This window comes from Pseudophryne corroboree, chromosome 8, assembly GCF_028390025.1.
Source record: "Pseudophryne corroboree isolate aPseCor3 chromosome 8, aPseCor3.hap2, whole genome shotgun sequence".
NCBI classification, from domain to species: domain Eukaryota; kingdom Metazoa; phylum Chordata; class Amphibia; order Anura; family Myobatrachidae; genus Pseudophryne; species Pseudophryne corroboree.
This window is the reverse complement of record NC_086451.1, coordinates 398,912,740-399,046,238: the sequence shown is the minus strand read 5'-3', so window position 1 is coordinate 399,046,238 and position 133,499 is coordinate 398,912,740. Positions and strand designations below refer to the sequence as shown.

The window sequence follows — 133,499 nt, the reverse complement described above, 5'->3', positions numbered from 1 at the left end:
TCTATATATGTGAGGAGCAATATAATATATATTGGGAGCATCCAATAAATCAAATGCAAAAAACGTATACATTGCAGTAGCGGTAAAGTACATTTCATACCAGAATGGGCATAATTAAAAACGGTATTTTTCAAATTGCATGTTATATCAAGGTATATTCTATATGGAAAATGTAATTTGTAAAGCTGTTGGCAAAATGTGCCATTATGTAATTTACAGTACTCCAGGTAATGGACTGAGGGGGTTATTCAGGTCGCATAGCTAAGCGATGAGCCCGCATTTTCCCCATCTGCGGTGCCGTGCTGCGCATTTGCAGCCCTGCCAATGCGATCTAGAAATTAAAACTTAATTCCTTGTTCTGATCTCTATGTTCTTATGCTTACACCTTGCGAGGCCCACGCCACTGATTTTCAAAGTGTAATCTTAGAAAGCGGAACCGAAGAACCACAGGTGGGGGGGGGGTCATTTACAATGTAAGATTTATCATATCTGCCACTTGGCACATTTCCAGGGAAGAATAATACTTTTGTTTGTTACTAACTGATTTTTCAACCAGAAAACTTTGACAGTAAAAAATAATGGTGCATGTATTTTATATAGAGATGTGCAGTTTGGTTCTCCAGAAATTTGAATCCACCCAAATTTTGTGGATCAGATCCGAAACAAAACCCAGTCCGTATCCACTTAGGAGATCCAATCTGTACCAAGGCCCTCATTCCGAGTTGTTCGCTCGGTAAAAATCTTCGCATCGCAGCGATTTTCCGCTTAATGCGCATGCGCAATGTCCGCACTGCGACTGCGCCAAGTAAATTTGCTATGTAGTTAGGATTTTTACTCACGGCTTTTTCATCGTTCTGGCGATCGTCATGTGATTGACAGGAAATGGGTGTTACTGGGCGGAAACAGGCCGTTTTATGGGCGTGTGGGAAAAAACGCTACCGTTTGCGGAAAAAACGCAGGAGTGGCCGGAGAAACGGAGGAGTGTCTGGGCGAACGCTGGGTGTGTTTGTGACGTCAAACCAGGAACGACAAGCACTGAACTGATCGAAGATGCCGAGTAAGTCTGGAGCTACTCAGAAACTGCTACGAGGTGTGTAATCGCAATATTGCGAATACATCGTTCGCAATTTTAAGATGCTAAGATTCACTCCCAGTAGGCGGCGGCTTAGCATGAGCAAATCTGCTAAAATCCGCTTGCGAGCGAACAACTCGGAATGAGGGCCCAAGTTCGGTTCAAGTATTTTCGCGATATGGAATGCAAATTTAAAATCTGACTTTCCGGTGCTAAAATCACAATATTTTATCTGTTTTTATTACTTTTTGTCAATGATTATCATTTTTTTTTAGCATTTAAAACCGAAACTCGAATCTGGACCAGAACACTTGAGGAAGGTTTTACCAAAACCAAGACACGATGATGAATTAGAACAAAACATGGGGGTCAGCGCACATCTCTAAATTAATATTTGGGACTGAATATGCGCTAAGTGGTCAGTTCTTTCTAGGATTGCGATGTCATAATTACAGATATACAGTGCATCCGGAAGTTATTCACAGCGCTTCACTTTTTCCACATTTTGTTATGTTACAGCCTGATTTTCCTTGAGATGTTACTACAGCTTAATTGGAGTCCACCTTTGGTAAATTCAGTTGATTGGACATGATTTGGAAAGGCACACACCTGTCTATATAAGGTCCCACACTTGACAGTGCATTTCTGAACACTAACCAAGTATGAAGTCAAAGGAATTGTCTGTAGACCTCCGAAACAGGATTGCCTAGAGGCACAAATCTGGGGAAGGGTACAGAAAAATATCTGCTGCTTTGAAGGTCCCAATGAGCACAGTGGCCTCCATCATCCGTAAATGGAAGAAGTTCGGAACCACCAGGACTCTTCCTAGAGCTGGCTGGCCGTCTAAACTGAGCGATCCTAGTGTGACCCTAATAACCCTAGTGTGAACGTGTGTGCGTGTACATGTGATCGGGAATATAGATTGTAAGCTCCACTGCAGCAGGGACTGATGTGAATGGGCAAATATTCTCTGTACAGCGCTGTGGAATATGTGTGCACTATATAAATAACGGGTAATAAATAATATTAATAAAACAAAAAATATGGATAAAACAAAATAGTCAAAGGTACATGTGGTACTGGTTGCTAAATTAATAGGGACTGTTGCAGGTCCCAAGGTGAAGAATGTTCTTTGGTTGCATAAAAAGTTTGTGGGTATTCTTACCCGGTAAACAGGAATAGAGCTGCTGGGGGCATTTTGCTGAGTGCTTTTCCGGATAAGCACTCCAGCTAGGCTTCAACACTTTGTTGATGGAAAAGGTCCCCCTTTTGGTCCTGGGTCACTGCTGCCAAAGCATTTCGAGCCTATGCTAGCTGTTCCTCAAGGCAAGTGTCCTGTACTGTGTAAGTCCCTGATATAAAAGGCCCTCCTGTGTGACTACCGGAAGTTCGTGTCACCCTCACTTCCATTTCTGATTCTTCAAAACAAACTTTCTAAAATTGAACTAAGCCCTGCCAAACTTCCTCACTCAATGTGTACCCAGAAACGATCATTTTCAAACCTTTAAGAATGATTATGAACAAAGTTTGCATACCGGAAGTGCGGGAGTTTAGTCACTTCCGGTTGGCGAAGTCCACTAATGGATGGCGGCGTTCTCCGTATCACTGCCATAATAATGCCATTCTATTATTATATAGAGACTCCATCTCTGCATCTCCATGCCACAACGAGCATCTTCAAATCATACAAATGGCTGTAAATAAAGTCTGCATACCGGAAGAGTGAGTGTCACTTCCGGTTCCGGTTGGCGAGGTTTACTGATGGTTGGCGGCGTCCCCCACATCACTGCTAGTGGTGTTAAAACCGGATGTTACTTCCAGTATTGGTTGGCATTTGTATTGAATAGTTGGCATTCATGCTTGTCCTCATATGTATGATTATATCGCCATGGCCATTTTCAATGGACAAGTACAAATTCACCGACGTATGTAAAATTGATTTTGTATCCCTATAAAAAAGAGAGAGAGAAATGAAAATGAAATCAAAGATAATAAAAACAGGAAAAACAAAATGCATAAAACGGTCATTACTTTCATTTGTTCCAATGCTTTGAAATAATTTTTTTAATTTTTTTTAAATTTGATGTCAAAACCTACATTCTGTAGATATACTAAGAAGAGGAACAGCTGTTTCAGTAGGGGGTCAGCTATTTCAACAAAGGGGATAATTTGCAGCCAATGAGCATTACAAAAACCACTTGAGTTCCAAGTCTTTATTTAAACCTCCCGGGATTAGAGATTTTAATTTAAATATCCACTACATTTCCCTTCTTAACAATTTTAAATCACTGTTCCTGATCCTCCAAGGGTTTTTAATACATTCTATGCCCATTATTTTTTTAACAATTATGCCCATTAATTGTTCTATGCCCATTAATTGTTTAACAAAACATAAATGTGGTTTTTGTAAATGTTCCGATAAGGAATGGGTCTCGACTCTTATTTTTTATATTCCTCTTGTGTTCGTCAGTTCTAGTTTTTAAGGATCTGGTGGTTCGACCCACATATATAAGGCCGCATGAGCACTCAATCAGATACATGACATTTGATGTATGATATGTAATAAAATCCATGATTTTGTATTCTTTGCCATGCGCTGTGAAGTTGGTATACTTTGTTTCACTCTGCACAGTCCTACAAATTTGGCAAACTCCACACTGATGAAAACCTTTTGTTCTTATTCGTTCAATATTTTGTGTATCTAGAGCATTTTTAACTAATTCCTTTTGGAGGTTATCAGCCCTTTTATAGATGAACTTTGGTTTAGACTGTAGTAATTTTGTGAGAAAATCATCCTTATGTAACCGATGCCAGTGTCTCTGGAATTTTTTTTCCATCTGTTTGTGATGTGAACCATATTTTGTTATGATGGACAGTTCCTGATGGTTGGATTTCTTGGGGATCTGATTAGGTTTGAGTAATGTTTTCCTATTCATTTCCATTACTTCTTGTTTTATTTGGTGTATGGTTTGAGTCTCATACCCACGGGCTATAAAGTTGTTCCCCATATTGTTCATCTGCTCCATGCATACTGTTTCTTCTGTACAGTTTCTTCTGACTCTCATCAGTTGGCTTTTAGGTACACCTTCTAGCCATTTGTTTAGATGTTTGCTATTTCTATTGATGTAACTGTTCATGTCCGTAGGTTTTTGATATGTCCTTGTGTGTGTACTGACCCATCTTTAATATAGAGTGAAAGATCTAGAAAATGTATCTCAGTTTTACTGATTTGAAGGGTATATTTAATGTTGAGGTTATTCTCATTAAGCAGTAAACAAATATTTTGTAATTCTGTCTCCAAACCTCTCCAGAAAAAAAGGACGTCATCAATGTATCTATGCCACGTCACCAGGTTCGTCCCCCAGTTATGTCCCTGCCAGATGGCAACCTCCTCCCACTTGTCCAGTAACAGGTTTGCATAGCTGGGGCCAAAACTGATGCCCATGGCCGTGCCCACTTCTTGTGAATAATAATCTCCTTTGAAATAAAAATAATTATTTTTAAGAATGAACTGAACGCTGTCCAGAATGAAAGAAATCCTTTCTTTGGGTAGATTTGATTGATCCAAAAACCATTTTGTTGCTTCCAGATCATCCTTGTGATTTATTATGGTATACAGTGATGTGATGTCTGCTGATACCATGTACATATCATCTTTTCATTGTATTTGTTTTAATTTATTCAAAGTGTCCATGGTGTCTTTAAAATAAGAAGGCATACTGGATATAATTGGTTGTAGATGGTGATCGATGAAACATGATAGATTACTGTTCATACTGTTTGTGCCCAAAATTATTGGTCTCCTGGGTGGGTTGGATGGATCTTTGTGTATTTTCTGAAGAATATATATAGTGGATACTGTGGGATCCTTGATTTCACTATATTGTTTTTCTTCCTTGGTGATGCTTGCTTGTAAAAGATGTTGATTCAACAGGTTAGTTAATTTATTGGCAATTTTGGCTGTTGGATCAGCTCAAAGTTTACGGTAGGTGTCACTCTGTAATTGCGGAAAAATCTCCTTCTCGTATCATGATTTGTCCATAATAACAACCCCACCCCCTTATCAGAGGGTTTGATGATTATTTCTTTGTCTTCTTGAAGTTTCTTGATCGCCAACCTTTCTTTACTTGTAAGATTCCATTTTTTTAATGTACCTTTTCTTCTTTAGTTTCTCCAAGTCATCTAAGACTAATTTAGCAAAACTTTTTACATAAGGTCCTTTCGTATGGGTTGGATTGAAAGTTGATTTTTTTCTTAAAACTCTGTTCATTAGTTACATTATTTGAAAGCTCCTGGTTGTAGAAAAACTTCTTAAGAGAAAGTTTTCTGATATATTTCTGAACATCTATGAATGCATCAAAATGGTTAATCTTACATGTTGGAGCAAATTTGAGTCCTTTTTGTAATACTCTTTCCTCCTCCACTGTGAGTTCTCTACTGCTCAAGTTGAAAATTTGGCATGGTTGTTCTTACAGGTTATTTATGTTTTTTCCTGAGACATTTTTCTTCTTTTTCATTTTCTTTTTAGTTTACTTTTTCCTTCTTTTGTTTATCCCCCCTCCCCTTGTTCCTCTTTTAGTTTTTTTTTTGTTTTTCGGCTTGGATTCTTTATCTTCTCCAATGCCGTACCCCTCTCTCTAAAAAAGGGCTCCATAACACGACACTTTCTTCATTGATGGGATCGAATCTATTCCTTAGGGGTATTCTTTGAGTAGCTGCGTTTCTAAAGGTACCCCTATATGAATGTCTCAGTGTTCTCCATTCATAATTTAAAGGATGTCTGGAATTGTGATTATTATTAATTCAGTAAGTTTCAGTGTTGAGTATCTTGGAACCTCATTGTCTCTGTGTAATCCATCTCTATAGCTGAATTCTTTGTTTCTAAAATGGCTTGATCGTATGGGTGTCGGACTTCTCCATTGTCTGTCTGTTTTCTTCTTTTTTGTTTCCCTTTTTAATTCCTTTTTTCCATTGGATCGTTTTGATTTATTTTGTGTTGTTGCTCCTTTTCCTAGCTTAGAGAAATTGAAGTCCCTTTGGAACTTTCTCCATTTCTTATTTACAAGTTTCCTAGTCTTCTTCTCTATCTTAATTTCAATTTCCTTTTGTAGCTCCATGCATTCATCGAGTTCTTCAAAGGGATGAATCAATGTTTGTAAAATCTTTATCCTTTCATTTAGGAGTTTAAGTTCTCTACTTCGTTCTTTGATGATTAATTCTGTTAATGAAGAGGAACATCTTTGTAAAATGATGTTCCATTCCTTGGTAAATTCATCTGACGTTTCAGCAAAAGAGCCCTTTTTTAGAGAGAGGGGTACAGCATTGGAGAATATAAAGAACCCAAGCTGAAAAACTAAAAAAAACTAAAAGAGGAACAAGGATAGGTGGGATAAACAAAAGAAGGAAAAAAATGAAAAAGAAAAAGAAGAAAAACTACTCAGGAAAAGACATAAATGACCTGGAAGTACAACCATGCCGAATTGCAACTTGAGCAGTAGAGAACTAACAGAGAAGGAGGAAAGAGTATTACAAATATGACTAAAATTTGCTCCAACATGTAAGATGAACCATTTTGATGCATTCATGGATGTCAAGAAATATATCAGAAAATGTTCTCTTAAGAAGAGTGCACACCATTCTGTGTACACCATTCTAAAACTGAGCTTTGGTTTGGAGCCATGGTTTAGGCTATGCACTTAGCCTTTTTATTTTTGTTCCTTTAAAAGCACTTCCAGGACTTCTCACTTGGATGCTGGATTCACAAAAGAAAGAACAAGAAAAATGCAAAAATGATGGCTCTTTAATAAGTCTATTCCTACTACCTGGTTGAAACAATTCTGATAGACATATCCGAATCTGTGTCAAAACAGAATAAAATGATTGTTGCATGGTGATTATATCTCCAAAGATCTATCCAAAAGGGGAGGTTTACTACTATATTACCTGGAACTTATGTTATATTATGTTATGCTAACAGGTGTATGCGCAAATTACTAATTTTGCTTTCTTGTCTATGTATTGTGTGGAAAATATTAGTGAACTTTACCTTTAATGTGTATGCTGCTACATTTACTGTTTATCCAGGGCAGAAAACATAAATAAAAACATTTTTCATATAAAAAACAAAAGAAATATAATCACCAGTTTATTCAGAGTGTTGTACCCTTTTTTGCATCAAAATACAATCCATCTATATAACTACAAATGGAAACCTTTCAGTATTCCACAAAGTTATCCATGTTTAGAGGATTTAAATCTCACCTACCTATACCCACTGCTAACACTGTTTTATTTCCTAATGTATTTCATTTTTTTGGAAAATGATTTTATTGGGTTTTTCATAACAAAGAATAAAGTGACATAAAAAATTAACAATTGTATGCTATGTTGGTCAAGGACATACATTAGACATAAATAAAATTGAGAAAGAAGCCCAATGGGCACAAATCACAATATAATTGCGATCACATATAGTCTTTAAAGAAAAGTCTTTGGAGGAACGTTTCAAAGTTCAAAAAACTCGATCAACCATAAACTTTTGACCTATAGCAGGTAAAGTCGTTGTTAAAGAGTATGAAGGTCTCAATATCAGGTCAAGGTATACAAGTCTGTAGGAGACCATTAAGCTGAACAGATAACAACTGGCAAATGTACAGTAGAATTCATCAATCTAACATAATGCATATACAACTGTAATACTAAGACAGGGAGGGGAGAAGGAATGGGGGTAGGGGAGCATGCACTAGATATATTGAGGTAGACAGATCACCAGCTCAACAATATGTAATAATAACCTTAGACTTGAAAAAATCAGAATTATAAAGTAGTGTTGCATTATGGGGAGGATCACGTAATCACTGTAAATTTCGGAGAAGTTGCCTATCTGTATTCTCAAACACTTTCATAACTTTTGTTTGTATGTTAGAATCAAGAGATGAAAGGAATGCATTCCATTTTGTATGATAACTTTCAACATGTTTTCTGATGTCAGGAAAGGTATCACGTCTATCAAAATACATTAGTTGAAGGAGTTTATGTTTTACTTCTTGTACAGAAGGGAAAGATTTCGATGTCCAGTGCATAAGGATCCTTTTTTTCGCTATTGTAACAATTATTATTAATAATGGTATAATCTCTTGATTATGTTCACCTAACAACCAATTTTTTAAATTTACACATAAACATGCCAGAGGGTCAGGATTTAAGGTAAGGTTAAACAAGGAGTTAATGTAATTAGCAGCTTCTGTCTAAAATTGTTGATTTTCCCGCAATTCCACATGCAATGGAAATCATTTGCTTTTGACATAGAACACATTAAGCAAGTGTCAGTGGAATCTGGGACCATGAAATACCTTTGAGATGGGGATATATAAGCTTTATGTAAAGTTTTTATATGGACTTCCTGTAGGTAAGAGGACTTCAGATGCTTCAAGGTTTTATCAAAGTGAGTAGTAAGTTCTGATAAGGAATTGATACTAGGTATGTCAAATTGCCTTGAGAGCCGCAAGGATTTCCATTGTTTTGTAGTTGAATCTGGTGTCAATAAGCAATACAATAATTTTAGTCTACAGGGTGAGGATTTTTGAGAACAGAGTAATAAAGAAAGTGTATCAGTGGAAATTGTTGTTCTTGTACAAGGGTCTAGGGATAAAACATAGTGTCTGGTTTGTAAGTACATTAAGAAATTCTGATTACACAATTTTGAAAAGTTTTAGGGCTGAAAATGGAAGAATCTGCCCACCGGGATCAAAAACTTGATAGGCTAAAGCAAGGCCTTTGTTTTTCCAAAGGTAGTAGGTTGAGTTAGTCAAAGAAGGAGGAAAGAAGGGGTATATAAGGTGAAGAAAAATGGGACCTATTGAGTTTTTGTTTATCATTACCCAGGTCAAGAATAAATCAGTGAAGAGGAAGTTTTTAAGAATGTGTTGAGGTATATATTTTTTCTTTGAATGCAGGAGAGCGCTAGGTGCATATGGAAATAGTATGGTACAATCTAAAAGGAAATCTGTATATGTAGAGGTGTTTAAAAGCCAGTCTGTTATATATCGGAATTGGATACATAGGGAATATCTCTTTAAACTAGGAGCGTTCATCCCACCTTTTGTTCGAGGAGATTGAAGTTTGTTTAGGGCTATTTTAGGGCTCTTTTGTTGCCATAAAAATGGGGATGTGAGGCGATCAAAACGGGTAAAATCAGATTTTGAAAAGCTAATAGGTAGCATTTGCAGGAAATAAAATATTTTAGGGAATATAATACTCTTGAGAATTGCCAGGCGACCAAAAAGAGATAAAGGTAAGTTCGTCCAGGTATCATATAATGTCAAAATTTTAGAGAGGGTTGGGGAATAGTTTAGATTATATAAGGAAGAGGGGTCAGTAGGAATTTGAATTCCTAGATATTTGATTTTATCTTTAGCTTTAAAAAAGGAGGAGAATGTATGATGCGTTGGAGGGGTATCGTAAGGTTGAGTTATAGTTAGTATTTCAGATTTGGTGGTGTTGATTTTGAAGCCTGCGGCTCTCCCAAATGACTGTATTAAAGATATTGTATTTGGAACACATATATAAGGATTCGAAATAAACAGCAACATATCATCCGCGAAGAGAGCAGTCTTCAGAACCATATCACCAATCTTTATCCCCTCTATAGAGGTAGAGTTTCGGATAGTTACAGCAAGAGGCTCAATGGCTAGGGCGAACAGAAGAGGGGAGAGTGGGCACCCTTGTTGGGTACCTTTGTAAATGGTAAAGGGAGCAGATAAATGGCCGTTGCAAAGTAATCGAGATGTGGGAGAGGTATATAAGGTGTTCAGCAGAGAAATGAAGTCCGTCGGGAAACCAAATTTTTCCATAGTTAAAAAAAGATGGGGCCAGGTGATAAGATCAAAAGCCTTCTCGGCATCTAAGGCTAAAATTATATTATGGGATTGGGGATGGATAGTTGAGGAGGTGAGATAGTGGATAACCGAGAGAACTCTACAAATGTTAATAACTGAATAGGGTCCGTATATGAAAACTGTCTGGTCGGTAAGGATAATGTGTGGGAGGGAATGTTTTAATCGGTCAGCCATGATTTTAGGAAAAATGTTGTAGTCTAAGTCGAGTAATGAGATGGGTCGGTAGGAAGTAGGTAAGGAGAGGTCACGGTTTGGTTTAGGGAGAACCTTTATGATGGCTGAGTTAAAATGAGGAGAGATAAAATGAGAAGACAAGATATGGTTGTAGAAATCCACTAGATGATTTTCTATTTTAGGGAGCAGAAGTTTAAATAATTCACCGGAGAGGCCATCTGGGCCTGGAGCTTTAGCAGGTTTTAGGTTAGTTATAGTCCTTCTAACTTCTTCTACAGTAATTGGAGCTGTAAGAGCAGAACTCTAATCTGAAGGGAGTTGAGGTAAGTGGGGAAATTCCCAGTCAGAATTAGTAGTTAAGTGGGGGTCAGGGTGAGTAGGAGAATATAATTCATCATAGAAAGATTTCATAGTATTAGAGATGTGCTGAGGGTCAGTGACAAGAGAACCATCTGGGTTTTTTAATGGTTGTACAGACATGGGGAGAGAAATGCCTTTTAGAAGATTTGTCAACAGTTTGCCTGTTTGATTTCCAAATTTATGGAAACGATAATTCACCCTAAATTTATATTTGTCACCCATGGTTTGAAGAAATTCATCAAAGTGTAGTTTATGAGTAAGATACGCTTGTTTGTGAGTAGGAGAAGGATCAGATTTATAAGACTGGAATGCGTCTGTTAAGGGTTGTTGCATAGAGAGACATGATCGTGTATAGGATTTCCTTAGTGCAGAAGTATAAGAGAGAATTTCTCCACAAATTACTGGTTTGGCGGCCAGCCAGAATAAAGTGGGATTTTCCTCAGCATGAATCTGGTAAAAAAAAAAACATATTTGTCCCAGGCTGCTCCTAACATATTGCAAAATTTAGATGAAGAGGTCAAGTGTGAGGGAAACCTCCATTGAGGTGGAGGTTTACAATCCGAATGGACTATTAGGGAGAACCAAGTGAGAGCATGGTCAGAAACTGAGATTGATTCAATTGAAGAGTCAGTTACATTAGGGAGAGTTTGGTGGGAAATAAAAGTGTAGTCAATTCGATTTAGAGTGTTATGTGCACCGGAAAGGCATGTAAATTCTTTGTCTGTAGGATGTAATGCTCTCCATATACCAACCATCTGTAAAGATTGAGCAAAGTGTGAAAATAGGATTTTGGTACTTACCAGATAAATCAATTACTTTGAATCCACAGGGGGCACTGGAGTACTCTTGGGATATGGACGGGGCGTTAGCAGGGATAGGCACATTTAAATATTTAAATTAGTAACTCTCCACCCCCTCCATACTCCCAAAGGTATCTCAGTGTTTTTTGCTGAGCCGAACAGGAGCAATAGGGAGGATGAACAATAGAGAATTACATATAATATTATAACTTAATGGACAACAATAAAGTTCACACATAACGTAACGGACAACTAAACAATTGACACGACAAATAGATAACAATCACCTTAACATTTGAGAATGTGTTACCATAAGATCCACTGAACTTACCACAAGACAGGTGAAACTGCTCTGGGCGGGCATCCAGTGCCCCCTGTGGATTCAAAGAAATGGATTTATCTGGTAAGTCCCAAAATCCTATTTTCTTTTTCATCCACTACTGGTCACTGGAGTACTCTTGGGACATACCAAAGTTTTCCACTTGGGCGGAAGAGCTGTTTGGCACCTGTAACACTAGACGGCAAAAGCTAGATGCTGATGCCGCAAACATATCAAACTTGTAAAAGCGCACAAACGTGTGCACTGATGACCATGTAGCTGCATGGCAAAGTTGTGTCACAGAAGCTCCACGACCTGCTGCCCATGAAGTTCCTGCAGAACATGTGGAATGAGCTGAAACTGATGTAGGCGGTTGTAGCCCAGCATGAAGGTAAGCCTGATGTATGGTCAGCTTAATCCATCTGGATAAGGTCTTTTTGGAAGCTGGCCAACCCATCTTGACTGCATCATAGAGAACAAACAATGTATCTGTTTTACGTACTGTTGATGTTCAGGCTACATAAATGCGGAGTGCGCGTACCACATCCAAAGTAGCTGGAGTTCCTGCACCTTTTGATAATACCGGAACTACGATTGGTTGATTGATGTGAAAAGAAGATACCAACTTTGGTAGGAAAGCGGGATATGTCCGAAGTTCCGCTCTATCATCATGAAACACCAGATACGGTGGCTTGCATGACAAGGCACCCAATTCTGAAACACGCCTTGCTGAAGCTAAGGCTAGAATAAAACTGTATTCCAAGTTGGAAACTTAACATCCACTTGTTGTAAGGGTTCAAAAATTGAAGACTGTAAAAAATCTAAAACCAGATTCAAGTCCCATGGCGCTGTAGGTGGTATAAATGGAGGTTGTACTCAGAGGACACCTTGCAGGAAAGTGTGAACTGTTGGTAAAAGGGCCAAATGCCTTTGAAAGTAAATTGACAAGGCAGAAACCAGCACCTTTAGTGTAGATAAACGTAGTCCTACATCTAACCCAATCTGTAAAAATAACAAAAGACGGGATAACTTGAAAGATGATGTTGGAAAATTCTGAGCTTCACACCACCCTATATAGGCACGCCAAATCCTGTGATAATGAGCTGACGTAACTGGCTTTATAGCACGTAACATGGTTGGTATAACCGATTCTGGAATGCCCTCTCATCTCAAAAGAGCGGTTTCAATAGACACCCATCAAACTAAGCTGCGCTAAATCGGGGTACAGGAACGGACCCTGTTGTAGCAGGTCTGGACGTAGCAGGCGCGTCCATGGATCATCTGCGAGTAGACCTCATAGATCCGAGAACCAGGCTCTCCGAGGCCAATGAGGCGCCACTAGTATGACTGTCGTGGACTCTCGGTTTAGCAACTGAGGAAGCAGCGGAAAAGGTGGAAACAGATACACAAGGCTGTACGGCCACGCGATTGTGAGAGCATCCACTGCCACTGCCTTTGGATCTCTTGTTCTGGGCACATCCTGGGGTGTTTGATGATTTTGGCGAGATGCCATTAGATCCACCTGTGGGTAACCCCACCGCTGTACCAACATCTGGAACACTTCTGGATTTAACACACATTCTCCTGGATGAAAATCCTGACGGCTGAGATAATCCGCCTCCCAGTTGTCCACTCCTAGAATAAACACTGCCGACAATATCACTTGGTGATGCTCGGCCCAATTCAGGATTCGAGCAACTTCTCGCATGGCCATGCGACTTCGAGTTCCTCCTTGTTTGTTGATGTATGCGACTGCCGTCGCATTGTCTGACTGAACCTGGACAGTCTGAGACTGGAGCATGTGCACTGCCTGCCGCAGCGCGTTGTAAAATGCCCTGAGTTCCAGGACATTTATTGACAGTAATTTTTCTCGGTCTGACCAGAGACCCTGAAGCTGACAATTTTGGACCACTGCTCCCCAACCTCGTCAGAATTATCCAATTCCAGACTCTGAATCTTTTTTTCCTGTGGTGAGATTGTGTACTCTGAGCCACCAGAGTAGTGATACTCTGGCTCTTGGAGACAACCGCACCATCTGATGAATTTGTAGATGCAAGCCTGACCACTAAGCGAGAACATCCAGTTGAAAAGTATGTGAGTGAAATCTTCCGAACTGGAGTGCTTCGAAAGACGCCACCATCTTTCCTAACAGTCGAATGCACAAATGCACCGAAACTGTCCGTGGTTTGAGCACTAACTGTACCAGATGACGAATACTTTGTGCTTTCTGTTGTGGCAGGTACATTTGTCGATCCACCGGATCGAGAATCATTCCTAGGAATTGAAGTCTTTGAGATGGAATCAGGCTTGATTTCTTGAAGTTGACAATCCAACCGTGCTGAACTAGTGCATTGTACATTAGTAAGGCATGTTGAAGGAGTATCTGTTGAGACGAAGCTTTGATGAGCAGATCGTCTAAGTACGGAACTATTATCACTCCCAGGGATCTGAGATGAGCTATCATCACAGACATCACTTTTGTGAATACCCGAGGTGCTGACGAGAGGCCAAACGGTAGTGCCTAAAATTGATAATGGTTTTGTTTTACTGAAAACCTTAAGTACACATGATGCGATGGCCAAATTGAAATGCGTAAGTACGCATCCTTGAGATCCAGCGAAATCATGAATTCCTGTGGCTCAAAACCTGCAATCACTGACCGCAGGGATTCCATCTTGAATCTGTAGTAAGTGATGTACTGATTGAGCCCCTGTATCGGTCTGACAGAGCCATCTGGCGTTGGTACTACAAAAAGACTGGAATAATAACCTTGACCCTGTTAATGAACTGGTACTGGAACCAAAACTGCTGAATCTACGAGAGACTGAATCACGGTCTGCAGAACCGCCTTTTTGTCTTCTGACACAGGCAGACCTGTCTTGAAAAATTGCATTGGTGGAAGACAATCAAACTCTATTTTGTAACCTTTGAACACTAAATTGCGGATCCACCCATCTGTGGATGTCTGAAACCACGCCAAGTGAAACGTCTGAAGGCGTGCTCCCACAACTGAAGATCCGAGATGGGCTGGAAGCCCGTCATGCCAATGGCTTGTCATTGGTCTTAGCGTCCTGACAACGGTTAGTGGTTTGTTGAAAACCCCGTCCTCTACCACATCTACTGTGTATGGTTGTTCCTCTAGCACAGCCTCGAAAGGACTGACGTCTAAAAGATTTGAACGCTGGTCCAGAGTATTTACATTTAGGAACCTGGGTAGGCAATGGTAGGAAAACAGACTTTCCCCCCGTGGCCTGAGAAATCCATTTGTCCAATTCAGGACTCTGTCTCCGCCTGCCAAGAACGCAGCCAAAGTGCACGTTGTGCCGCAACTAGTGAAGCTGAAAGGTGAGAACTAACCTGGCCGACATCCATAGAAGCCGTACCTAGATACTCAGCAGATTCACAGATGTGATCAGCCAGAAGTATAAGGTGGTCTTCTTGTAGGCCCAACTTGAGCTGTGTTGCCCATGCAACTACAGCCTTGTTAACCCAAACGCCAACCAAAGCAGGTCTAAGCAACACCCCTACTGCTGTATACATTGACTTTAGCATAGCTTCTAGCTTACACTCTGACGGGTCTTTAAGAGTCGTAGAAGCTGGTACTGGAATAGTTAACTTTTTAGAAAGTTTTGACACCATGGAATCCACAGCCGGTGGATTTTCCCATTTAGACGTCATAGACTCTGGGAACAGGTAGCTAGAGAGAAACCGCCGAGGTATAGAAAACTGTTTATTCGGAGTCTCTGAATAAGGAAAACACACCGGTGTTCTCTGTCTTTCAGCAAATAACACTTCATCATTTGAAAGAGGTTCTTCAGTCTCCGTAAAATTTTGAATTTGACGTACTGCCCTGATGAGATTAGCAATGGCTGGGCTATCAGTAACCTCACTATCTGACTCCTGGCCCAATTCACCCTCCTCATGTCCTTCTTGCGATATCAGGTCTGGCATTGAATCGTCAGAATGCAACATAGCTAAAACTGGTAAGTTATAAGACAAATTATAACTATTTTTCGGAATTGAGCTAGATTTGGACTTTTGTAACCCTTGCAAAGTCCTGGACATCTCCTGAGCCCCTTCTGGTATCTCAGGAGGTATTACCCTAGCCTCAGATCTAGCCGCCTCACACGCCTTTCATGCAGCGGCCAATTCTGATTGTAAACCAGTCATCACATCCACCAGCATCGCCCAAGGAGGATCAGGGCAAGGGTTAGTATTTGTAGCCGTATTTGCAAGACATACTGTGCATGTGGTAGTTCCATCAGGTAACACACTCTCACAGACCTTGCAGTTAAGCTGCTTTTTTGATTTTGCATTAGCTTTACTCATTATGTACACAGACAAACAAGTGGAGAAAGTCAGACAAGTCCCACGAGTCACTAAAAATGTATATAAAGTGTGTATAAGCCCGAAGTGCAGTGCAAGTGGGACACACTACAATCAGTGAAACCTGTGCTGTCCAGAATTCCTACTAACACCCCTGCTCCTCCAGTGGCCGAGTGTTGTAGGACAGCAGTAAACTTCCTGCAAGAAGCAGGAAGTTGAGTTAAAATGGCGTCCAGCCATGTGCTTGCACCTGTGCAATATATATATACATGCATGAAATAGCTATGTAAAATAAAAAACATCTATATCAGGTATTGAATATACATAAGCACCTCACATATAAATACAATAGATTCCCTGTGTATTTATAAACAATTATGCACTTCCCCAGCTCCCTTATAACATGCCTGGGTTATTCTTCTGCTAGCTGCAGTGCCGCTGCGGGAGTAAACCCCCCGCGATCCCCCCCCCCCAGTGTGTAGAGAGCGTTGCTGGCAGACCGCGGCAGCAGCAAGCACTGTCCATGGTCCGAAAGTGAGAGGCGAGCCACGGCAGCATGTAAGCTGTCCGCGTCCATGCAGGACCTGGCTAGTGGTTAGCAGAAGCTAACCGAGGGAGCATCAGTGGAGCAGTGGAGGGTGCCCAGCGGCAGCTGCTAGGCAGTCAGCGGCTGGGAAGTGGGCGACTGGAAGTGGTGGCGGCTGGCGCCCAGCGGTAGCTACTGGGCAGGCTGCTGCTAGGGAGACAGCAGGGGGACATGACATGTACAATAAAACTTTACAGTCCCCACATGGCAGGTGGCAGCTTGAGCTGACCACCCTCACTGCCAGCAATATATAACAAGTGAGCGGCGGCAGTGTGAGCTGCCTAACTGCTCATTACTTGAGATTAGTGGAGGCAATGATGGGGCTTCTCTTCACAAGCTCTGTCCAGCTCCTTCTGCAGCCCCAGGCTGCAATCAGCTCAGCTGAATTTGGTCTATGGCGGTGCTTTTCTCCTGAGCGCCGACAAGCCAATAGCTGCAGTCAGCAGCACCAACAATCCCAGACCCAAGCTTCTTAATAAGCTGGGATGGGATTAAGTGTAAAAAAAAAAATAGAAATAAAGTGGGGAATCCTCCACGTGTGTCTATCCCGACTGAGCACAGAAAAAAGACTGAGGTACCTTTGGGAGTAAAGAGGGGGTGGAGAGTTACTAATTTAAATATTTAAATGTACCTATCCCTGCTAATGCCCTGTCCATATCCCAAGAGTACTCCAGTGACCCCTAGTGGATGAAAAAGAAATACCTAGCTTAGGAACGTGTAAGGGCCTGTTAGTAGGGTTGGAACGATCTAGGGAAGGGGATGAAATCAAATTAAAATCTCCACAAATTATGAGGTTTTTATGTCTATTGGGAATCAATTTCGATAAAAGAGAATGAAAAAAATTGTTTGTTATAAATATTCGGGGCATATACTGTACATTACAAAGGACATAAGATGTGTCATATATGGATATATCCATGATGACAAGTCTGCCATTGGGGTCTACATCAATATCAGTTACGGTAAGGGGTATATTACGCTTAGCAAGAAGAACTACTTCTCTAGATTTAGAATTATAGGGTGCTGCGGCAATCAATGACCATTGAAGCATCTTAAGTTTTAGGGTTTCAGATTGGGTCAAGTGAGATTCCTGCAGACAGGCTATATCAATATTTTGTTTTGATAGATATTATAAGATCTTCCGTCTTTAGGCGGGGGAATTGAACCCACCCACGTTTAGTGACCCTATGGCTTTTTCAATCATTTATATATAGAAGTGGCGGGAGGTTAAGTAATAGAGATCTGTAACCAATGGAGAGGTTAAATACCTGGTGTACGGCAAGGAAGGGGGGATAGGAGGGGGAGGAACAAAGGATAATCCAAACAAAGTAAATACAAATACTTAACATGTTTGAATAACCAAACAGAAATACAGTGAGAAAATTGAAACAAACAGCAATGAAATCTGTTAATACAAGGAAAGCACAGCATCCCTGAGGCATCACCGGTCATATCTTTTAACATATCCTAAAAGTAGATTACCGGTATATGGGTAGAAAACTCAAAGGTACAATCTTAATAGGACTATATATATTCAAGTATATATAAACCTGAAACAGGGAAATTGGAAATGAATAAAATTAAATTTAAGATCTCTGGAAAAGTGTAGTCTGAAAACATGTTCAACTATGGGTAATTTCAAGTCTGTTAAGACCATTAAGACATAAAATTTTGATAAATATATCTGCATATCGTGTTAATATAAGAGAAGCCAATGCCTTGGTATAATATGGTATGAGAAAGGGCGTAACCACGTGTGGATAATGGACCAAAAAAGACATTATATAAAGCTCAATATCGAGAGTTTTCAAAACCTTTAATTATTATGAATAGACACCCTGGAATTATAAAATAAGGCATTTATGAAAAACAATAACATGATAATGTTGAAAGCAATAAAAGTCAGTTTAGATTTATAAACTAGAGACTAAACTATTATGTCACCCAATTTAAATAAATATATTAGTATTAGTACATCACTTCCGCATAAGAGAGAATATTTGCTAATATAAGTCGTGATATGAGGAAAGGCTTAATAACATATTAAATACAGATAGAAAAGACAATGGGGTCAATTCTATTCAGCGACAGTTGAAAAGCGCCGGGAGTTTGCTCCCGACGCTATTCAATTCAGCTCCAGTTAAGTCGGCGATGGCCCGTTCTCGCATTCTCCGACTTAACTACCCGTGGCGATGCTGATTCCCGACAGAACACTTTTGTTGGGTTTCTTCTCTCATCCCCCGGGGATGAGAGAAGAATTCCCGACAATTGCGGGTAACTAGTCGCTGATTTGAATAGCATCGGGAGCTAATTCCCGGCGCTATTCATCTGTTGCCGAATTGAATTGACCCCAATATATATAACAAATTAGTAAGAATTATGCATAGCTAGCAGTATGACGAGCCAGCAGCCTGGAGTTGTAAAACAAAGCTTCAATGAAAAAACAATAATATAGTAAAGCTGTAAGTAGATAAATATCACCATCAGGCGGGGGTATCGGCAATGTCTGTATGATCATTGGGAAATTCCTCATACAGATAGACCTCAGCGTCTTTCGGAGATGTGAAATCTATAGGAGAGTCACCTTCAAAGATTCAGAGGTTTGCAGGATATAGGAGTGCGAACTTGCACTTTTCAGAGACCAGCTTTGAGCAGATAGGGTAAAAGGCTTAACAGGCACGGGTAAGCTCCGCTGAAAAATCTTGGAAGATGTAGAGGCGTTTGTTTTCCCACATCAGAGACCTGGTCTTGCGGGAGGCAGTCCAGATAGCCAGTTTGTGCAGGTAGTTTAAGCAGCGGAATAGTGTTACATGTGGGCGAGCATCGGCAGAGCGCGGCGGATGACCCACACGGTGCACTCTTTCAATAACTAAGTCTTTACAGGGATCAGCTATTGCCAAGAGTGAAGGAAGGGTAGTCTGCACAAATATAGTCAGGTCTGCGCCTTTTACCAATTCCGGTAAACCTACCAGGCGAATGTTATTTCTGCGCAATTAGTTTTCGGCGTCCTCCAGCCTATTCCTAAGTTGGAATTTTTCTTTCTCAAGACGAGTTATAGCTATCTGTACTGCAGCCATATCATGGCACAAACTGCCAATTCTGTTTTCATTCACACTGACTCTATGAGTAAGATGATGTAATTGCTGGATGATGTCGGCCACAGCTTTGGAGAGAAGAGAAGTCATAGGCCCTCATTCCGAGTTGTTCGCTCGTTAGATTTTTTTGCAACGGAGCGATTAGTCACAAACTGCGCATGCGCAATGTTCGCAGCGCGCCTGCACCAAGTAAATTAGCACAAAAATTTGGTATTTTACTCACGGCCTAACAAAGTTTTTTCATCGTTCTGCTGATCGTAGTGTGATTGACAGGAAGTGGGTGTTTCTGGGCGGAGACTGGCCGTTTTATGGGAGTGTGCGGAAAAACGCAGGCATTGCATGGAAAAATGCGGGAGTGGCTGGAGAAACGGTGGAGTGTCTGGACGAATGCTGGGTGTGTTTGTGACGTCAAACCAGGAACGAAAAGGACTGAACTGCTCGCAGTGGCAGAGTAAGTCTCGAGCTACTCAGAAACTGCAAAGAAATTTCTATTCGCAATTCTGCTAATCTTTCGTTCGCAATTCTGCAAAGCTAAGATTCACTCCCAGTAGGCGGCGGCTTAGCGTGTGCATTTCTGCAAAAAGTAGCTAGCGAGCAAACAACTCGGAATGAGGGCCATAGTACTGGTAATTGCATTTACCAGGTCAGCATAAGTAATAGGGGAGTCTGGTGAGTGTTGAACATGTGAAGCCTAATGCACTGGGAGAGGTTTTTTAGCTGCTGGGGAAGCAGGCGGCGTTATTATGCCGGGTGCCATATTAGAGTTAGCACTGTGCTTCACCTGGTGCGGTGTCTACGAGGCTATTAGCGGCTTTGCGGATGCACCCGTGGCCAGGAATTTATCCATGTAATGCCGGGAGAGCCACGCAGAGTGGTCCCGTCCCGGTGGAAGCTGACAGGCAGCCTTGACAAGTGGAAATGACCGGGTGAGCTCCGGAGCTGTGCGTGCTGCTACCTTACAGCATGGAGCCGGAACTGGAAGTCATATATCATTTTACTAACATATTTGGCACACAAATTCAACACTATTTGAATCCCTATAATGGAAAGTTTTCTGAGTCAGTGCTGTTAAATTCCTAAATTTGGGTGATTTCTCTTAATAAAGACAGTCTCAAACAACAGACTATTAGGGAAGATGACGGTATTAAGAGATAGGTAAATTAGTATTGGACCGAAACTCCTTTCAAAATCTGCAGTTATTAGCGAATCCTAAACTTCTCTTCTGTGATTGTAGTGTTTGGGGTCACATCAGTGTAAACTGAGTTGAACTGTATTTCCTGAGTTTAGTATTAACAGAAACAGAGATAACGTTGCTGACCTATTTGCTGAGTTACTCTTTGCACTAATAATAACAGGTAACACTGCTGTTTTATATTCTGAGGTAAATTGCCAGTGCTGGGTACTGCTATGTACTAAAATAAAATGGGAAGGGGTAGGGGGGCAGTTTGGGTTGGTTGCCATTATGCTGGGGTACCAGTGTTTTTCCCTGCTATAACATCAGCCCCCCAATCTGTGCAGTACTACACCCAAACACACCTACCGCAGGTCTATTGTTTGTGCAGGTTTCCCGTCATTTTATGGTTGGTTTTAAAACTGATCATTAGTAAATCTGTGTATCCTTTTCTTGTCTCTTGAAAAACATTATTGTTGTTCCGATATTCTAAACAGTTCTAAAGTCTGCATTTTTGGTCAATGATAGATGAGAAGAAGGAAGGAAAAGTTAGATGGGAAGGAGAGGAGGGAGAGGAGAGGAAGATGGAGGGAGAGATGTTAGGTGGAGAAAGATGTGAGGAAGAGGGGGAGAGAAGGAGATGGGTGAGTGAAAACAGGGGCAAGAAATAAGAATGTGGGATAAGAGAGAGGTAAACAACCCTACAACAAGAAATGACAAAACCAAAAAATTATTATATTTAACCAAAGGTAAAGTTGTAAATCAAATAATTCAGCGACTGGAAACGCCAAGCTTAATAGTCTGTACTTACCGTATTATGTTTTCCAAATAAACAGGTGCAGTTATAAATAATACAACTTAGATATTTTAGGTTTATGATCTAGGAATAGGCCTGGAAAGCATAGTGTCAATCTTTGCAGATGATACTAAACTGTGTAGGGTAATTAATTCAGAAATAGATGTGGAGTCTCTGCAGAATGACTTATCTAAACTTGAAATCTGGACGTCTAAATGGAGAATGAGGTTCAATATAGAAAAATGCAAGTTTTTATGGATTTTGGGACTAAAAACAAACTTGCATCTTACATATTAAACGGGGAAAGTCTAGGGGTAACAGTTTTGGAAAAGGATTTGGGGGTACTCATTGATAATAAACTTAATAACCGTATACAATGTCAAGGCACAGTAAAGAAGGCAAGTAAGGTGTTAGCGTGCATAAAACGGGGAATTGAGACAAGGGACGAGGATGTAATTCTGCCGCTGTACAAATCATTGGTACGTCCGCACCTGGAATAATGTGTTCAGTTTTGGGCACCAATGTATAAAAAAGATATCAGTGAACTCGAAAGGGTTCAAAGGCGAGCTACTAAATTGATTAAAGGGCTAGAGGGACTGGATTACTAGGTTGAACATGTACACACTGGAAAAGAGGAGACTAAGAGGAGACATTATTAATGTGTTCAAATATGTGAAGGGACACTACAAAGAGTTATCAGAGGAATTATTTATTAAAAGAACTCTGTTTAGGACACGTGGGCACTCGCTGACGCTGGAGGAGAGAAAATTCTGCATGCAACGGAGGAAAGTGTTCTTCACTGTTAGTTCAATAAGGATTTGGAATTACTTGCCAGGGAAGGTGGTAATGGTGGACTCTGTAAATGCATTTAAAAGGGGATTGGATGAATTTCTGATGGAAGAGGATATCCAAGGTTACAACATTTAAAATATTGACGTTGTTAATCCAGGTGTAACATGATTTGTAGTTGTTAACTAGTCATAAAAGATTCTTCAGCAGGTACAGTAAAATCAACTCAACTTAATACAAAATACAGGTTGAACGCGATGGGCATTTTGCCTCTTTTCAACCTCAATTACTATGTTACTATGTTACTAGATTTAGGGGTGGCCAATCAAACCTCCTTATATGCACCATAGATCTCACCACATTTTCCCAAATGCAAAAAACCTACTCATATGGCCCAAGACTTCTCAATTTTCCACTTACATGTTACCAGATGTGCCCATATAACTCTTACATGCACAATAGACCACCCAACATGCCCCTTACGTGGCATCAGACATCCCCACAAGCACTTTACTTGACATAAGACCTTTCCATGTGACGATTGGATGCCATCAGACCTTCCACAATGTCATGTATATGTCCATCATATCAACCCACATTCCATCACACCTCTTCACATGCTCTTATATTCTAACAGACTCCCTCCACATTTATTCCACATTGGCCAAAAAGTATACCAAGAACCTCAAATTTGCTCAATATTATATTGCAGAGTTTATTATAATTATATTGACTAGCAGTTCTTGGTATTGTGGAATGTGCTCCAGAACTATATTTTTTCCCTCCACATTCAAACGGATCCCTGAACATGCCATAACATGTCATCAGACTCTCTCCACATGCCATCAGACCACTTCAATTGCCACTTCCATTGACATTACATGCCATCAGACTTCTTCCACATGCAATTAGGCCCCTTCCACATGACAGCAAGCCCACTCCACATATAATAATACCCACCCTAACATACAATCAGTCTCTCCCCACATGCCATCAGACTTCCCCACATGCCATTAGTCTCCACCACACATACCATTAGACCTCTCCCCATGCCCATTAAAATTTAATCAGGTGTCTTCTTGTGCCCTTTATATGCAACAAAATGTATACCCACATACCCTAAAACATATTTCATGTTCCCTCCTCCACTTATTATTACTGTTTCTGCTTAAGACTAAACTGGAGTCCATACAAAGAGCAGAAAGGTGCAACAGCAACACACTCTCCACTCATTGCCTCTAGTGGATGATTTGTTTGAGCACTGTGGCCTGACTTGCTGGCACCTACTTTTGACTTGGAAGTGTGCCTGTGTCAGCCGTATTAGGACATCCCCTTCTGCTCAGACTTTGTACTATTACAAATGCAGCCATACCTGCATTAGCTTTTAAGCACTGCAATGCTGCACAGTGTCAGTGCAAGATCTCAATAACACTTCTCTACCATTGTGCCACATTGCCAAAGTAAGTATTAGTTTTTACATTAAAAATGAGTTACAATTCCATTGCAAATGTAATGTATACTTTCTAATTATTAATTATCAATAGTGAGGGGACTCTGATATTTCCAGGGCAGGTGACTCTTGTCATGTAGAGGGGTTTGAGTGACAGTGGGGAAGTTGGAGTTTTGCAGTACATGTGTGATCTGCATTTTGGGGTTATTGGAAGCAGTTTGTGGTAAATCAGAGTTGCGCGTGGAAGTGTGAGTAGTATGTGGAGATATGAGGCATGTGGGGCATTGTGTTCTATGTGAAAAGTCTGAGGGTCATTTTTGTAAGCACTCAGGGTTCTATTCATGACATAGCAAAAATAGTGAAGTGAGCCTGTGGAGAATTTGCCATTGGCAACCAATCAGCTGCTCCGTAGAATTAAGATGGGTCCACATTTATCTTGACCTTTAATAGGATTAACTGAGACTTGCCAGTCAGAATTAATCCTCTGCTGTAATGACTTAATCCTCTGCTATATTGTTCTCTGTATTGTATTGCAGCTGAGAACAATAGATAAAGGGTGTATGCTAATAAGTCATGTTGTGCCTAGGCACAGAAAACTAGTCAAGATAACCGTGGACCCATCTGTAAATAGTATGTAAATTATAAATGTTACTTCAATGCTTGTTAGTTGTAGAGATGAACGGGTTCGGATCCCAGCGAACTGAACCTCCCCCCGAACATCCCATTCCGAACATGGATCCGAGTCCGTCTTGGGACTTCCCGCAAAACTCGGAAACCAGAACGAGACAAAATGTCATCATCCTGCTGTTAGATTCTAACGGGTTTTTGATTCCATATATACAGCCACGTCACCGCCATTTTCACTCCGGACTTGGAGAGTGAGGGAGACAGACCTCTCTCTCTCTGTGGGTGGTGGTGTCAGGTGGTGTTAGTGTGTGCTCTGTCTGGGTGCTGCTGCAGTCACTGTGGTGTACCTGTGCTGTGTTAGGGGTGCAGTCCTGGCTGTCCTGGATGTCCTGTCTGTCACTGGTGTTTCATGTGCTGTTACGGCCGGGTTCTGAAGCTGTACATGTGTGTTACTGTCGTGGCTGTCACTGTCGTGGCTGTTGTACAGGGTGCAGGGGCACTGTCCTCCTCCTGTATGCTGTAAAATATAGGGGTGCTGCTGGACCTGTATGTTGTAAAAATTCAGGGGTGCAGTTGTTAAAAATTAAAAGCACACTGCTCCTGTATGTTGTAACATATAGGGGTGCTTCTGTTCTAATAACATTACACTGGCCCTGTATGCTATAAAAATTCAGGGGTGCAGTTGTTAAAAATTACAAGCACACTGCTCCTGTATGCTGTAAAATATAAGGGTGCTGCTGTTCAAATAACATTACACTGGCCCTGTATGTTGTAAAAATTCAAGGGTGCAGTTGTTAAAAACTTAAAAGCACACTGCTCTTGTATGCTGTAAAATATAGGGGTGCTGCTGTTCAAATAACATTACACGGGCCCTGTATGTTGTAAAAATTCAGGAGTGCAGTTGTTAAAAATGACAAGCACACTGCTCCTGTATGCTGTAAAATATAGGGGCGCTGCTGTTCAAATAACATTACACTGGTCCTGTATACTGTAAGAATACAGGGGTGCTGTGAAAATAAAGGGGCACTGTTCCGTGTGCTGTAATAATAAAGGGGTGCTGTCCTCTGAAATGGACAACAACATTTTGGAGGAAAAAGTTCTTAGTACTAGTGCTGAAGCTGCTGCTGCCACCAGTCATGACATTGATGATGCAATTCCATCAACGTCGTCTACTAAGGTTGATGCCCAATGTCATAGAGGACATGTAAAATCCAAGAAGCAAAAATTAATAATCAGAAAAAAAAGATATTTTCTGATGAGAAATGTAAAATTGACAATACTGTATGCCATTCACGACACAAAGTGGCAAGGAAAGGCTAAGGCCTTGGTCCATGACTGGTGGCTCAGCTTCTCATGAGGATGGAAGACCTCCTCCCTCTCGAAAAAAAAAATTTAAGCTTGTTAAAGCACAGGAAAAAACAACTGCGCGTTCAGAGATATCACAAATCCCCAAGGAGTGTCCAAGTGTGTCCGCGGTTGTGATGTCTAGGCCTGACCTTCCAAAGACTGTATGGAAAGAGGAGCTCCTACCACCATTTGTATGCCCCCTGCAAGTGCTGGGAAGAGCACCACCAGTCCAGTTGCTGATATTGAGGACATAGGTGTAGCTGGCACTGAGGTGGAAGTTGACGGTGAGGATTCTGATGGTGATGTGGTTTGTTTGAAAAAGGCACCAGTGGAGACAGTTGTTGTCCATGGGATGAGAAAGCCCATTGTCATGACTGGGCAAAATACCAAAAAAGCCACCTCTTTGATGTGGAATTATTTCTCCACAAATCCGGACAACAGGTGTCAAGCCGTGTGTTGCTTTTGTCTATCCATAATAAGCAGGGGTAAGGATGTATACCACCTAGGAACATCCTCCCTTATACGTCACCTGCAGCACATTCATCAGAAGTCATTGTCAAGTTCAAAAACTTTGGGTAAGAGCATAAGCAGTCCACTGACACCTAAATCCATTCTTTCTCTTGTACCCAAGCTCCTGCAAGCCACACCACCAACTCCCTCAACGTCAATTCCTCTTCAGTCAGGAACGTAAGTAGTCCTGCAGGCCATGTCACTGGCATGACTGACGAGTCTTCTCCTAACCGGGATTCCTCCGGAGGATCCTTGAATGGTACGCCTACTGCTGCTGCTGCCGCTGCTGGGAGTCGATCGTCATTCCAGAGGGGAAGTCGGAAGACCACTTGTACTACTTCAATTAAGCAATTGACTGTCCAACAGTCCTTTGCGAGGAAGATGAAATATGACAGCAGTCACCCTGTTGCAAAGTTTATTACTGAGGCCATAACAACCAAGCTGGTGTTAGATGTGCATCTGGTATCCGCCATTAGTGCAGTGGGATTTAGCCAGTTGATGGATGTACTGTGTCCCCAGTACCAAATCCCATCTAGATTCCACTTCAATAGGAAAGCGATTCCCGGACTGTACAGGGACATTAAGAAACGTATCCTCAGTGTACTGAAAAATGCGGTTGTACCTACTGTCCACTTAACCACGGACATGTGGACAAGTGGAGCAGGGCAAACTAAGGACTACATGACTGTGACAGCCCATTGGGTAGATGTATTGCCTCCCGCAGCAACAACAGCAGCGGCAGCAGTAGCAGCATCTCACAAACGCCAACTCATTCCTAGGCAGGCTACTCTGTGTATCACTGATTTCCGTAAGAGGCACAATGCTGACAACCTCTTATGGAAACTGACTGACATCATCACACAATGGCTTACCCCACTTAGACTCTCCTGGGAATTTTTGATATCGGACAACGCCAGCAATATTGTGCGTGCATTACATCTGGGCAAATTCCAGCACGTCCCATGATTTGCACATACAATTAATTTGGTGGTGCAGAATTTTTTGAAAAATGACAGGGGCGTGCAGGAGATGCTGTCGGTGGCCCGAAAAATTGCGGGCCACTTTCGACATTCAGCCACTGTGTGCCGAAGACTGGAGCACCATCAAACACTCCTGAACCTGCCCTGCCATCACTTGAAGCAAGAGGTGGTAACAAGGTGGAATTCAACACTCTATATGCTTCAGAGGATGGAGGAACAGCAAAAGGCCATTCAAGCCTATACATCCACCTACGATTTAGGCAAAGGAGGGGGAATGCACCTGACTCAAGTGCAGTGGAGAATGATTTCCGTGTTGTGCAAGGTTCTCCAACCCTTCAAACTTGCCACACGTGAAGTCAGTTCAGACACAGCCAGGTCATTCCCCTCATCAGGCTTATGCAGAAGCAGTTGGAGAAATTGAAGGAGGAGCTAAGACGGAGCTATTCCCCTAAGTATGTGGGACTTGTGGATGGAGCCCTTCATTCACTTTGCCAGGATTCAAGGGTGGTCAATCTGTTGAAATCAGAGCACTACAATTTGGCCACCATGCTCGATCCTATGTTTAAAGCCTACGTTGTATCTCTCTTTTCGGCGGAAACAAGTTTGCAGAGGTTCAAAGACCTGCTGGTGAGAAAATTGTCAACTCAAGCGGAACGTGACCCATCTACAGCTTCTCCTTCATTTTCTCCCACAACTGGGGCTGCAAGGAAAAGGATAACATTTCCGAGCCTACCCGCTGGCGGTGATGCAGGGCAGTCAGAGTCAAGTGTTGACATCTGGTCTGGACTGAAGGAGCTGCCAACAATTACTGACATGTCTACTGTCACAGCATATGATGCTGTCACCATTGAAAAAATGGTGGAGGATTATATGGGTGACAGCATCCAAGTAGGCATGTCAGGCAGTCTATATGTATACTGGCAGGATAAAGAGGCAATTTGGATACCCTTGCACAAACTTGCTTTATTTTACCTTAATTGCCCCCCCTCCAGTGTGTACTCCAAAAGAGTATTTAGTGCAGCCAGTAACCTTGTCAGCGATCGGCGTAGGAGGTTACTTCCACAAAATGTGGTGAAGATGATGTTCATCAAAAGGAATTATAAATTCATCCAGGAAGTCCTTTACCAGAAATTGCCTACAGAAAGTACACATGGACCTGTGATGGTGGATTCAAGTGAGGACAAATTAATACTCTTTGAGGAGGAGGAGGATGTACACACTGAAAGGGGTGAGGAATCAGAGGATGACATCTTGCCTCTGTAGAGTCAGTTTGTGCAAGGAGAGATTAATTGCTTCTTTTTTGGTGGGGGGATTAATTGCTTCTTCTTTTTGTGGGGTCCCAAACAAACCAATCATTTCAGCCACAGTCGTGTGGCAGACCCTGTCGCTGAAATGATTGGTTTGTTAAAGTGTGCATGTCCTGTTTATACAACATAAGGGTGGGTGGGAGGGCCCAAGACAATTCCATCTTGCGCCTCTTTTTTTCTCTTTGCATTATGTGCTCTTTGGGGCCTAGTTTTTAAAAGTGCCATCCTGTCTGCCACTGCAGTGCCACTCCTAGATGGGCCAGGTGTTAGTGCTGCCCACTTGTGTCGCTTGGCTTAGTCATCCAGCGACCTCGGTGCACCTCTTTTCTTTCTTTGCATTATGTGCTCTTTGGGGCCTAGTTTTTAAAACTGCCATCCTGTCTGCCACTGCAGTGCCACTCCTAGATGGGCCAGGTGTTTGTGCTGCCCACTTGTGTCGCTTAGCTTAGTCATCCAGTGACCTTGATGCAACCTTTTGGCCTAAAACCAATATTGTGAGGAATAGACTGTTAATAAGTGGAAATGAATTTTATTGAGGTTGATAATACTGTAGGATCAAAATGCAGTGATTTTAGCTGTTTTTATGTTTTTTTTTTAAATCATCCAGATCCAAGACCAAAACTAAAACCCGAAAGGGTGGTTTTGGCAAAACCAATCCAGATTCAAAACACGAGCGGGAATCCAGATCCAAAACCAAAACACGAAAAGCGTCCGCCGCACAACTCTAAATTTAGTTGCCATGTTCAACTTCTCCAGTGGCTCACTTCTCCACACTTTTCACTGCTTTATGAATATACCCCTCAATTACCAGTATGTTTTTGAAGTGTGGGAGTAAACCTACGCAAACACAGGAAAACAAACAAACTCCACACAGATCAACCATGAACGGGTATTGAATAGCTGATCTCAGTACTCAATAAATTGTCAGATATGAGGTTGCAGAGATCCTTGTGGGGCTATTTTTTATTGCTGAGACTAAAGTGAACGTGTGACCCTTGAAGTGTTTCAGTTGTCCAATCAGTGGTCTACAGTGAATAACCCTTCTTGTTCTGTGTCTACATTGTAGTTTTATTCACAACCACCCATCTGCGACAATGGACTTAATTGGAACTGGAACTCTTTTTCTGGTTCTCTGCATCACCTGCCTCGTATTCCTCTTCATGTATATTGAGAACAATAAGTGGAAGGACATGCCGCCTGGACCTACTCCGCTTCCTCTCCTGGGAAACATCCTACAGGTGAACATGAAAGAGTTGCCTAAGTCATTAGTAAAGGTGAGAATTTAAATATTCTATAAAATAAAACTGTTAATCTAAGAAAATGTAGTATGAACCTAAGGATGTAAGGGCATGTATGGTGGCAGAAACATTTAAGTCGTGAACCCTTCAATCTAAAATTCAGTTTGAAACATATTTATATAACATTATTACATTGAGATATTTGGCGAAACCTACATGCTGTTTATTTAATAGACACATACTTTATTCTGCATTTTCTATCTGCATTGTTTCTGTGTGGTAGCAACAGTGTATGAGATAATGCTAAAAGAATGTTTATGAGCTATTAGTATTGTCAATCTTTCTCAGCGTTAAACAGGTCTAGACCTAAGGCAACTACATTTTATTATGATTAAATATTAATATATCACGCAGCTGTATACAGATAATGCAGGTTCCATGGTTATTTATGATCTTGATATATTAACTTTCACAAAATTAGTAATATAGGGTATTTGGACTACATGTTAGGCAAAGCTCTATGACTGTACAGTTTAAACAAAGAGCAACAATATATACAGAAGTCAAAATAAATTATCATATGACTACAGTAGTTACATTGTTTATGCATAATATCTTAATGCCTAGAATACTCAACCTATTTTTCTTTTATTTAAAAAAAAAAAACAGTAGTGCACGCAGGGGGCAGGGTTCTGAATACCCAGAAACCTACCCATGACAGAGGATAGAGAGTGGGCACAATATTACTAAGGGGGTAATTCCAAGTTGATCGCAGCAGGATTTTTGTTAGCAAATGGGCAAAACCATGGCCCTCATTCCGAGTTGATCGGTCGGTATTTTTCATCGCATCGCAATGAAAATCCGCTTAGTACGCATGCGCAATATTCGCACTGCGACTGCGCCAAGTAATTTAACAATGAAGATAGTATTTTTACTCACGGCTTTTTCATCGCTCCGGCGATCGTAATGTGATTGACAGGAAATGGGTGTTACTGGGCGGAAACACGGCGTTTTATGGGCGTGTGGATGAAAACGCTACCGTTTCCGGAAAAAACGCAGGAGTGGCTGGAGAAACGGGGGAGTGTCTGAGCGAACGCTGGGTGTGTTTGTGACGTCAAACCAGGAACGACAAGCACTGAACTGATCGCACAGGCAGAGTAAGGTTGAAGTTACTCAGAAACTGCAAAGTAGTTTGTAATCGCAATATTGCGAATACATCGGTCGCAATTTTAAGAAGCTAAAATACACTCCCAGTAGGCGTAGGCTTAGCGTGTGTAACTCTGCTAAATTCGCCTTGCGACCGATCAACTCGGAATGAGGGCCCATGTGCACTGCAGGGGAGGCAGATATAACATGTGCAGAAAGAGTTAGATTTGGGAGGGTTATTTGTTTCTGTGCAGAATAAATACTGGCTGCTTTATTTTTACACTGCAAATTAGATTGCAGATTGAACACACCCCACCCAAATCTAACTCTCTCTGCACATGTTAAATCTGCCTCCCCTGCAGTGCACATGGGGGTAATTCCAAGTTGATCGCAGCAGGAAATTTTTTAGCAGTTGGGCAAAACCATGTGCACTGCAGGGGAGGCAGATATAACATTTGCAGAGAGAGTTAGATTTGGGTGGGTTATTTTGTTTCTGTGCAGGGTAAATACTGGCTGCTTTATTTTTACACTGCAATTTAGATTGCAGATTTAACTCACCACACCCAAATCTATCTCTCTCTGCACATGTTATATCTGCCTCCCCTGCAGTGCACATGGTTTTGCCCAACTGCTAAAAAATTTCCTGCTGCGATCAACTTTGAATTACCCCCATGGTTTTGCCCATTTGCTAACAAAAATCCTGCTGCGATCAACTTGGAATTACCCCCTAAATCCTGCCAATATGATGCAATTCCATTACAATTGTTTCATTTTGCCCACGCTCCCTCCCAAAAGTCCTGCAAATCGCAGAATTGTGTTGATGGGGACAAGGGTTAGTAATATTGCACCTGTTCTCTTTCGTGTGTGTGTGTGTGTAATGTATGTATGACATGACATACTGTACATGTGTGCGTGTGTATATGTTTGTATGTGTGAGTGTGTGTATACAGTGTACAGTATAAGTATATATGTGTGTGTACAGTCAGGGCCGGTTCTAGACCTTGTGGTGCCCAGGTACAAGTTTCCTTTGGCACCACGCGCCACCCCCCCAGTGCAAAACAGGGGTAGTGCGCATAAGTGGGTTATTACACCACAGAGTAGTGTCTGTCAGTCACATTACACCACACAGTAGTACCCCTTATACACATTACGCCAGGTAGAGCCTCTTATACAATGCAAGAAAAACAAAAACACAGGAAAAACAAAAACCTGATTCATGCCCTTAACATTATTTGTCACTTTTCCTCCTTATCGTAATGCCCATTCCACATTGTGCCATACACCGTAATGCCCATTCCACATTATTCCACATACCATAATGCCCATTACACATTATGCCACACACCATAATGCCCATTACACATTATGAAATACATCGTAATGCCCATTATGCCATACACCGTAACACACATTCCACGTTATGCCACACACCGTGACGCCCATTACACATTATGCCACACACTGTAATACCCATTACATATTATGTCACACACCGTAATGCCTATTACATGTTATGACACACACCGTAATGCCTATTAACACTTATGCCACACACTGTAATGCCCATTACATGTTATGCCACTCACCGTAATGCCTACTACAACTTATGCCACTCACCATAATGCCCATTACAAGTTATGCCACACCATAATGCCCATTTCATATTATGCCACACATCGTAATGCCCATTCCATATTATGCCACACATCGTAATGCCCATTCCATATTATGCCACACACCATAATGCCCATTCCACTTTATACCACACACCATAATGTCCATTACATGTTATGCCACACATCATACTGCCCATTCCACATTATGCCACACACCGTAATGCCCATTCCACATTATTCGACATACCATAATGCCCATTACACATTATGCCACACACCATAATGCCCATTACACATTATGAAATACATCGTAATGCCCATTATGCCATACACTGTAACACGCATTCCACGTTATGCCACACACCGTGACGCCCATTACACATTATGCCACACACTGTAATACCCATTACATATTATGTCACGCACCGTAATGCCTATTACATGTTATGACACACACCGTTATGCCTATTAACACTTATGCCACACACTGTAATGCCCATTACATGTTATGCCACTCACCGTAATGCCTACTACAACTTATGCCACTCACCATAATGCCCATTACAAGTTATGCCACACCATCATGCCCATTTCATATTATGCCACACATCATAATGCCCATTCCATATTATGCCACACACCATAATGCCAATTCCACTTTATACCACACACCATAATGTCCATTACATGTTATGCCACACATCATACTGCCCATTCCGCATTATGCCACACACCGTAATGCCCATTCCACATTGTGCCACGCACCGTAATGCCCATTACACATTATGCCACACACTGTAATGTACATTTCATATTATGCCATACACTGTAATGACCTCTAGCATCTGTCTCCCTGCTCTCCTCCAGATGCTAGAGATCAAGTGGGACCTCTAGCACCCAACTGTCTCCATTAATGGTGTCGGCTGCAGCAGGCACCCATGCAGCCCGTGGTGCCTGCTGCAGCTGGGGTGCTGTCCTAACGTCTGTCTCCCTGCTCTCCTCCAGATGCTAGAGGTCAAGTGGGACCTCTAGCGTCTGACTGTCTCTCTTAATGGTGTCGGCTACAGCGGGCACCAACGCAGCCCATGGCACCTGCTGTAGCCGGGGTGCGGGAACTTGTGGGGGGACTGTGGCCACACCCTCAGGCCGCAGCGCCCCGAGCACCCGACCCGCTTTCCCGCACTTAAAACTTCTCCTGTGTACACTATATGTTTATATGTATGTGTGTGTAATGTACTATTGTCAGTGTGTGTGTGTGTGTGTGTGTGTGTGTGTGTGTGCATGTGTGAGCAGGGTTCCCTATGATTTATAGACATTCAGAATCACATTGCCGAGGAGCAGAGAATGATGACATGATAGTAATGTTATTTTATGCATTGTACCTGTGTAGCAATTATAATTTTGAATATATTGGTAAACTATCATGTTTAGGGGTAGATTTATCAATGATTAGAGTGAGATAAAGTGGAAAGAGATACAGTATCAACACAGTATGTAAAATGACAGTTGGGAGCTGATTGGTTGGTACTTTAGTTCTCTCCATTTTATTTCTCTCCAAGCTTTCTTATGCTGACAGGTTTAAAATATTGTACTTCAATGAACATTACTACAGCACTAATATTCTCTTCTTGACATTCTCTGATGGCAATGTGATGGTCGACATTCTGAATGCTGACCAGTTAACTCCCGTAAAGTGATTTTCTTCCACAATCTGATGTATACATTGCAGTAGCGGTAAAGCACATTTCATACCAGACTGGGCATAATTAAAAATGGTATTATTCAAATTGCATGTTATATCAAGGTATATTCTATATGGAAAATGTAATTTGTAAAGCTGTAGGCCCAAAGTGCCATTATGTAATTTACACCAGGTAATGGACTAAGGGCGTTATTCAGGTCACATCACTAAGCGATGAGCCCGCAATTTTCTCTTCTGTATCGCCAGTACGCATGCACAGGTCCCATCATGTGCGGCCCTGCCAATGCGATCTTGAAATCAAAACTTAATTTCTTGTTCTGACCTCTGTGTTCTTATGCTTACACCTTGAGAGGCCCACGCTACTGATTTTAAAAGTGTAATCTTACAAAGCGGCAGCGAAGAGCCACAGTGAGGAAGGGAGCGTGGGAGGGGGGCATTTCCGAGTCTAACTCTTGGTGGTGGCAAATACCATGTCAAAAGCAACCCTTAAGTCATGGAAGTGATTCTCAAATTGACGTATCTGGAGAATTGGCCAGCTAAAACACATTACAGAAGTGCTACAACCCAACTTCCATGCTCAGATGTGGTCATTTCCAATGCTAGATTTATCATATCGGCCAACTTGGCACATTTTTAGGGAACCTTAATACTGTACTTCTGTGTTTGTTTCTAATTTTTCAAACAGATAATTTTGACAGTAAACAATAATAGTGCATGTATTTTATATAGAGATGTGCAGTTCGGTTCTCCAGAACTCTGAATCCACCCAAATTTTGTGGATCAGAACCGAAACAAAACCCAGTCCGGATCCCCATAGGAGATCCAATCTGTACCAAGTTTGGGTTAAGTCTTCTCGTGGTATGGAATACAAATTTAAAACCGGACTTTCCGGTGCAAATATCACATGAATTTATCTGTTTTTATCATTTTTTTTATCAATGATTATCAATTTATTTAGCATTTAAAACCAAAATTCTAATCTGGACCAGAACACTTGAGGAAGGTTTTACCAAAACCAAGACACAATGATGAATTAGAACCAAAACATGGGGCTCAGTGCACATCTCCAATTTTATATTTGGGACTGAATATGTGCTGAATGGTCAGTTCTTTCTGGGATTGCGATGTAATAATTGCAGATATATTTATTGCACCGGTCCCTTCTAGGACCAGAATGTACTGATCATGGTGATGTTATTATTGGGTCAGTCCTTTCTACACCCAAAGTTTACTAATGACAGTGATATGTTTATTAAGTCAGTGATTTCTGTACCTAATTACAGTGACCAATTTAATGAGTCAGTCCCTCCAGGACAAAATGATACTAATGGCAGTGACAAATTGATATAATTTAAGTGCTGTCATAGACTATTATATTTGTATGTTGGTCTTGCCATAGCTCGCCAAGACTTATGGAGATGTATTTACTGTTCATCTTGGACCAAGGACTGTGGTTGTCTTACATGGATATGATGCAGTAAAGGAGGCTTTGGTGGACAATGCCAACGTCTTTAGCCATAGGGCAAAAGTTCCTGCAGCTGAACTTATTTTTAAAGACTATGGTATGTAGCAACCCACACACACACTTTCCTGGTGTCCTTCATGCAGGTCATGAGACTTGTTCAAACTTGTAAAGAGAATTATAATTTCTTTTCATGAACCATTAAATGATGTCTCTATGTCTAAAGGCGTTATTCTTAGTAATGGGGAGCGTTGGAAACAGCTGCGTCGCTTCTCTCTCACCACTCTGCGTAATTTCGGAATGGGGAAGAAGAGCATTGAGGAACGAATCCAGGAGGAGTGTTGGTATCTTAGAGATGAGTTTAAGAAAACATCAGGTTGGTTTACAAAATAAATCAGGTTTACTTGAGAAAAGTGCAGAGTGCTCAAATTTGTCAAAGAAATTATATATATATATATATATATATATATACATACATACATACATACATACATACATACATACATACATACATACATACAGTGGGGATTGAAAGTTTGGGCACCCCAGGCAAAAATTCAATTTAATGTGCAAAAAGAAGCCAGGGAAAGATGGAAAAATCTCCAAAAGGCATCAAATTACAGTTTAGACATTCTTATAACATGTCAAAAAAAGTTTGATTTTATTTCCATCATTTACACTTTCAAAAGAACAGAAAACAAAAAATGGCGTCTGCAATAGTTTGGGCACCCTGCTGAGTTAATACCTTGTACTGCCCCCTTTGCCAAGTATCACAGCTTGTAAACGCTTTTTGTAGCCAGCCAAGAGTCTTTCAATTCTTGTTTGAGGTATCTTCGCCCATTCTTCCTCACAAAAGTCTTCCAAGTCTTTGAGATTCCTGGGCTGTCTGTGACGCACTGCTCTTTTAAGGTCTATCCATAGATTTTCAATTATGTTGAGGTCAGGAGATTGTGAAGGCCATGGCAAAACCTTCAGTTTACGTCTCTTGATGTAATCCACCGTGGATTTTGAGGTGTGTTTAGGATCATTATCCATTTGTAGAAGCCAGCCTCTCTTTAACATCAGCTTTTTCACAGGTGGCATCAAGTTAGCGTCCAAAATTTGCTGGAATCTTATTGAATTCATTTTTCCTTCTACTCGTGAAATGTTCCCTGTGCCACTGGCTGCAATACAACCCCAAAGCATGATTGATCCACCCCCATGCTTAACAGTTGGACAGAGGTTCTTTTCATTAAATTTTGTGCCCTTCCTTCTCCAAACATACCTTTGCTCATTCCGGCCAAAAAGTTCGATTTTAACCTCATCGGTCCACAGAACTTTATTCCAAAATGCATCAGGTTTGTCGATATGTTCATTTGCAAATTTCAAACGCTGATATTTGTGGTGAGGACGTAGAAGAGGTTTTCTTCGGATGACTCTTCCATGAAGACCATATTTGTACAAGTATCTCTTTATAGTGGAATAGTTTACCACAACTCCAGTGTCTGCCAGATCTTCCTGGAGGGATCGTGCAGTCAAACATGGATTTTGACTTGCTTTTCTCACAAACCTGCGAGCTGTTCTGTCTGATATTTTTCTTGGTCTTCCAGATCTTGCTTTAACTTCCACTTTTCCTGATGACTGCTATTTCTTAATTACATTCTGAACAGAGAATATGGGCATCTGATAACGCTTTGCTACCTTCTTATAGCCTTCTCCTGCTTTGTGAGCATCAACTATTCTCAGTTTCAGTGTTCTACACAACTGCTTAGAGGAACCCATGGTGCTGATTGTTGGAGCAAGGTCAGATGAGTCTGGGCTTTTAAAACCTTTGAGATTGAGATCACCTGGTTTTTCCAGACGATGATTGAGAACAATCCATGACACTGCCAGGTCTCAGCTGTCCAAAGGGGGCAGTCCAAGGTATTAACTCTGCAGGGTGCCCAAACTTTTTCAGACGCCATTTTTTGTTTTCTGTTCTTTTGAAAGTGTAAATGATGGAAATAAAATCAAACTTTTTTTGACATGTTATAAGAATGTCTAATCTGTAATTTGATGCCTTTTGGAGATTTTTCCATCTTTCCTTGGCATCTTCTTGCACATTAAAATGAATTTTTGCCTGGGGTGCTCAAACTTTCAATCCCCACTAGCAACGTCGCCTAGTGTCTCCCCTACCGGCCCAGGGAGGTCGGGCATACACACTGAGTGGTATGACATTCGTACTGCTGAGCGATGTCACGCAGTGGCCGAGCCGTTCAGGCAGCTCTTGGACGATAGTCCAAATTGAGTTGCTTGCACGGCCAGCAGCGAGGTTTGTTAAAGATCCGTGGGGCCGCGCATCGCTGGTCGGCGGTGGCATGGCATACACACTTGCCGAGAAAGTTAGCGACGTTGCTCAGGAAGGGCGAAAATGAGTGACATCGCTTTTTTTCTCAGCAAGTGTGTATGCACCTTTAGACTACTGCAATGCCCTCTACAGCTGGTACAAAGCTGGTACAAAACGCAGCTGCCGCGCTGTTTACCAACCAGCCCCGTTCTATCCACATAACACCCAGAGCTAAACATAATAGCCTGTGAGCTGCCGGATGTGCAGGACTTTGTCTCTCCGTATTATTAAAGTGGCCATCATTCTCTACTCCTTCCACTTGCTATCTGTAAGATACAGGGGTGGATTTAGGGGTCAGGGCACCTCTTGGCACAACAGTAACAGCTGCCCCTCTGCCTAATTTTATTACTTTAATTGATTAGTTTAATCCCTCATTTGATTTAACAGTATAATAAAAAAAGCCATAACTATGACATTTCGTTTTATATTTAATTGTGTATACATAATTTACTAAGGAGGACAGTTTACAGAGGTAGTATGTCCTACCCACTTGTACTCAACTCATGATGACGTATGGTACAGTAATGTGGAAATAATTTGCAGTTACTCGTAAATTGCAGCCCCCAAACAAATGCCGCGTCTAGGCACGTGCCTAATGGGAAATTCCCTACTGGTAAGATGGTGAATTGTTTTTTTTTTTTCAAGATTTGCTTACTGACTTTCAAAGCTCTACATGGCCAGGGCTCAAGGTACCTGAGCAGCTTCTGATTCCTTACTGCCCTACTCAATTACTGCCGTCTATAGATGAGTGACTTTAGCAGTACCAAGAATCTCCTGTAATTCATCTCGGGGTGGAGCTTTTAGCCATGCATCTCCGAATCTATGGAACTTGCTTCCCTGCAAAGTTCAAGGGGCCCCCACTCTAGAATCATTCAAAAACAGTCTCAAGACTGTCCTTATTGTTACATTTCCTTAATGTTGCTGAAGTATCTCCACGCTCTCTTTAGGAAAAGTTTTTTATTATTATTACATACACATCTTGACTCTTGAATAACTTTGAAACCATTTTCTAGGTGCACCTATTGACCCCACGTACCTCTTGACCGTTGCTGTTTCCAACATGATCTGTTCTATTGTATTTGGAGAGCGTTTTGACTATGAAGACAAGGAGTTCATTGGTATGCTTGCCATGCTAAAAGAAGCTTTCAAGATAATAAGCTCTTCCATTGGGCAGGTAAATGCTTCCAATTTTCCATCTTGGGGTTCTATTTATAAGCATTGAAGAGACAAAATGCTGATAAAAGTCTGTATTACTGCTGTTTACTCTGTAAATTAGAGATGAGCGCCGGAAATTTTTCGGGTTTTGTGTTTTGGTTTTGGGTTCGGTTCCGCGGCCGTGTTTTGGGTTCGACCGCGTTTTGGCAAAACCTCACCGAATTTTTTTTGTCGGATTCGGGTGTATTTTGGATTCGGGTGTTTTTTTTTAAAAAACACTAAAAAACAGCTTAAATCATAGAATTTGGGGGTCATTTTGATCCCAAAGTATTATTAACCTCAAAAACCATAATTTACACTCATTTTCAGTCTATTCTGAATACCTCACACCTCACAATATTATTTTTAGTCCTAAAATTTGCACCTAGGTCGCTGGATGACTAAGCTAAGCGACCCTAGTGGCCGACACAAACACCGGGCCCATCTAGGAGTGGCACTGCAGTGTCACGCAGGATGTCCCTTCCAAAAAACCCTCCCCAAACAGCACATGACGCAAAGAAAAAAAGAGGCACAATGAGGTAGCTGTGTGAGTAAGATAAGCGACCCTAGTGGCCGACACAAACACCGGACCCATCTAGGAGTGGCACTGCAGTGTCACGCAGGATGTCCCTTCCAAAAAACCCTCCCCAAACAGCACATGACGCAAAGAAAAAAAGAGGCGCAATGAGGTAGCTGTGTGAGTAAGATAAGCGACCCTAGTGGCCGACACAAACACCGGGCCCATCTAGGAGTGGCACTGCAGTGTCACGCAGGATGGCCCTTCCAAAAAACCATCCCCAAACAGCACATGACGCAAAGAAAAAAAGAGGCGCAATGAGGTAGCTGTGTGAGTAAGATAAGCGACCCTAGTGGCCGACACAAACACCGGGCCCATCTAGGAGTGGCACTGCAGTGTCACGCAGGATGTCCCTTCCAAAAAACCCTCCCCAAACAGCACATGACGCAAAGAAAAAAAGAGGCGCAATGAGGTAGCTGTGTGAGTAAGATAAGCGACCCTAGTGGCCGACACAAACACCGGGCCCATCTAGGAGTGGCACTGCAGTGTCACGCAGGATGGCCCTTCCAAAAAACCCTCCCCAAACAGCACATGACGCAAAGAAAAAAAGAGGCGCAATGAGGTAGCTGTGTGAGTAAGATAAGCGACCCTAGTGGCCGACACAAACACCGGGCCCATCTAGGAGTGGCACTGCAGTGTCACGCAGGATGGCCCTTCCAAAAAACCCTCCCCAAACAGCACATGACGCAAAGAAAAAAAGAGGCGCAATGAGGTAGCTGTGTGAGTAAGATAAGCGACCCTAGTGGCCGACACAAACACCGGGCCCATCTAGGAGTGGCACTGCAGTGTCACGCAGGATGTCCCTTCCAAAAAACCCTCCCCAAACAGCACATGACGCAAAAAAAAAAAAGGCGCAATGAGGTAGCTGTGTGAGTAAGATAAGCGACCCTAGTGGCCGACACAAACACCGGGCCCATCTAGGAGTGGCACTGCAGTGTCACGCAGGATGTCCCTTCCAAAAAACCCTCCCCAAACAGCACATGACGCAAAGAAAAAAAGAGGCGCAATGAGGTAGCTGTGTGAGTAAGATAAGCGACCCTAGTGGCCGACACAAACACCGGGCCCATCTAGGAGTGGCACTGCAGTGTCACGCAGGATGGCCCTTACAAAAAACATTCCACAAACAGCACATGACGCAAAGAAAAATTAAAGAAAAAAGAGATGCAAGATGGAATTGTCCTTGGGCCCTCCCACCCACCCTTATGTTGTATAAACAGGACATGCACACTTTAACCAACCCATCATTTCAGTGACAGGGTCTGCCACACGACTGTGACTGAAATGACGGGTTGGTTTGGACCCCCACCAAAAAAGAAGCAATTAATCTCTCCTTGCACAAACTGGCTCTACAGAGGCAAGATGTCCACCTCATCATCATCCTCCGATATATCACCGTGTACATCCCCCTCCTCACAGATTATCAATTCGTCCCCACTGGAATCCACCATCTCAGCTCCCTGTGTACTTTGTGGAGGCAATTGCTGCTGGTCAATGTCTCCACGGAGGAATTGATTATAATTCATTTTAATGAACATCATCTTCTCCACATTTTCTGGATGTAACCTCGTACGCCGATTGCTGACAAGGTGAGCGGCGGCACTAAACACTCTTTCGGAGTACACACTTGTGGGAGGACAACTTAGGTAGAATAAAGCCAGTTTGTGCAAGGGCCTCCAAATTGCCTCTTTTTCCTGCCAGTATAAGTACGGACTGTGTGACGTGCCTACTTGGATGCGGTCACTCATATAATCCTCCACCATTCTTTCAATGGTGAGAGAATCATATGCAGTGACAGTAGACGACATGTCCGTAATCGTTGTCAGGTCCTTCAGTCCGGACCAGATGTCAGCATCAGCAGTCGCTCCAGACTGCCTTGCATCACCGCCAGCGGGTGGGCTCGGAATTCTGAGCCTTTTCCTCGCACCCCCAGTTGCGGGAGAATGTGAAGGAGGAGATGTTGACAGGTCGCGTTCCGCTTGACTTGACAATTTTCTCACCAGCAGGTCTTTCAACCCCAGCAGACTTGTGTCTGCCGGAAAGAGAGATCCAAGGTAGGCTTTAAATCTAGGATCGAGCACGGTGGCCAAAATGTAGTGCTCTGATTTCAACAGATTGACCACCCGTGAATCCTTGTTAAGCGAATTAAAGGCTCCATCCACAAGTCCCACATGCCTAGCGGAATCGCTTCGTGTTAGCTCCTCCTTCAATGTCTCCAGCTTCTTCTGCAAAAGCCTGATGAGGGGAATGACCTGACTCAGGCTGGCAGTGTCTGAACTGACTTCACGTGTGGCAAGTTCAAAGGGCATCAGAACCTTGCACAACGTTGAAATCATTCTCCACTGCGCTTGAGACAGGTGCATTCCACCTCCTATATCGTGCTCAATTGTATAGGTTTGAATGGCCTTTTGCTGCTCCTCCAACCTCTGAAGCATATAGAGGGTTGAATTCCACCTCGTTACCACTTCTTGCTTCAGATGATGGCAGGGCAGGTTCAGTAGTTTTTGGTGGTGCTCCAGTCTTCTGTACGTGGTGCCTGTACGCCGAAAGTGTCCCGCAATTCTTCTGGCCACCGACAGCATCTCTTGCACGCCCCTGTCGTTTTTTAAATAATTCTGCACCACCAAATTCAAGGTATGTGCAAAACATGGGACGTGCTGGAATTTGCCCATATTTAATGCACACACAATATTGCTGGCGTTGTCCGATGCCACAAATCCACAGGAGAGTCCAATTGGGGTAAGCCATTCCGCGATGATCTTCCTCAGTTGCCGTAAGAGGTTTTCAGCTGTGTGCGTATTCTGGAAACCGGTGATACAAAGCGTAGCCTGCCTAGGAAAGAGTTGGCGTTTGCGAGATGCTGCTACTGGTGCCGCCGCTGCTGTTCTTGCGGCGGGAGTCCATACATCTACCCAGTGGGCTGTCACAGTCATATAGTCCTGACCCTGCCCTGCTCCACTTGTCCACATGTCCGTGGTTAAGTGGACATTGGGTACAGCTGCATTTTTTAGGACACTGGTGACTCTTTTTCTGAGGTCTGTGTACATTTTCGGTATCGCCTGCCTAGAGAAATGGAACCTAGATGGTATTTGGTACCGGGGACGCAGTACCTCCAACAAGTCTCTAGTTGGCTCTGCAGTAATGATGGATACCGGAACCACGTTTCTCACCACCCAGGATGCCAAGGCCTCAGTTATCCGCTTTGCAGTAGGATGACTGCTGTGATATTTCATCTTCCTCGCAAAGGACTGTTGGACAGTCAATTGCTTGGTGGAAGTAGTAAAAGTGGTCTTACGACTTCCCCTCTGGGATGACCATCGACTCCCAGCAGCAACAACAGCAGCGCCAGCAGCAGTAGGCGTTACACGCAAGGATGCATCGGAGGAATCCCAGGCAGGAGAGGAATCGTCAGAATTGCCAGTGACATGGCCTGCAGGACTATTGGCATTCCTGGGGAAGGAGGAAATTGACACTGAGGGAGTTGGTGGGGTGGTTTACGTGAGCTTGGTTACAAGAGGAAGGGATTTACTGGTCAGTGGACTGCTTCCGCTGTCACCCAAAGTTTTTGAACTTGTCACTGACTTATTATGAATGCGCTGCAGGTGACGTATAAGGGAGGATGTTCCGAGGTGGTTAACATCCTTACCCCTACTTATTACAGCTTGACAAAGGCAACACACGGCTTGACACCTGTTGTCCGCATTTCTGTTGAAATACTTCCACACCGAAGAGCAGATTTTTTTGGTATTTTCACCAGGCATGTCAGTGGCCATATTCCTCCCACGGACAACAGGTGTCTCCCCGGGTGCCTGACTTAAACAAACCACCTCACCATCAGAATCCTCCTGGTCAATTTCCTCCCCAGCGCCAGCAACACCCATATCCTCCTCATCCTGGTGTACTTCAACACTGACATCTTCAATCTGACTATCAGGAACTGGACTGCAGGTGCTCCTTCCAGCACTTGCAGGGGGCGTGCAAATGGTGGAAGGCGCATGCTCTTCACGTCCAGTGTTGGGAAGGTCAGGCATCGCAACCGACACAATTGGAGTCGGACTCTCCTTGTGGATTTGGGATTTCGAAGAACGCACAGTTCTTTGCGGTGCTACTGCTTTTGCCAGCTTGAGTCTTTTCATTTTTCTAGCGAGAGGCTGAGTGCTTCCATCCTCATGTGAAGCTGAACCACTAGCCATGAACATAGGCCAGGGCCTCAGCCGTTCCTTGCCACTCCGTGTGGTAAATGGCATATTGGCAAGTTTACGTTTCTCCTCCGACAATTTTATTTTAGGTTTTGGAGTCCTTTTTTTACTGATATTTGGTGTTTTGGATTTGACATGCTCTGTACTATGACATTGGGCATCGGCCTTGGCAGACGACGTTGCTGGCATTTCATCGTCTCGGCCATGACTAGTGGCAGCAGCTTCAGCACGAGGTGGAAGTGGATCTTGATCTTTCCCTAAGTTTGGAACCTCAACATTTTTGTTCTCCATATTTTAATAGGCACAACTAAAAGGCACCTCAGGTAAACAATGGAGATGGATGGATACTAGTATACTTATGGATGGACTGCCGAGTGCCGACACAGAGGTAGCTACAGCCGTGGACTAACGTACTGTGTCTGCTGCTAATATAGACTGGATGATAATGATATGAAATCAATATATATATGTATGTATATATAATATCACTAGTACTGCAGCCGGACAGGTAGATAATATATTTATTAGGTAATGATGACTGATGACGGACCTGCTGGACACTGTCAGCTCAGCAGCACCGCAGACTGCTACAGTAAGCTACTATACTATAGTAGTATGTACAAAGAAGAAAGAAAAAAAAAAACCACGGGTAGGTGGTATACAATTATGGATGGACTGCCGAGTGCCGACACAGAGGTAGCTACAGCCGTGGACTAACGTACTGTGTCTGCTGCTAATATAGACTGGATGATAATGATATGAAATCAATATATATATGTATGTATATATAATATCACTAGTACTGCAGCCGGACAGGTAGATAATATATTTATTAGGTAATGATGACTGATGACGGACCTGCTGGACACTGTCAGCTCAGCAGCACCGCAGACTGCTACAGTAAGCTACTATACTATAGTAGTATGTACAAAGAAGAAAGAAAAAAAAAACCACGGGTAGGTGGTGTACAATTATGGATGGACTGCCGAGTGCCGACACAGAGGTAGCTACAGCCGTGGACTAACGTACTGTGTCTGCTGCTAATATAGAGTCTAGACTGGATGATAAATTATTGATAATGAGATGAAATCAATATAATATCACTAGTACTGCAGCCGGACAGGTACTATATATATTTATTATGTAATGACTGATGACGGACCTGCTGGACACTGTCAGGTCAGCAGCACCGCAGACTGCTACAGTAAGCTACTATAGTAGTATGTATAAAGAAGAATGAAAAAAAAAAAACCACGGGTAGGTGGTATACAATATTATATATATATATATATATATATATATATATATATATATATTATATACAATTATATATATATATATATATTAAACTGGTGGTGATTGATTATTAATCTGGTGGTCTGGTCACTCACGTTGCAACTTGCAACTAGTACTCCGAGTCCTAAGCAGACAATCACAAAATATATTATTATACTGGTGGTCAGTGTGGTCACAACAATGGCAGTGTGGCACTGACTCTGGCAGCAAAAGTGTGCACTGTACGTTATATGTACTCCTGAGTCCTGCTCTCAGACTCTAACTGCTCCCCACTGTCAGTGTCTCCCCCACAAGTCAGATAATACAATACACTTACAGTCACACTATCTAATCTATATCACTTCAGCAAGTAGTATAGTAGTATAGTAGTACTCCTCCTAATAATGCTCCCCAAAATTACTACTACTGTGTCTCTCTCGTCTCTACTGTGTCTCTCTCTTCTCTAAACGGAGAGGACGCCAGCCACGTCCTCTCCCTATGACTCTCAATGCACGTGTGAAAATGGCGGCGACGCGCGGCTCCTTATATAGAATCCGAGTCTCGCGATAGAATCCGAGCCTCGCGAGAATCCGACAGCGGGATGATGACGTTCGGGCGCGCTCGGGTTAACCGAGCAAGGCGGGAAGATCCGAGTCGCTCGGACCCGTGAAAAAAAACATGAAGTTCGGGCGGGTTCGGATTCAGAGGAACCGAACCCGCTCATCTCTACTGTAAATGAGGGTTGATGCTAGAGAATTCTCTGATCTTACACATGTTAAAAGAGATTGCCATGGTCCTCATAGATCTCTATGGGGCAGTGATTGTCAACAATTTATTAAGCAGCTAAAGGCTCTGCTTTGCTATTCTCAGTGTCAGAATAGTCAGTAAAGTGGCAGCAAACAATTTATATAATAATGATAATAGTGATTTTTTTCTAGAAAAGTAAAAATATATTAATTTCATGTAACTGTTTTATATTATCAAATACTGAATACTGCATTTCTATAGCTAATTAAGGGGAACATTTACTAAGCAGTGGTAATAGCAGAGAAGTGAGCCAGTGGAAAAGTTGCCCATGGCAACCAAACAGCACTAAAGTAATATCTATAATTTGCATACTATAGAATGAAACAGAGTTGCTGATTGGTTGATGGGGCTACTTCTCCACTGGCTCACTTCTCTGCTCTTATCACTGCTCAGTAAATGTCCCCCTAAATGACATTTCTGGATTAGCATATTCATGCTTATGCTATGACACTGTCCAAACAATAATGGAAATGAATGGACTAGTACGCACAAACATTAATACTCCTTTCAGACTAGCAAAAATTTCCCTGGATATTGCACGTGAACGCGCATCAACTGGGGATTTTGCTTAGTCTGAAAGGGTCCTAAAGCAATATCCCTGGTCGAGCGTCCCAGCATTTCATCCCAGGTCGTGACCTCGGTTGAAGCTGGAATGCGTGCAGTGTGAATGGGTAAGCCGGGTCAAAGCGACCGGCACCCGTTCTCTGCATTGGAGAAGGTGATGCTTGAAGATGATCATCTCCAAGCACGACCTTCTGTAGCATCAGTTGTGACATCACCAACTCGCCAATATGCCAGGTCGGGCAGCAAATCTGAAAGGGGTCTCAAGCCGGGTCGCACCTGGGTAGCACCTGTGTACACATTCCCAGGTGTGATCTGGCTATGTAAGTTTGAAAGGGGTATTAGTGTTTGCTCTCTGCCATTATGCACAATGCCTGAAGTGTTCAAAAGCAGGACAGTTCACAGTGGTTCGCAGTACTACCTTACAGCCCTGAAGGCGTGAGGTCCTGTCCAAGATGTAATTTGTGTGAAGTTTTTTCGTTCTCCCCATGTTTGCATGGGTTGTCTTCTGGGTGATCTGGTTTCCTCCCACACTCCAAAAGCATACTGTACCAGTAAGTTCATTGGCCTTAATAAAAATAATGAACCCTTGTGTCTATGGCCCTCATTCAGATGTATATGTAGTTCCTATCGCTGCTATTTTCTTGGAAGCTGCAGTGATACTGTAACTCTGTATGTAAATGCAGCAGGAGGCATTTATTACAAATAGATGCCCCCCTGCTGCAGTAGTGATCCAAGCTGCATCCTAGGACACAGTATCAGATCACTGCAACACCATTGGGTGATTTCCTGCACCCATGGGGTCACACAAGGTGCCGATTGCAGATCCTTGTAAGAGGCATGGAAATCTCTGTCCGGTGACAGAGATCCTGGCCTTTTCCCTCCCCCTAAATGGAGGTGAGATGCCTCCATTGCTGCTTCCTCCCCATTTCAGTCACTGAAAGTATGATGATTTACTGCATCCATTGTTGCAGGACCAATTCGCATATGAGCAGAACGGGTCCTGCACAAGTGCAAAGTACCGATAATCGGTACTTTGCAATGGAGAAAAATATAACTATGTGCCAGCCCAAATCTTGGATTTTGGGTTCTTGTTTTGGATTTGTATCTCCTTCTGTATTTGTTTTGCCAAAACCTCCCTTGCGAGTTTTGGATCAGTATTAAAAAAATTAAAAAAAAAGCTAAAATCACAGAACTTGGGTCTGTTTTTGTTCCTACAGTATTATGATCCTTAATGAAATTAATTTCCACTCATTTCCAGTAAATTTTGACCACCTCACAGCTCACAATATTGTTTTCATCCAGTTAAGGCCAAAAGGTTGCCCCGAGGTAGCTGGATGACTAAGCTAAGCGACAGCAGTGGGTAGCACAAACACGCGGCACTTACATTTCAAACATCGCACATCTAGGAAACAGAATGGCACTGCAGTGACAGAAGGGTATCAGTTTAATCAACTGTGAAACGGAAAATGCTTGTCGTCTACACATGAAGACAGTCAGCACATAATGCAAAGAAAATAGGCGAAAGATGGAATTGTCCTTGGGCCCTCCCATCCACCCTTATGTTGTATATATTAAACAGTACATGCACAGTTTAACAAACCAATCATTTCCACGACAGGAACTGTCACTTAGGTTGTGGCTGAAATGATTGGTTTGTTTGGGTCCCCACAAAACAAGCTGTCAATGGGCAGTGAACAATGCTGGCAGTGATCAGGCTCAAACTGGCTCTACATAGGCATCGTCTTCATCATCTGATTCCTCATCCCCGTGTGTAACATAGTAACATAGTAACATAGTATCTGAGGTTGAAAAAAGACAATTGTCCATCGAGTTCGTGTGTGTACATCCTCTTCTTTACACAGTATTAATTTGTCCCCACTAGAATCCGCTATATTAGGTGCCTCTTTATTTTGTAAAAATAATTGTCAGTAAAAGGTCTTCCTTGTGGAATTGGTAATTCATTTTAATGAGCATCCTTTCTTCCACATTTTGGGGAAGTAACCTCCGATCGCTGACAAGGTTCCCGGCTGCGCTGAAAACTCTTTCTGAGTACACACTGGAGGGGGGCAACTTAAGCACTGCAAAGCCAGTTTGTGCAAGGCCCTCCAAATTGCCTTTTTTTCCTGCCAGAATTGAAACGGACTGTCTGACAAACCTAAAATCAAAAAGGGTAAACTCTAGCACAAATAATGGGTCTGCAAAAACAAAACCCTTGAATACCTGCCCAAACAAGTAACACATGAATACAAATACAAAAGAAATAAGGGAATGATCAAAGGCACCACCAAAAGGACAAACCATCAAATGTAATACAATTTTCTCAAGATCAGTGGCGCACCCAGGCGGGGTTTCCGAGTACCCAGAAACCCCCCTCCACCAAAATTTTTTTTTTTTTTGCTGCATGAGTATTATTAATGGCTGTCTATCGTCCTCTGCAGCCTGCTGTCTTCCTGGTGGCACTTGTAAGTGCTTAATAAAAGTTTACTTTATTTTAATTATAGTACATACAGTATATATCCATGTGCATGCATATATATACACATGTATATATACATACATATAAACACACACACATATGATATATATACATACATGTGTATATATACGTGTACTGTGTGTGTGTGTGTGTGTGTGTGTGTGTGTGTGTGTGTGTGTATATATATATATATATATATATTCCATGGATGCAACCATTCATTGAGATTTCAATTCTATGACCCAGCATTAGGGCTGTATCAGCCATAAAATATAGGATATTTAGAAAAAATTTACTGACATATGGCCTTCCCAATATAAGTATAATAAATCATAATAATGATTTATATCATTGATTAATAATGATCCTTTAACACATTAGGCGAGAGTCGATGTATGCTTTGCATTTTTTGCACTGTTCACTATGTTGCAATGTTTAACCTGTATGTGAAATCTTAACACATGATTTTTAGATTTTTTAGATTCACTTAGAAGTCTATCACACTACATCTCTAGTGTGTCTTAAATGTTTGTGCTTTTATATCACTGGGCAATAGAGGTTTTTTGTCACTATACACTTGTTTGTTGTTGCCAGGTGACGGAGCACGGCGTACAGCCGTGGCTAGGTGCCGTTCCCATGGCAACCTGCTCCCTGCTGTCCACAGCCACGTCAGAAGCGGGTCCGTGTCGCGGGATGACGCGACTTCCGGCAGACGGGCGCTACACGTGACCGGAAGCGCGAACTCCAGGTGCCGGACAACGCGGACGAGGCGGGGGATGACGGGGCCCAGGCTGGTAAGGTATTTAAGTTGTTTTATCTGTTTTATTCACTTGTTTGCTGTGTCCTGAAGAAGGGGGTTCGACCCCCGAAACGTCGATATTAAACACACATGGCTTGTCTTTAAACTCTGTGTGTCAGACTCTGAGTGCCGCCTATACCCTCCAGTTTATATATATATATATATATATATATATATATATATTGTCCTCTGGACCGGCACTCACCCTTCAACGTTGTATGGCTCCGGTGCCCTCTGGAAACATTGCATATGCATCCCTCATCAGACAAGCAGCGGCACTCTGAGACTTTGTTATGGTGAAAAATATTCACCATAACAAAGTCTCCGAGTGCCGCTGCTTGTCTGATGAGGGATGCATATATATATATATATATATATATATATATATATATATATATATATCCAATGAATCCACACTCACTGCTGCAAATTACATCATGGGCGGTGCTCCATAAAGGGCTCTCAAATAGTCCAAAATATATCCAAGAAGAGTACAGGCTCCATTGCCTGCCCTGCCCGGAAGCGCGCGTCGGGGCCAGTGACGCAGACGCGCGCTTCCGGGCAGGGCGGGCAATGGAGCCGAGCAAAGGAGCGTCCCATTACTATGGTGACGATCCGGCGCGTCTGCCAATTGTGACGTCACACGCGGGCGACGTGAGAGCGGGACTGGACCCACGAGCGGACGTTTGGCGCCGTGGAACAGTTGAGTATAGTCATGTTTTTATGCCTCATTATTGTATGGTGGGTATATAAGGATATTTTGTGGTTCAGTTTGGCTGGTTAGGCCCTGAGGATGGGGTGTTCCCCGAAACATGTCGGATCAATAAACGGACCGCTTTTTTTCACCACTTACGAGTTTGCTTGAGTGCCGCCTGCTTCTATCCACTATATATATATATATATATATATATATATATAGATGTATATACGGTATATATATATATATATATGTGTGTGTAGATATGTGTGTATATATATATATATATATATATATATACACACACACAGACTCACTAGTTTTACAGACCCAGCATATACTGGGTCACCTCAGTCCCCACCCCCGTGATTGGCTCCACCCAGTTCTGGAAACCCCCCCATGCAAATCCTGCGTTTGCCACTGAAGATAGGTATGAAATGATAAAATTACTGATTCATCATGTTTCCGAAGTGTCCTTGGATCGCTTGTTGTAGTCCAAAAGTTCACAAGATGATATGAAAAGAATAATATGCAATGTGTAATAATGCTTAAAATAAGAAATTCTTCATAGAGTGTCCGGAAAGAGAGCCCTGACGTGCTATTAGCCTTGATAGAAGAAAGGATAGGGTCTCACCCAGTGGCAGAACTACCACCAGTGCAAGCAGTGCCTTGTACTGGGGCCCACTGCTGTCAAGGGGCCCAAACGGAACCAGCCGCTGCCCCGCACAGTTACTCTAGCCCCCGCAGCCCCCGCAGTGAGTGAATTGAGATGCGCTGGGAGCTGCAGCAGAGCTTCCATACATTGCAATGTAAAAAAAAAAACACCCAAAATGGCCGCCGACAAGGCAGACACAGGCGCAAGAAGTCACATTTGACCTCTAGCGCCTGTCTCCCCGGCGGCGGGCATTTTAAGGTTTTTTTTTCACACTGTAATGTACGGAAGCGCTTCCGCAGCCCCCAGCGCATCTCAATCCACTGCGGTGGCTGCGGGGGCTAGAATTATAGATACTGAAGCGGCAGCCCACACACACCCTCCCATACTTTAATGGAACAGTGGCCAGGAGACCCCTGGCAACTCGCAGGGGACCCCCTGGCAATACGCAGGAAACCCCTGGCAACACGGAGAAGATCCCTGGCAACGCGCAGGAAACCCCTGGCAATGAGCAGGAAACACATAGCAACATGCTGGAGACCCCTGGCAACATGCATGAAACTCCTGACTATGCGCATGAAACCCATAGCAACGTGCTGGAGACCCCTGGCAACGTGAATGAAACACCTGGCAACGTGCAGGTAAATATATCTAAACTGGCACTGTGGGGACAAATCTAGTACTGTGGGGGCATATCTGGCACTGTGAGGTCATATCTGGCACCATGGGGGCATGTGTATCTGGCAATGTGGGGCATATCTGGCAACGTGGGGGAATATGTGTATCTGGCACTGTGGGGGCATATCTAGCACTGTGGGGGCATGTGTATTTGGCAATGTGGGGGCATACTGCATCTGCAACGTGGCAGAATATGTGTATCTGGCACAGTGGGGGAATACCTAACACTGTGGGGGCATGTGTATTTGGCAATGTGGGGGCATATCTGGCAATGTGGCAGAAAATGTGTATCTGGCACAGAGGGGGCATGTGTATTTGGCAATGTGGGGGCATATATGTCACTGCGGGGGCATATGTGTATCTGGTACTGTAGTTGGCATATCTAGCACCATGGGGGCATATGTGTATCTTGCACTGTGGGGGCATGTGTGTATCTGGCACTGTGCGGGCATATCTGGCACTGTGGGGGCATATGTGTATCTGGCACTGCACTATTTAGGTCATATGTGTATTACGCCCCCATTTTCAATGGTCACGCCCCATGTGGCCACACCCATTTATTTACCATGTGCGCGCCTACGGCGCGTGCACTCAGCACACCTTACAATTTTTTTCTACTTGCATCACTGTGTATGTGTGTGTGTATATATATATATATATATATATATATAAAATACAGGAGCATGCAAAGAATCTCTAATTTGGAGTTGGGGGGAGGGGGTGGACTTGGATGGGATGAGAGGGGGGGACCCCAGGGCATTTGGTTGCACCTGGGCCCACCACTCACTAGTTCCGCCACTGGTCTCACCACCACTCCAAATATATATCCGAGCATACCGAGAACTCAATTAACAAGGGATCAGGGAATTCACATAAAGGTATCTTTAATGGGAATCTGGCACAGTCGCTGTGGTGAATGCTATTATTCTGTGTGTGTCATCCACATTCCAGGCCAGGAGGAGGCTGAGGCTGAGCTAAGATGTCTCTTAATTGAGTTGTAATTTGTGCCTGATTCCCGTAAAAGATACATTTATGTGCATTCCCTAATCCCTTGTTAAGTGAGTTCTCGGAACGCTCGGATATATATTTGAAGTGGTGGTGAGACCCTATCCTTTCTTCTCTCAAGGCTAACAGCACGTCAGGGCTCTCTTTCCGGACACTCTATGAAGAATTTCTTATTTTAAGCATTATTACACATTGCATATTATTCTTTTCTTTTTCATATCATCTTGCAAACTTTTGGACTACAACGAGCGATCCAAGGACACTTCGGAAATATGATGAATCAGTAATTTTATCATTTCATACCTATCTTGAGAAAATTGTATTACATTTGATGGTTTGTCCTTTTGGTGGCGCCTTTGATCATTCCCTTATTTCTTTTGTATTTGTCTGACATACCTATTTGGCTGCTTTCACTGAAATAATCGTCAACCAGTCTTTGAATGGTGACCATATCACATGCAGTGACAGTAGACATGCCAGTAATTGTAAGCAGCTGCTTCAGTCCGGACCAGATGTCAAAAGTTGTTCCTGATGGTTTGGCATCACCGCCAGCGGGTCGCTTAGGTCCCTTAATTCGCATCTTGTCAGATAACCCCTTGTTGTCAGATACACCAGATGACAGCACCCCTGGAGACACACCAGCCCCTAGATGTACACACACACACACACACACACACACACACACACACACACACACACACACACTCTCACACAGTATACTGGGCTTTTCTAACACTGGGCAGGCAGAGCCCCTGGATGTATGCACATATGAGATCACCCCTTGTCAGATACACTAGCACTCCTGGACTGATAATGAATTAAAGATCACCCTGTGTTGTCACTGGATGCAGCCTGTAGCCCCACGCCCACGCCCTACGCCACACACCCCAACAATGAAATGGACACGTCTGTTCAATGCACTCTCCACAGCCGGAATGCATTCTCCACAGCCAGAGTTAAAATGGCGCCAATCACCTGGACTTACATAGAATCCAAAACCCAGTGAGAATCTGACAGCGGGATAATGACATTTTGCCTTGTTTTGGGATCCGAATTTGTAGGGAAAGCCCGAGCCGGACTCGGATCCCAAAGTTCTGTTGGGTCCGGATTTCAAGGGAACCATACCCGTTCATCTCTAGACAAAACTACTCTGACCCTACCTGAATGAGGGCCTATGTGCAGCCATGTGATGGAGAAATATAGATTGTAAGCTCCACTGGAGCAGAAACTGATTTGAAATAAATTAGTGTGTAAATAGTAGAAATGAGCGGGTTCGTTTCCCTGAGAAACACCCCCCCCCCCCCGAACTATATGGAATCCAAACCCCACGAGAATCCGACAGCGGGATGATGACGTTTTGCCTTGTTCTGGTTTCCGAGTCTGGCGGGAAAACCCGAGCCGGGCTCGGATCGGGGCTCGATTAGTAATCCTTCTTCCAGTGGAAGACCTTCCCCTCTTCTGATACGTGGCCAGAGGGAGTTTGTTGTTGAAAGGATTCTTGACTCCAAGATGGTTCGGGGTCGGCTGTCATTTTTGGTGCACTGGAAGGGGTATGGCCCGGAGGAGCGGTCGTGGGTGCGCAGTTGTGATCTTCATGCCCCCAGACTGATACGCTCTTTCTTCTCGCAGTTCCCCGATAAACCCGGTGGTAGGGGTTCTTTGACCCCTCGTCAGAGGGGGGGTACTGTTAGGGTCTCCTGCCCTGTGCTGCCACGTCATCATGGCAACCGGGAGACAAGTGCTAGCGGAGTAACCTGAGCGCAGCTGATACTCCGGTTCGGGTCTTTTGCTGTGCAGTGGTTACAGGCTCTGTGCACGGCAGGGGATCCGGTGCTGGTTTTTGTTCTCACAGTCTGTGAGGTCTGAGTGGGGCGTGGACAGCACCTGCTATATAAGGCCTCTTCTCAGGTTAAGCAGATGCTGCTGAATCTTTGTTGGTTAGTCAGTTCCTGAAAGTTAGCCAGTACTGTGTAGCTTTGTATTTGTTGTTGCTTACTGCAAATAGGCCTGGGGATTTGGTACTACACTCTGCCAATCCAGACCTAGCAGTAAGACTGGAGTCAGTCGTTTAACTTGCTGGGGTTCTTTTGCTACTCTGTGAACTTAGCAAGTTTGCGGCTGTATTCTCAGACTTGCTTGCCTAAATCCTGTCTCACTGTGCAAGTTGTTCAGGTGTCAGTTTAGTGGCAGTAAGCTGAACCTGTGCACTGCAAGTGAGGATTAGGATTGTGGAGACTCTCCTTGTGTCTATCATTCCATCTCTGACCAAGGAGTTTACTGCCACACCCGTTGGTAACCCTTTAGGGTTTTGCTGTTGCCCTTAGCAACAGCATTTCGGGTTCTCTACGTATTAAAACACAACATCTTGCTTTTTCCATCTGAGCATTACTAATACTAGGGAGACACCCAGTTTCTTAGCCTCTGGGCTTCTCTGTTCACTTTGTGTTTATTTTGTTACCCTATCACCTTCTGTGTACGTAATGTCATATTCCCCAGTCTGTCTGTGAGTTCATTTGTTTTGCATCCCTATCCGTTCAGACACCAGTACATTCCTGCAGGCACTGGTGTGCATAACAGTTCAAACACCAGTACATTCCTGCAGGCACTGGTGTGCATAACAGTTCAGACACCAGTACATTCCTGTAGGCACTGGTGTGCATAACAGTAGGAACATGTATTTGCAGTATAATTACACTGATCATACAGAATGAGAGAAGTGATACTGTGCAGGTGTCATATATAAATAGTATTAATGTGTATCTGCGGTATAATTAAAATGATTGTACAGAATGAGAGAAGTGATACTGTGCAGCTGTCACATACAGATAGAGGAACATGTATCTGCAGTACCTCATTGCACCTCTTTTTCTTCTTTGCATGATGTGCTGTTTGGGGACTAGTTTTTTTAAGTGCCATCCTGTCTGCCACTGCATTGCCACTCCTAGATGGGCCAGGTGTTTGTGCCGCACACTTGTGTTGCTTAGCTTAGTCTTCCAGCTACCTCATTGCACCTCTATTTCTTCTTTGCATCATGTGCTGTTTGCAGCCTATTTTTTAAATCTGCCATCCTGTCTGACACTGCAGTGCGCTCCTAGATGGGCCAGGTGTTTGTGCCGCACACTTGTGTCGCTTAGCTTAGTCATACAGCTACTGTACCTCAGTGCAACTTTTAGGCCTAAAAACAATATTGTGAGGTGTGAGGTGTTCACAATAGACTGGAAATGAGTGGAAATGAATGTTATTGAGGTTAATAATACCGTAGGATGAAAATTATCCCCAAATTATGTGATTTTAGCTGTTTTTATGTTTTTTTCAAAAATCACCCAGATCCAAAACCAAAACACGAAAGGGTGGTTTTGGCAAAACCAATCCAGATCCAAAACACAAGCAGGGAACCAGAATCAAAACCAAAACACAAAACACAAAAAGTGCCCGCCGCACATCTCTAGATAGCTGCTCCTAATAATAAATCAAATAGTAAATGTAAGTTGGGAGTGCTTCTCAGATAAAAACAAAATTAAAATGTGCAATACCTGTAATAAATATAGTTAGTAATGTTTATAGCTCTTTTATGACTATTTATAGTTGAGGCCGTTTGTGCATATGGACCGTGGGTTCCGTTTGTAATACCGGCGGCTGGGGCCGCACATGGGTTAGTGCAGGAAGGCAGGCTGACTATTCTGTCCCTACCTCTCACTAACCTCTAGCGGCTTCCTCCTGCCGGCTGGTTCCCTCGCTTTGCAGAGTTCTCCGGTGCGCTGTGTTCAGCCGCGTGTCCTGCTGGCGGAGGGTGCAGCGATTTGAGGTCACCAATCTCCCTGTGCTGTGCAGAGGTTAGTGATAGGTAGGGACTGAATAGTCAGCCTGCCTTCCTGCACTAACCCATATGCGTCCCCAGCAGCCGGTATTACAAATGGAACCCACGGTCCATATGCACGAACGGTCTCAACTATAAATAGTCATAAAAAAGCTATAAACATTACTAACTATATTTATTACAGGTACTGCACATTTTAATTTTGACATTTTTCACACTGCGCATACTCCATAGTTGATCATATGCAACTGTAATTATGGACAGAGCTATACACATCTCAGCTGCATCTCTATTTGTGGTTTCTCGTCTTGTGCCTGAATGGGTGTAACTGGGTGGCAGCTGGGCATATGTGCATAGTATTAGAGTCAGGGGGTGTCATGGATGTGTACTGTAGGCAGAATTGCAGGTTATTCAGAGTTGAGCGTACACAGAGATCTGTCTGGCTTCAGATGGATCTCTTGGACCATGGATAGTGCCAATGTACCATAATAGTGATGATGGTTATTTTCATATAATAATAATAATTTTTGTTACAGTATATAACGCTCTTTCTCCAATAAGACTCAAGGCGCTATACAAATAGAATTAACATAATACAGTACAGAAACAATGAAATACAGAAAAGATTTACATAAAATACAGAGAGCATGGAGATACTAAAGGGACATTAAGAAAATGTTTGATTAAACAGGAAACTCTTGAGTCTGTTTTTGAAGGATTCAAGAGTGAGGGGAAGTGAATTCCATTGAGTCTGAGCTGCATGGCTAAATGTTCGACCCCCAGATAAATTTCAGGAGATTCTAGGTACTTCATCTACATATCGCAGTAATCGATTGGGTAAGTAAGTATTGTCTACAGTTTTTACTGGCTTTACTTTATATTGGTCTTGACAAAGTTCTCGAAATTGACGATTTTTTTATTATTTAACTACAGGAAAAGAAAATATGTTTTATTTTTGTATTTGTATTTGTATTTACATTACAGCCCCTCAACTCTTTTCCAAAACTTGTCAGTTGTATTCCTGGACCTCATCAGAAAGTATTTAGCAATTTTTCCACATTGAAAGAGTTTGTAAAGGAAAAGCAGTACTTTATACTACTCTTGGCAAAGTTCTCGCATTGATGATTTTTTTTATTACTGTATTTAGCTACAGGAAAAGAAAATATGTTTTATTTTTGTATTTGTATTTACATTACAGCTCCTCAACTCTTTTCCAAAACTTGTCAGTCATATTCCTGGACCTCACCAGAAAGTATTTAGCAATTTTTCCACATTGAAAGAGTTTGTGAAGGAAAAAGTGAAGGAACATCAGGAGACGTTGGACAAGAACTTCCCTAGGGATTTTATAGATTGCTTCCTTATGAAGATGGAGGAGGCACGTAAGACTCACCGGTACCTACAGACAGTGATGGCAGCCTTATTGTTACCTGGACCAAAGCAATGTTCATGAGAATTTCTATGTGCTAGAAAACAATCCCTGTGATCTCAGAAGTTCCAGATGAATGGATAGACAGACTTTAAATATTTGTTCAGCCCAAAGAATGTCTGTCTGTGATATTGTTTTCTAATGAATTAATAATTATCACTCTCATTAAGAAAATGGAAGACAATGTCCACAAACTGGCTGCCTCCACTATTTGTACTTAACAGATTCTATATAATTGAAACAATCCAAAATGTATCTATCTCTGAAATATTATATAATTTTTTTATTTGTATTTGCAGGAGAAGGAAAATCCTAACACAGAGTTCCACTTTGAAAACTTTTTTGTCACCGTCATGAACCTTTTCTTTGCTGGAACAGAAACTACCACAACAACTTTGAGACATAGTTTGAGGATTTTGCTTAAGTACCCAGCCATTCAAGGTAGCTATAATCTGAAAAATATTACATCAAATTTCTTCTTTTTGGGGGGTATTTCAGTGCTGCCCTTTTTCTATGGTGTGGCCAGAGATGGACTAGCCTACAGGGATTACAGGGGAAACCCTTGTGGGCCCCGCTGGCTAGGGGCCTCCACCTCCTCCTCTAGGGATCAGGTTCCAGACTAAGTTCTTAAATTATACATACAGTATGTTACCTAATACTGCACAGTACTATGGTTTATTGTCTACAGTACATTGCTGTCATTAATCTGCTACATTATCATGTATGCACTAACAGTATTTACTAAATATATTTATCAAATGGCCCAGGCCATGCATTCTCTAATGGCTAGGAAAAACAAAGTGACAGATTGTCACACCCCCTCTGGAGACTGGGCACACCCCTAAATATGGGCCCCAAACACTGTGTTTCCCCGGTGGGCCCTCCATGCCCCAGTCCAACACTGGGTGTGACTGCAGTCAAGGGTGTGCTGAAATTCTGTTGAGATTTATAAAAAAAAGAAATATATTTATTCATGTCATGTAATATATTTTTCTTTCGTTAACTCCTGTCTACAGGTGGCAAAGGTGTAACTGCTTTATCCCCCTCTAGAAAAATATTTTTAAGAGTTTGTGACCTGTAAACATGTCCAGAGGTCAAGAGAAAAGTACTCATTAGGTTATGTATACAGCTGTAAGTGGTGGTTACCCCTGTAGATATAAGAGTCCCTTTGTTCAGAATGATATAAATCCACTTGAGGGAACCAGCCTCAATGCGATTTGACAAATTATCAAATTAATCAACATTATATCACTGCTATCCTGTCAGGAAATTGCTCCTGACTACCTTTACCTGTGACAAGCTGTATAGGGGGTCATTCTGAGTTGATCGCTAGCTGCATTTGTTCGCAGCGCAGCGATCATGCTAAAAATCGGCAATTCTGCACATGTGTATGCGGCGCAATGCGCACGCACGACGTACGGGCACAACGAACAATGCAGTTTTGCACAGGCCCTAGCGATGCATTTCAGTCTCACTGGTTGCCGCAGTGTGATTGACATGAAGTGGGTGTTTCTGAGTATGAACTGACCGTTTTCAGGGAGTGTTTGGAAAAACGCAGGCGTGCCAGGGAAAATGCAGGCTTGGCTGGGCAAACGCTGGGCGGGTATGTGATGTCAAATCCGGAACTGAATAGTCTGAAGTGATCGCAAGTGCTGAGTAGGTTTTGAGCTACTCTGAAACTACACAAAAAATTTTTTGCAGGCACTCTGCGATACAACCGTTCGCACTTCTGCTAAGCTAAAATACACTCCCAGTGGGTGGCGGCATAGAGTTTGCACGGCTGCTAAAAACTACTAGCGAGCGAACAACTCGGAATGACCCCCATTGTGCGAACTCCTGACTAGGAAGTAGTACTATAAGATCTAACTAGACCCTTCACCAATACAATCTCTTACTTCCAGACACCTTAGCTGCCACCATCTACTGTATAGACCAGCAGATAGCCTGTGACTTCGCTACAAACTACAGTATCACATACTCTTTGTTCTGGTAGTCTAATCGTTAACACACTGTTATTTAAGGGTTAAAACAGCCAAGCAAACAACCTTTCCTAAACAGGCAATGAATTTGTTTAGAGCAATTAGGCCATACTTATACCCATGGGAATTTTAATGTATGAAAAAAGGTACAATGCTAACAGCTTTTAAAAATGAATTAGTAACAAGATAACATACATAAGGCAAAACAGGTGTGGACAGCTCCAGCTAAGTTTATTGCTGTTTGTTGACTATAGAATGGAGGACACAACCCCTTACGCAAATGCTAAAGGGGTTAGGTATCGATCTTATATGGAATCCAAAGCCTAAATGTAAATTTAGTTTATACAATTATTCATCTTTCCTCAGCCAAAGTTCAGTCAGAAATTGACCAGGTGATTGGCCAGAACCGACCTCCCTCTATAGAGGATCGGGAAAAAATGCCGTATACAGATGCTGTGATCCATGAAATACAGAGAATTGCAGATATCGTGCCTCTGGGTGCACCCCATGCAGTATCTGAAACCACCATCTTCAGAGGCTACACGATCCCCAAGGTCAGAGAAAATGTTTAATATTATTATAATCGGTTTCTGCATAAATTATCATATCTAATGGTTTCAGAGTCTACTAATGTGTCATACTGAAATAATGTTTAGAATACAGACATTATCCTAACTTTATTCATGTAGGTCAACATTGTCCTATCCTTTGGTGGAGTTACTGTAAGTATTGTATTACCATCAAAATACTTGAAAAGTTAAATGAAAATATGGGGAATACACAGGAAAATGGACAGAAATGATTGTTCGGAATAAATGTGTTAAATCAATTGAATTTACCAATTTGTCTGAATTACCCTTGTCTGTTTTCCAGTGTTCGAGAGCGAATGGTTGATTGTCATTTGCTCCCACACATTACCAGATTTTTGCTCCCACCAGACAGATTGGACAGATAAATCTTTAGATGTGTACTCAGCTTTAGTTGTGTACCCAGCTTTAGACACATTGGGGGATATTCAATTGTTTGAAAAGTCGGGTGGGTGTCTATTTTTTCCTGTCTATTAGATAGGAAAAAACAGACACCCAACTGACTTTTCAAACAATTGAATACCGCCCATTAACTGCTAGTGAAAAGGAAAAATAAAAAATGTTGGACATAATTGTCCTCTTCACAACAGAGGGATTGTGGATCAAACTGCGTCGGTCACAATTAATCAAATTGATGGAATGTGCTATACTGCCGCATTGTATGCGTTTGATGATGGACTGTGCCTCAAACCTCCCTACTTCTATGTATTATTTTGAGAGATGGAACAGTCTTCATTTTGACAGACCCCATCTATGTATTTATATCCATGGCAGTTTTCAATTACTGTGCTGTATAGATAATGTCATACCAGCATTGCTTGTGGTATGGAGACAAATGACACATAGAGAGATGCGTTCTCTGGGCCTAACTTATGTTTGTAAGCAATTACAATGCCGCAAGGAAGCGGATGTGCAATTTCGTGTAATCAATATTCAAATGCAGCAGGAGGCATCTGTAGGAGATAGAGATCTTCTGCATGCATTTGTGAAATTGTGAAATCCGAGTGCTGCCCCTGAAGACGCAGACTCAGATCACCATCATGACCATTGCAATGTTTTAGGCACCAGTCAGCTTGCGTAAACTGAAGATTACTTAGGCTGGCCATCAGATTAGGATACCCGGTTCAAGTAAGTATTTGTCCAATGACGCACACCCTGTACTCATCACGCCTTCAAAATGAGGTGACACGCCCCCATTTTGAAGAATTTTGCTGGGTACCACCTCCCAAAAGCTGCAGCACGTCAATGATGCTGCAGCTGACAGGGGACTGCTAGCGATATTGCAAGACGCGTTCTGAATGGGTGTTGCACCTGCGCAGCACTACAACATAGAAACATAGAATGCGACGGCAGATAAGAACCACTCAGCCCATGTAGTCTGCACATTTTTTAACCATATTCTTACCTCAAACCCTATTTGATCCTTATTTCTTTGTAAGGATATCCTTAAGTCTATCCCATGCATGCTTAAATTGCTCTACTGTATTAGCCTCTACCTCCTCTGATGGGAGGCTATTCCACTTGGCCACTACCCTTTCTGTGAAGTAATTTTTCTTTAAATTTCCCCTGAACCTCCCCCACTCCAGTCTCAGTGCATGTCCTCATGTCCTATTGCTTCTCTTCATTTGAAGAATGTTTACCTCTTGGACTTTGTTAAAACCCTTGATATATTTGAAAGTTTTTATCACGACCCTCCTTTCACTTCTCTGCTCCACACTATACATATTGAGATTTTTTAGTCTTTCTGGGTATGTTTTGAGATGTAGGCCATGCACCATTTTAGTTGCCATTCTTTGTACGGGATCCGGTCTGAAGATCGACAGTGTCTAGGTCGACAATGTTTAGGTCGACCACTATAGGTCGACAGTCACTAGGTCGACATGGATGGAAGGTCGACAGGGTTTCTAGGTCGACATGTGCTAGGTCGACAGGTCTAAAGGTCGACATGAGTTTTTTTAAAAAAAAAAAATTCTTTTTTTGAATTTTTTCATACTTTACGATCCACGTGGACTACGATTGGAACGGTAAAGTGTGCCGAGCGAAGCGAAGGCACCATGCCCGAAGCATGGCGAGCGAAGCGAGCCATGCGAGGGGACGCGGTGCACTAATTTGGGATCCCGTTCACTCTACGAAGAAAACGACACCAAAAAAAAAAAAAAATCCTCATGTCGACCTTTAGACCTGTCGACCTAGCACATGTCGACCTAGAAACCCTGTCGACCTTCCATCCATGTCGACCTAGTGACTGTCGACCTATAGTGGTCGACCTAAACATTGTCGACCTAGACACTGTCGATTTGATGAACCACACCCCTTTGTACAGTCTCTAATGTATTAATATCCTTCTGGAGATATGGTCTCCAGAATTGAACACAGTATTCTAGAAGAGGCCGTACCAATGACCTATAAAGTGGCATTATTACTTCTTTCTCTTACGTCCTAGAGGATGCTGGGGACTCCGTAAGGACCATGGGGTATAGACGGCTCCGCAGGAGACATGGGCACTGTAAGACTTTAGAATGGGTGTGCACTGGCTCCTCCCTCTATGCCCCTCCTCCAGACCTCAGTTAGATCCTGTGCCCAGAGGAGACTGGATGCACTGCAGGGGAGCTCTACTGAGTTTCTCTGAAAAGACTTTTGTTAGGTTTATTATTTTCAGGGAGCACTGCTGGCAACAGGCTCCCTGCTTCGTGGGACTGAGGGGAGAGAAGCAGACCCACTTTCCTGGACTGATGGGCACTGCTTTTTAGGCTACTGGACACCATTAGCTCCAGAGGGTCAGAACACAGGTGTCGTCCTTGCTGTTCGTCCCAGAGCCGCGCCGCCGTCCTCCTTACAGAGCCGGAAGATAGAAGCCGGGTATGTATAAGAAGCAAGAAGACTTCAGAGGCGGCAGAAGACTTCAGATCTTCACTGAGGTACCGCGCAGCGGTCACGCTGCGTGCCATTGCTCCCACACACACAAGGCACAGCATGGGTGCAGGGCGCAGGGGGGGCGCCCTGGGCAGCAAAATTAACCTCAATTAACACTGGCATTAGTAACAGATACTGCTGAGGCAGTGAGTTAATAAAACCCCCGCCAGTATAAATAAATGAGCGGAACCGAAGCCCGCCGTCGAGGGGGCGGGGCTTGATCCTCCAGCACTAACCAGCGCCATTTTCTCCACAGCATGCTGCAGAGAAGCTGCTCCCGGACTCTCCCCTGCTGAACACAGTAACAGGGGGCAAAAATGAGGGGTGGGCACATTATTTGGTGCTAATATTTGTTGTGTATAAAGCGCTATTTAGACTGGGACTTTCAGTTTCAGTATACTGTGGCGCTGGGTGTGTGCTGGCATACTCTCTCTCTGTCTCTCCAAAGGGCCTTATTGTGGGTCAGTCCCCATATTTCAGTTATCCCTGTGTGTGTGTGTGTGGGGGGGTCAGTACGTGTGTGTCGACATGTCTGAAGCGGAAGGCTCGTCTAGGGAGGAAGCAGAGCAGATGGTGGTGGTGTCTCCGTCGGCACAGCTGACACCTGATTGGGTGGACATGTGGAATGTTTTGAATGCTAATGTGGCGTTATTACATAAGAGATTGGACAAAGCAGAGTCCAAAGACATAGCAAGGAATCAATCCATGGCTATTACTGTGTCACAGGAACCCTCAGGGTCCCATAAACGTCCCTTTACCCAGATAGCAGACAATGATACCGACACAGATTCCGACTCCAGTGTCGACTATGATGATGCAAGGTTGCACCCTAGAGTGGCCAAGAGTATTCAATATATGATCATTGCAATAAAAGATGTTTTGCATATCACAGAGGACCCCTCTGTCCCTGACACAAGGGTCTGCATGTTTACAGAAAAGAAACCTGAGGTAACGTTTCTCCCATCTCATGAGCTGAACGCTTTATTTGAAAAAGCTTGGGAGACTCCTGACAAGAGATTGCAGGTTCCCAAGAAAATTATTATAGCGTATCCTTTCCCCGCAAAGGATCCTGCGGATCGTAAGCAGGAATCTACATTGAAATCAATTTATGCAACTACGGGAGCCCTGCTCAGACCTGCAGTAGCGTCGGCATGGGTGGGTAGTGCAATTGCAGCTTGGGCTGATAACTTGTCATCTGACATTGACACCCTAGACAAAGATAGTATTGTGTTGACCTTGGGTCACATCAAGGACGCAGCGTTATATATGAGAGAGGCTGCGAGAGATTTTGGGCTTTTGGGTTCAAGAGCTAATGCCATGGCAGTTTCTGCTAGAACGTCCCTGTGGACCCGTCAATGGTCAGGGGATGCTGACTCAAAGAGGCATATGGAGGCATTACCCTACAAGGGTGAACTTTTATTTGGGGATGGCCTCGCGGACCTGGTTTCCACAGCTACCGCGGGTAAGTCGTCTTTCTTACCTTACGTTACCCCACAGCAAAAGAAAACGCCTCAATACCAGATGCAGTCCTTTCAGTCGTATAAGTTCAGAAAGGGGCGTGGCTCTTCTTTCCTCGCCAGAGGTAGAGGTAGAGGGAAAAGAACACCGGCTACGGCTAGTTCACAGGAGCAAAAGTCCTCCCCGGCTTCTACCAAGTCTACCGCATGGCGCTGGGGCTCCAATTCGGGAGTCCGCACCGGTGGGGGCACGTCTTCGACTCTTCAGCCAAGTCTGGGTTCAGTCGGATTTGGATCCTTGGGTGGTCGGAATTGTATCCCAAGGCTACAAACTGGAGTTCGAAGATGTGCCTCCACACAGATTTTTCAAATCAGCCTTGCCAGCTTCTTCCCCAGAGAGGGAAATAGTTTCGGCTGCCATACAAAAGCTGTGTCAACAGCAAGTGATTATCAAGGTTCCCCCAGTGCAACAGGGGAAAGGGTTTTATTCAACCCTATTTGTGGTCCCGAAGCCGGATGGCTCGGTCAGACCTATTCTGAATCTAAAATCCCTACACCTATATCTGAGGAGGTTCAAATTCAAGATGGAATCTCTCAGGGCAGTTATCTCCAGCCTGGAAGGGGGGGATTTTATGGTGTCACTAGACATAAAGGATGCATACCTTCATGTCCCCATATATCCTCCTCATCAGGCGTACTTTAGATTCGCTGTACAGGATTGTCATTACTAGTTTCAGTCGTTGCCGTTTGGGCTTTCCACGGCCCGAGGATTTTCACCAAGGTAATGGAGGAAATGATGGTGCTCCTGCGCAAGCAAGGCATCTCAATTATCCCATACTTGGACGATCTCCTGATAAAAGCGAGTTCACGGGAACAATTATTGAAAAGCGTATCTCTCTCCCTGAGAGTACTACAACAACACGGCTGGATTCTAAATCTACCAAAGTCACAGTTGGTTCCGACAACTCGACTATCGTTTTTGGGCATGATTCTGGACACAGAAAAACAAAGGGTCTTTCTCCCAGTGGAAAAAGCCCAGGAACTCCAGAACATGGTCAAGGACCTGTTAAAGCCAAAAATAGTGCCAGTTCATCAATGCACTCGAGTATTAGGAAAGATGGTGGCGGCCTACGAGGCCATTCCATTCGGCAGGTTCCATGCAAGGACTTTTCATTGGGACCTTCTGGACAAGTGGTCAGGGTCCCATCTGCAGATGTATCGGAAGATAACCTTGTCCCCCAGGGCCAGGGTTTCTCTCCTGTGGTGGCTTCAGAGTACTCACCTTCTAGAGGGTCGCAGGTTCGACATTCAAGATTGGGTTCTTGTGACCACGGACGCGAGCCTCCGAGGATGGGGAGCAGTCACACAGGGAAACAATTTTCAGGGAATATGGTCAAGCCAGGAGGCTTGTCTACACATCAATGTGCTGGAATTGAGGGCCATATACAACGGCCTCAAACAGGCGGAGAATCTTCTTCGAAACCTACCTGTTCTGATACAGTCAGACAATGTCACAGCCGTGGCGCATGTAAACCGCCAGGGCGGGACAAGAAGCAGAGCAGCAATGGCAGAAGCCTCCAGGATTCTTCGCTGGGCGGAAAATCATGTAAGCGCTCTGTCAGCGGTCTTCATTCCGGGAGTGGACAACTGGGAAGCAGACTTCCTCAGCAGACACGATCTCCATCCAGGAGAGTGGGGACTTCATCAAGAAGTCTTTGCAGAGGTGACAAGTCATTGGGGACTTCCTCATATAGACTTGATGGCGTCACGCCTCAACAGAAAACTTCAGACGTATTGTTCCAGGTCGAGGGACCCTCAGGAAGTGGCAGTGGACGCCCTGGTGACACCGTGGGTGTTTCAGTCGGTCTATGTGTTCCCTCCACTTCCACTCATCTCAAAGATATTGAGAATCATCAGACGAACAGGAGTGCAGGCAATACTCATTGTTCCAGATTGGCCTCGAAGGGCCTGGTATGCAGATCTTCAGGGACTGCTCTCAAAAGATCCATGGCTTCTTCCTCTCAGGGAGGACCTGCTTCTACAGGGGCCCTGCGTGTTCCAAGACTTACCGCGGTTACGTTTGACGGCATGGCGGTTGAACACCAAATCCTAGCTAGGAAAGGTATTCCGGATAAAGTCATCCCTACTCTTATTAAAGCTAGGAAGGAGGTAACGGCGAAACACTATCACCGTATCTGGAGAAAATATGTGTCTTGGTGTGAAGCCAGGAATGCTCCTACGGAAGATTTTGAGCTGGGTCGTTTTCTCCATTTTCTGCAGTCAGGTGTGGATATGGGCCTGAAGTTAGTCTCCATTAAGGTGCAGATTTCGGCCTTATCTATATTCTTTCAGAAGGAATTGGCTTCTCTCCCAGAAGTCCAGACTTTTGTAAAGGGAGAAGAATGGATTTACCCGAAGGTACTTGGGCGCTTAGGGTGTGAGATGCTTCGCCGAGCTGCAGTCACAAAAAAGAGGGAGAGTCACTCCCGTTATGTTGCAAAAAAGGAGAGAAAGATGGTGTGACTGCGCTGGATTTGATGAATACAACACTAGTAATAAAATAACAAATTTATTCCTAAAATTGTACAATAGGTAAATAATATCAATAAAATATGCACATAAATAAACTAATAAAAAATGCATGTGCTAAAATATGGACTAACATCCTATGGGACCACCCAGTTTGCCAGGTAGGAAATTTGGACTTTCTGGAGATGTATGCAATGACCGTTCCTGATGTATTTCCCCTGTGTTATAGTCCAGCTTAAACAATAGTCTCAGAATATAGGCAGGGTCCAAATTAATGGACTTGTTACCGTTAGAGGATATAGTGCTCCGGAATTTGTAGTGGTGAGCTCCTCATGCGTTACGGTTATATGCTGTCCTTTATATGGTGTTTGCCGTTAAGGATCTGAGCGTTGAGAAGATCGTCTGGACAAGCTTGGGGAATGGTTCGGTCCTCCTTGAAGTCACTTCCTGGTTTGGGTCCCTGGATCACCTGACGCGTTTCGCTGCAACCAACTGGCAGCTTTCTCAAAGGGAGTGTTGCACATCCAACCTCCTTTTGTGCCTCCGGTGGCACCGTGGGACCTTAACGTGGTGTTACAGTTCCTTAAATCACACTGGTTTGAACCGCTTCAATCAGTTGAATTGAAGTTTCTGCCTTGGAAATTAGTCATGTTATTGGCCTTGGCATCTGCAAGGCGGGTGTCCGAATTGGCGGCTTTGTCTCACAAGGGCTCCTATCTGATTTTCCATGCGGATCGAGCGGAGTTGAGGACTCGTCCTCAATTTCTGCCTAAAGTGGTTTCATAATTTCATATGAACCAACCTATTGTGGTGCCTGTGGCTACAGGTGCCTTGGAGGATTCCAAGTCCCTTGATGTAGTCAGGGCCTTAAAGATTTATATAGCCAGAACGGCTAGGGTTCGGAAACCAGAAGCACTGTTGCAGCCAACAAGGTTGGCGCTCCTGCGTCTAAGCAGAGTATTGCTCGCTGGGTCTGTAACACGATTCAGCAGGCTCATTCTACGGCTGGATTGCCGGTACCGAATTCGATAAAGGCACATTCCACTAGGAAGGTGGGCTCTTCTTGGGTGGCTGCCCAAGGCGTCTCAGCATTACAGCTTTGCTGAGCAGCTACTTGGTCGGGTTCAAATACTTTTGCAAAATTCTACAAGTTTGATACCCTGGCTGATGAGGACCTCATGTTTGCTCAATCGGTGCTGCAGAGTCATCCACACTCTCCCGCCCGGTCAGGAGCTTTGGTATAAACCCCATGGTCCTTACGGAGTCCCCAGCGTCCTCTAGGACGTAAGAGAAAATAAGATTTTAAACCTACCGGTAAATCTTTTTCTCCTAGTCCATAGAGGATGCTGGGCGCCCGTCCCAGTGCGGTACACTTTCTGCAAGGCTTGTATATAGTTGTTGCATACTTAAGGGTTATGTTACAGTTGAAGATCAGTATCTGGCTGATACTGTTTTGTTCATACTGTTAACTGGTTTATTTCATACCAGGTTGTACGGTGTGTATGGTGTGGGCTGGTATGTATCTCGCCCTTAGATAACAAAAATCCTTTCCTCATACTGTCCGTCTCCTCTGGGCACAGTCCTAGCTGAGGGGCATAGAGGGAGGAGCCAGTGCACACCCATTCTAAAATCTTACAGTGCCCATATCTCCTGCGCCGTCTATACCCCATGGTCCTTACGGAGTCCCCAGCATCCTCTACGGACTAGGAGAAAAAGATTTACCGGTAGGTTTAAAATCTTATTTTCTTTCTGCTGCTGATGCCTCTCCCAATGCAGCCAAGCATCTGACTAGCCTTCCTCATTGCTTTGTTACATTGCTTACCTGCCTTTTAGTCACATGAAATAGTGACTCCTAGATCCCTTTCCTCAGCAGTAGTTTCCAGTATAGTGCCATCAATACTATATTTAACCTTTTGATTTTTGAGACCCAAGTGCATGATTGTGCATTTTTTTTGCATTAAACTGTATTTGCGACTCTTTTGACCATTCCTCTAGTCTACCTAGATCATCAGTCATTTGTTTTACCCCTCTTAGTATGTCTACCCTTTTGCATACCTTTGTGTCATCTGCAAAAAAGAATACTTTCCCCTCAATTCTATTTGCAATGTCACCAATAAAGATATTAAAAAGCACTAGTCCAAGTACAGATCCCTGGGGTACTCCAAAGGTGACATTGCCCTCCTCTGAATGCACTCAATTTACTACAACTCTTTGTTTTCTATCCTGCCACCAATAACTTATCCATTCAACTATCTTAGTATCCAATCCCATGCTTTCAAGTTTATTTAACAGTCTGCAATGTTAATGTTCTCCCTCCAGTGAATCCATGCTGTTTGGCATACTGTAAATTAGGATGTCAGATAATCTACAACTCTTTCTTTTAAGAGTGTTTCCATCAATTTCCCTACAACTATTGAAGTTATAAGTAAACCATCAGGTTTACGCACAAATTTGAATTAGGCCCTCTGTATTAGAAATGGACTATTTATGTTGGCACTAATCTGAATGTAGTCATATTGTTATGGTAGATGGGCAATTGCTTCCACATATATCTACAAAACTATTTGGTACTAATCTTTATTAGATTATTCCACAGTATTTGGAAGCTAAAGCATGGGAACTACTGTATAAATTAACAATGTTCCTCTTTGTTTTATTATCTTCATATTTTTTATTGTCTTTCTGATTATCTACTTGAAGGGCACCACTGTTTTTCCTCTTCTGACCTCTGTCTTGAAGGATCTAAAACACTTTCAAAACCCAGCGGTATTTGATCCCAGTCACTTTCTGGATGAGAACGGCAGGTTCCAGAAAAATGAAGCTTTCATGCCATTTTCCGCAGGTATAAGTAATAGGGGGTGGGTTCAGATGAAAATGAAAAATAAATTACAGAACAATTATAAAGTTGTATAAAATAACAAAGGAAAACAAATATAAAGATATATATATATATATATATATACAGATAAAAGCAATTAGGGTGCTTAGGCAGAGCTGCTAGTTTGAATATATATATATATATATATATAAAATGTTTTTATTAATTTTATATTATACCAAAGATAAAAAACAAACATATTGTAGTGCCCTAGTTATATTATGATAAAGGGGGTATGGTAATATTGTGTAAAAATAAGATTTTAAACCTACCGGTAAATCTATTTCTCCTAGTCCGTAGAGGATGCTGGGGACTCCGTAAGGACCATGGGGTATAGACGGGCTCCGCAGGAGATAGGGCACCTAAAAAGAACTTTGACTATGGGTGTGCACTGGCTCCTCCCTCTATGCCCCTCCTCCAGACCTCAGTTAGAGAACTGTGCCCAGAGGAGATGGACAATACAAGGCAGGATTTAGAAATCCAAGGGCAAGATTCATACCAGCCCACACCAATCATACCATGTAACCTGGATCATACATAACCAGTTAACCGTATGAACAACAACAGTAACGGTCCAAGACCGATTTCAACTGTAACATAACCCTTATGTAAGCAACTATATACAAGTCTTGCAGAGTTTCCGCACTGGGACGGGCGCCCAGCATCCTCTACGGACTAGGAGAAATAGATTTACCGGTAGGTTTAAAATCTTATTTTCTCTTACGTCCTAGAGGATGCTGGGGACTCCGTAAGGACCATGGGGTTTATACCAAAGCATCCAATCGGGCGGGAGAGTGCGTATGACTCTGCAGCACCGACTGAGCAAACGCTAGGTCCTCATCAGCCAGGGTATCAAACTTGTAGAATTTAGCAAAAGTGTTTGACCCCGACCAAGTCGCCGCTCGGCAAAGTTGTAATGCCGAGACGCCTCGGGCAGCCGCCCAAGAAGAGCCCACCTTCCTATTTGGTACCGGCAATCCAGCCGTAGAGTGAGCCTGCTGAATCGTATTACAGATCCAGCGAGCAATAGTCTGCTTCGAAGCAGGTGCGCCAATCTTATTGGCCGCATACAGGACAAACAGAGCCTCTGTTTTCCTAATTCTAGCCGTCCTGGCTACATAAATCTGTAAGGCCCTGACTACGTCCAGGGATCTGGAATCCTCCAGGTCACTTGTAGCCACAGGCACCACAATAGGTTGATTCACATGGAATGAAGAAACCACCTTAGGCAAAAATTGCGGACGTGTCCTCAATACAGCTCGATCCACATGAAAAATCAAGTTGGGGCTTTTGTGTGACAAAGCCGCCAATTCTGATACTCGCCTTGCTGATGCCAAGGCCAACAACATGACCACCTTCCAAGTAAGAAATTTCAACTCAACCTTGTTAAGTGGTTTAAACCAGTGTGATTTTAGGAACTGCAACACCACGTTGAGGTCCCACGGTGCCACTGGAGGCACAAAAGGAGGCTGGATGTGTAGCACTCCCTTTACAAACGTCTGGACTTCTGGAAGAGAAGCCAATTCCTTCTGAAAGAAAATCGAGAGGGCCGAAATCTGAACCTTAACAGAGTCTAATTTCAGGCCCATATCCACTCCTGTCTGTAGGAAGTGGAGAAAACTGCCCAGATGAAAATCTTCTGTAGGTGCATTCTTAGTCTCACACCAAGACACATACTTTCGCCAGATACGGTGATAATGCTTAACCGTCACCTCCTTCCTAGCCTTTATTAAAGTAGGGATGACCTCTTCTGGAATCCCCTTTTTCGCTAGGATTCGGCATTCAACAGCCATGCCGTCAAACGTAACCGCGGTAAGTCCTGAAATATACAGGGCCCCTGTTGCAACAGGTCTTCCCTCAGAGGAAGAGGCCAGGGATCTCCTGTGAGCATCTCTTGTAGATCTGAGTACCAGGCCCTTCGAGGCCAGTCTGGGACAACGAGTATCGTCTGTACTCTTCTTTGCCTTATGATCCTCAATACTTTTGTGATGAGAGGAAGAGGAGGAAACACGTAGACCGATTTGAACACCCACGGTGTTATCAGAGCGTCTACTGCCACTGCCTGAGGGTCCCGAGACCTGGCACAATACCTCCGAAGCTTTTTGTTGAGGCGTGACGCCATCATGTCTATTTGAGGAGTTCCCCAAAGACGTGTTATGTCTGTAAAGACTTCTTGATGAAGTCCTCACTCTCCTGGATGGAGATCGTGTCTGCTGAGGAGGTCTGCTTCCCAGTTGTTAACTCCCGGAATGAAGACAGCCGACAGAGCGCTTACATGATTTTCCACCCAGCGAAGAATCCTGGTGGCTTCCGCCATCGCGACTCTGCTTCTTGTTCCGCCTTGGCGGTTCACATGAGCCACTGCTGTGACATTGTCTGATTGAATCACAACCGGTAGGTTTCGAAGAAGACTCTCCGCTTGTCGAAGGCCGTTGTAAATGGCCCTGAGTTCCAACACATTGATGTGTAGACAGGACTCCAGGTCTGACCAAAGTCCCTGAAATTTTTTTCCCTGTGTGACCGCTCCCCATCCTCGGAGGCTCGCGTCCGTGGTAACCAGGATCCAGTCCTGAATTCTGAACCGGCGACCCTCCAGCAGGTGAGCACTTTGCAACCACCACAGGAGAGACACTCTGGCCCCTGGGGACAGAGTTATTTTCCGATGTAAGTGCAGATGGGACCCGGACCACTTGTCCAGAAGGTCCCATTGAAAAGTCCTTGCATGGAACCTTCCGAAGGGAATGGCCTCGTAGGCCGCCACCATTTTTCCCAGAACTTGAGTGCCTTGGTGAACTGACACCCTTTTCGGTCTTAGCAGGTCTCTGACCATGTTCTGGATGTCCTGGGCTTTCTCTATTGGGAGGAAGACCTTCATTTGTTCCGTATTGTCACAACTGAGGGCCTGAGCTGACGGGAGGCAGCCTCAGTTGTAGGGGCTGAGGTGTAATGGAACCTGGCAGGCTATATCAGACCCCTAGACATATAGAAGAATTGCCCGAAGGCGTGACCACGACAACCAGGAATAAAAGTCAATGATGTTTATTATGACAAAACTCCATGCATCACAGTAGCAGTAAAGAAACATAAAAATCAGCAGAGAAATAATAATACAGTTCCTGGGTACTACAGGGTGAGAGGGGCCACAGAGCTCTGGTGGTATGAGACAGTTCTTATTATCTGCAAGTTGGAAAGTCCTTACCAGGCTCAACTGTAGCAATGCAGAAAGCCCAGGGTCGTACCAGCTGGTGTTCCAGGGAAAGCTGGACTGCTGAAGATAAAATGCTGCTGTGGGTACTGGTTAGAACCAGACAGGTGTTGGCACAGAGTGGATACTGGCTGGAACCAGTTAAATAATAAATGAGGCTTTGAGAGCGATGCAATATGGATGAAATGTAGAATTTAAGAGCGGAGAAATAATAATACCGGTGGAGAGTGGTAAACTGCAGAAAGGACACCGGCCCTTTAAGAGAAGCTGTACACTGCTGGAAGCTGAGCTGGAAGCAGGTGATGTTGTAGCTGGAAACAGGTGAGTCCAGAATGGATCGGAGAATCAGGCTACACCGCAGATGGAATGCTGGTGCGGGTCTCTATAGCAGAAGTCTGGAGACAGGAGCTGGAACCTGGAAGACATTCACAGAAGAGAGACAAACTGGAACTAGGTTTGACAACCAAAGCACTGACGCCTTCCTTGCTCAGGCACAGATTACTTATACCTGCAGCAAGGAAGGGATTGGCTAGGCAATTATGCAGATTAACAATACTGACAACAGATTGGTGGAAATGATCAGCTGACAGAATCCAAGATGGCTGCGCCCATGCAGACACTTGGAGGGAAGTTTGGTTTGTAATCCATGTGGTAATGAAAACAGTAATGGTGGCGCCGGCCACCGGAGACAGGAGACGCCAGGCTGACAAGTGCACATCCAACCACGCGGACACAGCGGAGGCCGCGGCTGACGTAATCGCCACTCCGACACTCTGCATGCAGAAGCTCAGGGACGGCGGCGGAGGCCGCGGGAGGCGCCATGCCAGATGTAATATGGCGTTACTGTGACAGCGTCTCAGAGAGACAGGAGAGGATGCAGGAATGTGAACATTAGGATAACAGATGGGATCCGGTCCTGGAGCGCTGAGCCAGCCTTAGGAGGCATCTGATGGGTAAGAAATGGCGTCCAGATACCCGGATCGTGACAGCACCCCCCCCTTTAGGAGTGGCCCCAGGACACTTCTTTGGCTTTTGAGGAAACTTGGAATGGAATCTCCGGACCAAGGCAGGAGCATGGACATCAGAAGCATTGGTCCATGAACGTTCCTCAGGGCCATAACCCTTCCAGTCAATAAGATACTGAAGTTGACCGTAACGGTGACGTGAGTCCAGGATCTTGGCTACTTCATACTCAACGCCTCGTTGAGTTTGGACTTTCGGAGTTGGAGGAAGTGAGGAATGAAACCGATTCAAGATTAGCGGTTTCAACAGGGAAACATGGAATGTCCTGGGTATCTTTAAGAAGGGAGGCAACTGGAGTCTGTAAGCAACAGGATTGATGACTTGATCAATTTTAAAAGGACCGATGTAGCGAGGTGCAAACTTCATACTGGGAACTCTTAACCTCAAATTCTTTGTGGATAACCATACCCGATCACCCACCTTGAGAGCAGGAACTGCTCGACGCTTCTTATCCGCAAACTTCTTGTACCTGAACGATGCCTTGAGCAGAGCTGATCGTACGCTCTTCCAGATATTGGCAAACTGATGCAAGGTGATATCCACTGCGGGAACAGAAGTTGCTGGAAGCGGTTGGAACTCAGGGACTTTAGGGTGGAATCCAAAGTTGGTGAAGAATGGTGTTGAAGAAGATGAAGAATGATACTGGTTGTTATGACAGAACTCGGCCCAGGGAAGTAATTGAACCCAGTCATCTTGAGAGGAGGACACATAGATGCGGAGGAAGGACTCCAAGTCCTGATTCACCCTCTCAGTTTGACCATTGGTCTGAGGATGGTAAGCCGTGGAAAACTTTAGCTTGACTTGGAGGACTTGACATAAACTTCGCCAGAATTTGGCTGTGAATTGAACTCCTCGATCTGAGATAATTTCTTCTGGAAGACCGTGGAGTCGAAAGATCTCTTGTATGAACACTTGAGCCAACTTGGAAGCTGACGGAAGACCGGTGAGAGGAATGAAGTGTGCCATCTTGGTGAACCGGTCAACTACCACCCAGATGGTATTAAACTTGTTGCACATGGGCAAATCTGTAATAAAATCCATCGACAAATGGGTCCATGGTCGACGGGGAACAGATAGTGGAACCAGTTGCCCCGCAGGCGACTGGCGGGATACTTTATGTTGAGCACACTTTGGGCAAGATGCAATAAACTCCAAAACGTCCTTTTTCAGAGTTGGCCACCAATAGGACCTAGAGATAAACTCCAGGGTTTTTTGGATACCTGTATGTCCGGCAAAGCGGGAAGCATGGGCCCAATGCATGAGCTTCTTCCTTAGTGTCGGCTTCACAAAACTTTTCCCTGATGGGGGCGTAGAGTCCATCCCTACCGTGGAGAATGCCAATGGATTTATAATAGGATGCTTGTCTGAAGACTCTGACTCATTTTCTTGCTCCCATGAGCGGGAAAGGGCATCGGCCTTGCGATTCTGAGAGCCCGGACAGAACTGGAGTTTAAAGTCGAACCTGGAAAAGAAAAGTGCCCATCTGGCCTGACGAGGGTTGAGACATTGTGCGCCTTTCAGATATAGAAGGTTCTTGTGGTCTGTAAGGATGGTGATTGAATGAGAAGCTCCCTCCAACAGATATCTCCACTCCTCTAGAGCGAGCTTGATGGCTAGCAACTCCTGGTCGCCAATGGCATAGTTGCGCTCCGCTGGGGAGAACTTCCGTGAGAAGAAACTGCAAGGATGTAAATGGCCATCTTTAGCCCTCTGAGATAACACCGCTCCTACTCCAACGGAGGAGGCATCCACCTCTAGGATGAAAGGAGAGTCGATGTCAGGCTGTTTCAGGACAGGCGCAGAGATGAACCTCTGTTTTAAAAGATGAAAAGCTTGCATGGCTTCTTCAGACCACTTGGACGGGTTAGCACCCTTCTTGGTGAAAGCAGTAATAGGCGCCACAATGGTGGAAAAGTCTCGTATAAACTTTCGGTAATAATTGGCGAACCCTAAGAATCTCTGGACCCCTTTGAGGGTTAAGGGAACCGGCCAATTCTGGATTGCTTGTAGTTTCTCAGGATCCATCTCTAGTCCGGAACCGGACACAATGTACCCTAGAAACGGAATGGACTTGACTTCAAAGACGCATTTCTCTAATTTGCAATAGAGATGATTGACACGGAGACGGGACAGAACCTCCTTTACCCAAAAACGATGTTCCTCTAAATTGTTGGCAAAAATGAGGATATCATCTAGATAGACCACGACATGACGGTATAGAATGTCTCTGAAGATCTCATTGACGAAATGCTGGAAGACAGCTGGAGCATTGCTCAATCCGAAGGGCATGACGAGGTACTCATAATGTCCGTCACGGGTGTTAAACGCGGTCTTCCACTCGTCACCCTCACGGATCCGGATGAGATTGTATGCACCTCTCAAGTCCAGCTTTGTAAAGATGGTAGCTCCGCTAACTCTGTCAAAGAGCTCAGTAATCAGGGGTAAAGGATAGCGGTTCTTGATGGTAATGTCGTTCAAACCTCTGTAGTCGATGCACGGCCGCAGACCACCATCCTTCTTTTTTACAAAAAAGAAGCCTGCGCCGGCTGGAGAAGAAGAAGGTCGAATGAACCCCTTTGCTAGGTTCTCTTTAATGTATTCCTCCATAGAATGCGTCTCGGGCAGAGACAACGGATAAGTTCGGCCTCGAGGTGGAACCTTCCCTGGAACGAGATCAATCGGGCAGTCCCATTCTCTATGAGGAGGAAGGATATCAGCAGAAGCTTTACTGAACACATCCGTGAAATCTTGATATGGAGGAGGTGGAACATCAGACGACCTGGGGGAGGAAGAACAGGCAGGCAACACTTTAAACAAACATGTCTCAGCACAGGAGGAACCCCATGCCAGGATTTGCGTAGTCGTCCAATCAATTGTAGGATTGTGAAGACGGAGCCATGGAAGGCCCAGGACCACAGGATGTGTGGCTCTTGGAATCACTAAAAGTGAAATAAGTTCGGAATGAAGAACTCCCACTCTCAGACGAACTGGTAGAGTCCTTAGAGCAATAACTGTATCAAAAATTTTACTGCCATCCACGGCAGTTAAGGAAAAGGAGGAAGGAAGTCTCTCGGTGGGTAGGGACCACCGTTTAACATAGGCTTCGGTAATAAAGTTCCCAGCTGCTCCGGAATCCAGGAGGGCAATGACGTTCTGATAACGTTGAGCAACTTGAAGCGAGACTGGGAGATTACAATCTTGAGGAGATGGAGAGGAGATCATTACTCCTAGCCGGCCCTCTCCTTGGCGAGCTAGGGTCTGGAGTCCCGGACGTTTGGGACAGGCATTAATGGTGTGAGACGGAGCTGCACAATAAAGACAGAGAGCCTTGGAGAGACGTCTTCGGCGCTCAGCAGGAGTTAAACGGGAACGGCCAATTTGCATGGGCTCATCTTTAGTTGGTGACAGTTGGCGAGGAGGAGGAGCAGAAGATTTTGGAGCAGATGATCTTCCACGCTCAGTTGCTCTCTCTCTGAAACGTAAATCAACTTTCGTACAAAGTGAGATTAGCTCATCTAACTTGGAGGGTAAGTCTCTGGTAGCTAACTCATCTTTAATACGCTCGGATAAACCATGCCAGAATGCAGCATACAGGGCCTCGTCGTTCCATGCCAGTTCGGATGCCAGGATCTGGAACTGTATAAGATATTGTCCTACAGTACGTGATCCCTGGCGTAAACGGAGAATCTCAGACGAAGCTGAAGTTACCCGGCCTGGCTCGTCGAAGATGCGCCTGAATGTTGACACGAATGCAGTGTAAGAAGATAGCAGGGTGTCGGACCTCTCCCATAACGGTGATGCCCAGTCAAGGGCTGAGCCACTGAGAAGAGAGATGATGTAGGCAATTTTTGTACGGTCACTGGGAAAATTGCCAGGTTGTAGCTCAAACTGAATCTCACACTGGTTGAGAAATCCCCTGCAGAATCTTGGAGATCCGTCAAATTTTGCTGGCGTTGGAAGATGAAGACGTGGAGCAGAAATGGGTAAGGTGGGTGGGGTTATAGTTGGTGTCACTGTGGTTGACGCACCGGACGCGTCTGATCCACGGAGGGTTGTCTGAATCCCATCCAGCCGAGTAGAGAGATCCTGGAGACAGCGGATGATGTGGCCCTGTGCAGCCTCCTGATGTTCAAGTCGGGCTGCCAGTTCTTGCATTGGCCTAGCCGCTTGATCCTGGTCTCCGGCTGGATTCATTAGGTCAGTGCTTACTGTCACAACTGAGGGCCTGAGCTGACGGGAGGCAGCCTCAGTTGTAGGGGCTGAGGTGTAATGGAACCTGGCAGGCTATATCAGACCCCTAGACATATAGAAGAATTGCCCGAAGGCGTGACCACGACAACCAGGAATAAAAGTCAATGATGTTTATTATGACAAAACTCCATGCATCACAGTAGCAGTAAAGAAACATAAAAATCAGCAGAGAAATAATAATACAGTTCCTGGGTACTACAGGGTGGCAGGGGCCACAGAGCTCTGGTGGTATGAGACAGTTCTTATTATCTGCAAGTTGGAAAGTCCTTACCAGGCTCAACTGTAGCAATGCAGAAAGCCCAGGGTCGTACCAGCTGGTGTTCCAGGGAAAGCTGGACTGCTGAAGATAAAATGCTGCTGTGGGTACTGGTTAGAACCAGACAGGTGTTGGCACAGAGTGGATACTGGCTGGAACCAGTTAAATAATAAATGAGGCTTTGAGAGCGATGCAATATGGATGAAATGTAGAATTTAAGAGCGGAGAAATAATAATACCGGTGGAGAGTGGTAAACTGCAGAAAGGACACCGGCCCTTTAAGAGAAGCTGTACACTGCTGGAAGCTGAGCTGGAAGCAGGTGATGTTGTAGCTGGAAACAGGTGAGTCCAGAATGGATCGGAGAATCAGGCTACACCGCAGATGGAATGCTGGTGCGGGTCTCTATAGCAGAAGTCTGGAGACAGGAGCTGGAACCTGGAAGACATTCACAGAAGAGAGACAAACTGGAACTAGGTTTGACAACCAAAGCACTGACGCCTTCCTTGCTCAGGCACAGATTACTTATACCTGCAGCAAGGAAGGGATTGGCTAGGCAATTATGCAGATTAACAATACTGACAACAGATTGGTGGAAATGATCAGCTGACAGAATCCAAGATGGCTGCGCCCATGCAGACACTTGGAGGGAAGTTTGGTTTGTAATCCATGTGGTAATGAAAACAGTAATGGTGGCGCCGGCCACCGGAGACAGGAGACGCCAGGCTGACAAGTGCACATCCAACCACGCGGACACAGCGGAGGCCGCGGCTGACGTAATCGCCACTCCGACACTCTGCATGCAGAAGCTCAGGGACGGCGGCGGAGGCCGCGGGAGGCGCCATGCCAGATGTAATATGGCGTTACTGTGACAGCGTCTCAGAGAGACAGGAGAGGATGCAGGAATGTGAACATTAGGATAACAGATGGGATCCGGTCCTGGAGCGCTGAGCCAGCCTTAGGAGGCATCTGATGGGTAAGAAATGGCGTCCAGATACCCGGATCGTGACAGCACCCCCCCCTTTAGGAGTGGCCCCAGGACACTTCTTTGGCTTTTGAGGAAACTTGGAATGGAATCTCCGGACCAAGGCAGGAGCATGGACATCAGAAGCATTGGTCCATGAACGTTCCTCAGGGCCATAACCCTTCCAGTCAATAAGATACTGAAGTTGACCGTAACGGTGACGTGAGTCCAGGATCTTGGCTACTTCATACTCAACGCCTCGTTGAGTTTGGACTTTCGGAGTTGGAGGAAGTGAGGAATGAAACCGATTCAAGATTAGCGGTTTCAACAGGGAAACATGGAATGTCCTGGGTATCTTTAAGAAGGGAGGCAACTGGAGTCTGTAAGCAACAGGATTGATGACTTGATCAATTTTAAAAGGACCGATGTAGCGAGGTGCAAACTTCATACTGGGAACTCTTAACCTCAAATTCTTTGTGGATAACCATACCCGATCACCCACCTTGAGAGCAGGAACTGCTCGACGCTTCTTATCCGCAAACTTCTTGTACCTGAACGATGCCTTGAGCAGAGCTGATCGTACGCTCTTCCAGATATTGGCAAACTGATGCAAGGTGATATCCACTGCGGGAACAGAAGTTGCTGGAAGCGGTTGGAACTCAGGGACTTTAGGGTGGAATCCAAAGTTGGTGAAGAATGGTGTTGAAGAAGATGAAGAATGATACTGGTTGTTATGACAGAACTCGGCCCAGGGAAGTAATTGAACCCAGTCATCTTGAGAGGAGGACACATAGATGCGGAGGAAGGACTCCAAGTCCTGATTCACCCTCTCAGTTTGACCATTGGTCTGAGGATGGTAAGCCGTGGAAAACTTTAGCTTGACTTGGAGGACTTGACATAAACTTCGCCAGAATTTGGCTGTGAATTGAACTCCTCGATCTGAGATAATTTCTTCTGGAAGACCGTGGAGTCGAAAGATCTCTTGTATGAACACTTGAGCCAACTTGGAAGCTGACGGAAGACCGGTGAGAGGAATGAAGTGTGCCATCTTGGTGAACCGGTCAACTACCACCCAGATGGTATTAAACTTGTTGCACATGGGCAAATCTGTAATAAAATCCATCGACAAATGGGTCCATGGTCGACGGGGAACAGATAGTGGAACCAGTTGCCCCGCAGGCGACTGGCGGGATACTTTATGTTGAGCACACTTTGGGCAAGATGCAATAAACTCCAAAACGTCCTTTTTCAGAGTTGGCCACCAATAGGACCTAGAGATAAACTCCAGGGTTTTTTGGATACCTGTATGTCCGGCAAAGCGGGAAGCATGGGCCCAATGCATGAGCTTCTTCCTTAGTGTCGGCTTCACAAAACTTTTCCCTGATGGGGGCGTAGAGTCCATCCCTACCGTGGAGAATGCCAATGGATTTATAATAGGATGCTTGTCTGAAGACTCTGACTCATTTTCTTGCTCCCATGAGCAGGAAAGGGCATCGGCCTTGCGATTCTGAGAGCCCGGACAGAACTGGAGTTTAAAGTCGAACCTGGAAAAGAAAAGTGCCCATCTGGCCTGACGAGGGTTGAGACATTGTGCGCCTTTCAGATATAGAAGGTTCTTGTGGTCTGTAAGGATGGTGATTGAATGAGAAGCTCCCTCCAACAGATATCTCCACTCCTCTAGAGCGAGCTTGATGGCTAGCAACTCCTGGTCGCCAATGGCATAGTTGCGCTCCGCTGGGGAGAACTTCCGTGAGAAGAAACTGCAAGGATGTAAATGGCCATCTTTAGCCCTCTGAGATAACACCGCTCCTACTCCAACGGAGGAGGCATCCACCTCTAGGATGAAAGGAGAGTCGATGTCAGGCTGTTTCAGGACAGGCGCAGAGATGAACCTCTGTTTTAAAAGATGAAAAGCTTGCATGGCTTCTTCAGACCACTTGGACGGGTTAGCACCCTTCTTGGTGAAAGCAGTAATAGGCGCCACAATGGTGGAAAAGTCTCGTATAAACTTTCGGTAATAATTGGCGAACCCTAAGAATCTCTGGACCCCTTTGAGGGTTAAGGGAACCGGCCAATTCTGGATTGCTTGTAGTTTCTCAGGATCCATCTCTAGTCCGGAACCGGACACAATGTACCCTAGAAACGGAATGGACTTGACTTCAAAGACGCATTTCTCTAATTTGCAATAGAGATGATTGACACGGAGACGGGACAGAACCTCCTTTACCCAAAAACGATGTTCCTCTAAATTGTTGGCAAAAATGAGGATATCATCTAGATAGACCACGACATGACGGTATAGAATGTCTCTGAAGATCTCATTGACGAAATGCTGGAAGACAGCTGGAGCATTGCTCAATCCGAAGGGCATGACGAGGTACTCATAATGTCCGTCACGGGTGTTAAACGCGGTCTTCCACTCGTCACCCTCACGGATCCGGATGAGATTGTATGCACCTCTCAAGTCCAGCTTTGTAAAGATGGTAGCTCCGCTAACTCTGTCAAAGAGCTCAGTAATCAGGGGTAAAGGATAGCGGTTCTTGATGGTAATGTCGTTCAAACCTCTGTAGTCGATGCACGGCCGCAGACCACCATCCTTCTTTTTTACAAAAAAGAAGCCTGCGCCGGCTGGAGAAGAAGAAGGTCGAATGAACCCCTTTGCTAGGTTCTCTTTAATGTATTCCTCCATAGAATGCGTCTCGGGCAGAGACAACGGATAAGTTCGGCCTCGAGGTGGAACCTTCCCTGGAACGAGATCAATCGGGCAGTCCCATTCTCTATGAGGAGGAAGGATATCAGCAGAAGCTTTACTGAACACATCCGTGAAATCTTGATATGGAGGAGGTGGAACATCAGACGACCTGGGGGAGGAAGAACAGGCAGGCAACACTTTAAACAAACATGTCTCAGCACAGGAGGAACCCCATGCCAGGATTTGCGTAGTCGTCCAATCAATTGTAGGATTGTGAAGACGGAGCCATGGAAGGCCCAGGACCACAGGATGTGTGGCTCTTGGAATCACTAAAAGTGAAATAAGTTCGGAATGAAGAACTCCCACTCTCAGACGAACTGGTAGAGTCCTTAGAGCAATAACTGTATCAAAAATTTTACTGCCATCCACGGCAGTTAAGGAAAAGGAGGAAGGAAGTCTCTCGGTGGGTAGGGACCACCGTTTAACATAGGCTTCGGTAATAAAGTTCCCAGCTGCTCCGGAATCCAGGAGGGCAATGACGTTCTGATAACGTTGAGCAACTTGAAGCGAGACTGGGAGATTACAATCTTGAGGAGATGGAGAGGAGATCATTACTCCTAGCCGGCCCTCTCCTTGGCGAGCTAGGGTCTGGAGTCCCGGACGTTTGGGACAGGCATTAATGGTGTGAGACGGAGCTGCACAATAAAGACAGAGAGCCTTGGAGAGACGTCTTCGGCGCTCAGCAGGAGTTAAACGGGAACGGCCAATTTGCATGGGCTCATCTTTAGTTGGTGACAGTTGGCGAGGAGGAGGAGCAGAAGATTTTGGAGCAGATGATCTTCCACGCTCAGTTGCTCTCTCTCTGAAACGTAAATCAACTTTCGTACAAAGTGAGATTAGCTCATCTAACTTGGAGGGTAAGTCTCTGGTAGCTAACTCATCTTTAATACGCTCGGATAAACCATGCCAGAATGCAGCATACAGGGCCTCGTCGTTCCATGCCAGTTCGGATGCCAGGATCTGGAACTGTATAAGATATTGTCCTACAGTACGTGATCCCTGGCGTAAACGGAGAATCTCAGACGAAGCTGAAGTTACCCGGCCTGGCTCGTCGAAGATGCGCCTGAATGTTGACACGAATGCAGTGTAAGAAGATAGCAGGGTGTCGGACCTCTCCCATAACGGTGATGCCCAGTCAAGGGCTGAGCCACTGAGAAGAGAGATGATGTAGGCAATTTTTGTACGGTCACTGGGAAAATTGCCAGGTTGTAGCTCAAACTGAATCTCACACTGGTTGAGAAATCCCCTGCAGAATCTTGGAGATCCGTCAAATTTTGCTGGCGTTGGAAGATGAAGACGTGGAGCAGAAACGGGTAAGGTGGGTGGGGTTATAGTTGGTGTCACTGTGGTTGACGCACCGGACGCGTCTGATCCACGGAGGGTTGTCTGAATCCCATCCAGCCGAGTAGAGAGATCCTGGAGACAGCGGATGATGTGGCCCTGTGCAGCCTCCTGATGTTCAAGTCGGGCTGCCAGTTCTTGCATTGGCCTAGCCGCTTGATCCTGGTCTCCGGCTGGATTCATTAGGTCAGTGCTTACTGTCACAACTGAGGGCCTGAGCTGACGGGAGGCAGCCTCAGTTGTAGGGGCTGAGGTGTAATGGAACCTGGCAGGCTATATCAGACCCCTAGACATATAGAAGAATTGCCCGAAGGCGTGACCACGACAACCAGGAATAAAAGTCAATGATGTTTATTATGACAAAACTCCATGCATCACAGTAGCAGTAAAGAAACATAAAAATCAGCAGAGAAATAATAATACAGTTCCTGGGTACTACAGGGTGGCAGGGGCCACAGAGCTCTGGTGGTATGAGACAGTTCTTATTATCTGCAAGTTGGAAAGTCCTTACCAGGCTCAACTGTAGCAATGCAGAAAGCCCAGGGTCGTACCAGCTGGTGTTCCAGGGAAAGCTGGACTGCTGAAGATAAAATGCTGCTGTGGGTACTGGTTAGAACCAGACAGGTGTTGGCACAGAGTGGATACTGGCTGGAACCAGTTAAATAATAAATGAGGCTTTGAGAGCGATGCAATATGGATGAAATGTAGAATTTAAGAGCGGAGAAATAATAATACCGGTGGAGAGTGGTAAACTGCAGAAAGGACACCGGCCCTTTAAGAGAAGCTGTACACTGCTGGAAGCTGAGCTGGAAGCAGGTGATGTTGTAGCTGGAAACAGGTGAGTCCAGAATGGATCGGAGAATCAGGCTACACCGCAGATGGAATGCTGGTGCGGGTCTCTATAGCAGAAGTCTGGAGACTGGAGCTGGAACCTGGAAGACATTCACAGAAGAGAGACAAACTGGAACTAGGTTTGACAACCAAAGCACTGACGCCTTCCTTGCTCAGGCACAGATTACTTATACCTGCAGCAAGGAAGGGATTGGCTAGGCAATTATGCAGATTAACAATACTGACAACAGATTGGTGGAAATGATCAGCTGACAGAATCCAAGATGGCTGCGCCCATGCAGACACTTGGAGGGAAGTTTGGTTTGTAATCCATGTGGTAATGAAAACAGTAATGGTGGCGCCGGCCACCGGAGACAGGAGACGCCAGGCTGACAAGTGCACATCCAACCACGCGGACACAGCGGAGGCCGCGGCTGACGTAATCGCCACTCCGACACTCTGCATGCAGAAGCTCAGGGACGGCGGCGGAGGCCGCGGGAGGCGCCATGCCAGATGTAATATGGCGTTACTGTGACAGCGTCTCAGAGAGACAGGAGAGGATGCAGGAATGTGAACATTAGGATAACAGATGGGATCTGGTCCTGGAGCGCTGAGCCAGCCTTAGGAGGCATCTGATGGGTAAGAAATGGCGTCCAGATACCCGGATCGTGACAGCACCCCCCCCCTTTAGGAGTGGCCCCAGGACACTTCTTTGGCTTTTGAGGAAACTTGGAATGGAATCTCCGGACCAAGGCAGGAGCATGGACATCAGAAGCATTGGTCCATGAACGTTCCTCAGGGCCATAACCCTTCCAGTCAATAAGATACTGAAGTTGACCGTAACGGTGACGTGAGTCCAGGATCTTGGCTACTTCATACTCAACGCCTCGTTGAGTTTGGACTTTCGGAGTTGGAGGAAGTGAGGAATGAAACCGATTCAAGATTAGCGGTTTCAACAGGGAAACATGGAATGTCCTGGGTATCTTTAAGAAGGGAGGCAACTGGAGTCTGTAAGCAACAGGATTGATGACTTGATCAATTTTAAAAGGACCGATGTAGCGAGGTGCAAACTTCATACTGGGAACTCTTAACCTCAAATTCTTTGTGGATAACCATACCCGATCACCCACCTTGAGAGCAGGAACTGCTCGACGCTTCTTATCCGCAAACTTCTTGTACCTGAACGATGCCTTGAGCAGAGCTGATCGTACGCTCTTCCAGATATTGGCAAACTGATGCAAGGTGATATCCACTGCGGGAACAGAAGTTGCTGGAAGCGGTTGGAACTCAGGGACTTTAGGGTGGAATCCAAAGTTGGTGAAGAATGGTCTTGAAGAAGATGAAGAATGATACTGGTTGTTATGACAGAACTCGGCCCAGGGAAGTAATTGAACCCAGTCATCTTGAGAGGAGGACACATAGATGCGGAGGAAGGACTCCAAGTCCTGATTCACCCTCTCAGTTTGACCATTGGTCTGAGGATGGTAAGCCGTGGAAAACTTTAGCTTGACTTGGAGGACTTGACATAAACTTCGCCAGAATTTGGCTGTGAATTGAACTCCTCGATCTGAGATAATTTCTTCTGGAAGACCGTGGAGTCGAAAGATCTCTTGTATGAACACTTGAGCCAACTTGGAAGCTGACGGAAGACCGGTGAGAGGAATGAAGTGTGCCATCTTGGTGAACCGGTCAACTACCACCCAGATGGTATTAAACTTGTTGCACATGGGCAAATCTGTAATAAAATCCATCGACAAATGGGTCCATGGTCGACGGGGAACAGATAGTGGAACCAGTTGCCCCGCAGGCGACTGGCGGGATACTTTATGTTGAGCACACTTTGGGCAAGATGCAATAAACTCCAAAACGTCCTTTTTCAGAGTTGGCCACCAATAGGACCTAGAGATAAACTCCAGGGTTTTTTGGATACCTGTATGTCCGGCAAAGCGGGAAGCATGGGCCCAATGCATGAGCTTCTTCCTTAGTGTCGGCTTCACAAAACTTTTCCCTGAAGGGGGCGTAGAGTCCATCCCTACCGTGGAGAATGCCAATGGATTTATAATAGGATGCTTGTCTGAAGACTCTGACTCATTTTCTTGCTCCCATGAGCGGGAAAGGGCATCGGCCTTGCGATTCTGAGAGCCCGGTCAGAACTGGAGTTTAAAGTCGAACCTGGAAAAGAAAAGTGCCCATCTGGCCTGACGAGGGTTGAGACATTGTGCGCCTTTCAGATATAGAAGGTTCTTGTGGTCTGTAAGGATGGTGATTGAATGAGAAGCTCCCTCCAACAGATATCTCCACTCCTCTAGAGCGAGCTTGATGGCTAGCAACTCCTGGTCGCCAATGGCATAGTTGCGCTCCGCTGGGGAGAACTTCCGTGAGAAGAAACTGCAAGGATGTAAATGGCCATCTTTAGCCCTCTGAGATAACACCGCTCCTACTCCAACGGAGGAGGCATCCACCTCTAGGATGAAAGGAGAGTCGATGTCAGGCTGTTTCAGGACAGGCGCAGAGATGAACCTCTGTTTTAAAAGATGAAAAGCTTGCATGGCTTCTTCAGACCACTTGGACGGGTTAGCACCCTTCTTGGTGAAAGCAGTAATAGGCGCCACAATGGTGGAAAAGTCTCGTATAAACTTTCGGTAATAATTGGCGAACCCTAAGAATCTCTGGACCCCTTTGAGTGTTAAGGGAACCGGCCAATTCTGGATTGCTTGTAGTTTCTCAGGATCCATCTCTAGTCCGGAACCGGACACAATGTACCCTAGAAACGGAATGGACTTGACTTCAAAGACGCATTTCTCTAATTTGCAATAGAGATGATTGACACGGAGACGGGACAGAACCTCCTTTACCCAAAAACGATGTTCCTCTAAATTGTTGGCAAAAATGAGGATATCATCTAGATAGACCACGACATGACGGTATAGAATGTCTCTGAAGATCTCATTGACGAAATGCTGGAAGACAGCTGGAGCATTGCTCAATCCGAAGGGCATGACGAGGTACTCATAATGTCCGTCACGGGTGTTAAACGCGGTCTTCCACTCGTCACCCTCACGGATCCGGATGAGATTGTATGCACCTCTCAAGTCCAGCTTTGTAAAGATGGTAGCTCCGCTAACTCTGTCAAAGAGCTCAGTAATCAGGGGTAAAGGATAGCGGTTCTTGATGGTAATGTCGTTCAAACCTCTGTAGTCGATGCACGGCCGCAGACCACCATCCTTCTTTTTTACAAAAAAGAAGCCTGCGCCGGCTGGAGAAGAAGAAGGTCGAATGAACCCCTTTGCTAGGTTCTCTTTAATGTATTCCTCCATAGAATGCGTCTCGGGCAGAGACAACGGATAAGTTCGGCCTCGAGGTGGAACCTTCCCTGGAACGAGATCAATCGGGCAGTCCCATTCTCTATGAGGAGGAAGGATATCAGCAGAAGCTTTACTGAACACATCCGTGAAATCTTGATATGGAGGAGGTGGAACATCAGACGACCTGGGGGAGGAAGAACAGGCAGGCAACACTTTAAACAAACATGTCTCAGCACAGGAGGAACCCCATGCCAGGATTTGCGTAGTCGTCCAATCAATTGTAGGATTGTGAAGACGGAGCCATGGAAGGCCCAGGACCACAGGATGTGTGGCTCTTGGAATCACTAAAAGTGAAATAAGTTCGGAATGAAGAACTCCCACTCTCAGACGAACTGGTAGAGTCCTTAGAGCAATAACTGTATCAAAAATTTTACTGCCATCCACGGCAGTTAAGGAAAAGGAGGAAGGAAGTCTCTCGGTGGGTAGGGACCACCGTTTAACATAGGCTTCGGTAATAAAGTTCCCAGCTGCTCCGGAATCCAGGAGGGCAATGACGTTCTGATAACGTTGAGCAACTTGAAGCGAGACTGGGAGATTACAATCTTGAGGAGATGGAGAGGAGATCATTACTCCTAGCCGGCCCTCTCCTTGGCGAGCTAGGGTCTGGAGTCCCGGACGTTTGGGACAGGCATTAATGGTGTGAGACGAAGCTGCACAATAAAGACAGAGAGCCTTGGAGAGACGTCTTCGGCGCTCAGCAGAAGTTAAACGGGAACGGCCAATTTGCATGGGCTCATCTTTAGTTGGTGACAGTTGGCGAGGAGGAGGAGCAGAAGATTTTGGAGCAGATGATCTTCCACGCTCAGTTGCTCTCTCTCTGAAACGTAAATCAACTTTCGTACAAAGTGAGATTAGCTCATCTAACTTGGAGGGTAAGTCTCTGGTAGCTAACTCATCTTTAATACGCTCGGATAAACCATGCCAGAATGCAGCATACAGGGCCTCGTCGTTCCATGCCAGTTCGGATGCCAGGATCTGGAACTGTATAAGATATTGTCCTACAGTACGTGATCCCTGGCGTAAACGGAGAATCTCAGACGAAGCTGAAGTTACCCGGCCTGGCTCGTCGAAGATGCGCCTGAATGTTGACACGAATGCAGTGTAAGAAGATAGCAGGGTGTCGGACCTCTCCCATAACGGTGATGCCCAGTCAAGGGCTGAGCCACTGAGAAGAGAGATGATGTAGGCAATTTTTGTACGGTCACTGGGAAAATTGCCAGGTTGTAGCTCAAACTGAATCTCACACTGGTTGAGAAATCCCCTGCAGAATCTTGGAGATCCGTCAAATTTTGCTGGCGTTGGAAGATGAAGACGTGGAGCAGAAACGGGTAAGGTGGGTGGGGTTATAGTTGGAGTCACTGTGGTTGACGCACCGGACGCGTCTGATCCACGGAGGGTTGTCTGAATCCCATCCAGCCGAGTAGAGAGATCCTGGAGACAGCGGATGATGTGGCCCTGTGCAGCCTCCTGATGTTCAAGTCGGGCTGCCAGTTCTTGCATTGGCCTAGCCGCTTGATCCTGGTCTCCGGCTGGATTCATTAGGTCAGTGCTTACTGTCACAACTGAGGGCCTGAGCTGACGGGAGGCAGCCTCAGTTGTAGGGGCTGAGGTGTAATGGAACCTGGCAGGCTATATCAGACCCCTAGACATATAGAAGAATTGCCCGAAGGCGTGGCCATGACAACCAGGAATAAAAGTCAATGATGTTTATTATGACAAAACTCCATGCATCACAGTAGCAGTAAAGAAACATAAAAATCAGCAGAGAAATAATAATACAGTTCCTGGGTACTACAGGGTGGCAGGGGCCACAGAGCTCTGGTGGTATGAGACAGTTCTTATTATCTGCAAGTTGGAAAGTCCTTACCAGGCTCAACTGTAGCAATGCAGAAAGCCCAGGGTCGTACCAGCTGGTGTTCCAGGGAAAGCTGGACTGCTGAAGATAAAATGCTGCTGTGGGTACTGGTTAGAACCAGACAGGTGTTGGCACAGAGTGGATACTGGCTGGAACCAGTTAAATAATAAATGAGGCTTTGAGAGCGATGCAATATGGATGAAATGTAGAATTTAAGAGCGGAGAAATAATAATACCGGTGGAGAGTGGTAAACTGCAGAAAGGACACCGGCCCTTTAAGAGAAGCTGTACACTGCTGGAAGCTGAGCTGGAAGCAGGTGATGTTGTAGCTGGAAACAGGTGAGTCCAGAATGGATCGGAGAATCAGGCTACACCGCAGATGGAATGCTGGTGCGGGTCTCTATAGCAGAAGTCTGGAGACAGGAGCTGGAACCTGGAAGACATTCACAGAAGAGAGACAAACTGGAACTAGGTTTGACAACCAAAGCACTGACGCCTTCCTTGCTCAGGCACAGATTACTTATACCTGCAGCAAGGAAGGGATTGGCTAGGCAATTATGCAGATTAACAATACTGACAACAGATTGGTGGAAATGATCAGCTGACAGAATCCAAGATGGTTGCGCCCATGCAGACACTTGGAGGGAAGTTTGGTTTGTAATCCATGTGGTAATGAAAACAGTAATGGTGGCGCCGGCCACCGGAGACAGGAGACGCCAGGCTGACAAGTGCACATCCAACCACGCGGACACAGCGGAGGCCGCGGCTGACGTAATCGCCACTCCGACACTCTGCATGCAGAAGCTCAGGGACGGCGGCGGAGGCCGCGGGAGGCGCCATGCCAGATGTAATATGGCGTTACTGTGACAGCGTCTCAGAGAGACAGGAGAGGATGCAGGAATGTGAACATTAGGATAACAGATGGGATCCGGTCCTGGAGCGCTGAGCCAGCCTTAGGAGGCATCTGATGGGTAAGAAATGGCGTCCAGATACCCGGATCGTGACAGCACCCCCCCCTTTAGGAGTGGCCCCAGGACACTTCTTTGGCTTTTGAGGAAACTTGGAATGGAATCTCCGGACCAAGGCAGGAGCATGGACATCAGAAGCATTGGTCCATGAACGTTCCTCAGGGCCATAACCCTTCCAGTCAATAAGATACTGAAGTTGACCGTAACTGTGACGTGAGTCCAGGATCTTGGCTACTTCATACTCAACGCCTCGTTGAGTTTGGACTTTCGGAGTTGGAGGAAGTGAGGAATGAAACCGATTCAAGATTAGCGGTTTCAACAGGGAAACATGGAATGTCCTGGGTATCTTTAAGAAGGGAGGCAACTGGAGTCTGTAAGCAACAGGATTGATGACTTGATCAATTTTAAAAGGACCGATGTAGCGAGGTGCAAACTTCATACTGGGAACTCTTAACCTCAAATTCTTTGTGGATAACCATACCCGATCACCCACCTTGAGAGCAGGAACTGCTCGACGCTTCTTATCCGCAAACTTCTTGTACCTGAACGATGCCTTGAGCAGAGCTGATCGTACGCTCTTCCAGATATTGGCAAACTGATGCAAGGTGATATCCACTGCGGGAACAGAAGTTGCTGGAAGCGGTTGGAACTCAGGGACTTTAGGGTGGAATCCAAAGTTGGTGAAGAATGGTGTTGAAGAAGATGAAGAATGATACTGGTTGTTATGACAGAACTCGGCCCAGGGAAGTAATTGAACCCAGTCATCTTGAGAGGAGGACACATAGATGCGGAGGAAGGACTCCAAGTCCTGATTCACCCTCTCAGTTTGACCATTGGTCTGAGGATGGTAAGCCGTGGAAAACTTTAGCTTGACTTGTTGGACTTGACATAAACTTCGCCAGAATTTGGCTGTGAATTGAACTCCTCGATCTGAGATAATTTCTTCTGGAAGACCGTGGAGTCGAAAGATCTCTTGTATGAACACTTGAGCCAACTTGGAAGCTGACGGAAGACCGGTGAGAGGAATGAAGTGTGCCATCTTGGTGAACCGGTCAACTACCACCCAGATGGTATTAAACTTGTTGCACATGGGCAAATCTGTAATAAAATCCATCGACAAATGGGTCCATGGTCGACGGGGAACAGATAGTGGAACCAGTTGCCCCGCAGGCGACTGGCGGGATACTTTATGTTGAGCACACTTTGGGCAAGATGCAATAAACTCCAAAACGTCCTTTTTCAGAGTTGGCCACCAATAGGACCTAGAGATAAACTCCAGGGTTTTTTGGATACCTGTATGTCCGGCAAAGCGGGAAGCATGGGCCCAATGCATGAGCTTCTTCCTTAGTGTCGGCTTCACAAAACTTTTCCCTGATGGGGGCGTAGAGTCCATCCCTACCGTGGAGAATGCCAATGGATTTATAATAGGATGCTTGTCTGAAGACTCTGACTCATTTTCTTGCTCCCATGAGCGGGAAAGGGCATCGGCCTTGCGATTCTGAGAGCCCGGACAGAACTGGAGTTTAAAGTCGAACCTGGAAAAGAAAAGTGCCCATCTGCGCCTTTCATATATAGAAGGTTCTTGTGGTCTGTAAGGATGGTGATTGAATGAGAAGCTCCCTCCAACAGATATCTCCACTCCTCTAGAGCGAGCTTGATGGCTAGCAACTCCTGGTCGCCAATGGCATAGTTGCGCTCCGCTGGGGAGAACTTCCGTGAGAAGAAACTGCAAGGATGTAAATGGCCATCTTTAGCCCTCTGAGATAACACCGCTCCTACTCCAACGGAGGAGGCATCCACCTCTAGGATGAAAGGAGAGTCGATGTCAGGCTGTTTCAGGACAGGCGCAGAGATGAACCTCTGTTTTAAAAGATGAAAAGCTTGCATGGCTTCTTCAGACCACTTGGACGGGTTAGCACCCTTCTTGGTGAAAGCAGTAATAGGCGCCACAATGGTGGAAAAGTCTCGTATAAACTTTCGGTAATAATTGGCGAACCCTAAGAATCTCTGGACCCCTTTGAGGGTTAAGGGAACCGGCCAATTCTGGATTGCTTGTAGTTTCTCAGGATCCATCTCTAGTCCGGAACCGGACACAATGTACCCAAGAAACGGAATGGACTTGACTTCAAAGACGCATTTCTCTAATTTGCAATAGAGATGATTGACACGGAGACGGGACAGAACCTCCTTTACCCAAAAACGATGTTCCTCTAAATTGTTGGCAAAAATGAGGATATCATCTAGATAGACCACGACATGACGGTATAGAATGTCTCTGAAGATCTCATTGACGAAATGCTGGAAGACAGCTGGAGCATTGCTCAATCCGAAGGGCATGACGAGGTACTCATAATGTCCGTCACGGGTGTTAAACGCGGTCTTCCACTCGTCACCCTCACGGATCCGGATGAGATTGTATGCACCTCTCAAGTCCAGCTTTGTAAAGATGGTAGCTCCGCTAACTCTGTCAAAGAGCTCAGTAATCAGGGGTAAAGGATAGCGGTTCTTGATGGTAATGTCGTTCAAACCTCTGTAGTCGATGCACGGCCGCAGACCACCATCCTTCTTTTTTACAAAAAAGAAGCCTGCGCCGGCTGGAGAAGAAGAAGGTCGAATGAACCCCTTTGCTAGGTTCTCTTTAATGTATTCCTCCATAGAATGCGTCTCGGCAGAGACAACGGATAAGTTCGGCCTCGAGGTGGAACCTTCCCTGGAACGAGATCAATCGGGCAGTCCCATTCTCTATGAGGAGGAAGGATATCAGCAGAAGCTTTACTGAACACATCCGTGAAATCTTGATATGGAGGAGGTGGAACATCAGACGACCTGGGGGAGGAAGAACAGGCAGGCAACACTTTAAACAAACATGTCTCAGCACAGGAGGAACCCCATGCCAGGATTTGCGTAGTCGTCCAATCAATTGTAGGATTGTGAAGACGGAGCCATGGAAGGCCCAGGACCACAGGATGTGTGGCTCTTGGAATCACTAAAAGTGAAATAAGTTCGGAATGAAGAACTCCCACTCTCAGACGAACTGGTAGAGTCCTTAGAGCAATAACTGTATCAAAAATTTTACTGCCATCCACGGCAGTTAAGGAAAAGGAGGAAGGAAGTCTCTCGGTGGGTAGGGACCACCGTTTAACATAGGCTTCGGTAATAAAGTTCCCAGCTGCTCCGGAATCCAGGAGGGCAATGACGTTCTGATAACGTTGAGCAACTTGAAGCGAGACTGGGAGATTACAATCTTGAGGAGATGGAGAGGAGATCATTACTCCTAGCCGGCCCTCTCCTTGGCGAGCTAGGGTCTGGAGTCCCGGACGTTTGGGACAGGCATTAATGGTGTGAGACGGAGCTGCACAATAAAGACAGAGAGCCTTGGAGAGACGTCTTCGGCGCTCAGCAGGAGTTAAACGGGAACGGCCAATTTGCATGGGCTCATCTTTAGTTGGTGACAGTTGGCGAGGAGGAGGAGCAGAAGATTTTGGAGCAGATGATCTTCCACGCTCAGTTGCTCTCTCTCTGAAACGTAAATCAACTTTCGTACAAAGTGAGATTAGCTCATCTAACTTGGAGGGTAAGTCTCTGGTAGCTAACTCATCTTTAATACGCTCGGATAAACCATGCCAGAATGCAGCATACAGGGCCTCGTCGTTCCATGCCAGTTCGGATGCCAGGATCTGGAACTGTATAAGATATTGTCCTACAGTACGTGATCCCTGGCGTAAACGGAGAATCTCAGACGAAGCTGAAGTTACCCGGCCTGGCTCGTCGAAGATGCGCCTGAATGTTGACACGAATGCAGTGTAAGAAGATAGCAGGGTGTCGGACCTCTCCCATAACGGTGATGCCCAGTCAAGGGCTGAGCCACTGAGAAGAGAGATGATGTAGGCAATTTTTGTACGGTCACTGGGAAAATTGCCAGGTTGTAGCTCAAACTGAATCTCACACTGGTTGAGAAATCCCCTGCAGAATCTTGGAGATCCGTCAAATTTTGCTGGCGTTGGAAGATGAAGACGTGGAGCAGAAACGGGTAAGGTGGGTGGGGTTATAGTTGGAGTCACTGTGGTTGACGCACCGGACGCGTCTGATCCACGGAGGGTTGTCTGAATCCCATCCAGCCGAGTAGAGAGATCCTGGAGACAGCGGATGATGTGGCCCTGTGCAGCCTCCTGATGTTCAAGTCGGGCTGCCAGTTCTTGCATTGGCCTAGCCGCTTGATCCTGGTGTCCGGCTGGATTCATTAGGTCAGTGCTTACTGTCACAACTGAGGGCTTGAGCTGACGGGAGGCAGCCTCAGTTGTAGGGGCTGAGGTGTAATGGAACCTGGCAGGCTATATCAGACCCCTAGACATATAGAAGAATTGCCCGAAGGCGTGACCACGACAACCAGGAATAAAAGTCAATGATGTTTATTATGACAAAACTCCATGCATCACAGTAGCAGTAAAGAAACATAAAAATCAGCAGAGAAATAATAATACAGTTCCTGGGTACTACAGGGTGGCAGGGGCCACAGAGCTCTGGTGGTATGAGACAGTTCTTATTATCTGCAAGTTGGAAAGTCCTTACCAGGCTCAACTGTAGCAATGCAGAAAGCCCAGGGTCGTACCAGCTGGTGTTCCAGGGAAAGCTGGACTGCTGAAGATAAAATGCTGCTGTGGGTACTGGTTAGAACCAGACAGGTGTTGGCACAGAGTGGATACTGGCAGGAACCAGTTAAATAATAAATGAGGCTTTGAGAGCGATGCAATATGGATGAAATGTAGAATTTAAGAGCGGAGAAATAATAATACCGGTGGAGAGTGGTAAACTGCAGAAAGGACACCGGCCCTTTAAGAGAAGCTGTACACTGCTGGAAGCTGAGCTGGAAGCAGGTGATGTTGTAGCTGGAAACAGGTGAGTCCAGAATGGATCGGAGAATCAGGCTACACCGCAGATGGAATGCTGGTGCGGGTCTCTATAGCAGAAGTCTGGAGACAGGAGCTGGAACCTGGAAGACATTCACAGAAGAGAGACAAACTGGAACTAGGTTTGACAACCAAAGCACTGACGCCTTCCTTGCTCAGGCACAGATTACTTATACCTGCAGCAAGGAAGGGATTGGCTAGGCAATTATGCAGATTAACAATACTGACAACAGATTGGTGGAAATGATCAGCTGACAGAATCCAAGATGGCTGCGCCCATGCAGACACTTGGAGGGAAGTTTGGTTTGTAATCCATGTGGTAATGAAAACAGTAATGGTGGCGCCGGCCACCGGAGACAGGAGACGCCAGGCTGACAAGTGCACATCCAACCACGCGGACACAGCGGAGGCCGCGGCTGACGTAATCGCCACTCCGACACTCTGCATGCAGAAGCTCAGGGACGGCGGCGGAGGCCGCGGGAGGCGCCATGCCAGATGTAATATGGCGTTACTGTGACAGCGTCTCAGAGAGACAGGAGAGGATGCAGGAATGTGAACATTAGGATAACAGATGGGATCCGGTCCTGGAGCGCTGAGCCAGCCTTAGGAGGCATCTGATGGGTAAGAAATGGCGTCCAGATACCCGGATCGTGACACGTATCCAGTATCATACCTAGGAACGGTAGTCGAGTTGTCGGAATTAACTGTGACTTCGGTAGATTTAGAATCAGAACATGAAATATCAATATGTGAACCCCTGTAGATGGCGCCTTGGATGCTGCCCGTACTCTGATTCACCACAATTGAATCTCACCCAAGATTCAAAAAATTATACAGATGTAGCACAAAAGGATGTGTGGGACTCAAACAAAAACAGGCGCTATAACATTAACATAAGTTATACTTTACAATACGTTCCTTAGATACATTCCATTCAGCTGGATCGACAAAACTCCTGATCTTCTTCAAACAGGCCTTTTTTCCACTCGTGTCGATGTTACCATGAAAAGAGAGGATTGTATATATGTGTAATAAAGTTTTTTTATCAGTATATAAGTTTCTCTTGTTGTTAAACGATATCGAGTGGTGAGGCTGGTGCTTATTTCACCGAAGAGGCGTACCCCAACTCACTTTTCCAAGGGAAAGGTGAAGCTCATAAAGGTATCTTTTATCCACCACTGTGTAAGACAAAATCACTCTCGTGGTAAACCCTTTTAGCCAGGAAAGATGAGCGTACCTCACTTACAATCAAGGGAGGCTGCCTCAAACATATAAAGGTTTCTTTCGCTGATGGTTCCTTATTCCTTTTGGCCTGATGTTTTTTCTCTCGTATGGGTTTCACCGTGGAAAAAAGATATATATATATATATATATATATGTGTGATATCGTTTTAAAATACGTGTCACTCTTCATTAATTGCTGGGACATTCACACATACTTCAATTATATCTCTTTCACTGGGAAAGCGTACCCTGACTCACTTTTCACATGAATTTATATGAACCTATAAAGGTATCTTTTATCCTCCACTATGTCCAACCACACAATATGATGAAATCTTTCTAGCAGGAAAGCATATGCCTACCTCACTTACAAAGAAGGAGGTGGGTTCAAACCCGTAGCGGTTTCTTTTCAGGGGTTTCTCTATTTCCTTCAATCAGGGTGCTTTTTCCTCCCATGTGGGTGTCGCCATGGGGAAAAAAAGATATATATATGTGTGGTACTGTTTCTTTTTAATTACACCTTATTATCTCTCATTAATAAATAAATTCATACATGAGAAAATACTAATCACTCTCCAGAAGGGGTGTACCTTAACTCACTCTTTATATGGAGGAGAAACACCCTTAAAGGTATCTTTTTTTTATCCACCACTGTGTTTTAAGAAATTTCCATCCAGTAGTGAGCCCACTTAGCCAAAAAGGGAGATAGGTTTACCTCACTCACACAAGACAATGTTGATATAAGCACATAAGGGTTTCTTTTTATATTTGGTGGATGGAAACCATGCGTACCCTACTCACAGGAGAGATGGTTATATGCAAGCTCATCTGGGTTTCTTTGGGAAACTGACTGAAGTGCAAAGAAGAAAGTTCCTGTCTCCGTATGTGATATCTCCACCTTGATGGCAGGTTACTCAGAAAAAATTATTTTCCAATCACAATGGATCCACATAAAAAAGACGATTTTTATTGTTAAAAAAACCCCACACAATAGGGGAACTATTTACAGTTGACAGAAGCAATTCTTTAAAAATAAAGTTCAAAAAGAGGTTCTAGCAGCAAGACCCAAAAGCATAAAAAAATCCAGGAAAAACAGTAAAATTTGTATACATGAAAAAAAATCCTTAAAAAAGTACTTAATTCATACCTATGTAGTATGTTCACATAGGTCCACACTCTCAGCTGGTCGACATGTTTTGGCCTATAATAGGCCTTTATCAAGACAAAAGCCGCGACCCGGAAGCGCTGAGATCCTCTGCTGCTGGCACCCGACAGCAGGTCACAGGCTGTCAGCGGAAGCCAGCAGATGCCAGCGGGAGCAACAGCAGCTATATGCAGCAACAAAACCTGCCTCCCTAGCGCCCCCTACATCCCAGCGCCCGGGGCACGTGACCCCCTAGCCCCCCCCTAGTTTCGGCCCTCACTCACACAAGACAATGTTGATATAAGCACATAAGGGTTTCTTTTTATATTTGGTGGATGGAAACCATGCGTACCCTACTCACAGGAGAGATGGTTATATGCAAGCTCATCTGGGTTTCTTTGGGAAACTGACTGAAGTGCAAAGAAGAAAGTTCCTGTCTCCGTATGTGATATCTCCACCTTGATGGCAGGTTACTCAGAAAAAAATATTTTCCAATCACAATGGATCCACATAAAAAAGACGATTTTTATTGTTAAAAAACCCCCACACAATAGGGGAACTATTAACAGTTGACAGAAGCAATTCTTTAAAAATAAAGTTCAAAAAGAGGTTCTAGCAGCAAGACCCAAAAGCATAAAAAAATCCAGGAAAAACAGTAAAATTTGTATACATGAAAAAAAATCCTTAAAAAAGTACTTAATTCATACCTATGTAGTATGTTCACATAGGTCCACACTCTCAGCTGGTCGACATGTTTTGGCCTATAATAGGCCTTTATCAAGACAAAAGCCGCGACCCGGAAGCGCTGAGATCCTCTGCTGCTGGCACCCGACAGCAGGTCACAGGCTGTCAGCGGAAGCCAGCAGACGCCAGCGGGAGCAACAGCAGCTATATGCAGCAACAAAACCTGCCTCCCTAGCGCCCCCTACATCCCAGCGCCCGGGGCACGTGACCCCCTAGCCCCCCCCCTAGTTTCGGCCCTGCCTTAGGAGAGACAGAGAGAGAGTATGCCAGCACACACCAGCGCTTAAAAACACAGGAATATATATACCAGATAGCGCTTTTTATATATATAGCCTTAATTCCCACTCACTGCGTCTCCTAAAGTGCCCCCCTCCTCTTTTTTCCAGCCGGTGAAGGTTCAGCAGGGGAGAGATCAGGGAGCCAGCTTTTCCTCATGCAGTTTCTGTGGAGAAAATGGCGCTGGTTAGTGCTGAGGATCAAGCCCCGCCCACCCGACGGCGGGCTTCGGTCCCAGTAAACTTATATAAAAAATGGCGGGGGATTTGTGGATTTACTGTGCCACAGCCTAATCCTGCTTATATTGCTACAAAATGAGGAATATTGCTGCCCAGGGCGCCCCCCCCCCTGCGCCCTGCACCCTTCAGTGCCTGCTTGTGTGTGTGTACTGGGAGCAATGGCGCGCAGCTTACCTCATGAAGATCTGATGTCTTCTGCCGCCTGATGTCTTCTTGCCTTCTCATACTCACCTGGCTTCTATCTTCGGCATCTGTGAGGAGGACGGTGGTGCGGCTCCGGGACGAACCCCAGGTGAGACCTGTGTTCCGACTCCCTCTGAAGCTAATGGTGTCCAGTAGCCTTAGAAACAGTGCCCAATTTGACAAGCCAGCTCTGTTTCTCTCTCCTCAGTCCCACGATGCAGGGAGCCTGTTGCCAACAGGACTCCCTGAAAATAAAAAACCTAACAGAATTCTTTAAAACAGAAAACTCTGGAGAGCTCTCTGCAGTGCACCCATTCTCCTCTGGGCACAAGATCTAACTGAGGTTTGGAGGAGGGGCATAGAGGGAGGAGCCAGTGCACACCCATACTAAAAGTTCTTTATAGGTGCCCATGTCTCCAGCGGAGCCCGTCTATACCCCATGGTCCTTATGGAGTCCCCAGCATCCTCTAGGACGTAAGAGAAATATATATAATGTGTAACATGTAACTGTATGAATAGTATATATTGCGTTATTTGATAATTTGATGTCATCGGGCACTGACTGGGGGTTAACCGTGGGATTGGGGACCACAGGACTTTAGAGATACGAGGGCACAAGGGGACTGGAGAGAGTCTTCCAGAAGCCCCTCGAGCTGAGCAGAAGTGATCGCGCGGGCGAAAGAAGAGAGGAGCAGCGCGAGCGGAGGGAGAGCGATTACCGGTGGAAGGAGCCCAAGCGGGTGTGTGGGGAGGAGAGCCGTGCGGGTGACGCAGGACAAGCAGAAGAGGTCCGGAGTGCCCGAACCCATCCTTAGTGAGCGGTGTCAGAGGCAGCCCTGGATAGAGCCGAGCGGGAGCCCCGAGTAGAGTGCCACTCGACAGCGGGAGCTGCTGTGGCTGAACCGGAGGGCTGGTGAGAGCAGAGAGGTAGGCGCAGCAGACCTGTGTCCGATAGCGGCACAGGCGCCAGGCAGAGGAGATCCCCGTCCCCGAGATGGGAGCAAAAGAACCACTGCAGCATCCGTGGTAGGGGGAGTGGCGCACCGCCGCCTAGCACTAGGAAGGGAAAACCAGACCCTGTCTGTAAGTGTGGGTCCGGAGCCGCAGCATCAAAGGGACAAGCCAGTAGTGATCACCTCTCCTGTCAAGTACAGCTGATACAGCGCTCAACAGGTGGCAAAAGCAATACTAGGGAGCAGGCAAGTGATTAGCTCCTAGAGATTGAGTTAGCAATTAGTCTGCTGGTCCGCTGCATAACAGAGCCATTCCTCATAGCCAGGGCTGTTTCTAGCCAATTTGGCTCCCAGTGCGAGATTTCAAAATGCGCCCCCCTCCCCCTCATTAAAATGGGCGTGGGCTCATTAAAGTGGGCGTGGCCTCATCTGATATTATCACGGCCACCACAGGGAAAAATAAAAAAATCTAAAGTCCCCATTTTACACAGTACGGCAGGCAGGTGTCCCCATTTTACACAGTATGGCAGGCAGGTGTCCCCATTTTACACAGTACGGCAGGCAGGTGTCCCCATTTTACACAGTATGGCAGGCAGGTGTCCCCATTTTACACATCACGGCAGGCTAGTGTCCCCATTTTACACTGTATGGCAGGCAGGTGTCCCCATTTTACACATTACGCAGGCAGGTGTCCCCATTTTATACATTACGGCAGGCAGGTGTCCCCTTTTTACACAGTACGCAGGCAGGTGTCCCCATTTTATAAATTACGGCAGGCAGGTGTCCCCATTTTACATATTACGCAGGCAGGTGTCCCCAATTTACACAGTGCGGCAGGCACATGTCCCCATTTTACACAGTACGGCAGGCAGGTGTCCCCTTTTTACACAGTATGGCAGGCAGGTGTCCCCATTTTATACACTACGCAGGCAGGTGTCCCCATTTTATACAATACGACAGGCAGGTGTCCCCATTTTACACAGCACACAAGCAGATGTCCCCATTAAATACAGTGCGGCAGGCAGATGTCCCCATTAAATACAGTGCGGCAGGCAGATGTCCCCATTAAATACAGTGCGGCAGGCAGGTGTCAAGTGGGGGGGGGGAGGAAGGGGGGGAGAGAGAGAGACTACTTACATATACAGAACCTTCCCGCTCTTCGAAGTCGGGCCGCCTCACCTCCCTCGCGCCGGCCGCCTCCACCTTCCAGGTAGTCTGCTCCTTCTTCATCATCCGAGTACTCCTGCTCGGGGGGTGTGGTTTTGCGGAATTACGCAATTGCGTCATGACGTCATGACGCAATCGCATCATTACGCGAAACTCCGCCCCCCAAGCATGAGTGCTCGGGAAGAGGAAGGAGGAGCAGACAAGGACACGCAAAGTGCCGCGGCGGGCGCCCCGTGCGGTTGCACGGCTCGCCCGCCGCAAGAAACGGCACTGCTCATAGCCTCCCTCGTGGATAGCCAATCCAGCTTATCAACTGGACAGCCGGTTAACCGTTATCACAGAGAGTGGGGGGAGCGTTAAGACTTGCCAGTGCATATTGTCATGCGTACCCTAGCATTATCATAAGAAGCTATCCGTAGCTCAAGCAACTACTGATGTGATATGTGGATGTGAGCAGTGATTATAAAGCTTGTATGATAACGTCTCTGCTACATTTATATACGAGAGACTTTGGATGCCCTCAGTGTATGAAAGCTCAATCGAACTTAGCGGAACTGGGGATCGGACTACACATACTACCTGAGGAGCGAACCGGTGGTGACACCTCAACACATAGACTCGAGACTAGGTGCACTGCCCCTATTCATATTGATTTAGGAACTAAGAGAACCCCCCACTACCCTGCCGTTGCAGCTTGACCGGGTCTACCTGGATGGTGGAGGAGGGTGCAAACTGTTGAACTGCTGAAGTAGTCGGGACAGGGCCTCGCTAACTTATTAAAATTCATCCTGGATATAGACCCACAACAGGACTAGCGAAACCCCTGCACAGTGAGGATCCTTTTATGTGCCCTTCTTCCATTGATAGGACATATTCCAGGCGGCAGGGAGTTCTTATCCACCAGAAGGTTGAGAGTGACCTGCCTTTCTTCCATATCCATGTATGTGGCGGGGTAGAGCAGCTGGTCAGTAGTTGGTATGGGATGCAGTTGTTCGTCTGGTCATATTCGGCTGTACCACCCAGGACCAACAAAGTATGTATGCTAGAAAAGAGTAACTCTTTGGCATAGGAGTCACGGCCTGCAACTAAGCAGGAGTACAGAGTACTGTTAGTCATCTTCAAGGGCCCCAATGACAGTGTAGTATTGCAGCTGCTTGCACAACTAAGATACCCGGGTATTCATAAACGAATAACTCTCTATTTCTCTAACGTCCTAGTGGATGCTGGGGGCTCCGTAAGGACCATGGGGAATAGACGGGCTCCGCAGGAGACATGGGCACTTTAAGAAAGAATTTAGATTCTTGTGTGCTCTGGCTCCTCCCTCTATGTCCCTCCTCCAGACCTCAGTTTGAGACTGTGCCCGGACGAGCTGGGTGCTGTTCAGTGAGCTCTCCTGAGCTTGCTGTGAGAAAATATTTTGTTAGGTTTTTTATTTTCAGGGAGCTCTGCTGGCAACAGACTCCTTGCATCGTGGGACAGAGGGGAGAGAAGCAGCCCTACTCTCTGAAGCTAGGTCCTGCTTCTTAGGCTACTGGACACCATTAGCTCCAGAGGGATCGTACACAGGATCTCACCCTCGTCGTCCGATCCCAGAGCCGCGCCGCCGTCCCCCTCGCAGAGCCGGAAGACAGAAGCCGGGTGAGTATGAGAAGCAAGAAGACTTCGAAATCGGCAGCAGAAGACTCCGTTCTTCACTGAGGTAACGCACAGCACTGCAGCTGTGCGCCATTGCTCCCACACACCTCACATACTCAGGTCACTGTAAGGGTGCAGGGCGCAGGGGGGGGGGGCGCCCTGGGCAGCATATGGACCTCTTTTGGCAAAAGTACACATATATACAGTTGGGCACTGTATATATGTATGAGCCCCCGCCAAGAAAATGTATATTTAAGCGGGACAGAAGCCCGCCGTCGAGGGGGCGGGGCTTCTTCCTCAGCACTCACCTGCGCCATTTTTTCTCCACAGCTCCGCTGAGAGGAAGCTCCCCAGGCTCTCCCGTACAGATACACGGTAGAAGAGGGTAAAAAGAGAGGGGGGGGGGCACATAATTAGGTGCAAAAATCAATATAAACAGCAGCTACTGGGTTAACATTAAGTTACTGTGTTATTCCTGGGTTTATAGCGCTGGGGTGTGTGCTGGCATACTCTCTCTCTCTGTCTCTCCAAAGGGACTTGTGGGGGAATTGTCTTCAGATGAGCATTCCCTGAGTGTGTGGTGTGTCGGTACGTGTGTGTCGACATGTCTGAAGTAAAAGGCTCCCCTAAGGAGGAGATGGAGCAAATGTGTGTGTGTGTGAGTGGTGTCTCCGTCGACAACGCCGATACCTGTTTGGATATGTGAAATTAAGTGCTAAGGTAAATTTATTGCACAAAAGATTAGAGAACAGACAGGGAATCTACTCATGTCTGTCCCTATGTCGCAGAGACCTTCAGAGTCTCTCAATGATCACTATCCAAAATAATAGACACTGATATCGACACGGAGTCTGACTCCAGTGTCGACTACGATAATGCAAAGTTACAGCCAAAATGGCAGGAAAGTATTCAATATATGATTATTGTAATAAAATTTTTTTTGCATATCACTGATGACTCATCTGTCCCTGACACAAGGGTACACATGTTTAAGGGGAAGAAAGCTGAGGTAAATTTCCCTCCTCTCATGAAGAAAAAGAGCGGGAATCTCCAGACAAGAGACTGCAGTTTCCCACAAAGAATTCTCAGGGAGTATCCTTTCCCTACTAGGGCCAGGATACGATGGGAATCTTCCCCTAGGGTGTCACGTTTGCCCAAAAGGTAGCGCTGACTTAACAGCTATCCTCAGGGATCCTGCAGATAGCATGCAGTAAAAGTACTTTGAAGTCCATTTACACACATTCTGGTACACTACTCAGACCGACGATTGTGTCGGCATGGGTTTATAGCACTGTAGCAGCGTGGACAGATACCTTATCAGCAGAGATTGAGACCCTAGTATGTATATATATGTATATATATTAGTGATGAGCGGGTTCGGTTTCTCCGAAACCGAACCCCCCCGAACTTCACCTTTTTCACACGGGTCCGAGGCAGGTTCGAACCTTCCCGCCTTGCTCGGCTAACCCGAGCGCGCCCGAACGTCATCATCCCGCTGTCGGATTCTCGCGAGATTCGGATTCTATATAAGCAGCCGCGCGTCGCCGCCATTTTCACTCGTGCATTGGAGATGATAGGGAGAGGACGTGGCTGGTGTCCTCTCCGTTTATTGTAGAAGTTGATTGGTTTACTTTATTTCTTATTTGTGGGGAGGATTGGGGAGCAGCTGTTAGGAGGAGTACAGCGCAGAGTTTTGCTGATAAGTGACCACCAGTTTTTATCCGTTCTCTGCCTGAAAAAAAACTATATCTGTGCTCAGTGTGCTGCATGATATATCTGTGCTGAGTGCTCACACTGCTTAATTGTGGGGACTGGGGAGCAGCAATAGCAGGAGTACAGTGCAGAGTTTTGCTGACAGTGACCACCAGTATACGTTGTCTGCCTGAAAAACACTCCATATCTGTGCTCACAGTGTGCTGCTTTATTGTGGGGACTGGGGACCACCAGTATAATTAATATTATATAGGAGTAGTACAGTGCAGAGTGCACTGCTGTACCTACCTCTGTGTCATCACTCGTCATCCATTAAGTATACTATCCATCTGCATTGTATACCTGTGGTGCATTTTAGACTAGTTTTGCAGTTTGCTGACAGTGTCCACCAGTATACTATATATAGCAGTACGGTAGGCCACTGCTGTGTACCTACCTCTGTGTCGTCACTCGTCATCCATTAAGTATTCTATCCATCTACATTCTATACCTGTGGTGCATTTTAGACAGTTTTGCAGTTTGCTGACAGTGTCCACCAGTATACTATATATAGCAGTACGGTAGGCCACTGCTGTGTACCTACCTCTGTGTCGTCACTCGTCACCCATTAAGTATACTATCCATCTACATTGTATACCTGTGGTGCATTTTAGACAGTTTTTCAGTTTGCTGACAGTGTCCACCAGTATACTATATATAGCAGTACGGTAGGCAACTGCTGTGTACCAACCTCTGTGTCGTCACTCGTCATCCATTAAGTATACTATCCATCTACATTGTATACCTGTGGTGCATTTTAGACAGTTTTGCAGTTTGCTGACAGTGTCCACCAGTATACTATATATAGCAGTACGGTAGGCAACTGCTGTGTACCTACCTCTGTGTCGTCACTCGTGATCCATTAAGTATACTATCCATCTACATTCTATACCTGTGGTGCATTTTAGACAGTTTTGCAGTTTGCTGACAGTGTCCACCAGTATACTATATATAGCAGTACGGTAGGCCACTGCTGTGTACCTACCTCTGTGTCGTCACTCGTCATCCATTAAGTATACTATCCATCTACATTCTATACCTGTGGTGCATTTTAGATAGTTTTGCAGTTTGCTGACAGTGTCCACCAGTATACTATATATAACAGTACGGTAGGCCACTGCTGTGTACCTATCTCTGTGTCGTCACTCGTCATCCATTAAGTATACTATCCATCTACATTGTATACCTGTGGTGCATTTTAGACAGTTTTGCAGTTTGCTGACAGTGTCCACCAGTATACTATATATAGCAGTACGGTAGGCCACTGCTGTGTACCTACCTCTGTGTCGTGACTCGTCATCCATTAAGTATACTATCCATCTACATTCTATACCTGTGGTGCATTTTAGACAGTTTTGCAGTTTGCTGACAGTGTCCACCAGTATACTATATATAGCAGTACGGTAGGCCACTGCTGTGTACCTACCTCTGTGTCGTCACTCGTCATCCATTAAGTATTCTATCCATCTACATTCTATACCTGTGGTGCATTTTAGACAGTTTTGCAGTTTGCTGACAGTGTCCACCAGTATACTATATATAGCAGTACGGTAGGCCACTGCTGTGTACCTACCTCTGTGTCGTCACTCGTCACCCATTAAGTATACTATCCATCTACATTGTATACCTGTGGTGCATTTTAGACAGTTTTGCAGTTTGCTGACAGTGTCCACCAGTATACTATATATAGCAGTACGGTAGGCCACTGCTGTGTACCTACCTCTGTGTCGTCACTCGTCATCCATTAAGTATACTATCCATCTACATTCTATACCTGTGGTGCATTTTAGACAGTTTTGCAGTTTGCTGACAGTGTCCACCAGTATACTATATATAGCAGTACGGTAGGCCACTGCTGTGTACCTACCTCTGTGTCGTCACTCGTCATCCATTAAGTATTCTATCCATCTACATTCTATACCTGTGGTGCATTTTAGACAGTTTTGCAGTTTGCTGACAGTGTCCACCAGTATACTATATATAGCAGTACGGTAGGCCACTATTGTGTACCTACCTCTGTGTCGTCACTCGTCACCCATTAAGTATACTATCCATCTACATTGTATACCTGTGGTGCATTTTAGACAGTTTTGCAGTTTGCTGACAGTGTCCACCAGTATACTATATATAGCAGTACGGTAGGCCACTGCTGTGTACCTACCTCTGTGTCGTCACTCGTCATCCATTAAGTATACTATCCATCTACATTCTATACCTGTGGTGCATTTTAGACAGTTTTGCAGTTTGCTGACAGTATCCACCAGTATACTATATATAGCAGTACGGTAGGCAACTGCTGTGTACCTACCTCTGTGTCGTCACTCGTCATCCATTAAGTATACTATCCATCTACATTCTATACCTGTGGTGCATTTTAGACAGTTTTGCAGTTTGCTGACAGTGTCCACCAGTATACTATATATAGCAGTAAGGTAGGCAACTGCTGTGTACCTACCTCTGTGTCGTCACTCGTGATCCATTAAGTATACTATCCATCTACATTCAATACCTGTGGTGCATTTTAGACAGTTTTGCAGTTTGCTGACAGTGTCCACCAGTATACTATATATAGCAGTACGGTAGGCCACTGCTGTGTACCTACCTCTGTGTCGTCACTCGTCATCCATTAAGTATACTATCCATCTACATTCTATACCTGTGGTGCATTTTAGATAGTTTTGCAGTTTGCTGACAGTGTCCACCAGTATACTATATATAACAGTACGGTAGGCCACTGCTGTGTACCTATCTCTGTGTCGTCACTCGTCATCCATTAAGTATACTATCCATCTACATTGTATACCTGTGGTGCATTTTAGACAGTTTTGCAGTTTGCTGACAGTGTCCACCAGTATACTATATATAGCAGTACGGTAGGCCACTGCTGTGTACCTTCCTCTGTGTCGTCACTCGTCATCCATTAAGTATACTATCCATCTACATTCTATACCTGTGGTGCATTTTAGACAGTTTTGCAGTTTGCTGACAGTGTCCACCAGTATACTATATATAGCAGTATGGTAGGCCACTGCTGTGTACCTACCTCTGTGTCGTCACTCGTCATCCATTAAGTATACTATCCATCTACATTCTATACCTGTGGTGCATTTTAGACAGTTTTGCAGTTTGCTGACAGTGTCCACCAGTATACTATATATAGCAGTACGGTAGGCCACTGCTGTGTACCTACCTCTGTGTCGTGACTCGTCATCCATTAAGTATACTATCCATCTACATTCTATACCTGTGGTGCATTTTAGACAGTTTTGCAGTTTGCTGACAGTGTCCACCAGTATACTATATATAGCAGAATGGTAGGCCACTGCTGTGTACCTACCTCTGTGTCGTCACTCGTCATCCATTAAGTATACTATCCATCTACATTCTATACCTGTGGTGCATTTTAGTTTGCGCAGTAAATATAGTAGTAGGCCATTGCTATTGATACTGGCATATAATTCCACACATTAAAAAATGGAGAACAAAAATGTGGAGGTTAAAGGGAAAGATCAAGATCCACTTCCACCTCGTGCTGAAGCTGCTGCCACTAGTCATGGCCGAGACGATGAAATGCCATCAACGTCGTCTGCCAAGGCCGATGCCCAATGTCATAGTAGAGAGCATGTATTATCTAAAACACAAAAGTTCAGTAAAATGACCCAAAAATCAAAATTAAAAGCGTCTGAGGAGAAGCGTAAACTTGCCAATATGCCATTTACGACACGGAGTGGCAAGGAACGGCTGAGGCCCTGGCCTATGTTCATGGCTAGTAGTTCAGCTTCAAACGAGGATGGAAGCACTCATCCTCTCGCTAGAAAAAAGAAAAGACTTAAGCTGGCAAAAGCACAGCAAAGAACTGTGCGTTCTTCAAAATCACAAATCCCCAAGGAGAGTCCAATTGTGTCGGTTGCGATGCCTGACCTTCCCAACACTGGATGGGAAGAGCTTGCGCCTTCCACCATTTGCACGCCCCCTGCAAGTGCTGGAAGGAGCACCCGCAGTCCAGTTCCTGATAGTCAAATTGAAGATGTCACTGTTGAAGTACACCAGGATGAGGATATGGGTGTTGCTGGTGCTGGGGAGGAAATTGACAAGGAGGATTCTGATGGTGAGGTGGTTTGTTTAAGTCAGGCACCCGGGGAAACACCTGTTGTCCGTGGGAGGAATATGGCCCTTGACATGCCTGGTCAAAATACAAAAAAAATCAGCTCTTCGTGTGGAATTATTTCAACACAAATGCGGACAACAGGTGTCAAGCCGTGTGTTGCCTTTGTCAAGCTGTAATAAGTAGGGGTAAGGACGTTAACCACCTCGGAACATCCTCCCTTATACGTCACCTGCAGCGCATTCATCATAAGTCAGTGACAAGTTCAAAAACTTTGGGTGACAGCGGAAGCAGTCCACTGACCACTAAATCCCTTCCTCTTGTAACCAAGTTCCTGCAAACCACACCACCAACTCCCTCAGTATCAATTTCCTCCTTACCCAGGAAAGCCAATAGTCCTGCAGGCCATGTCACTGTCAAGTCTGACGAGTCCTCTCCTGCCTGGGATTCCTCCGATGCATCCTTGAGTGTAACGCCTACTGCTGCTGGCGCTGCTGTTGTTGCTGCTGGGAGTCGATTGTCATCCCAGAGGGGAAGTCGGAAGACCACTTGTACTACTTCCAGTAAGCAATTGACTTTCCAACAGTCCTTTGCGAGGAAGATTAAATATCACAGCAGTCATCCTGCTGCAAAGCGGATAACTGAGGCCTTGGCAGCCTGGGCGGTGAGAAACGTGGTTCCGGTATCCATCGTTAATTCAGAGCCAACTAGAGACTTGATTGAGGTACTGTGTCCCCGGTACCAAATACCATCTAGGCTCCATTTCTCTAGGCAGGCGATACCGAAAATGTACACAGACCTCAGAAAAAAACTCACCAGTGTCCTAAAAAATGCAGTTGTACCCAATGTCCACTTAACCACGGACATGTGGACAAGTGGAGCAGGGCAGACTCAGGACTATATGACTTTGACAGCCCACTGGGTAGATGTATTGCCTCCCGCAGCAAGAATAGCAGCGGCGGCACCAGTAGCAGCATCTCGCAAACGCCAACTCGTTTCTAGGCAGGCTACGCTTTGTATCACCGCTTTCCAGAATAGGCACACAGCTGAAAACCTCTTACGGCAACTGAGGAAGATCATCGCAGAATGGATTACCCCAATTGGACTCTCCTGGGGATTTGTGACATCGGACAACGCCAGCAATATTGTGCGTGCATTACATCTGGGCAAATTCCATCACGTCCCATGTTTTGCACATACCTTGAATTTGGTGGTGCAGAATTATTTAAAAAACGACAGGGGCGTGCAAGAGATGCTGTCGGTGGCCCGAAGAATTGCGGGCCACTTTCGGCATTCAGGCACCGCGTACAGAAGACTGGAGCACCACCAAACATTCCTGAACCTGCCCTGCCATCATCTAAAGCAAGAGGTGGTAACGAGGTGGAATTCAACCCTCTATATGCTTCAGAGGATGGAGGAGCAGCAAAAGGCCATTCAAGCCTATACATCTGGCCACGATATAGGCAAAGGAGGTGGAATGCACCTGACTCAAGCGCAGTGGAGAATGATTTCAACGTTGTGCAAGGTTCTGCAACCCTTTGAACTTGCCACACGTGAAGTCAGTTCAGACACTGCCAGCCTGAGTCAGGTCATTCCCCTCATCAGGATTTTGCAGAAGAAGCTGGAGACATTGAAGGAGGAGCTAAAACAGAGCGATTCCGCTAGGCACGTGGGACTTGTGGATGGAGCCCTTAATTCGCTTAACCAGGATTCACGGGTGGTCAATCTGTTGAAATCAGAGCACTACATTTTGGCCACCGTGCTCGATCCTAGATTTAAAACCTACGTTGTATCTCTCTTTCCGGCAGACACTAGTCTGCAGAGGTTCAAAGACTTGCTGGTGAGAAAATTGTCAAGTCAAGCGGAACGTGACCCGTCACCATCTCCTCCTTCACATTCTCCCGCAACTGGGGGTGCGAGGAAAAGGCTAAGAATTCCGAGCCCACCCGCTGGCGGTGATGCAGGGCAGTCTGGAGCGAATGCTGACATCTGGTCCGGACTGAAGGACCTGGCAACGATTACTGACATGTCGTCTACTGTCACTGCATATGATTCTCTCACCATTGAAAGAATGGTGGAGGATTATATGAGTGACCGCATCCAAGTAGGCACGTCAGACAGTCCGTACGTATACTGGCAGGAAAAAGAGGCAATTTGGAGGCCCTTGCAGAAACTGGCTTTATTCTACCTAAGTTGCCCTCCCTCCAGTGTTAACTCCGAAAGAGTGTTTAGTGCAGCCGCTCACCTTGTCAGCAATCGGCGTACGAGGTTACTTCCAGAAAATGTGGAGAAGATGATGTTCATTAAAATGAATTATAATCAATTCCTCCGTGGAGACATTCACCAGCAGCAATTGCCTCCAGAAAGTACACGGGGACCTGAGATGGTGGATTCCAGTGGGGACGAATTAATAATCTGTGAGGAGGGGGATGTACACAGTGAAAGGGGTGAGGAATCGGAGGATGATGATGAGGTGGACATCTTGCCTCTGTAGAGCCAGTTTGTGCAAGGAGAGATTGATTGCTTCTTTTTTGGTGGGGGCCCAAACCAACCAGTCATTTCAGTCACAGTCGTGTGGCAGACCCTGTCACTGAAATGATGGGTTGGTTAAAGTGTGCATGTCCTGTTTATACAACATAAGGGTGGGTGGGAGGGCTAAAGGACAATTCCATCTTGCACCTCTTTTTTCTTTCATTTTTCTTTGCATCATGTGCTGTTTGGGGACAATTTTTTTTAAGTGCCATCCTGCCTGACACTGCAGTGCCAGTCCTAGATGGGCCAGGTGTTTGTGTCGGCCACTTGTGTCGCTTAGCTTAGTCACACAGCGACCTTGGTGCGCCTCTTTTTTTCTTTGCATCATGTGCTGTTTGGGGACAATTTTTTTGAAGTGCCATCCTGCCTGACACTGCAGTGCCACTCCTAGATGGGCCAGGTGTTTGTGTCGGCCACTTGTGTCGCTTAGCTTAGTCACACAGCGACCTTGGTGCGCCTCTTTTTTTCTTTGCATCATGTGCTGTTTGGGGACAATTTTTTGGAAGGGCCATCCTGTCTTGATTGACACTGCAGTGCCACTCGTAGATGGGCCAGGTGTTGTGTCGGCCACTTGTGTCGCTTAGCTTAGTCACACAGCCACCTTGGTGCGCCTCTTTTTTTCTTTGCATCATGTGCTGTTTGGGGACAATTTTTTGGAAGGGCCATCCTGTCTTGATTGACACTGCAGTGCCACTCCTAGATGGGCCAGGTGTTTGTGTCGGCCACTTGTGTCGCTTAGCTTAGTCACACAGCCACCTTGGTGCGCCTCTTTTTTTCTTTGCATCATGTGCTGTTTGGGGAGTATTTTTTTGAAGGGCCATTCTGCCTGACACTGCAGTGCCACTCCTAGATGGGCCAGGTGTTTCTGTCGGCCACTTGTGTCGCTTAGCTTAGTCACACAGCCACCTTGGTGCGCCTCTTTTTTTCTTTGCATCATGTGCTGTTTAGGGACTATTTTTTTGAAGGGCCATCCTGCCTGACACTGCAGTGCCACTCCTAGATGGGCCAGGTGTTTGTGTCGGCCACTTGTGTCGCTTAGCTTAGCCATCCAGCGACCTCGGTGCAAATTTTAGGACTAAAAATAATATTGTGAGGTGTGAGGTGTTCAGAATAGACTGGAAATGAGTGGAAATTATGGTTATTGAGGTTAATAATACTATGGGATCAAAATGACCCCCAAATTCTATGATTTAAGCTGTTTTTTAGGTTTTTTTGAAAAAAACACCCGAATCCAAAACACACCCGAATCCGACAAAAAATTTTCGGTGAGGTTTTGCCAAAACGCGTCCGAATCCAAAACACGGCCGCGGAACCGAACCCAAAACCAAAACACAAAACGCGAAAAATTTCAGGTGCACATCACTATATATATATATATATATATATATATATATATATATATATATATATATATATATATATATAAAGATGCTGTCTTAGATATATATATATATATATATATATATATATATATATATAAAACATGCCCAAAGAGACATTAGTCTACTGGGTTCTAGAGTCAACGCTATGTCGATTTCTGCTTGACGTGTCCTGTGGAACATGCAATGGACAGGTGATGCCGACTTAAAAGGCATATGGAAGGTTTACCTTACAAGGCTAAGGATTATGTGGAGAAGGGATCTCGGACCTGGTCTCCACAGCTATGGCTGGTAATTCTGATCTTTTGCCTTATATTGCCGCAAAGCCTAGGAAAGCACGACATTATCAAATGCAGTCCTTTCGATCACAAAGAAACAAGAAAGTCCGAGGTGCGTCCTTTCTTGCCAGAGGCAGGGGCAGAGGAAAGAAGCTGCACAACACAGCTAGTTCCTAGGAACAGAAGTCCTCCCCGGCCTCTACAAAATCCACTGCATGTCGCTGGGGCTCCGCAGGCGGAGCTAGGCCCGGTGGGGGCACGCCTTCGAAATTTCAGCCACAAGTGGGTTCACTCCCTGTTGGATCCCTGGGCAATAGATATTGTGTCTCAGGGATACAAGCTGGACTTCGAGTAGATGCCCCCTCACCGAGCCCTGCCGGCTTCCCCCCACGAGAGGGAAATAGTGTTAACTGCAATTCACAAATTGTATCTTCAACAGGTGGTGGTCAAGGTTCCCCTCCTTCAACAAGGAGGGGGTTATTATTCGACCATGTTGCAGTCCCGAAACCGTACGGTTCGGTCAGACCCATATTGAATTTAAAATCCCTGAACATATACCTGAAAAGGTTCAAGTTCAAGATGGAATTGCTGAGAGCGGTCGTCGCAAGCCAGGAAGGGGGGGGGGGGGATGTTATGGTGTCTCTGGACATAAAGGATGCATACCTTCATGTCCCCATTTATCCACCTCATCAGGCGTACCTCAGATTTGTGGTACAGGATTGTCATTACCAATTTCAGACGTTGCCGTTTGGTCTCTCCATGGCACCGAGAATATTTACCAAGGTAATGGCGGAAATGATGGTACTCCTGCGGAAGCAAGGGGTCGCAATTATCCCATACTTGGACGATCTCCTCATAAAAGCGGGATCAAGAGAGCAGTTGCTGATCAGCGTAGCACTTTCTCTGGAAGTGTAATGGCAACACGGCTGGATTCTAAATATTCCAAAGTCGCAGTTGGTTCCTACGGCTCGTCTGCCTTTCCTAGGCATGATTCTAGACACAGACCATAAAAGGGTTTATCTCCCGATAGAGAGAGCTCAGGAGCTCATGACACTGGTCAGGAACCTATTAAAACCAAAACAGGTGTCAGTGCATCACTGCACTCGAGTCCTGGGAAGGATGGTGGCATCATACGAGGCCATTCCCTTCGGCAGGTTCCATGCGAGGACCTTTCAATGGGACTTACTGGACAAGTGGTCTGGATCACATCTTCAGATGCATCGGTTAATCACCCTATCCCCCAGGGCCAGGGTGTCTCTCCTGTGGTGGCTTCAGAGTGCTCACCTTCTCGAGGGCCGCAAATTCAGCATTCAGGACTGAGTCCTGGTGACCACGGATGCAAGCCTCCGAGGGTGGGGAGCAGTCACACAGGGAAGAAATTTCCAAGGTCTGTGGTAAAGTCAGGAGACTTGCCTTCACATCAACATCCTGGAACTAAGGGCCGTATACAACGCCCTACGTCAAGCGGAGACCCTGCTTCGCGACCAACCGGTTCTGATACAGTCAGACACCATCACCGCAGTGGCTCATGTAAACCGACAAGGCGGCACAAGGAGCAGGGAAGCGATAGCGGAAGCTGCCAGAATTTTTCGCTGGGTGGAAAATCACGTAAGCGCACTGTCAGCAGTGTTCATCCCGGGACACGACCTCCACCCGGGAGAGTGGGGACTTCATCAGGAAGTCTTCGCACAGACTGCATGTTGGTGGGAACTGCCACAGGTGGACATGATGGCATCCCGCCTCAACAAAAAACTACAGAGTTATTGCGCCAGGTCAAGAGACCCTCAGGCGATAGCTGTAGACGCCCTGGTGACACCGTGGGTGTTCCAGTCGGTCTATGTATTTCCTCTAACAAAGCAGAATTCCTTTATGTATTTACAACCCTTTATGAAGTCTAAGAACACTGTACGCTGTTTACTTAAGAAGTACCGTAATGGTACGCTGGTTGCGTAACGATCGCTCAGCCGTAGGCGAGACGCTCAAGCGTCACGTTCGCTCACGGTCCAGAGATCACAGGACAGAATGATTCGCTATGGCGTAGCGGTTCGCTCGAGACCACGAGGAGATCACCAGCGGCGCAGACGCTCACAACGCTATACCTTTATGTCTAAACCTTATACCAATGAAATACACAGAATACCTTAATGTGAATACAGGGTGTAAGTGCAACCTTGTGTAACCTGACTAACTACAAAGCTGCTTGAGCGTTACCGACGCTCAAGTGAACACTTAACACTATAGGAAATACACAGATGCTGGTTTAGGGTCCAAAGCCTATTAACTGTATTATGTCTAATATACTTGTAAAAAGAGAATAACAGTACAAATGATACACTACAATATAACAGAGACTTCCTAACCAAAATACAATACTATCTAATACAATACAATACTAGTCTAGGGGAGATGTGAGAGAAAAGAGAAAGGAGAGAGAGAGAGAGAGAGAAATTGGCTCACAGTAAGACAATGATTACGGAGAGAAACTTACGCACAAGGGGAAACGATCGCAAGCGCCTCTGGACATCCAGCTTCCTGATTATCAGCAATGAGAACCATTTGAAGAGAAGTGAAAGCTGGATGTCACAGACCCGTCTTTTATGCTACTCACACAATGCAATCTAATGGTCCCTACAGTCTCACTGTCCATTGGACGCAGGAACTCGGCTTCGCATTATAACAAAGGTCATAGGTTGATTCATACAGGTAAACTGTATCAGTGGTCTTGGTTATGCAAAACAATGGGTGATAACTAACACATTCCTGTCTTCTGGAGAGCTATTGTTTGGCGAATACAAAACAGAATCCTGTCTGGGTTCTGTTCTATATTCATGATGTCCACTTTCAGTTGAGACAATGACGTCTCAGCCCTTATTTTCCTGTATACAAATCCAGCCCCATTTGTAAACACAGGTGTTGGCCTTCTTCATTGAGTCTCAAAGCTCAGTGTAATTAAAGGCTATTGCACTCCGTCTGCGGGAAAGATACTGATTTGGAGTACAATTGATCTTCAATTACTATTTCTGTGTTTACCTTATGCATGTGTAGATATGAGGCCCTCTTAACATGCAAACTATTGTTTGGGGGATCTCTGAGGTCAAAGAGCCATTTGAGACCCACTGATGCCTGTCTCCAACTGTTCAGATGCATGACTAAGTAAGAACAAATAAAATGGACATAACTTCTTATGTCCATAACTATTCGCACGAGCGATTAATACGCTCCAAACCAACACCGGAATATCGCTAATTAAATACTCTTTCGATGGGTACCAAACACTGCTGTATGATTCCTGTTAGACCCTTCGTACAATACAAAGAGGGATTCCTCTGCTCAGGGACATTCTATATTAACCAAACTTTCAGAATCTATCAAAGGGACCATGATCTACAAACTACATTAATTGTGAAAATATGTAACGAATGAGTCGCACGCTACGACTACATAAACTCTACTGTAAATACGCATACCGTGCGCCCGCGGGTGCACGCTATTGCGGGTATGCGTCTTCACGGGAGAGCGTACGCATGCGCAGCGCGGACCAGTGTGCGGTGCAAATATGGCAACTTGCATAGAGACATTTTTCTGACTTTGACAGTCCACCCTTTGGCAGTCAATAATAACTGCCACCTTCTAAAACATTTCAAAAGGAGAAAAATGTAAGTCAGGGGTTAATTGATTTCCATGGTGGGGAAAGGAAGAAGAGTGGAGTAGGTGTGAAGAGGGTATGACCTAGTGAGAAAGCAGAAGCATGTGTGTATGAGTCCATGTTTGGAGGGTCATGTATCATCGTGCCGTACGTGTGGTAAATCAAGCTTCGAGGTATTGCGAAGTATACATTTGAATTCCTTCTTATCCCGTACTAAGGGTCTGTGGACGGGCTGTCAAACTCTACCGAGCTCATTTCGGCTGTGGTTGTAACAAAATGGGGATGCACATTTTAGTTGATGATACATGAATGGGGGAGGTATGTGGTTGCTGATATCTGTGCCTGTATTCCCTATCGTCTATGTGTGTCGTTACCTGAGGGTTGTAGAGATGAAGATAAAGAACACTTACGAAAAATGCAATGATATTCTATGTCAGGTAAATGTACATCTGTCGTCGAAGTTTTGTTCGGTATCTGTTGAAAGTCGTCTTCTTTGCGCTGTTTTGCTCATTAGGTGTGAGCAATAAGCTTTGTCAATGCCATCAGATGTACAGAAAATGTTGGGCTAGCGTGAGTTTAAAAATACTAGGGAAACTGGGGATCCATGGCAAAGTTCATCAAGTGTCCATATTTAAAGTTGTCAAATCTTCTTCTTTGGTCAATCCGTTGTCTGTATACATCTCGTCTCGTCAGCTTCCTCGTCCAAGGGGGTCTTTGTATCTTGGAGAAAAGCAGAAAAACAGGTGAAAGAAACGGACCGTATAATCGCATTTTCATCACATTCTGGTTTCTATCATTGGGTCATAAATCAAATACAGGTTAATTACGGTTTCCTCACTCCTCAAGCTCATCACTTTTGTACTTTGTTTGCACCTCATTAAAGCCTGCCCGCATCTAAATATCAATCCAATCGATATAACGACACCCAAGATACATAGTAGAAACTTTCCAACATCCATTATGACTCCTTGAGCCCAGTCTCCTAAACCGGAGAACCAATTTCGCGGGTTCAACCATGACACCCAACCAGTCAGCTCATTACCTACAGCAGCAAGGGTGAGATTGTGTTTTCGGCGAAATTCCCACTTCAATTGGAGAATATCGTCCATCTTTTGATCTATGACCTCGACCGGATCCTCGGTGCTATTCGTGATATACGTGCAACACTTTATACCGTACTGTGTTGCCAATGTAACACAATATCCGCCTGTCACTGCTGTGAGATAATTAAGAACCATTCTATGCTGTACCAGTTCTGTTTTGTAAGCTTGAAGTTCTCTTCCAGTGTATCTAAACGTGTCATCATACATTTCAGTGATATTATCTAACAAATTTGCAAGCGCAGAAATGTATCTATAATTCATCACTCCTCGAGCGGTGCGAGTGAAATCTAACGCCACCAGAACCTGAATCCCGGTGGATTCATGGATCAGATCAGAGGCCGGATGCTCTAACCTTTCTGACAGTTGTCTTTTAACTCGGTGCTCGTAATGAGTGTGAGTATAAGGAGCTTGGGCACCACGGTGTATGTCTTTCATTTTGTCATGTGTAACAGTCATCACTTCAGGCAATACTTTTCCAATATAACACAATCCTTCAGAGTTTGGGGCAAGCCACTTGTACGCCTTTCTCCCGCATATGAAATATGCATCATCGGGGAGAACATAAGGGACGGAGAAGGACATGATTATGTTACAAACCTTCCAGGTGAAATCTCCTGACCCTAATTCTTCCATCTGCTTAAGGCACGTATCAGTTTGTACGATATGTGCACAGTATCCTGGTGATACTTCTCCAACTCTAGTAATCCTATTTCCTAAGGTATATCGATACCGGAAAGATTTTCCTCTACTGGCTATGTGGCGTACAAGCTCTGTATCTGTAGGCATTCTATCTGCTCTGTGTGAAAAGGTCATGGTAAGGTTGCTCCATGACACTTCCCAATTTCCCGGCTTACGGGGATTGGAGATATTAAAACATAAGAGGGACCTATCCACATGGTATTGGTGGAGCTTCAAACTAGGAGGGCTGGAGATGTTAAACCTCCGGTCCACCGGTCTCCCACCCCTTAGCTCAAGTACCTCCCCTAACGTTAAAGGAAATGGTACTAGCCCTGATTTGCTATGACCCTGAGGTACTTGAGAGCATACCCAACAATCTGTTTTATTTAACACGTTACCCACTAAGGAGTGATGGTCACTCAATGGATGCTGGTCCATATGGATATTAAGACTGGATTGGCATTTCTTTATGCATCCATCTTCAACCATTGTCACAGAGCCTACAGATACAGTTTTTCTTTTTTTTTTTTTTTAACTAACAATCCTTCAAAGAAAATGTTTACAGATAACATGGTTGTTAGATCGTGCCCGGTACTCGCCTTTGCTTGGTGATTGGGTTGCTATTGGAAATTTACACCTCCGTCTCAGTCATCAGGACCTTTCTGGATCCTTTCTCGACCTCACTGGTACTCTCACCGAAACAGACTGCTCTGGTCAACATCATGGTTAACGGGAAAATCCATATCACAGTCTCTTGGGGCAAGTCCATCTTACAGGAGGAGAAAAGAAGAAATTTGTAAAGGGGGTATAAGAAAACAGTTTGAGGGGGAGAGAACTTGTTACGATAATAAGTTCTCTCGTCTTGTTGTTCTTCTTGTTCTGCTGTCCTCTCAAAGGTGCTGTCTCTCAGTCTTCCAAACGAACATTCTGGTGATGCAATATTCCTTCCTAACCGGCGATCTTTCTGTAAGGAGAAAAAAAATCTGGCATTACCATTGGTCCAACTGAGGGGTGACATACCATCTTTAAACCATGAAAACATGAGTGAGAAGAGAGAGAAAACACAAAAAAAAACAAAAGAGATAGAGAACAATTCATGTGCATATATACATTACATAACTCGACAATAACCATCAATAAGAGAAGAGAAACAAAGCATTTTTAAACATTGTCAACATTAAGAAAACATTGTCAGACTATTAGGCTGTCGTATCTACGTGTCTAATGGTTTCCTTGAGCAGTCCCTCCCCACCAGCACTTGCATTATTCCACTGTCTGTATCTGGCCAGAATACATTGTGGTGGATAGGTCATGCTGGGGTTTGGTAGACTTCTGCAAGGACCAAGCGAATATGCAATGTTCGAATTCTTACCAATAATCGTCAGAGATGGGGATAGAGAGAGAGAGAAAAAACATTTTTCACAAATACATTTACAACGTTTAACCTGGTCATTCCTGTGTCTTCAGTGAATGACCTCCCAATTTACTAACCATTACCTCAGGCTTACCATCCGTCGTATGATCACCTTTCTTGACTACCTATCATGGGTGTGGCTCAAAATTCCTCCTATCTGATCTCTGATTATAATGGTGTGTGTTGTAATTTTGCTCATTTCTTGGTCTAGGGGGTCTAACTTTATGTGGGTTATTACAGTTGTTGGCATAATGCCCTTCTCTTCTACAATTGTAACAAATCCTTGGCTTTCTCCATGTGCTAGGGGCCTGGGGTTCCGGTCGACTTGATGCATTCTCTAGTGCTTGGATGTTCAGTGTCATCAACCGCTCTCCCTGCGCTTCCCTGGTTCTTTTGATATTTCGGTCATGCTCGATAGCGGACTCTCTTAATGCCGCAACCGAGATACCTCTCCAATGAGGTATTGAGGTTTGTACCCTAATTTTTAGTGTGTCTTTCAAGTTGCTCGCTAATACGGACACAGCTACCTCTCTGTGGTGTACATTAGTTTCAATGTCATCTATACCAGTGTACCTAGCCATATCCTGCAGAGCCCGGTGAAAATACTCTTCTGCGGATTCACCTTCTTTTTGTCTTATTGTATAGATTTTATTCCACTTTGCTACTGTAGGAAAATATTCTTTCAACTGTAGATTGATTCTTTTTACATTATCTTGGTTATACTTGTTTGTTAGTGGCACTTCCTCATCTAGCTTACAATCAGTGATAAATTTCAATGAATCAACATCGGGGGGTAAACATGCCCTCAAAACTGTCCTCCAATCTTTGTTACTTGGCTCTGCAGTATGTCCTAGCACTCTAATGTATCTTTGACAAGCAACTAAGTCTTTCCTGGGATCAGGAAATTCAGACAGAATTGCTCTTAATTCTGTTCGGGAAAAAGGGCAGTACATGGCGATGTTCCTGACAGGAGTGATTCCTGAAGAGTCAGTTTTCCCATTTGGTACTGCAATTACCCTAACAGGATTAAGTCCAGTAATGTCATTCTGAATTGATTCTATGATATAAGGTACATTTGTTTGTGCGTGATGTATAATACCATACATACCTGTGGACACGACCTCACCTGACCCTCCATTAGGGGGTTTGATTACAGTTTTTACCGATTGGGTCGCGTCTACCTGGATGTCTTGTGTGATGGCTTCTGGAGGAGGTGCCGACATCGTTCTGGGTTCACTTTCTTGTTGGTGTCCCTGAGGAAAGTTTAACATGGGGTGCGACTTGCATGGGTTAATAGTTGTACATTCAACAGCATTACAATTAGCATTGTTACATTTATCACACTTATTCTTATTATCTGTACTACTGTTGCTAAGAGCATTTTTATTGTTCACCCCTGTGCTTCTCTCCGCAACCACAATCCCCTCCATTGCCACCTCTCCCCTCTCAAGATGAAAGTTAGGTAAGTAAGTTACATTTCTTTGCATTTCACTCTCCTGTTGCCATATCTGTAAACAATCATAATGCTTGATTCGTCTCTTTGCTGATTTGATGAGACATATCCTTCGCCTTAAATTATGCAACACCTCTAAGTCAAAACTACCTATCCCGGGAAATGGTACCTTATCCCCCGCAGTCATTCGTGTCCATTCATCACAAAAGGTCTCAGAGTGGGGACCATATTTCCCCCACATTACTAACCGAGCAGACCCTCGGGGTCTGCAAGCCTCTGGAGTCTGAATCCTGACCTCCGACCGTCTCTGTATTGTGCACTTGGCTGCCATTGTGGACCTTTTTAACACAGAAAAAACTTCCTAAAATGCACCAAACACAGAACTTCGTTGGAAATCCTTAAAGCTCTTCCACTGAACTTCTTCTGCTCCGGGTATCTCCGTTCCACCTTCTAGCAGACACGTGTAGCCGTTGCAGGCCCTATTTTTAGAGATTTTCCTGAGAAAATTCCCTTCCTTTTTCTTTACACAAATCACGCTTGCATGTGCTCCCTACAACACGTATGAGGGCAAGATTTACGCATGGATATACGACCTCATATCACGTTGCGTTATTGGTCACACATACAACCGTGCGGTCCAATCGTACCACTTATAGACACTTGTTGCCCATAAATGGTAGGATCATTGGAGTCTCCCTACTGTGCTCCAAAACAGCCAGAGCGTAATACAATGAAAACTTTATCACACTCTGTTGCACGTTTTCACTCAGATCGTGCTCATCACGTTCCACATAGATCACAAAGTTCACAAAGCGGGATTATCACATAGATCACAAAGTCCACAAAGCGGGATTCAATACACTCATACCGTTTTCAACCCACTATCATTCTTATAGTTTTCTGATCAGAAAAATCATTTCCCGTAGTCTGATAGCTCTCCCCAGAGGTATTACAGTAAAGTAAGGTATTTAAACTAAGTTTTGGAAAGCTGAAATCAATTTGTGCTATTTATCGCTTTGCGTTATTTATCGCCTTTTAATTATAACATTTGTGATTTGTTACATGAGCGTACACGGACGCTCCGTTGCGCTGCGTGCGTCGGCCTTTGGGTTGCGTACGCAAGTCTCAGTCTTTTGTTAGAGACACGTGTACGCACAGCAAAGATCCACCGTAACACGATTTATACGTTTATCAATGTAGATGATCCTTGATCATTTACCGCGCACCACACTGACTTTGTCTCTTGGCAAAGCTGTGTGTTTGTCTATATTTTAACTATGTTGCTTCTACTTAAATTATTGAAATAGCGACAAATCTCTCTCAGCACATTTATCAACTATAAAACTGGCAAACAGGATAGTGATATACGAAAAAAATGAAATACACGGATGGAAAAGAAATGCAGATATATATGTATACGTGCGTATATACGCAAGACAGAAGAAAAATACAGTTTTAAAAGACACAAGCGTTTTGTTCTTACCTCCTGGTCTCCGGATTCCTTCAGCACTCTTTATCTAAGCGAAGCAGACGCTTATCCCATCAGCACTGCGAGACAACATCCCGCCCTTTTGCTGGGGGATAATGTCTGCTGATCTACCTAGTGCAGATATGTGAAGGACTGGACGGCCCCCAATTAACAAAGCAGAATTCCTTTATGTATTTACAACCCTTTATGAAGTCTAAGAACACTGTACGCTGTTTACTTAAGAAGTACCGTAAGGGTACGCTGGTTGCGTAACGATCGCTCAGCCGTAGGCGAGACGCTCAAGCGTCACGTTCGCTCACGGTCCAGAGATCACAGGACAGAATGATTCGCTATGGCGTAGCGGTTCGCTCGAGACCACGAGGAGATCACCAGCGGCGCAGACGCTCACAACGCTATACCTTTATGTCTAAACCTTATACCAATGAAATACACAGAATACCTTAATGTGAATACAGGGTGTAAGTGCAACCTTGTGTAACCTGACTAACTACAAAGCTGCTTGAGCGTTACCGACGCTCAAGTGAACACTTAACACTATAGGAAATACACAGATGCTGGTTTAGGGTCCAAAGCCTATTAACTGTATTATGTCTAATATACTTGTAAAAAGAGAATAACAGTACAAATGATACACTACAATATAACAGAGACTTCCTAACCAAAATACAATACTATCTAATACAATACAATACTAGTCTAGGGGAGATGTGAGAGAAAAGAGAAAGGAGAGAGAGAGAGAGAGAAATTGGCTCACAGTAAGACAATGATTACGGAGAGAAACTTACGCACAAGGGGAAACGATCGCAAGCGCCTCTGGACATCCAGCTTCCTGATTATCAGCAATGAGAACCATTTGAAGAGAAGTGAAAGCTGGATGTCACAGACCCGTCTTTTATGCTACTCACACAATGCAATCTAATGGTCCCTACAGTCTCACTGTCCATTGGACGCAGGAACTCGGCTTCGCATTATAACAAAGGTCATAGGTTGATTCATACAGGTAAACTGTATCAGTGGTCTTGGTTATGCAAAACAATGGGTGATAACTAACACATTCCTGTCTTCTGGAGAGCTATTGTTTGGCGAATACAAAACAGAATCCTGTCTGGATTCTGTTCTATATTCATGATGTCCACTTTCAGTTGAGACAATGACGTCTCAGCCCTTATTTTCCTGTATACAAATCCAGCCCCATTTGTAAACACAGGTGTTGGCCTTCTTCATTGAGTCTCAAAGCTCAGTGTAATTAAAGGCTATTGCACTCCGTCTGCGGGAAAGATACTGATTTGGAGTACAATTGATCTTCAATTACTATTTCTGTGTTTACCTTATGCATGTGTAGATATGAGGCCCTCTTAACATGCAAACTATTGTTTGGGGGATCTCTGAGGTCAAAGAGCCATTTGAGACCCACTGATGCCTGTCTCCAACTGTTCAGATGCATGACTAAGTAAGAACAAATAAAATGGACATAACTTCTTATGTCCATAACTATTCGCACGAGCGATTAATACGCTCCAAACCAACACCGGAATATCGCTAATTAAATACTCTTCCGATGGGTACCAAACACTGCTGTATGATTCCTGTTAGACCCTTCGTACAATACAAAGAGGGATTCCTCTGCTCAGGGACATTCTATATTAACCAAACTTTCAGAATCTATCAAAGGGACCATGATCTACAAACTACATTAATTGTGAAAATATGTAACGAATGAGTCGCACGCTACGACTACATAAACTCTACCGTAAATACGCATACCGTGCGCCCGCGGGTGCACGCTATTGCGGGTATGCGTCTTCACGGGAGAGCGTACGCATGCGCAGCGCGGACCAGTGTGCGGTGCAAATATGATAACGTGCATAGAGACATTTTTCTGACTTTGACACCTCCTCTTCCTCTCATACCCAAGGTGCTGAGAATAATAAGAAAAAGAGGAGTGAGAACGATACTCATTGTTCCAGATTGGCCACGAAGGACTTGGTATCCAGATCTGCAAGAAATGCTCACAGAGGAACCGTGGCCTCTTCCTCTAAGACAGGACTGGTTACAACAGGGGCCCTGTCTGTTCCAAGACTTACCGCGGCTGCGTTTGACGGCATGGCGGTTGAATGCCGGATCCTAGCGGAGAAAGGCATTCCAGAGGAGGTCATTCCTACGCTGATAAAGGCTAGGAAGGACGTGACAGCTCAACATTATCACCGTATATGGCGAAAATATGTTGCTTGATGTGAGGCCAGGAATGCACCTACGGAGGAATTCCAGCTGGGCCGTTTCCTTCACTTCCTACAGTCAGGAGTGAATTTGGGCCTAAAATTGGGTTCCATTAAGGTCCAGATTTCGGCCTTATCCATTTTTTTTTCAAAAGGAGTTGATTTCTCTACCTGACGTTCAGACGTTTGTAAAGGGAGTGCTGCATATTCAGCCCCCTTTTGTGCCTCCAGTGGCACCTTGGGATCTTAACGTGGTGTTGAGTTTCCTGAAATCCCACTGGTTTGAACCACTCAAAACGGTGGAGTTGAAATATCTCACGTGGAAGGTGGTCATACTATTAGCCCTGGCTTCGGCTAGGCGTGTGTCAGAGTTGGCGGCTTTGTCACATAAAAGCCCCTATCTGGTTTTTCCATGCGGATAGAGCAGAATTGCGGACCCGTCCACAATTTCTGCCGAAAGTGGTTTCATCCTTTCATAGAAACCAACCTATTGTGGTGCCTGTGGCTACTACTGACTTGGAGGATTCTGAGTTGCTTGATGTGGTCAGGGCTTTGAAGGTTTATGTAGCCAGAACGGCTAGGGTCAGGAAAACAGAGTCTTTGTTTATCCTGTATGCTTCCAACAAGCTTGGTGCTCCTGCTTCAAAGCAAACTATTGCTCGCTGGATCTGTAACACGATTCAGCAGGCTCATTCTGCGGCTGGATTGCCGCTGCCAAAATCAGTTAAGGCCCATTCCACTAGGAAGGTGGGCTCTTCTTGGGCGGCTGCCCGAGGGGTCTCGGCATTACAGCTTTGCCGAGCGGCTACTTGGTCAGGTTCAAACACTTTTGCAAAGTTCTACAAGTTTGATACCCTGGCTGAGGAGGACCTTGTGTTTGCTCAATCGGTGCTGCAGAGTCATCCGCACTCTCCCGCCCGTCTGGGAGTTTTGGTATAATCCCCATGGTCCTTACGGAGTCCCCAGCATCCACTAGGACATTAGAGAAAATAAGATTTTACTTACCGGTAAATCTATTTCTCGTAGTCCGTAGTGGATGCTGGGCGCCCGTCCCAAGTGCGGACTTCTTCTGCAATGCTTGTATATAGTTATTGCTTCAATAAGGGTTATGTTATGGTAGCATCAGGGTTGGACCTGTTGCTCTGTTGTTGTTCATACTGTTGACTGGGTATGTTTATCTCAAGTTATACGGTGTGATTGGTGTGGCTGGTATGAATCTTGCCCTGGATTACCAAAATCCTTTCCTTGTACTGTCAGCTCTTACGGGCACAGTTTCTCTAACTGAGGTCTGGAGGAGGGACATAGAGGGAGGAGCCAGAGCACACCAGAATCTAAATTCTTTCTTAAAGTGCCCATGTCTCCAGCGGAGCCTGTCTATTCCCCATGGTCCTTACGGAGTCCCCAGCATCCACTACGGACTACGAGAAATAGATTTACCGGTAAGTAAAATCTTATTTTTTTTTTGGTCTATAACACGGTAATTTTTGTATTGCATGCACGGGAAATTGTATAGGACAGGGTAATATTAATATACCAGTTGCCAGTTATTTATATGCTGTTGGTCAAAATACATTTAACGAATTATAAGTCGATGACCTTGTTGTGTATTCTTGTGCCATAAATACTTACCAGCCTATTGGAATACCCATCAGAGGATCTGAACTCCAAGAAGAATGACAGGTGGTAAATGTATGTGTTGAAACTACTTAGTAAAGTGTATATGTAACTACCCTTTACAGGCTTTCTCAAGCAAGCCCAGAATAGACATAGAGCTTGGGTGGAGGCACGTTTTTATAGATAGTTACAGTAACCCGGGCCCCCGGGGTCATAGAGAGTGGGGGAGGGTTACAATATATAAATAAATAAATAAATAAATAAGCACACTGTATCACAATACAGGTCACTCAGGACCAAAATCCAAAGCTGATATAAAGCACCTACTTGTAAATAAAAACACTGTACACAGAAATGTTAAAAAGTGCAGTCACTGATAAGGTAGTGTACAGGATCAGCTGCATGTAGTAATGTACAGTATTTCTAGCACGTGCAAGTATAAGAAGTGCAGTGAGCTGCAATAATGAGCAAAGCATAACAAAGCCTTGAAAAAGTGGCAAGCGTTACTAGCAATACGGGAGAGGATTAATAAAGCATATATTTAGCCAGTTTATAGTCACTGTTTCCTAATGGGGGACACACACTGCCCTCCATCAAGATATATGTGTGGTTCACTTGACTTGATACTTTCCCCAATGCACAGAAAGTTGTGTACCATAATGTACCAAATCATTATCTCAATGCCTATTGGCCTGGCTTCTTGGGGTAGGTCTATGATACAGTGGAGCAGAGCAATGTTTCTCACTGCTGGACAGTCACAGGACCATGTGGGGAAATGCAGGCTCCACCATTTAGCATATCTGATCTGCTCCTGTCACTAGCATCCAACCTGTATTCCAAATGCATGTCAGATGATATACAGGAAGTCCACATTTCTCCGCAGATCTCCACCTTATGATTAGTGATGAGCGGGTTCGGTTCCTCGGAAACCGAAACCCCCAGAACTTCACCCTTTTTACACGGGTCCGAGGCATACTCGGATTTTCCCGTATGGCTCGGTTAACCCGAGCGCACCCGAACGTCATCATCCCGCTGTCGGATTCTCACGAGATTCGGATTCTATATAAGCAGCCGCGCGCCGCCGCCATTTTCACTCGTGCATTGGAAATGTTAGGGAGAGGACGTGGCTGGCGTCCTCTCCGTTTATTAATGTTGATGCAAATATTTGTGCTTATTGCTTAATTGTGGGGCTGGGGAGCAGCTGTATTATATAGGAGGAGTACAGTGCAGAGTTTTGCTGACAGTGACCACCAGTATACGTTGTCTGCCTGAAAAACACTCCATATCTGTGCTCAGTGTGCTGCATATATCTGTACTCACACTGCTTTATTGTGGGGACTGGGGACCAGCAGTATTATATAGGAGGAGTACAGTGCAGAGTTTTGCTGACAGTGACCACCAGTATACGTTGTCTGCCTGAAAAACACTCCATATCTGTGCTCAGTGTGCTGCATAAATCTGTGCTCACACTGCTTTATTGTGGGGACTGGGGACAACCAGTATATTATATAGGAGGAGTACAGTGCAGAGTTTTGCTGACCAGTGACCACCAGTATACGTTGTCTGCCTGAAAAACACTCCATATCTGTGCTCAGTGTGCTGCATATATCTGTGCTCACAATGCTTTATTGTGGGGACTGGGGACCAGCAGTATTATATAGAGGTAGTACAGTGCAGAGTTTTGCTGATAGTGACCACCAGTATATATAGCAGTACGGTACGGGAGGCCACTGCTCTACCTACCTCTGTGTCGTCAAGTATACTATCCATCTAGATTCTATACCTGTGGTGCATTTTAGTTTTGCAGTTTGCTGACAGTGACCACCAGTATATATAGCAGTACGGTACGGAAGGCCACTGCTCTACCTACCTCTGTGTCGTCAAGTATACTATCCATCTAGATTCTATACCTGTGGTGCATTTTAGTTTTGCAGTTTACTGACAGTGACCACCAGTATATATAGCAGTGCGGTACGGAAGGCCACTGCTCTACCTACCTCTGTGTTGTCAAGTATACTATCCATCTAGATTCTATACCTGTGGTGCATTTTAGTTTTGCAGTTTGCTGACAGTGACCACCAGTATATATAGCAGTACGGTACGGAAGGCCACTGCTCTTCCTACCTCTGTGTCGTCAAGTATACTATCCATCCATACCTGTGGTGCATTTCAGTTGTGCGCAGTATATATAGTAGTAGGCCATTGCTATTGATACTGGCATATAATTCCACACATTAAAAAATGGAGAACAAAAATGTGGAGGTTAAAATAGGGAAAGATCAAGATCCACTTCCACCTCGTGCTGAAGCTGCTGCCACTAGTCATGGCCGAGACGATGAAATGCCATCAACGTCTTCTGCCAAGGCCAATGCCCAATGTCATAGTAGAGAGAAATGTAAAATCCAAAAAACAAAAGTTCAGTAAAATGACCCAAAAATCAAAATTGAAAGCGTCTGATGAGAAGCGTAAACTTGCCAATATGCCATTTACGACACGGAGTGGCAAGGAACGGCTGAGGCCCTGGCCTATGTTCATGGCTAGTGATTCAGATTCACATGAGGATGGAAGCACTCATCCTCTCGCTAGAAAACTGCAGTGCCACTCCTAGATGGGCCAGGTGTTTGTGTCGGCCACTTGTGTCGCTTAGCTTAGTCACACAGCGACCTTGGTGCGCCTCTTTTTTTCTTTGCATCATGTGCTGTTTGGGGACAATTTTTTTTAAGTGCCATCCTGCCTGACACTGCAGTGCCAGACCTAGATGGGCCAGGTGTTTGTGTCGGCCACTTGTGTCGCTTAGCTTTGTCACACAGCGACCTTGGTGCGCCTCTTTTTTTCTTTGCATCATGTGCTGTTTGGGGACAATTTTTTTGAAGTGCTATCCTGCCTGACACTGCAGTGCCACTCCTAGATGGGCCTGGTGTTTGTGTCGGCCACTTGTGTCGCTTAGCTTAGTCACACAGCGACCTTGGTGCAGCTCTTTTTTTCTGTGCATCATGTGCTGTTTGGGGACAATTTTTATGAAGTGCTATCCTGCCTGACACTGCAGTGCCACTCCTAGATGGGCCAGGTGTTTGTGTCGGCCACTTGTGTCGCTTAGCTTAGTCACACAGCGACCTTGGTGCGCCTCTTTTTTTCTTTGCATCATGTGCTGTTTAGGGACAATTTTTTTGAAGTGCCATCCTGCCTGACACTGCAGTGCCACTCCTAGATGGGCCAGGTGTTTGTGTCGGCCACTTGTGTCGCTTAGCTTAGTCACACAGCGACCTTGGTGCGCCTCTTTTTTTCTTTGCATCATGTGCTGTTTGGGGACTATTTTTTTGAAGTGCCATCCTGCCTGACACTGCAGTGCCACTCCTAGATGGGCCAGGTGTTTGTGTCGGCCACTTGTGTCGCTTAGCTTAGCCATCCAGCGACCTCGGTGCAAATTGTAGGACTAAAAATAATATTGTGAGGTGTGAGGTGTTCAGAATAGACTGAAAATGAGTGTAAATTATGGTTATTGAGATTAATAATACTATGGGATCAAAATGACCCCCAAATTCTATGATTTAAGCTGTTTTTGAGGGGTTTTTGTAATAAAACACCCGAATCCAAAACACACCCGAATCCGACAAAAAATTTTCAGGGAGGTTTTGCCAAAATGCGTCCGAATCCAAAACACGGCCGCGGAACCGAATCCAAAACCAAAACACAAAACACGAAAAATTTCCGGTGCACATCACTACTTATGATGTGGCGTTTCCTCAGTGGATTGATTATCAGTAGTGTTTTTGTTACAACATGATCCAATAGGAACAATTTTGGCTGATTATACAGCAATCATCCACATATGTTTTTTTCTTAATTGTGATAATTTGATATACTGTATAATTAATAATTTATTTTATAAGTATTTTCAAACTAGCAGCTGTGTATAAGTGCCCTTGTTGCTTTTATTTGTGTCTTCTATACATTAGCTTGTTGGTTTTTTAACTGCAAGTTTAACATAACTGTAAAATACAAGTTACCAAACCCGTGATGTTCTTGTCTTGCCTTCTCTACAGGGAGGAGGATCTGCCTTGGAGAAGGATTGGCGAAAATGGAGATCTTTATTTTCCTCACCTTCTTCCTGCAGAATTTCAACTTGAAATCTGATGAGAACCCTTCAGATATTGACATTTCCCCTCTGCCCAACACCAACGGCACTATGCCGCGACCTTATGAAATACGTTTTGTCCCATGCTAACAGTATGTTACTAACAGTTCCATCTACTCTAGCTGTTTCAGAGCTAATAAAACTGTAACTTGTATTAAGTAATGTTGATTTCGAAAAAATTCATATACAGCAATAGAAAATTTCCAAATGGAATCGCAGGACAATACTGGGGACCTACCTTCGATAATTTGCTTTTTCAAATCCATAATTTCAGCACTGACTAGAGAAGTTCCTGAATACAGGCTGGTGACTTTTAATTGTATAACTCCTGCCATACACTGGAGTGTCAGTACCACAAAAAAAAATTGTAAAGAAGTTGATTAAACGATTTTGTTTGCATGAATATTGTACATTTGTACAGTCCTTTTCCTGTTAGTGGGTTGTTTATGTTTTGCATCTCGGGTTATAAGAATTTATATAAGTAGAATGTATTTGTTGCACTGTAAGTAACCTTTTTATTAGTTGTTGTACTTATTTTTAGAGTAGAGATGAGCGGGTTCGGTTTCTTTGAATCCGAACCCGCACGAACTTCACTTTTTTTTTCACGGGTCCGAGCGACTCGGATCTTCCCGCCTTGCTCGGTTAACCCGAGCGCGCCCGAACGTCATCATGACGCTGTCGGATTCTCGCGAGACTCGGATTCTATATAAGGAGCCGCGCGTCGCCGCCATTTTCACACGTGCATTGAGATTGATAGGGAGAGGACGTGGCTGGCGTCCTCTCCATTTAGATTAGATTTAGAAGAGAGAGAGAGAGAGAGATTGCTGTGATACTGTAGATTAGAAGAGAGTGCAGACAGAGTTTAGTGACTGACGACCACAGTGACCAGTGACCACCAGAGACAGTGCAGTTGTTTGTTTTATTTAATATATCCGTTCTCTGCCTGAAAAAAACGATACACAGTCACACAGTGACTCAGTCTGTGTGCACTGCTCAGCCCAGTGTGCTGCACATCAATGTATTGTATATAAAGCTTATAATTGTGGGGGAGACTGGGGAGCACTGCAGGTTGTTATAGCAGGAGCCAGGAGTACATGATAAATAATATTATATTAAAATTAAACAGTGCACACTTTTGCTGCAGGAGTGCCACTGCCAGTGTGACTAGTGGTGACCAGTGCCTGACCACCAGTATATTAGTAGTATTGTATACTATCTCTTTATCAACCAGTCTATATTAGCAGCAGACACAGTACAGTGCGGTAGTTCACGGCTGTGGCTACCTCTGTGTCGGCACTCGGCAGGCAGTCCGTCCATCCATAATTGTATTATAATATAAATATATACCACCTAACCGTGGTTTTTTTTTCATTCTTTATACCGTCGTCATACTAGTTGTTACGAGTATACTACTATCTCTTTATCAACCAGTGTACAGTGCGGTAGTTCACGGCTGTGGCTACCTCTGTGTCGGCACTCGGCAGGCAGTCCGTCCAACCATAATTGTATTATATACCACCTAACCGTGGTTTTTTTTTCATTCTTTATACCGTCGTCATACTAGTTGTTACGAGTATACTACTATCTCTTTATCAACCAGTGTACAGTGCGGTAGTTCACGGCTGTGGCTACCTCTGTGTCGGCACTCGGCAGGCAGTCCGTCCATCCATAATTGTATTATAATATATACCACCTAACCGTGGTTTTTTTTTCATTCTTTATACCGTCGTCATACTAGTTGTTACGAGTATACTACTATCTCTTTATCAACCAGTGTATAGTG

General features: G+C 44.8%; 1 protein-coding gene across 2 annotated transcripts; it reads left to right on the top strand.

The window, feature by feature from the left end:
- Nucleotides 1-23,761: 23,761 nt before the first annotated feature.
- Nucleotides 23,762-132,119, top strand: LOC134949284 (cytochrome P450 2C18-like). 2 transcript variants are annotated; one of them, XM_063937782.1, is made up of 10 exons: nucleotides 23,762-23,845; nucleotides 29,673-29,880; nucleotides 35,708-35,870; nucleotides 35,997-36,146; nucleotides 39,149-39,309; nucleotides 58,071-58,247; nucleotides 58,598-58,739; nucleotides 60,644-60,831; nucleotides 70,464-70,605; nucleotides 131,625-132,119. In XM_063937782.1, exons 2-10 carry the CDS (start codon nucleotides 29,701-29,703, stop codon nucleotides 131,804-131,806), a joined length of 1,485 nt encoding a protein of 494 aa, XP_063793852.1. In that variant the 5' UTR covers nucleotides 23,762-23,845; nucleotides 29,673-29,700; the 3' UTR covers nucleotides 131,807-132,119. The 2 variants fall into 2 exon arrangements, with proteins under 2 accessions (XP_063793852.1, XP_063793853.1); XM_063937783.1 differs by lacking the exon at nucleotides 70,464-70,605 and having other exon boundaries at nucleotides 131,625-131,874.
- The last annotated feature ends 1,380 nt before the right edge of the window (nucleotides 132,120-133,499 follow it).

What these genes read in the sequence shown, in the direction of transcription:
- LOC134949284 (XM_063937782.1), top strand. Translation starts at nt 29,701, where the DNA reads ATGGACTTAATTGGAACTGGAACTCTTTTTCTGGTTCTCTGCATCACC. An exon ending in TCCTTATGAAGATGGAGGAG is followed by an intron (nt 58,248 to 58,597) that starts GCACGTAAGACT and finishes TTGTATTTGCAG; the next exon opens with GAGAAGGAAAATCCTAACAC. An exon ending in GAGGCTACACGATCCCCAAG is followed by an intron (nt 60,832 to 70,463) that starts GTCAGAGAAAAT and finishes ATCTACTTGAAG; the next exon opens with GGCACCACTGTTTTTCCTCT.